Consider the following 135,506-nt stretch of genomic DNA (forward strand, 5'->3'; position numbering starts at 1 on the left):
GCCGTGGGGGGCCAGTGCTGCACACGCGTCCTTCCATGTCCCCCCACCACAGGCCCACTGTCAGCACGTTCAGAAAGGAGGTGACACCACGCTCTTTGCAAAAGGACACATGTCCCTGTCCCTGTGCTGTGCTCAGAACACTGGGGGGGTCATCCGTGGAGCCAGGCCGTTTCCCAAGGGGCAGTGCCCACTGAGCACACCCCGCCAGTGTGGCACTCCGCCCTCCCAGCCCCCGGTCACCACCACAGGATGAGAGCCCAGGCCCAGGGACGCTGTGTGGGGCTCTGTCCCCTGGGGCAGGCTGCTGGGGCCCCCAACCAAATCCGTTTAGAGAGAAGGCGGCGTAGATCCTATCAACATTGTTCCCTATGGGGGTTTTATTTCCTTCTAGGTCCAGCTACTCAAATGCCACTCAATGCAAAAAATCAAGAGGAAATACATGAAGAACTTGGTGAGGACCAATGTCACATCCAAGATCTGGTCTGGGTGTGGAACGGGTGGGTGACTGTCTGAAGGTGTTTCCCCAAAACCTGGTGCAAGTTGCACAGGGTGGTGGGAAGTGGTTTGGGTTGAGACCCAGGGGTTTAGTGCCTACACCTAAGAGTCAATCTCCCAAGAAATTAAGAAAGATGGAGGATTTTAAGCATTACGCTCAGGGACTCAGAGGCTTCTTCTCCAAGTGAGGTCGTGGAGCAACACCCACAGCTCCAGGGCTGGTGGGAGGTACCCGGCCTCCAGCCCAGAGGTCATGCAAAGAAACACAGTGCAAGCCATAGAAGTCATTTTAAATTTTCTAGTAGCCATATGTTTTAAAAAAGAAATAGATGAAACTAATTTGATAACACTCTATTTAATGTTATTATTTCAACATGTGACCGATATAAGATTATTGAGATATTTTCATCCCTTTTTATTGCACTGAGTCTTCAAAATACAGCATGTACTTGGCGTTCAGAGGACAGCCCGATGGGCTGGCCACGTTCCACCAGTGCCCACATGGCCACAGCTGCGTACCCACAAGTGGGCCAGCACTCCTTTTACATTTGGGGAGACTGAGGCCAAGAGACGTCCTCTGAGCAGAGAGCTAGGACTCGAAGCTCATGTCAGGACATCTCCACCCACTGCTGCCTGTTCATGGGGTCTGGAGTGGGGGCTGCGCACTGGGGTGGGTCTCTGCGGGAGCCCCGGGGGAGTGTGGACCTGCCGCCCTGGGGGCTGAGACACTGGGTGGAAGATTTCTAAGGGTGGTGCAGGTACCTGCACGTGGAGGGGGTGCCTTTCCAGGAGCACCTGTGCTTAGAGGTTGGGCTTTGCTTCATTTCAAGTCTGGTGTAGGAGACGCCCCAGAAAATCCTTTCTGCCTGCTGGATAGGGGGTGGGTGGGTAGGTAGAGGGTAGGTGGGCAGGGAGGCAGGTAGATGGATAGGTGGAAGAATAGGTAGGTGGGTGAGAGGGTGGGTAGATGTGCAGATAGGTGGGTATGTGGGTAGGTAGATGGATGGGTGGGGGTGTAGGCAGAGGGCGGATGGGGGGGTATGTAGGTGGATGGGTGGGGTGGGCAAGTAGATGGGTGGGTGTGTGGGTGGGTAGGTAAGTTACATGGATGAAGCCCCCGCTCCCTCTGGGGCTGCCACCACCCCCTCACCTAAGCAATTCCTGTCTCAGAATTGAAAGACGTGGTTCCAGTGCCCCAGAGGCCTTCGCCCCCTGGCCCAGCCCCTGTGGGGGCCCTGAGGGCTGAACCACTGCGCATGGTCACACGGGGAGAGGCCTGTCCCTCATACGTGGTTTGCTCGGGACAGAGACCAGACACCCAGGCTGGGCCATCCTTTGCCCCCAACACCCAGACAGTTTCTGATACTCAGTAGGTGCTCAATGTATGCTTGATCACATGAATATCCACTCTTTTCTGTGACCCAACATCTAACTAGACACCATGATTTCCAGGGACTTAAAGCTGGCTCTTCTGCACAATAGCTGCCCAGAGAAGCTCAGTCCCAGTGAGGTGGAGAGCGTGCCCAGCAGCCCCACCGGCCAGCGCCCGGCGACCAGCTGTGCGAGCAGACCTGGGGCGCCAGCAGCTCAGACACACGGGGCTGTGCTCCTCCGTCACCAGCAGCTCGAGGAATCAGGCCATGCCCCTGAGGTCACCCCTTGAGCCTGTGGCCTGCAGTCACAGAGGGTGTCCACAGCTCCGGACATCACAGACATTTCCAGGGCAGGACGAAGTGGGGTTGCAGGTCCAGACACCCATTTCTCTTGGATAAGAGAAGGAAAACTCTCCCCAGCGACAAGTGGACTGCTCACGCCCCTGGCTGCAGGGCCCACCAAGTGCCCACTTGAGCACACACGAGCCCGCCAAGCCCAGGTCCTGTGGGGGAAGGAGGGCCCAGGGCTGTGCAGTCGGAATGTCACAGAGCCGTGGGAGAGCATGTGCCCGTGTGTGTTGGTGAAATCTTTGTTTCCAGTGACAGTTCAGGTGTCACGTACCAAATCCCACACGCTGGCACAAGGGTAACTGGTCGTCTCCTTTGCCTGGGGCTGCATGGCTCCTGGACTTGGGACTTGGACACCAAACCAGGGAAGTCCAGGCAAGTCAGAGCAGCTTGGTCACCCTTCTGAGCGCTGGGTGGCACAGACCCAGCACCCGGACCTGCTGATCAGGGTGTCCACCGGGTTGCAGGGATGGGGGTGTGATTCATTCATTCAGCCTCCACCATGGCCCTGGACTGTATTGCTTTCCACATACACAGCTTTATTGGGACCACCGAAAAAGTCCGATGAGATAAACACAGACGCCATTGTACAGATGGCAGACTTGTCTGAAGTCACATTCCAGGAGAGCGGAGCCAGAATGTAGGTGCAGACCCCCCCCAGAGTCCAGAACTCTGCCCAGAGCTTCCTAGGAGGGGCAGAGGGTGTGGAGGAAGGAAACAATGCCGCTCTGCAGGACTCAGGGACCAGCCAGGGGGTCTCAGAGGGGTCGTGGGACAGCAGGAAGAAGGAACTGTGTCTCCCCAGCTCCCCTCCAGGCCAGGTTTCCAGCCCGTCTCTGCAGGGACAATGCTGGCTGACCAGGTGTCTGGATGGTCTCGGGCTCTCAAAGATTACTTAGGGAGGCAGTGGTCTCCCCGCCCGGACGAGGGGCCTCAGGAAGCTGGTCCCACACCCGCGGGGCTGCCTGAGGCCTGTCCCCGGTCACTGTGCCCACAGACGGCCTTCGGTCCGCGTAGAGCTAAGGGTCTCTATCCCTGCTGCTTCGCTGGCTCTCACCTGTGCTGTGCTCTTCCCAAGACAAAATTCTAGTTCAGGAGATTCTGGATCCGGACGAGTCAGCAGAGGCTGAGACACAAGCGACAGCAGGAGCATCGGCAACAAAGCTGCTCAGGGAAAAAAGCAAGTATACTTCTTCTGAAGCCCATGATTTCACGTACTCCTAGGGGCCTATGGGGGCGAATGCACAGTCCCGGCATGTTGCCCCTTTAAGGCCAGGAGCTGCTGGGGCAACAGCTGTTGCAGAAGCAGTTGTCCCAGACCATGTCTATGACCTTCCCGAGACTGAGGAGGTCAAACCCAGGCAGGCAGAGACGACGTCCCTTTATTTTGGGGTGGCCTCTGGGGGACACATGCAAGTGAGGTCTTGTCCTCAGGATGCATGTGGGGCAAAGCCAGCAGAGGAACTCGGGGCGCATGAAAATAGGAACTTCCGGCTCCTTACTTGGACCTCGGAGAGCAGGGCAGGAACCAAGACCCCCCTGGACAGGGGGTAAAACTAAGGTCTGGAAAAGGACCGCCCAAGGCCACACGGCCGGCAGTGAGCAAAACACACAGCCTGCTCTCGGGGTCGCTCCAGACGCACAGAGATCAATGCTTCTGCGCGCTGAGAACCGGGACCGAACATTCGGCTGGCAGCGTGAGGGGGGACCCGGGTACCAGCAATACAGCAGTGCATGAAAACGCACCCCCAGCAGAGCAGTTCAGCGTTGCCTCGGCATCTCGCCTCCGGATGTAAATTCTGATTCCTCCACTTGGCTCCCCAGCACCTCGCGGGGCCCAGACTGCTGGGTTCAGGGCGGCCACATGATGCCTGACTCTATTTACATACTAGCTTTCCAACACGTTTCCAGTAGAACTTGCAGACTTTATTAGCATTCCAGCCTGGTGTTTTAAAATCACTTAAGGTCAAAATGATCGTAAGAGTGGACATTAATGTTTTCTCCAAATTTTTCATTGTTCTTCCTCAAAGAAGCCCGAGTTAGAATGAATTATCAAACTGACACTAGTAAGAAGCATCACGGAAAGGAACTCTATCCTGAGAATAAAGGCAAACTTCCCTTTAATGGTAAATGCAACCTGGTAATCCCCCTGCCTGAGCTCAGGACGTAGCGGGACGACAGGTGGCCAGAGAGAAGCAGATGGAAGCAGCTCCTTTACGGAGGTGAGGATGCATGGCCGGAGGCGTGGCTGCGTCACCGAGTCGGACGGGTTTCCTGTCTCTCTTGGGGCAGAGGGACTGCCATCCCCCGTCCCCGCCACTGGTCTGACCCTGGAAACCCAGGCCCTGGGGGAACAACGCTACCGGGGCGGCAGGTGGACAGGAGAGGAGGGCCTGCCTCGCTGCCACGCCTCCCAAGCCTCCAGGGAAGCCGCTGCTCCCCCAGGGTGGGTGGGGAGAGCCCGGAGGGTCCCCAGGTGCCCCAGGAGTGGGGGAAAGTGCCGACAAGACCGCCAGTGGGCCGAGGCTCTGAGGTGGGGCCTGGCATCCCGTGGGGAAGCAGGTCTTGGCCTTACCCTGAAGCTTGCACCCCTGTGAGGGGTTCATGGGATGCCCACGTGACACCTCGGGGTGGGCCCCGGGGGCAGAGCCAGGTCAGAGCACGGGAGAGGAGCTGGCTCACATGCATGTTCCCGGGCCCCACCCAGCATCTCGCCAACAGGGTCCTCCAGCCCCACCGTGTCCACTTGGCACCATGAGATGGAAACGACCCCGCATCGTGCACCAGCTCCTCCTGTGCTTTGCGGCCAGCACTCCATGGAGCCCGGGAACCGGAGCTCCCCGCTAGCCCCGCACAGCCGTGCACTGGCCCCAACCTCCCCCAGCTACAGGCCACGTGTCAGCGAACAGCGTCTGCCCCCGTATCTCCTTGGTGGAGATATACCTCCAGAGTAAGTTCTTAGAAGCTGGGTGGCTGGGTCAAAACAGGGGGGCACAGATGATGCCTGACTCCAGCTACATAACCTCCCAAAACAGTTTCAAAGAAAACCTGAAACAATATCAGCATTTCAACTTAAACTTTTCAGACAAGGTATGGGCCAAAAATGTTCCTAAGTCTGTAATCAGGAAATGTCCCATTTTTCCCATGTTCTTCATCAAAGGACCCAGTATTGGTGAGAATTCCCAGGTCGGTGGTCCCGAGGGCTGTCACGAGTCCTGACTCTCTCCTGGTGACCAGGACAAAAGCTTCAGTGGTGTTAAGTGTGACTTGGTAGTTACCTCTGCCTCTGCCTGGACGTGGTGGGGAGGCCGTGGGAGCGCCTGTGCGTGGCTGTCCTCACGGCCGTGCCGACACTGCCATCGTGCAATTCAATGGCCACCAGTCTGACGGAGTGGGAGGGGGGCAGGAGGGACTTCTGTGCTGTCAGCCCGCAATGCTCTGAGTGTGAGAACATCTCCTGTTTAAGGGCCATTCTTACATCACTTCCACGGATGTTCTATTCAGGTCATTTTCTTATTTTCTACTAGATTTTTGGTCTCGTCCTCAACCACTAAGAGTTCTTTATATTTGAAGAATACTACACCTTTGTCTTGAGATACAAGTGGCAAATATTTTTTTGAGTTTGTCAGTTGTCTTTTGACTATGCTTATGATTTTTCTATACAAAAAAGTTCGATTTTCGTGTAGTCAGAATTATCCACCTTTAGTTGCCTTTAGCTTCTGAGCCATTGTGACAAAGTCTTTCCCTGCCCTGTGGCCAAAGGAGATTGTCCCACTCCCTCTAGTAATGACATCGTGTTAACCCTACATCCCTTGTCTATTTGGAGTTATATCATTGGTTGTGGTGCGAGGTGTGTCGCTAATGCTATCTTTTAACACACCACCCACTCATCCCAGCACCATGTATTAAAAAGTCCACCTCCACCCCATGCTCTGCAAGGTCACACTTTCTATATACTTAGTGCCCTATGCCCACCGTGTGTCTGCCTCTTAATGTGCCAGCCCCATGAGTCACTTAAAGTGTATGGCTTCTTGATTATTCTTGCACTTTTTTGCCAACATGTCTAATTTGTTTATAATGTGCATTTTTATTGCATTACAGCTCTAAAACAATGTATGAGGTTGAGTCGTTCTACCAAGAAGAGATGTTTTCCATGTGTTCAACTCTACCTTCCTGTCTTTCAGGAGAATTTAAGATTTTTCCTTGTTGCGTGTTTCATGATACGTTTGCGCCCAATTGTTCGGGCTGCTTTGCTGCCCAATGAGACAGATGAGACGGTTGTCCCTACTACTGTGTGCTTCATGGGTTTTTTATGTACATGAATGCTTATTGGTTTCCATAGGCTAATTTTTATTCCACTACCTTATTGCATTCCTTTATTACTTGAATTTGTTTGATCATTGATTCTATAGGGTTTTCCAGATATACTTCATTCTCACCTACAAATAGAATTTTCTTCTTTACTAAAGCATCTCACTGATTTATCTAATTGCATTGGCTAATATATCTAGATAATGTCTAACAGTAATACAGGTAATGGGCATCATTGCCTCGCTCACGATCTTAACAGAAATGCCCAGTGTTCACCCAATAATCAAGACTCAGGCTTTAGGACAAAGATATCCATACTTTAACATGTACAGAATCCATCAGTTCCTTTATATTTTGTTAACATTTCTTCATCTTTGGAGATCATCATATATTTTTTCTTTAGATCTATTAATTTGGTGAATAATGTATAAATGGATTTCCTATTATTGAACCAACCTTTCATTCAGGGAATAAATCTCACTTGGTCATGTTGGTTATTTTCTAAAATGGCACTGAAATCTGTAGTCAATATTTTAGTTAGCATTACTTTTTTCGTACTATCTTTATCAGGTCAAAGCATCAATGTTACACTTGCTTTATAATAAATAATTAGAAACTTCTTTCCTTTTTGATTCTCTTAGGAAATGTACCGAGCATTGGAACCATCTGCTTTCTCAGGTCCGTTAGACATGCCTGTGGAATCACCTCAGTTCGGAGTTTTCTCTGGGTTGGTGCCTAAGGGGCTCTGTCATTTCTTCTAGGGGGAGTGGGTCACTTGGGCAGGCTTTCTTAATCAGATACGGCCAGTTTAAGTGGTCTCTATTTCCCTAGAGAATTACCCATTTCTTATGTGTTCTCAAATGTATTTATATAGAGTTCATCTCATGATTTTAACAATATCATGTGATTTCATCACTATTTCCCCCTTGTCATTTCTTATTTTATAAATTTATGCTTTTTCTTTTTAATCAGGTAAACTAGTAGTTTGTCTAGTATATTAATTTTTTCCAAAATCCAGTGTTTTGATGTATTAACTCCACTGCATTTGCATTCCATACCCCACATCACTAATATTTCCTTATGCTTTCTTATGGCCCACATTTCTTGCCCATTTTCTAGTCTAGAACTGAGTAGTTATTTTATTTCATTTTTAAAATTTTATCAACATGTTTAGTGCTATGCTCCTTCAAAAGCACCCTATAGATTCTCATGTGCAGGGGTTCAATTCTCAAATTTTCCAGAAATTTTGTAAAGTTAGTTTATACTTCCTTTTTACCTGAAAGTTGTCTAATAAAATCCTTTCACAGGCAGAGAAAGACAAATACTGTATGATTTCACTTATTTGTGGAATATAAAAACAAAGCAAAACAGAAGGAACAAAACAGCATTAGACTCAGAGACACTGAGAAGTGACTAGTGGTTACCAAGTGGGGGGAGTGGGCGGGGGCGATGGGGAGTGGGGCTGTTGAACCACTGTGATGTACATTTGATAATAAAAAAGAATAATAGTTAGTAATAAAGAAAAAAATGCTTTCAAAGTTCCAGGTGGTAGGGCTTCCTCTCTTTGTTAATAATTTCTAGTTTTATTGTACTTGATCAGAAACTATTGTTTTTAGTAATTCTACTCTGTGAAATTGACGTATGTTTTCTTTGTGACTTAACTGTAATCAATCTTTGTGACTACTCCATGAGCACCAGAGAGGAAGGGGCGGCTGCCGCCACGGTGTGAAGGGGTGGTGCATGTTCATGGCATCTGCTGGTTGAACATGCTGTTCATCTCCCCTCCTATTTTTTATCCCCTTAATCTTTTATTGAGAATGGTGTACAAAATTCCCCCATTACAAAAGTGTCTCTGTAGATGTATCCTTGCATTCCTGGAATTGTTGCTTTATAATTGTGACTCTTGAGTTATTAGGCGCATAGATTTTTCATGAGTACTACATATTCACTGTGAATTCCAGCATTTCAGTATTATAAAATGCTCATTTCAGTATAGAAAGAGCCCTTCTCTGTCATGTTTAATCCTTTGGGGCTTGAATTTTACTTTCACTAATATAAGAATCATTCCTATCTGCTTTCTTATTGTTTCAAATCTCTTGATACATCTTCACCCGTTTCTTTACTTTTAATCATTCAGCCCCTCTCTTACCACACAGCATATACTTCGCTCTCGCTCTAAGGAGAACTGCAAAAAATATATACATAGTGGATGACTTACATTATTGATGTGACTGACATTTGCTGGAAAAACCTGAGAGTTTCACGTTAACAGAGTTTGTTAAAGAAAAAAAAATGTCAAAAAGGGTTTAACACAGGAGGAATGGAGAAGCACATGGTGAGACGCCTCGGTGAACAAATGCCTGATAACCGCGGGTGAGTCCGGACGAGGGCTCCCTGAACGAAGCAGCAATAGCACAGCCACGTCTGCACAGCACACCATGAGCTCTGGCCTTCCCCTGACTTCAAACAGGCATTTCTGCGTGCTGGCCAGGTGGTCGTCTGCAGGGTGGAACCCCCACCAACCACCCGGTTCTGATTTGTGCTCAGTGTTCCCACAACGCCAAGAGGCACTGCCTCCTCACCAGGCACGGCCCCTGCCCTCCCCTCTGCAGCCCGGCGCTGTGGGTCTTGCAGCTCAGCCAGGGTAACGGAATCAGAGCAGGAAGGCTGAACGGACCCACCAGAACAAGCCATCTTCCGAGAAGCGGTGCACACAGAGCCAGGGACGGCTAGTGACATGTGTGACAGGCTTAGCACTTTCAAACCAAAGGGAACTGCAGCATGAGGGCCAAAGCCCCCCCCAGGGGTAGGAAGCAGGGGCCCGAGCCGCACACAGGGCCTCCCCTCCCCAGCCTGAGTCAGACCTGTCCATTTTCAGGAAAAGCTAAATGCAAGTGTTACGGCAGCTCCCAATTTAACTTGGTTCCTAAAAATTAAGGGAAAGACGTAAGGCAGAGCTGGCAGGGCACTGGTTTCGGGATGGAAAGCAACGTTCATGCTTCGTCTCAGCCCTGACCACACTGGCTGGCAAGAGTCCCTTTGCGTGGCCTCCCGAGGGGCCTTGTGTCCTCCATGCCGCCCAGCACTTTGCACAAGGCAGGTGTCTGCTGCCTCTGAAGGAATGAATGAGGAGCTTCCTGAGCGAGGGGACAAGAGACTCCGAGCCCAGCAGAGCAGAGGGCTGACAAAGATGGGGGCTGCGTGCCGGGGGACGGCCGTGGGGACAGGAGGGAAGGCCCGTGCCGTTCCAGCTGCCCTCGGCCCAGCCACCGCCAGGGCGCCCAGCCTCGCCCGGTGCTCCCGCCTCTACCAGGAAGGAGGGGGCGCCGGAAAGCCCGTTGAAGAAAACGCAAGGAAATCCCCAGGTTCACGGAAGGATTTACATAAAGATCGGCCCGACAGTTACAGAGGTGGGCCGGTGCCTTGGCCGTCGTCTCGACCAAGAAACGGAGCGAGACTTATAGCCTAAGATACTGTTTGACTTGAAAAGCTGTTTCTCCAACTAGGGAACTTATTCTTCCTCCAGGAGGAACCAGAGAAGCTGTGGTCTGCAAACGTTTTCTAATCAAGCCTCTTGGACTGAGGGGGGCCATCCACTTTGCCCTCTGTATTTGCCCATGACTTCCGCGCACACAGGGGAGAGGCACGAAGCCAAACTGGATGCCCGTGACCTCCACGGGGCTGCCGGTCCCTCAGGACAGGCACCAGGAAGCCCTGGTTTATGAAGTGCCCCTCGGGCCGGGAAGTCAGCGTCTGGCGCACAGCCCCTGCTGACTGTTCGCTAAGTGCGTGATGCGTAAGAATGCCTCGCTGTCGATGGTGCATCGACATGAAGGTGAATCAATCATGAAGCTGGTGAAAACTGCTCCTATGGGACAGCAACTCAGCCGGTGAGGAAGTCACCACCCCGGGGACCTGTGCACAGAACGGCCACATCTGAGTGGCCGTTGGCCCCCACGGTAAGCCTGTGTGAGGCCCATTTCACAGATGGGGGACTGAGGCAAGAGGCTGGGGGACGGGCCCCGGGGGCTCGTCCAGGACCTCGAGACCCCGCTGCGGTTCACGCCCCCTCAGGGATGCCCAGAGAGCCCTGGGCCTCGGTCTCCCGAGGCCACTCCAGCAGGCACGACCAGCTCTGATGACTAGTTCCTGCTCCCTCCAACTCCGACGGCAGATCCCGCCCACGCTGTCAATGTGCTGGAAACGTGGCTCCGGAGAACAGTGGAGTTTTACTGTTCAAGCAAAATGACTTCTAAGAAGCCAGCAGCCAGCGCGCCTGCCTCCCTGTGGGACACCGGGGGGACTGAGTGCCCTGGGGCCCGCGGAGCTCGGCTCCCCGGACGAGCCGGCTGGCTGTGAGCAGCTCTATGGAGAACTTTGTGTCGACAGAGATTAAAGCGCCCCTCCCGTGCCCCACGAGGCCTCCACCCTGGCGCTCTCGCCCCACAGGAGGCTGCCTCAGTGTCTGGCCTGGCTCACGGCAAAGTGGGCTTCTGTTCTTCGCCATCCAAGGCCCCCAAAGTCTGCCGTGACTTGTCTAAACCAGGCTAGAAGTCAGCTCCGTGTTCTCTGTAGACAGACGGTCACCTCAGGAGCAAGCCACCCTCTTCGTGTTTGACCGGCTGTACTTTGGGGCTTTGGGCGCCTCAGAACTGGAAGGGGTGAGTGGGCTCTGCACCTGCCCGGGACCCGCGGACTCGGCTGACCCATCAGAAATCTCTGTGCACATCAGAAGTGGCCCGGGCCCCACGATTTCACTGGCCAGCCCATGGAGGCCCTGGGCCCTGCCGCCCAGGCTGGCTGTGCGCCTCCTGTGTGATTTCCACCACGTCTGAAAGTCCCCGCAGCCCGCAACACCGCTCCTGACATCCTGTGTCTGACCTTCGGCCTAACTTTGGGCTCCCTCACAATCTAAGTGTCCCAGGCACATAAACAGTTGTATGCTGCGGCCATTAACTTCCTATTCTCATTAGCTTAAAAAAAAGATTTATTCCCTCCCCACGTCCCCGGTGCACCTGCCAGGTGCTGAGTGAACCAGGGTGCGCTCTTCCCAAGAACCCACAGGCCAGTGGGAGACGCAGACCAGCCAACGACCTGTCACTCACGTGTTCAACAGATATAAACGTGTGACATCAATGCTGTCCCCAGACGGCTGCAGGTGGTCGTACTGCAGTGCAGTTTGGGGAAAACGAAGTCGGGTGGGTCCCTTGATTCACCTTGTGAGGGGCTGTGGGGGCGCCACTCTCGGGCTGGCATCGCCGCACACAGCTCCTCCTGGGCCAGGCGAGCCCACTCTTCTGCCCTCCATGGCCACGGGGACTGTGCAGAACTGCACAGAGGCCTGGGGCCCTGTCCTTACAAGGTGTGAATGTCTAAGAAAATTAGGACAATGTGCACAGGGAGCCGGCACTCACCACCAAGGGCGAGGCCCTCCCCACATACCACTGACAACAAGACCTGCCCAGCCATCTGGGGTGGAAAGGGAGTACCGAGGGCCCGTGAGATGGGTCTCCACCCGGGGCTCTGGCATGGCCGCCACGCTCGGCCCTGGGTTCCTGGAGGGAAGGGTGCTCTGCCGGCTGACCTCACATGGAGCTGCCGCCCCCTGAACTTGGACGCTTTGGAATCCTGCCTCAATTAATGACTGAAGCTTCAACATTGTGCTTGTTTCTCCCCACAGGAAAGAATTCAAAAACTGACCATCATAGAGAACTATCAATTCTGGACAAATCCTTCAAAGTACTTGGAAATCGTCGGGTAAACCGGAACTATAGACAGGTGGCTCCTCACTTAGGGATCATTTCCCTGTGTGAGAGTAAAACCCCACGCAAGCCTCACGAGCAGCCCTGTGGAAGAGCAGGAGGGTGCGAAGGGCAGGCTCCTGGGAACGGGCAGAACACCAAGAATTTCTCAAGGAAATCTTCCTCCAAACAGAAAACTTCTCAGTCAGTGGAAGAGGCGGCGCAAGGCTCAGAAGAGGAGCGGCGGGGGTCGGCGTGACTGCCAGCTCCGAGGCAGCCCCCCAGGCAGGAAATCCAGACTGCGTGAGCACGTGTGCCCACCCCCCGTGGGAATAAAGAACACATGTACACGCGCACTGTGAGCCATTCCTAGAAGGGGAGCTGCTTTACTCATGGAATCCCGAGAGATCATTCACTTAAACGCTAAGCTAGAGGGTATGTGGTTTCTTTTCTTTTGTCTTTTTTAGAGTAAACAAGAAAAAAAGTATCTGGAAAGAAGGGCAGACAGGGTCTGACAGGATGAGGTTTGAGGACACATGACCTCAGAGCCCCTGGGACTCTGTCCTTGAAGAGCCTCAGCCTGGGAAAGCCTGAAGGCCTGCCCTTCCGCCTCCCGCCTCCAGGAGCACCCTGCCAGGCACACGCACACCTGTGCAGAACACACATGCACACACAGACCTGTGCAAAACACACATACATGCACACCTGTGCGAAACACACACACCTGTGCAGAACACAACGTGCACACGCGCACACCTGTGTTCCACAGTAAAGATCTAACCTCCTGCAAGCGGACACGCGTGTGTGATTACAGCCTTAGTACACATTATGGGTTGGAAAAAGTGTTTAAAAATACTTATCTACTCTGTGATTTCAGTCCGTGGAATTTATTGAGGCCTGCTTTGTGGCCACACATGGCAAGTTTTGGTGACAGTCCTGCTGGAACTTGGGAGGAGGGCGTCTTCTGCGGTTGTTGAGCGCAGTGTCTCACGAAGTCCATGTGCGGTTTAAATGTTCCCCTCCCTGACTGCTCTTTGTCTGGCCTGTCAGTCTCCAAGGGAGCTGCAGGAGAGTAAGGGGTTTGTTCTTTGGCAGTTCTGTCAGTTTTGCCTTATAAATTTCAAAGCTAAGTTGTTAAGTTTATAAAGACTAAATTGTTACACCTTTCCGGTGGACTGAAGCCTTTATTACTGTGAAATGCTCCTCTCTACCAGTAGTATTTATTCTTGACTTAAGAATACTTGGTCTGATGTGAACGTAACACACTCTTTCTTCCAGTTAATGTTTGCATGGTATCATTTTCCATTTTGTAACTTTTGACTTTTCTGTGCATTATAATTACTGTAATATCTTTTTTATGCACTATAAAGACATATTGTTTAAATTCAGCCTATCATTTGTTAGATAACTTAATCCATTTACATTAAATGTAGTGATATAGCTGGGTTTATATTTACTGTCTTATTATTTGTTCTTTATTTGTCTCACATGCAAAAATTTTCTCCTTCATCACCTTATTTCAATTAATCAAGTATTTTTTTCATTCCTTTTCTCTAATATGTTGTCAATTATACGTTCTTTCAATATTACTTTAATGGCTTTGCACTTCCTGGGAAATACAAAGATAGAAGAATACTTAACCCCATTTACTATGTTTGTATTGTTTTAATCACAAATTTTAATTTCACATACATTTTAAATGCCACAAAACATTACAGTCATAGTTTTGTGCAGTTGACAGTCACTTAGAGTGACCTGTGTGTTTACCCTTTCCTTTGATCTTCGTTCCATTGGGCACCTTGATTCTCCAAGGGGAAGTCTATTTCTTATGACTAAAGAGCTCCCTCTAGCATTTTAGTGTGCATCTAGAAGATACATATTATCATGCTTTTATTTGTCTGAAATATTTTTATCTTCACTTTTGAGGAATATTTTTATTACCTACAGAATCCTCGGTTAGCAGTTGCTCAGTTTTATAAATGAGTTGTCATTGTCTTCTGACTTCCATTGTTTCCATTAGTAAGTCTGCTGTCAGTGTTGTTCCGTTGACACTTAAGTGCCCTTTATTTCTCTGGGACTTTTAAGGATTTTTCTTTGTCTTTTGATCTCAGCAGGTTTACAGTGTTAGACCTGGGTGTATTTTCATTGCATTTATTATGCTGGGGCTAGTAATGACCTTTGAACCTGTGGCTTTTGTAAGTTCTGGGAAGTTCTAGGCTGTATCCTCAAACATTGATTTGTATATTGATTGGTTTTCTCTCCTCCCTTCTCCAGTTGTATGTTAGATCTTTTTACTGTGTCACATGTTTCTTAGAATTCTTTTTCTTTTCCATTCTTTCTTTCCTTCTGTTTTTATCCAGATATTTTCTAGGGCCTACTTTTTAGGGCTTACTCTCCAGCTGTGGCTAATCCTGTATTTTGCACTAAATTTCACTGTGTTCTTTAATCCCAGAATTGCCATTTGTTCTATTTTAAGGATTCCACTTCTCTGTGAAGCTGTCTTGCCATCTGTTTTACTGAATTATACTAGTCATAATTATTTTTATCTGTATTCAATAACTCCAATATCTGGATTCCCTAGGAGTCTATTTCTACTGCCTGAACTCTTGAAATGACGCTGGGATGTGATGCCGCAGGAGCCCCAGAGGCTGTTAGCTCTGACGTCCAGCGAGAGTCAGAACAGGCCATCCTGAGTTGCTCGGACACCAGGTTCCAGTCTCTGTGAGATCTGGTCTGTTTCCAGGTCCTCTTATTCTTTATTTCTACAGGAGTTCCGACTTAAATCCGAGTGTACAGACAAGGTCCCTTGGATTTTATTTTTATCTTTATACTCTGAGACTGCGTGAAAGTGCCGGTCAGCTGCTCGGCTGTCGGCTGCCACCTTCTCTCGCCCTGTCTCAGCGTGCACGGCCACAGACTTAGGGGACGCTGAGGGGACAAGCAAAGGAGAGGCGACACCCATGACACCCCCATGCCTTTGTGGGCCCCTCAAGTCCTGGCTGCTTCAGAAGCCCTGGACTTACATTTTTGTTTTTCTAGCCCTGGAAAATTACAGAAGGCCTCTTAACATCTACTTTCTGCTTAGGCTTCTCAGCCAATCTTTCTGTGACTACATAAGAATCAAGAAATACTCAAGGGGATTATGGGCTTATAACACAAAGCTCACATCAGTGAGTATTCTTTCTGTCTGGAATCTTGACCCCTCATCATCAGTAGCTTTCTGATGTACACAGTTGTATTTTAACCAGATTTTCTACTTGTTTTCAGTGGGATAATTGGTCTGCTATAAACTAGTTCACCACTTCCAGAAATGGACCTCTGAGAAACATTTATCTATCCTGGTCAGTAAGAATTGATAATGAAAGAAAAAAAGATCATAGGGAAAGATTTATAAGACTTATCTACTTTTATATTTAGAAAATTGTACAAATCAGGACTCTTTCTTGTAACTTGTGCTTCCTCTGATCTGAAAACAATGCTATGAACTAACAGGAGGGAATGTGTTATACCCCAGAATTCAGGGGGGATTTCCCTGACGATCATGCATCATCCCAGTCACCACAGACCAGCCCACCCGAAGACCCACCCTACACGGCTTGGTCCCTCGGGAGTCTTAAAGTCGTGTGGCTGTTGGACTACAGTCCACATGTCAACATCTGCTCAGGACGTGCCCACGGAGGGAGGAAAGGCAGGCAGGCCGCTGTCTGCTACCCTGTGCACCAAGCTGAGTGTGAAGAAGGTGGGAAGGAGAGAGCGGAAGGAAAACATCAAGAATTAAAGACAACAACGAGTATTTTAATTTGACATGCAGGAACATTTGTCATGTTCAGGAACAAGCAACAACCCCTTGGAATTATGGGAGGCACTACAGGGAAGCCGGTAAGTTTTTCTTTCCTCCTTTCCTTGAGCAAATACAAGCGGTTCCCAAGTACATCTGATTAAAATGCAACGTCAAGTAGTTTCACTCTTATTTTAGGTCTGTTTTCTACTAGTATGGGAATGGATTCTAAGTCAGCCCTTTATAAGGGTAACAAAACAATTAAGAAACCCGAATTACAAAATGAACAATATGTAGTTTCCTGATAAGTAACTTAACCCATAAACATGGCAAAGAAAGCCCAAATAATGTAGGTGTAATTATTTGTGATTCTAGTGCTAAGCCCTAATTCCTCCTCACTGGCAGAGCCCATAGCCAGCATACTTTCAATTCTTTCATTCTTCACACCCTCATTCCCCACATATGTACCAAGCAGTCTCTTTTTGCACAGCATCATGCCAAGGCCCTGTGGCCACTGGTCCTGCCCTGGTCCCAAGCCTGGTCCCTCTGGGCTCTCATCTCCCAGGCCTTCGTGTTTCCTGTTCCTGGTGTGGGTGCCTGGCCATTGACCGAGACCAGTGCTAATAAGCGATGCACAGACAACTCAGTCCCTGTTTGCAACAAAATGGTCAATCCTTAAATGACACAGTTCAGGGTATGGCCAATCACTGCTCTCAATTTTGGTTTGAAGTTGGTGCTACCTAGTTCCACAAAGTGCTAGACTGGGGGATGCCGGGGCACAGAGCTGTAGCTCCCTGCAAGCGTGATGAAAAGCTGCACCCTCCTTGCAGCCCCCTCTGCTCTCCCTGGCGCTCCTGCAACACTCTGCCATGTGCAAACACGTTTCCTTTGGGATTGCTTTGATCTACCACCCCTGTATGCCCAAGTGCAGAGGCTCTGGTTTTGCCTGTTTGCAGCAAAACCCTGCCTTCCTTGCAGGCGTCAGAATGTAGCTGCTTAGCACTGTCTCTCGGACCAGTGGATCTCGAAACAAGGCCCCTGGATGAGCAGTACCCACATCTCCAGGGAGCCTGTCAGAAGCAGCAAAGCTTGGGCCTCACCCAGCCACACTACTCCCAGAAAGCCTGGCACCTGCACAAGTCGGGAGCCACTGCCTCGGGTCGTCCGACACCTGACACTCAAACCACGATGAAACGCTGATGGGCGGCCACACGTGGGCACGTCTGTCAAGACGAATCCATGCCTCAGCTGATTATAAAGGAGATTCCCGACTGTAAAGTCGGCACCACAGGCCAACGGCTGGGCTTAGATGAGCAGATTCCCACCCCACATCCTCCCAGATTCCCATTTCAGAGGCCAAGGGGCCCAAGTGTCCTCCTACCTGCAGAGATATCGGTGAGGAACTTAAAACTCCAGATGAGCAGGACACCTTGAGAACGCAAGTACTGAGGTACCCATTAGAGTCTAGACGGTCTGCGTGGATGTGGGTGGCTCTGGACAGCGTCTTGCTGTCTCTCGTCATAGTTTAACTGAAAGCCGTCGGCACACTTTTTATTCACAGACACACATGCTGTGCGGCGAAACCGCCCCAGGAGCTTCACCCGCCCTTCAGAAAGAGGCTGGTGCGTGGATCCCACACAAGAAGCCACGGCTGCCTTTCTGGGCATATCCACACCCCACACTGTGGCTTTTGCACAAGGAGGCAGGACTGAGTGCAACGCCACCTGGCCTCCCCCCAGCTGGTATTCACACTTCAGCTGATCCCAGCCTCCATGTGGCCAAGACACACCGCTCACCAGCCCATGCTGGTCTGTGCCCACGGGACAGCCAAGTGCCCACACGTGACTTGGGCTCCAGAAGCTCTGCATCAGCATGGGGCTGATGCCCAGTGCAAGCCTGCCCTCTGCTGGGGGTGTGTGCTGCACAGAACCGAGTCAGCCTCCTGGCATGGGTGGGAATCGAGGGCCTCTTTCCCAAAGATTCAGTGACCCAGGAGGCCTTACATCCCCTCAGTCTCTCTGGGAAATGATTTGGTGGCTTCCCTGCCCTGGTGTGCGCCTACCTCTCTCTGCCTTTGCCTTGGGGGCGGACACAGCCCAGCAGCCCCATGGCCCACCCTTCCCACAAGCTGGCCAGACGCACACCCAAGGGAACACGTTCTCATGTACACAATGCTGCACATACAGAGGCACATATGTGTGCACAGACACCACACATGTGCATGTGCATATGAACACGTGTGTGCGCATGGGGCCATCTGTCCTCACACCTCCCCCAGCACGCTCAGTGACTTGTGCTTGAGCTGCATGCACAGAAACTCAATGGTGTCCCCGCCACAGCACGTCTGGAACCTGGGCTCAGCTGCACCCCAGAGAGGCCAGCACTCAAGAGCCCACGTGACCACATAGGCAGCCATCACGCTGCCCTCCCAGGCATGTTCAGCCTGATCTCAAATCTGTGTCCTAGAGCAGTGTCAGCACGTTTTCGGTAAAGGGCCGGATAGAAAATATTTTAGGCTTTGCAGGTCATAGGTCTCTGCTGCAACTCAACTCTGAGACGGCTGTGCACAAGCGGCCGGAGACCATCCATAGCAATGGGTGTGGTCGCATCTCAGTAAAACTTTACTTGCAAAATAAAGGCAGTGTCGGCAGCACCATCCCCTAGGATTTCTCGGTGGGCGGGGTGCTCTCCTTGGGCGCCACCAGGGTGGGACACCAGCCACTTAGAGCTCATGAATGGAGCTGAAACGTGGCTGGCGTGGCTGAAGAGCTGAGTCTCGATGCACTTAATCTTGGTTCATTCAAGGCTGGTGAGCAGTGTGGTCATGGCTCCGGCGCAGCCTGCGGGAGGCGCTGAGGCCCGGGACAGGACGGGCTGGCGCTCTCCCCGCTCCTCTCCACCCCCGGCGGGGCGAGCCTCCCACGTCACCAGCTCTCCTTGATGCCTCCTTTCAGGCCCAGACAGGGCTGCTCCTGTGACAGACTAAATCGTTGCACAATTTAATGTGAAAGAAAAATGCCATCTGAGTATTTAAGAGGCTGAAAGTGGTAAGCCCGGACACACTTTTTAAAAAATACATTATTTTTTAAGCGGCCAGATAGGCTTGAAAAATATTTGTTAGAAATCGTGTTCAGGGGAAGATCTCACAGGGTGTTTTCAACTCAGCATGTACTTTGCAGCTCGGTTCTAAAGCCCTAATAACAGGGTGTGAAAGCAGCAGCCACCCGGCCCACAGATGCCCAGCAGCCGCACCCAGCGGGCCCCCCACTGGCCCCACGGCCAGGGCCACACGGCTGGAGGCCCCAATACTGCCACCCGCCCCCGGGCCCTGGCAACAACACACGCCCTGCGGACTCCAGGCTTTTTAATTCAAAATAGGACATGGTAGCTTAGTTTATGGGGGGTTTAAGGATTAATTTAGGCCACCAAGAAAAATGGAAATAACAAGTGTGAAAAAATAACTGTAATTAGTAAGAACAATTGACACACAGCCCACCCAGCATTAAGGGCCATGTGCCAGGCAGTCCTAAAGGCCTCCGTGTGCATTGGAGCATTACCCCGACAGACCACAGGACCCCCCGTCACCCATGCCACCCTGCTGTGGCCTGTGCAGAGCACACAGCACAACACTCCCACTGCCGTGTGAGTCAGGATTCCCCAGGAAAACAGAGCCGACAGGGATGCGTGTGAGGGACTCACTTAAGGAACTGCCTCCCCTGACGGGAGGCCCAGCCACTCTGAATCTGCCGGAGACCTGGTAAGGTCCCTGGGGTCCCTCATTCAGGACACCGCTCTCTGTAGGGGTCAGTGGGACGGCACTGCCTGCCCGGACCAGGAGGGCGCCCTGCCTCACTGCACCCGGACCGGCTGCGGCTGAGGTTATTCTCATGGAAACGTCCCCACCGTCTGACCCAGTGTCTGGGTCCACCTAGCAGTTGACAGTATTGCCACGTGGCCCCCGGACACACGGGGCCCGAGGCCCACAGGCATGGGCGAGGCTGGGGCACGGGCAGGGCCTCAACCCTGGTACTGCCTCTCCACGGCTGCCCTAAGAACCGCCACCTCCGTGCCCTCCGGGGTGGGGAGGCGTCCCCCCAGCTCAGACCTTGGCCAGAGAGGTCAGCGGGGGTCGCGGGCTCGCCCTCCCAGGCACCTCCCGCCCCCATCAGGAAAGACTGGGCCCGGTCGGCTCCCAGGGAGCTCCGGGCTGTGGGGCGGAGGAGGGGACCCTCTGCAGATGGCCAGCCGGCCCAGCGCAGCTCAGCCCGCAGGCCCAGGGCCGGGCTGCCCCGGAGGCTGCGAGCAGCGGGCCCGGGCGGGGCTCCGAGGAAGGGTCTCGGGGGGCGGGGCTCCGCGGTGGCTGAGCCCCTAGGGCCGGAGTCAGACCAGGGTGTGGGGCCTTGGACTTGGGTGGTGACGCTGGAGACCCCCCACCCTCACTCCCTGCCCACTGTCCCTCACCTCGAATGGCATCAGAGAGAGGGGGCTGCTTGGCAGGGTCAGCCCTCTCCCTTACCTGCTGCCAGCCACTGTGTTTTCATGGGGCCCACGTTGGGGGCCCTCTGCCAGCCTTCTGCGGGGGGCTGTACACCAGATCGGCACCCCCCACTCAGCCACACTGCCCCCTAAGGAGGCCCGAGGAGGCCCTGCTTCCCCACTGGTGCAGCCGCTTCCGTTCCCTGGGCCCATGGCCCCACGAGGGGCAGGTCAGGGGCTGCAGGTGGGAGGGGAGGCCCCCGGGGCCCCAGCACCCGGCCCGCCTGTGGGGCAGCTCTTCTCCCTTCGAGTGGATCTCTGAGGCTCAGGCACCCATCTGGGAGAAGGCCACTGCCTCACTGAGCCCCACTCACGGCTCAGCCTGGTGGTGGGCATGTGCTGGGCTGGCCTATCTCAGTGGTGGGCATTGCTGCTGGTTCCCCAGTCACCTGCCTGCTACCCTGCCATGCCGGGTAGCCACACACAGCCTGCCTGGGACAGGCCTGTGGGACCGGGCGAGATCACTGTATCTCTGGGCCACCCCAGGGCTGCACAAGGACACTGGTGCGGGGATAGGGGGTCAATCTCAGGTCCCCACAGAGGAACCGCTTGTCACAGCACCTAGGAGGGTGGGCTGGTTTTGACCAGCTCCTTGTCCCAGGCACTGAACACAGTGCGTTTCCACTTCTTGTTGGACTACATTGAACGAGATTCCAGTCCTTTGAGAGGTGTGGGGCCCAAGGAGACTGGTCACCGGGGCTGCTGCACACTGAGGAGGGGGAGGGAGGGCATGCAGCATGTGGCACAGGTGATCATGTGCAAGGAGGGACAGGCGGGCCACGCAGTCGGAGCAGAGAGACGCCTGCACCCAGGGGCGGCCCCAGGCGCTCCCCAGGCCTCATGCTGCTCTAATGATGGCCGAGGCATGTTCTGCGGCATGTTGATGCGCCTACTGAGCGCTGCAGGAAGCAGGTCAGAGCCAGAGTGGGCCTGAGCCAGCTTCCCAGGCCTCAGCTCGTGTGACACACAGGGCCACGCAGGTATTATGCTTGCAGAAGCGAGTGTCCTGGTCCACAAGAGCGGCTGGGGCCCAGGGAGCCCCTCTGCCATGCAGGGGCTGCCTAGCCTGCCTCACCCCGGGGTCTTGGGGAGCACCGGCGTGTGCAGGGAGGTGGTGCTCCTGGGCGGGCCCACAGGACACGGTGAGGGCTGTGAATGCCACAGGCTGCACAGACCCGTGGCAGCAGCGTTCCTCCTGGGCCGCAGGGGGCGGGCGGGCCGAGGTGCCTCAGGTCTGCACAGCAGCCAACCTGGTCTCGCCCTCCCATCTGTCCCAGGGGGCACCCACTGAGCAACTGGCCCGAAGCCAAGCCGAGGGTGCCCCGAAACGCCGTGACCCCTGCCTCCTGGTGCTTAGGCCACTGTGCCCTGCCCTCGGGTTTCTGCTGGTAGCATAGGGCAAGGGGAAGGGGGCCCCCGCAGCACCAGGCTGTTAAGGGCCTCCGGCTCCACTGGGGCATCTCCTGCGCACTTAGCTCGCCTGCTCTCATGGAGAAGCCAGCCGCAGGGCTGTGACCTTCCCTGGGCAGGGGCCACGGGGCAGGGACCTAGCACCAGCATGGGGGCGTAGGGGTCCCTCTCGAGCTGGCTTCCAGGTGACACCACTGTGTGGCCCCAGCCTGGACATCGTGCCCTGGCCGTCACCTTCCTGTCCCACGGTTATGCTGGGCACCTCGCAGGTGGGCTGGGGTCTTGCTCACACCTGTTCCCACAAGCCCCAGACTGAGACCAGTATTTGAGTATTTGAGTTATTCCATGTCTACAAACTTCAGGATTTTTCATATGTAAAATGAAAATTTGAAAACTTACAAATCATAACAATTCATAAAATTTAGAAAATTTCTAAGTTAAGCAATAGGTACTGTTGATTAAAGCTGCCTGGCTTCCTGCAGGACAGCATTTTCTGAGCTCCTTCAGGAAGGTAACCCCGGGGGGGCGACCCATGCCGCTTCCTCCGCCTCCACGGGGTACTCGGGCAGTCCCGCTCCACCCGCCCTGGGCGCTCCGAGGCCGGCTCCCTGGAGAAGCCCTCTACTCCCTTTCACGGCCCACGGCGGCACCTGGTGCAGCTTGGCTTTTGAATAAAGAAAAAGGCATCCCTTTTACAGCCTCATTTCCCGTGCTAAGCCATGCCTAGACAGGCACCAGGCTCTCCGTGGGCATCAGAGAGGGTGGACAGCATGCACAGAGAGACATGTGGGCCGAAACCCTCCCCTGAAGGGAGGCATGAGAAACAAGACCTACAGGGAACCCTAAAAAGACGGCTCACCAACTTAGGAAACTTGAGTTACTAACCTGCTACGTCACTTCAGTTCTAGATCTCAGCAGTCAGGAACACGGGTCTTTAATGGCGACAAACTTCATTAGCCCTGCACAGCAAAAGGTGGGTGGTCAGAGGGCACCTGCCACAATACGACCGCCCAGGCGCATCCATCAGCTGTGGACTTGGGACACCTCCTTGCCCAGGGGTCATGTGTCCTGCTCTGCAGGAAGGTGGGAGGTGGGAATGGTTGCCCAGGACTGTGATAGGAAGGTCCAGAAGGTCTGGGCTGGCAAGAGAGCTATTCCAACAGCCTGGAGAAGCCGGTGGAGGGCGGGCCCCACGTTCTCCCCAACAGCTCAAGGCCACTGTGGGCCGGACCAGACGGGTCCCCTACGGGAGCATCCTGCTGGATGGAAGCCGTGGAGGCCCTCAGACAGCACAACAGGCAGGGGTCACACTGACGTGCAGAGAAGACAAGAGAAGCACGGCGCACAGGGACGACGTTGCCATGCCCAGAGCGCAGGCTGACCCCCAGCGGGCGGCCCGGCTGCCATGGTGTCAGAGTACGTCTCCCCTAGCGGGTCAACAGCCACCCACTGAGCCCCCAGGGCCCCACTGCCCTGCAGCCCCCAGACTTCCAAACTGCCTCAAGAAGGCCATGAGGAGTTAATGGCCGGCCACACTGTGGTCTTCTGGGAACGGGCCAGCATGGCGGGTCTCGGCCCAAGCAGGGGTGAGGCAGGCAGCAGCCCTGAGTGGCGGCACTGTGCTTGATGCTCGTGTGCTGGGATGGTGGCCCAGATGGCACCTCCCGCCCCCCAGCAGGCACACTGGGGCGGATGGAAGGGCACCATGCCCCGCGCCTCTTGGAACCCCGAGTCAACACCCTGGCTGGTCTGTGCACAGAAGGGACAGACTGGAGGGCCCCGGGTGCTCCGGCCCTGGCGCCACAGCATGTCACCGCCACCACGGGAGTGGCGTAACTGCCTCCGAGGCGCCCTTCCCACCCCAAGGCGCCCAAACCCAACGAGCCCTGGGAGGCAGGCCCTGCTGCCCTGTCCTCTGAGACAGGGAGCTGTTGGGCCCTGCCAGTGACGGAGGGACAGAGGCTCTCAGAGCAGGGTGGCCTGGACCACCAGCCTCTCCTTAGAGGTCCCACTGCCCCCAGGGCTCTGAGGTTCTGGAGGGACTGTGATATGAACGAAGCGTATCTCAGAGCAAAGAATACGGCCAAGGACTGAGAGGGTCACTGCATAGTGATAAAGGGTTCAGTTTACCCAGGAGATAGGATAACCCCAAACACCATCTACTAACAGAGCTGCAAAGTACTTTAAGCAAAACTGGAGAAAAGTGCAAGGAGAAATAGACAAATTCATAATTATAGTCAAAGATTTCAACAATCCTCTCTCAATAACTGATAGGAAAAGTAGACAAAAATTAGTAAGAATGTTTAAGGCTTACACAGCAGCCAACTTAATATACTTCACAGTACAGCACAATAGAATAAACATTCCTTCAATGGGCACCCAGAACATGTACCAACTTAAACCCTATTAGAGTCACAAAACAAGCCTCAATAATTTGAATGGATTCACCTCATACAAAGTATTTTTTTCCTGATCACAGTGGGATTCAATGAGAAATCAGTAACAGAAAGATGGGAAATCTGGAAAAATTTGGAAACCAATTTAACAAACTTCTAACTAATCCATAGGTAAAAGAATAAATAAAAAGGGAAGTAAGAAAGTAATTTGAAATGAATAAAAATGAAAGACCATGTTAAAATTTGTAGAATACAGCAGAATGATCTTAAGTCGATTACCTCCTTCTACCTCAAAAACAAAAGGAGAAACTCAGATTAAGCAGAAGAGATAATAAAGACCAGAGTAATCATGTAACAGAAATCAATTAACATATAAAGCAGAAAAACTGAGCAAATGACAAAAGCTGCTCATTTGAGGAGATAAATTGATTAATCTCTAGTCAGACCAATCAAGAAAAATATACATGATTTACCACTATCAGAAATATGAGGTGATATTACTTCCTACAGATACTAAAGAAAGAAAACACTACAAACAATACTATACTCATAACTCAACAGCTTAGATCAAACAGGCCATCCTCTGAAAGACAGAGACTACCAAACTCACTCAAGGTCAAGTCAGGAGCAATTTAAGCAACAAAACCAGTAAAACAGGACTGGGTGATAACCCAAAGTATAAAATAAATGTCTATGAGTCCATATTGATATTGAATGCGTGAATAAAGAAAGATATGGGGGAGAAGAGACACATTTCCCTGGAAAATTCCAAACAGCGTACGTAGGTACGCCCTCAGCTCCCCGAGCCTCACCTCCACCCTGTGTGGTACACCCAGCACCCGCGGTGAGGAGCGTGGTGCCAGCGTGCAAACCAGATCCTGCATGATCAGGCCTTCCTCCCAAACACACAAAACTCCAGTCCGCTCATGAGAACAATGTCAGACACATCTCCATGGAGGGACGCTGCATAAAACACCTGAAGGGGGGGAGGGGGGAGCCAAGATGGCGGCGTGAGTAGAGCAGCGGAAATCTCCTCCCAAAACCACATATATCTATGAAAATATAACAAAGACAACCCTTCCTAGAATAAAGACCAGAGGACACAGGACAATATCCAGACCACATCCGCACCTGCGAGAACCCAGCGCCTCGCGAAGGGGGTGAGATACAAGCCACAGCCCCGCGGGAGCCGAGCGCCCACCCCCCAGCTCCCTGCGGGAGAAGAGCAGGCAGAGCGGGAGGGAGACGGAGCCCAGGACTGCCGAGCACCCAGCCCCCGCCATCCCGGCCAGAGCGCAGACACAGTACGTGCCCAGGGGGCCCTGGATACTAGGGAAACAGGGCAGCAAGACCTGTGAGTGGGTCCACCCAGCCGGAGCCCTGAGGACAAAGAAAATCGAGTGCTTTTTGGAAGTCTTAAAGGGACAGGGACCCCACAGCTGGACCGAAGTGTCCTGGGACACTTAGTCCAGAGGTAGGGAATCCGGGATCTCTGGGCACCCTAACCCCTGGGCTGCAGGGAGCAGGGAGGCCCCTTATGGAGATAAATAGCCTCCCAGCAGCTCCTGCTCCAACGCGACTCCACCACTTTGGAGCAGCTGCCCGAGCCAGGCCACGCCCACAGCAACAGCGGAGATTAACTCCATAGCAGCCGGGCAGGAAGCAGAAGCCCTGTCTGCGCGCAGCTGCGCAGCACAAGCCACTAGAGGCCGCTGTTCTCCCAGGAGAGGAGGGCCACAAACCAACAAGAAAGGAAGTCCTTCCAGCCGTCACTCGTCCCAGTTCTGCAGACTATTCCTATCACCATGAAAAGGCAAAGCTACAGGCAGACAAAGATCACAGAGACAACACCAGAGAAGGAGACAGACCTAACCAGTCTTCCTGAAAAAGAATTCAAAATAAGAATCATAAACATGCTGACAGAGATGCAGAGAAATACGCAAGAGAAATGAGATGAAGTGCGGAAGGAGATCACAGATGCCAGAAAGGAGATCGCAGAAATGAAACAAACTCTGGAAGGGTTTATAAGCAGAATGGATAGAATGCAAGAGGCCATTGATGGAATTGAAATCAGAGAACAGGAACGCATAGAAGCTGACATAGAGAGAGACAAAAGGATCTCCAGGAATGAAACAATATTAAGAGAACTGTGTGACCAATCCAAAAGGAACAATATCCGTATTATAGGGGTCCCAGAAGAAGAAGAGAGAGGAAAAGAGATGGAAAGTATCTTAGAAGAAATAATTGCTGAAAACTTCCCCACACTGGGGGAGGAAGTAATCAAACAGACCACGGAAATACACAGAACCCCCAACAGAAAGGATCCAAGAAGGGCAACACCAAGACACATAATAATTAAAATGGCAAAGATCAAGGACAAGGAAAGAGTTTTAAAGGCAGCTAGAGAGAAAAAGGTCACCTATAAAGGGAAGCCCATCAGGCTAACGTCAGATTTCTCAACAGAAACCCTACAGGCCAGAAGAGAATGGCATGATATATTTAATACAATGAAACAGAAGGGCCTTGAACCAAGGATACTGTATCCAGCACGACTATCATTCAAATATGACGGTGGGATTAAACAATTCCCAGACAAACAAAAGCTGAGGGAATTTGCTTTCCACAAACCACCTCTACAGAACATCTTACAGGGACTGCTCTAGACGGGAGCACTCCTAAGACTAAACAGATGCCACCAGAGAAAATAAAATCACAGCAAAGAAAGCAGACCAACCAAATACTAACTAAAGGCAAAAAATAAAATCAACTACCCACTAAAAGCAGTTAAAGGAAACACGAAAGAGCACAGAATAAAACAACCAACATATAAAGAATGGATGAGGAGAAATAAGAAGGGAGAGAAGAAAAGAATCTCCAGACAGTGTATATAACAGCTCAATAAGCGAGCTAAGTTAGGCGGTAAGATACTAAAGAAGCTAACCTTGAACCTTTGGTAACCACGAATCTAAAGCCTGAAATGGCAATAAGTACATATCTTTCAATAGTCACCCTAAATGTAAATGGACTGAATGCACCAATCAAAAGACACAGAGTAACAGAATGGATAAAAAAGCAAGACCCATCAATATGCTGCTTACAAGAAACTCACCTCAAACCCAAAGACATGCACAGACTAAAAGTCAAGGGATGGAAAAACATATTTCATGCAAACAACAGAGAGAAGAAAGCAGGGGTTGCAGTACTAATATCAGACAAAATAGACTTCAAAACAAAGAAAGTAACAAGAGATAAAGAAGGACATTACATAATGATAAAGGGCTCAGTCCAACAAGAGGATATAACCATTCTAAATATATATGCACCCAACACAGGAGCACCAGCATATGTGAAACAAATACTAACAGAACTAAAGGGGGAAATAGACTGCAATGCATTCATTCTAGGAGACTTCAACACACCACTCACCCCAAAGGATAGATCCACCGGGCAGAAAATAAGTAAGAACATGGAAGCACTGAACAACACAGTAGAATAGATGGACCTAATAGACATCTATAGAACTCTACATCCAAAAGCAACAGGATATACATTCTTCTCAAGTGCACATGGAACATTCTCCAGAATACACCACATACTGGCTCACAAAAAGAGCCTCAGTAAATTCCAAAAGACTGAAATTCTACCAACCAACTTTTCAGACCACAAAGGTATAAAACTAGAAATAAATTCTACAAAGAAAACAAAAAGGCTCACAAACACATGGAGGCTTAACAACATGCTCCTAAATAATCAATGGATCAATGAACAAATTAAAATAGAGATCAAGGAATATATGGAAGCAAATGACAACAACACAAAGTCCCAACTTCTGTGGGACGCAGCGAAAGCAATCTTGAGAGGAAAGTATATAGCGATCCAGGCACACTTGAAGAAGGAAGAACAATCCCAAATGAATAGTCTAACATCACAATGATCGAAACTGGAAAAAGAAGAACAAATGAGGCCTAAAGTCAGCAGAAGGAGGGACATAATAAAGATCAGAGAAGAAATAAACAAAACTGAGAAGAATAAAACAATAGCAAAAATCAGTGAAACCAAGAGCTGGTTCTTTGAGAAAATAAACAAAATAGATAAGCCTCTAGCCAAACTTATTAAGAGAAAAAGAGAATTAACACACATCAACAGAATCAGAAATGAGAATGGAAAAATCATGACAGACTCCACAGAAATACAAAGAATTATTAAAGACTACTATGAAAACCTATATGCTAACAAGCTGGAAAACCTAGAAGAAATGGACAACTTCCTAGAAAAATACAACCTTCCAAGACTGACCAAGGAAGAAACACAAAAGTTAAACAAACCAATTACGAGCAAAGAAATTGAAATGGTAATCAAAAAACTACCCAAGAACAAAACCCCCAGGCCAGACGGATTTACCTCGGAACTTTATCAGACATACAGAGAAGACATAATACCCATTCTCCTTAAAGTTTTCCAAAAAATAGAAGAGGAGGGAGTACTCCCAAACTCATTCTATGAAGCCAACATCACCCTAATATCAAAACCAGGCAAAGACCCCACCAAAAAAGAAAATTACAGACCAATATCCCTGATGAATGTAGATGCAAAAATACTCAATAAAATATTAGCAAACTTAATTCAAAAATATATCAAAAGGATCATACACCATGACCAAGTGGGATTCATCCCAGGGATGCAAGGATGGTACAACATTCGAAAATCCATCAACATCATCCACATCAACAAAAAGGACAAAAACCACATGATCATCTCCATAGATGCTGAAAAAGCATTTGACAAAATTCAACATCCATTCATGACAAAAACTCTCAGCAAAATGGGTATAGAGGGCAAGTACCTCAACATAATAAAGGCCATATATGATAAACCCACAGCCAACATCATACTGAACAGCGAGAAGCTGAAAGCTTTTCTCTGAGATCAGGAACAAGACAGGGATGCCCACTCTCCCCACTGTTATTTAACATACTACTGGAGGTCCTAGCCACAGCAATCAGACAAAACAAAGAAATACAAGGAATCCAGATTGGTAAAGAAGAAGTTAAACTGTCACTATTTGCAGATGACATGATATTGTACATAAAAAACCCTAAAGACTCCACTCCAAAACTACTAGAACTGATATCAGAAAACAGCAAAGTTGCAGGATACAAAATTAACACATAGAAATCTGTGGCTTTCCTATACACTAACAATGAACCAATAGAAAGAGAAATCAGGAAAACAACTCCATTCACAATTGCATCAAAAAGAATAAAATACCTAGGAATGAACCTAACCAAGGAAGTGAAAGACCTATACCCTGAAAACTACAAGACACTCTTAAGAGAAATTAAAGGGGACACTAACAAATGGAAACTCATCCCATGCTCCTGGCTAGGAAGAATTAATATCATCAAAATGGCCATCCTGCCCAAATCAATATACAGATTTGATGCAATCCCTATCAAAATATCAGCAACATTATTCAATGAACTGGAACAAATAGTTCAAAAATTCATATGGAAACACCAAAGACCCCAAATAGCCAAAGCAATCCTGAGAAAGAAGAATAAAGTGGGGGGGATCTCACTCCCCAACTTCAAGCTCTACTACAAAGCCACAGTAATCAAGACAATTTGGTACTGGCACAAGAACAGAGCCACAGACCAGTGGAACAGATTGGAGACTCCAGACATTAACCCAAACATATATGGTCAATTAATATTCGATAAAGGAGCCATGGACATACAATGGCAAAATGACAGTCTCTTCAACAGATGGTGCTGGCAAAACTGGACAGCTACACGTAAGAGAATGAAACTGGACCATTGTCTAACCCCATACACAAAAGTAAATTTGAAATGGATCAAAGACCTGAATGTAAGTCATGAAACCATAAAAGTCTTAGAAAAAAACATAGGCAAAAATCTCTTGGACATAAACATGAGTGACCTCTTCTTGAACATATCTCCCCGGGCAAGGAAAACAAAAGCAAAAATGAACAAGTGGGACTATATTAAGCTGAAAAGCTTCTGTACAGCAAAAGGCACCATCAATAGAACAAAAAGGTACCCTACAGTACGGGAGAATATATTTGTAAATGACAGATCCGATAAAGGCTTGACGTCCAAAATATATAAAATGCTCACGCACCTCAACAAACAAAAAACAAATAATCCAATTAAAAAATGGGCAGAGGAACTGAACAGACAGTTCTGCAAAAAAGAAATTCAGATGGCCAACAGACACATGAAAAGATGTTCCACATGGCTAATTATCAGAGAAATGCAAATTAAAACCACAATGAGGTATCACCTCACACCAGTAAGGAGGGCTATCATCCAAAAGACAAACAACAACAAATGTTGGCGAGGTTGTGGAGAAAGGGGAACCCTCGTACACTGCTGGTGCGAATGTAAATTAGTTCAAACATTGTGGAAAGCAGTATGGAGGTTCCTCAAAATGCTCAAAATAGACTTACCATTTGACCCAGGAATTCCACTCCTAGGAATTTACCCTAAGAATGCAGCACTCAAGTTTGAAAAAGACAGATGCACCCCTATGTTTATCGCAGCACTATTTACAATAGCCAAGAATTGGAAGCAACCTAAGTGTCCATCAGTAGATGAATGGATAAAGAAGATGTGGTAGATATACACAATCTAATATTATTCAGCCATAAGAAGAAAACAAATCCTACCATTTGCAACAACATGGACGGAGCTAGAGGGTATTATGCTCAGTGAAATAAGCCAAGCAGAGAAAGAGAAATACCAAATGATTTCACTCATCTGTGGAGTGTAAGAACAAAGGAAAAACTGAAGGAACAAAACAGCAGTCAGAATCACAGAACCCAAGAATGGACTAACAGGTACCAAAGGGAAAGGGACTGGGGAGGATGGGTGGGTAGGGAGGGATACGGGGGGGAAGAAGAAAGGGGGTATTATGATTAGCATACATAATGGGGGGGGTGGGAGAAAGGGGAGGGCTGTGCAACACAGAGAAGACAAGTAGTGATTCTACAACATTTTGCTATGCTGATGGACAGTGACTGTAATGGGGTTTGTGGGGGGGACTTGGGGTAGGGGAGAGCCTAGTAAACAGAATATTCTTCATGTAATTGTAGATTAATGATAACAAAAAAAAAAAAAGAGAGAAAGAAAAGGGGGATTACTCCCTGATAGGATAAAACTAACTGCAAATCAACAATTAATGCATGCTTTACATATCCTTAATTTTGATCTTTTAAAGGGTGTCAGATGATCAGCTATGGAAGTACATTTTTCTGATAATATTCCTTTTTCTTTAAAAAAAAAAAAAAAAGCAGTTCCTCTATGGTGATCTCCAATAGGTTCTTCACAATGGTATAAAGGTCATATCAAAGTGTGTGCAAAGGGTTTGTATGTGTTTATACAGAGGGTCAAAGCCTAATTTGGCTACACAGAAAACAAATTAAGATACGATATGAAGAAGAACTTCCAACATCAACATCCTCTGGAAGAGTCATTCCAGAAGATGATCACCAAAAAACTTCAACACAGATCCTGGCGCTGTGTCAGTTGTAGCTGCATTCATCCCGCCGGTTCCTGGACTTGCCATTGGAATGAAGAAGGAGATATCTAAGCTGGCCTGTGCATACAGTAAAACAACAAATTTGACTGGATCTATACTGTTGGAACTCAAACAAGAAGTAAGAGAAGTGCAAGTTGCAGTGCTCCAAAATCGTGCAACTATAGACTATCTACTGTTAAAAGAACATATGGGATGTGAACAGTTCCCAGGAATGTGTTAATTTAATTTTAATCTGATATTTCTCAAACTATTCAAATTCAGTTAGACAATATCCATCATATCATTGATAAGTCTTCACAAATGCCTAGGGTACCTAACTGGTTTTCTTGGTTTCAATGGAGATGGCTGGTAATTGTAGGTCTGATTTTGTTATGTAGCTGTATTCCTATTATGTTAATGTGTGTGCACAATTTAATTAGTAGTTTAAAACCTATACATGCTTATGTTACTCTACAAGAAGATATGTCAGAGAAATAATCAATCTTCCCATGTTTTCTTCTGTCTGCTACTTCTATAGCTTTTCTTCTTCCTTCCTAATTACAACCCTTTAGTAGAATTCGTGCCTCATATCGAAAATTACCAAGTATCATAATTCTTCCAAGAGGTAAAGATACCTCAAGACAAATGCTGGGCATAGAAGCCACAGGGCATAAATCTGCAAAGAAGTAAAAAGCTAACCATTTCAAACAATAAGGCTTCTCTCTCACTTACCAACTTCACATTTCCCTGTATGGCCCCGGAAGATGACTGGTTAGCCAGAGACGGGTAAGATTCCTCAAGGGAGGAACAACCTAAGACAGGCACAGTCGCAGGGGGGCCATCAAGTGAGAAACTGGGGATCAACAGAGGGGAGGCTTAGAACCTCACCCCCCGTTTTGAGAGAAATCTTCTGCATCCGTGGATGTTTTGTTGCCCTTATCTAGCTTGGATTAATACTTAGTCTATAGGCACAGACCTGATCATCTACATTTGCCCTCTTACAGCACTAAATTATGTTTTCTACCTTTATCTTACATCTACCTACCACTTCAGCATTTTATTAAAAAAAAAATAAGGGAGAAATGTGGGATTCACATATAAATCAAGTATAAAAATCAAATGAATAATCATATCTGACTTGATTGTTTATAGTTCATGATGCGTGATCAAAACCGAAAGTTTCTGTGATGACTGCCCTTGCACTGTTCACCATGTAAGAACTTGGTCATTATGCTTCAGAAGATTGGAGACTGTTGAGAATTAGGCTTGGGGTTGATTAATGATTGTGCATTGAGTCCCCTGTACAGAATTTTATTGTTGTTAACAACCATTTGATCAATAAATATGAGAGATGCCCTCTCAAAAAAAAAAAAAATACCTGACCAGGACTCCTCAAGACTGTCAATCAAGGCCATGAAAAACAAGAAAGCCTGAGAAGCCATCAAAGCCAGACGTTGATGACTAAACGGCACATGTCCTGGATGGACTCGCGAACAGGAAAAGCACCGTCCAACCACAATACACAGGAGCCACATCTGTGATTTAAAATTTTCTAGCAGCCATATTAAAAAGTAAAAAGAAACTGGTGGAATTAATTTCAATAATATATTTTACTTAAGCAAACATACAAAGTATCACCTCAACACGTAATTAGAATGAGAATATACTCAGCTATTTTACACTCCTTTATTTCATACTAAATATTTGGAGTTTGGGGTGTGTTTTATACTTTCAGCACATCTCAATTCAGACTAGGCCCATTTCAAGTGCTTGACAGCCACGTGTGATGGTTAGGAAGCTCCAGTTAAACCACCGTGACTTCCGTTGGCAAAGACTGAATCACTGCAATCACAGCGACGCCTCTGGGTGAGCTGCAGGCTGACACACAGGCGTGCTTCCTCTGCAAGACTCATTTTGTGGTTAAAACGATGACCCGACTCCAGAAGCATGGCCGCAGCTTTGCTGTGAATTCCCTGCACATATGGTTTGCCTGGAAATTTTTCCCTACAAGCTTACCTTTGAGAGACTTTGTCCACACCATGGACGTAATAAAACTCACTATGCTGCTAAGCACAGAACCCAGTAGATGGTCAATTAAAAAAAAAGAAGACAAGCCACAAACTGGGGAAAAATATTTGCACATCACAATTATGATAAAAGACTTATATGCAGATATATGAAGAATTCTCAAGTCTCCATAAGAAAACAAATAACCCAATAAAAACTGGGAAGACATTTAAACAGATGCTATTTCATGGCATGTAAGTAAATGAAAACATGCTCAACATCATTAGGCATTAAGGAAATGAAAATTCAGCCCCCAGGAAATGCCACTCCACACCTGCTGGAACGCGCCTACCAGCAGAAGGGTTGGGCACAGGGAGCGCTGACACGGAAGGATAGGCTGGACTCACACGGCTGCTGCGATAGGAAGTAGCCTGGCCGCTTCAGCACGTCCCCAAGAGCTAGACGTGCACCTATCCCTCTGCTGGCCACCCAAGAGAAAGGAAGGCATTTACCAACCAAAATTGTCCACAACTGTTTACAGCAGCTTTACTTTTGACAGTCAAATGCTGAGAACAATGCAAGCAGCCATCAACAGGTAAACACATAAACAAATTGTCATCTATCCATAGAAGAAGGAACTATTCAGAAAGAAAATGAAATGAACTCTTTATACAGGCCACACAATGGAATGAATGTCAAAATAATTGTGGTTAGTGAAGAGGCCAGACTCACACACACAACTGCATTTTTTGTAACTCTGTGTCCAACAGTTCTTGAAAACAGTGACTTACCTATGATAAAAGGATCAGTGGCCTGGAGGTCTGTGGCTTCCAGGCTGCAGGCGGATCAGGACCTGGCACGCCATCTGCACTGCGCTTACACCTCGCCAAGCAGCTACTGCACCTCTTTGCGTCTGTTGTGCTCATGGGTTCTGTGGTTCTTGAAGTACTAATTGATACACTTGGAATTATTTGTAGATTTATATTGATTTATGGGGCCTACAAAACTTATAGACTGTCAGACATGTTGCAATAGGCTCTGTCTGTTGTGTCTTAACTATTTAACATTGCATTTTACTGTGTAAATTTTCCATGCAGTCAAATCTGTCATTATTTTATCATTTTTGCCCCTGATATCATGTTAAATGTTATAAACTCTGCGATTATAAAAATGTCTCATCTTTTCTGTTACCTGTAATGCTTTTATTCATACTATTTAAACTATTTAACTTATCTAAATTTCTTTTCTTGTATGGTATGAGTTAAAGCTCTTAATTTTTTCCCAAATGATTTGTCCAAACCATTTACCCCAAAGCATTTACTGAATAATCAGGCATTTTGTGTAAGTCTGAAGTGAACCTTCACATACACTAAAGAGCCATAATACTGGCACTTTGGGACACGGTTCCATTCTGGTGATATTGCTTTCTATTCTTGTCATACTACTTTATAAACTGTAATGTTGTATTTTGATATATGGCTTGGCAAATTTCCCTGTATCTTTCTTTTATTCTTCTTTTTCAGATAGGAAACAAAGAAAGAAAAAAGCAAACTTTCTGGAAATTTTGGAATTGTAACTATATCCAGTGTCAGAAAAAATTAACAGAATCACTAGTTAGAATCTGTGACATGGTAAACACATTCTATGAAAACCTGAGACATAACAATTTTTGACAAATAAACAGGACGATTCACTCAGAAATGCACTGAGAAAAGAAATTCTATAAGTATTCAATTTAGGAAACCAACAACAACAACAAAAAAAAGGAAGGTATTAAAAATAGAATAGTAATTTATAAATATTAAAAAACACATCTATAGAAAAATCATAAAACACTAAGGTAATTCTGAACTGTAATCACATTGGTAAATGTGACCAGGAAGAAAAAGAAACATACACATAACAGTAGGAAGGAAAAGAATGTATCTGAAATAGGAGTGTTTAATGATGATAATATCATCCATGTAGACACATTACTGCCAAAAAATTTGAAAACCTAAATGAAAACGCATAATTTCTGAGGGAAGAAAAACGGCCTCACAATGAGGCCGTCTGGTTCGGAGAGACTGAGGGGGAGGGGCGGGTTGTGCACGACGCGCCCGCTAGAGGCGCTCACGGGCGCCCGGGGCACACTGCGGGGTCGCAGGACAGCTACTCCGGAGGCGCCGCAGCCGGTGGTGAGCCGACAAGAGCTGCCTCTGCGCACCCCCGGCCCCCAGGGGGCGCTCCTCGCAGGTGGTGCCGCCTCCCGGTGCAGGGGGGAGTCAGGTGCCCTGGAGCCGGGCAGGCGTTTCCCCACTCACATGGCCCCAGCATCCCCCACCACGGGTGCCCACGCGCCTGGACCACAAGCAGGACCCACTGCTCAGCCATGGATGGACACAACTGAGCTGCTTCTGGAAACAGCCCTTGCGTGGACTTGGTGCTCGTGACTCAGCACGAGTGTGTCCGTGGCTGGGAAGCCACTCTTTTGCGGGAAGTGGGATTTTCCAGTTGGCCGTACAACGGGCCCAGGGGCGGCCTGCGACACAGCCTGGCTGGCCTTTTGGGCCACGAGAGCAGAAGGCTTCCCTCCACTGGACAGAGTGCCAGGCCCTCTGCACCAAGCGGTTACAAGACCTGTTCTCTGGACGACGTGCCCCCGACCCTGGCCACGCCGGGTGTCTGCCTCCAGAGGCCATCCGCCCCCTCTTCTGTCCCCCTGCCCAGTGGGGGGGGCCCACTCCTCCAAGCCTTACTGACCCTGCTGGATGGGTGCCTGCTCAGCAGTGACCTGCCTGTCCCTAGACATCTCCAGTGGGTCTGAAGCAAGTGCTGCCCAGGCCCCACCTGGGCTGCCCTGACCTTGGACAGCCTACAGCCCCACCCCCAGACCCACCTCTGAGGGAGATGCCTACATGCCTGCCCAGCCAGGGTGATTCCGGCTCCACGGTGCCTCAGGGTCAACTCCGTAACCCACGGGCCAGCTCTTCACCCCACGGCTCCTAAGCACAGATGGGGCTTTAGTCCCCAAATCCAGGGTAGCATTTCACTGAGTGGATTCTACTGAGGACTGATCTCTGCAGAAATGCTTCAAATAAAATAAAAGCAGGCTCCAAGGTCTTTCTGGGAAATCTCTCTTGGAGATACACGTGATACACCTTCATTTCTGGGGAGCTTTGCAGTAAAGGAACCAACTTCAAATTTCTGATTTTATGAATTTTCAAACTAAAGCTAAACTTACAGGTAAGAAGTTCTGACCTTCACCATGGACTCACTTGTGCATAGCCAGGACTCCAGATGCCCCTGGATCTGCAAGGCCTCAGGAGTCCAACGTGGACAGCGGTGACGAATGCAGACGCCGCGCCGGCAAGAGTGGGGTGCCCTTCGGGTCTGTGCTGAAAGTCGCACCCGGCCCGACTTCCTGGTTCCACAGCTGCAGTGGCTCACGGGCTGGGGCTCCTGGAGCCTGGCGCCACCGACCTGGCCAGTGAGGTGAGCTCCACACAGACTCATCCAGACAGAACCAATACGTGTGAAAGATAATCGCTTTTAATTTCCTAAGATTTCACTTATACATCATAAAGGCAGATTTATGTGACTTGATATGACATTTTTACAAAAAACAGTTCCCCCAGCCTCTGGTCAGTAGTATATAAATATTTACAATGAAAAAATAGGCAAGGAAAAGAGAGCTCTGCATTATTCAAGTCAATTTCTTCCCAACGCTTATCAGAATTTTGAAAATAAAATACTCGGTAACTCTCCGGGCCACCGTGTTCACACACTGCTTCACCGGCTCCAGAATCTAGGCTTACGCATGTTTCTGGCACACCCACTCCTACTTTGTCCTACATTACTCTAGAAGCTGCCTGAAAGAGTAAATTAAATATAAAAATGTAAACTCTGAAGGGAGAGAAAAGAATTAGCATGTGTAAATGTACTAGATAGAAAGGTTCTTACAGAGGTTATTTTACACTAAAAAACAAAATAAAATGCTCTCTATAGTTTCTTGGTAGGGACATTTGGTTTCAATTTAATTTGATTATATTAACAAAAACTGCCTCTAAAGAGGATGTTAAAAAAATAGCAATGACATTACCATCTTAACTGATGAATATCCACTGCCCTAATTTTCTCTAAAAGAAAGTGAGTTTTTAAAAAGTGACAAATATAAATATCATGGAGAGCTTCAGAAGCCTCAACAAAGCATAGCATCTTTTAAATATGACTTTAAAAAATAAATCTGAACAGTGCAAACCAGCCTATTTAACTGAATGGTATTACAGACACATCCGACCCCAGTATGCGAAGCGTGGCCTCCGTGACGCCGTCAGGACACTGAAGCACTTGCAGGCAGGCCCCTGGGTGCCACAGCAGGCCGGGCGTCTGGGGAGCCACCTCGGGACCGCCGTCGTCACCTTGCAGCTGCAGGACGGGCCGTTCACGTGTGGGAGCCGCGCCGCCCTCTGCTGCCCAGGGACACTCGGAGCCGCGGCTCGCGGGCCTTATAGTGCTCGTTGAAGTCCAGCCTGAAGCTGAGAAACCGGAGGCTCTCGTCCGAGCTGGTCGTCAGCAACACCAGAAACTGCTGCACGACCCCCTGCGGAGGGACGAAGGGGTGAGACCCGCATGGCGGGGCCACCCCACAGCGGCACCCGTCCCCTCACCTTCAGGCTTGATATCCATCCACACCAACGGCTGGACCAGCCCTGCAGGCAGGTGGCCAGGGGCCAGGCGCAGCCCATGTGTGCCCGCTGAGGAGGCCAGGCGGGCAGAGACGCCCATCTCTACAAGCACGAATTAGCAGGCAACAAACTGTATGTAAAACAACTAACCAACATCTCTTCCCTTTTTGCCCTAAGTCCCACAAGAATAAGAAAAACAGCAAAGCAACTGACATTAGAACACCCTGTTCTCCTGTTCTCTTTAATTTCAACGTAACTCCGTGTCAAGCACACCTTCCATCCTCTGCGTGAGCTGATACGTCCTTAACCACAAAGCCCTGAAGGCGGAGCCTAACGACCCCCACATGCTCTGACCAGGACCTGCCTGGGGCCCCCAGGCCTCTGTGGGGTCAGGCTGCAGCACAGCATATCACCTCCTCCTCAAGGGAACGTGGTAAGGATGACCGCACAAGTATCCTCAAACCTCAGCACAGTCGATGGTGGCTGCCTCGCCCAGGCCTGCAGCCCGGTGGGCACGGCCCGTCCCTGCAGGCCCCTATTCGCAGCCGCTCCAGGGAAGGGCTCGTCCCACCTCTCGTGCTGGGAGTTCTTATCTGCAGGAAAGGCACTTAAACACCACACCCCCACCATGCCTCTCCCACCTCTCTGCTTCTGGGCAGTTCCTGAAGAGTCGGGCGTGCAGACCAATCCATCACACGATGGATTACAGCAAGTGGGCCCTGCGTGTGCCCAGCTATCGTTCTGTCCTTCTAGATGACAGAAGACCTAGGACAGAGTCCCTAAGGATTCTACAGCCCAAAACACAGACAGTGACCCCTGACACATGACGTGTGACTCGTGCCCACACGCTGTGGCTCCGGGTTTGCTCACAGGCAGCAAACGATGCTGGGTGTCGATACCCTACCACATCAAGCACCAATACAAGGGGGACAGAAAAGGCCTTCTCTGTTAAGGAAAGAAACCTGAATGATGATGATTTAGAAAGATGAAGAGTGCAATTTAGGTAAAACTGGAATTATACTGGTTAAGATTACTTTTTTAAAATGTATTGATTCTATCAGGCAAATGCATGCCCACCACTGTCCCCTCAGAAATAAGCAGGTGGACACACTCTGAGGTGCACGTCACTCGCCTGCAGCCACACAACTACCTTAATGAACAGCACGGAACTACCCACTGGGTATCCGTTTTAGGAAATATGAATACATACTACGTATATGACAGGGGATCAAGAAGACATTATCAAAGCACGTATCCAAGATAGGCATTTTGCATAATGACATAAACCAGTCATTATGAAACGCTTTTTGAAACATTTATGAAACACTTTTCAACAAAAACAGTCCAATGTCAGAGTAAGAGCAAAGGGACAAATTTCCCCTTAGTTATGCTGAAGAAATATATGAGGAAGCACTGAGGACCCTGAGAAGCAAGCGAGATTCCTATTGAAGATGGTGGCAACGTCTCATGTCAACTTTGAACTGCATGGATACACAGCACACAAAAACATGATTTTTAAAGAGTTGAGGGCCAGTGCTTCATTTGTCTAATTAGTTGCCAGCAACTGAATGGAAAAATCCTTCATCAAACCTTTTTGTCTGTATTTCCATCATAAAAATCACTGAGAAACAGAGAAAAAGAGCAAAGCACATGGACTGTGCCCATGAGCCACATAGATCTGCTCACCGAGCTTGGCCCCCGGCGGCCTGCACACCGCTCCCCGGGGGGGTGCGGCACACTGTGGGCCCGGCTCTGGCTCACACAGATGCCTGAAGGTGCAGAGATGTACTCCGGCCATCCTAGAGCCCCCACGCACCACCAACACGAGAGCCACCCCAGGCTGCCTCCCTGGTCTGGCCGCAAGCAGGCAGCCCCGCATCCCTGGAAGGCCCTGGGCAGTGCCGCGAGCTCCTCACACACATAGACGTGCTGCCCTGACTGCAGTGCCCGAGTCCCCTGGCAGTACCTCCAGCACAGCTCACAGAGTGACAGTGGCAGCACTATGTCACTCTAATATGCACCTGGTAGAAGTGTGTCAATATTCGCAACTGTGAACACATTTTGGGTATGGATTCTTGAAATTCTTGAATTCTCTGCTTCTCCTCCTCTTCCTCGGCAGCTGTCACTCCCCACTGGCCCTGAAGAATTAGAAGGACCAAGTTAAACTGGAATCCGATGGAAGGAGCTGGGGCAGGACTGGGGTGAAACGGGGGTGCGCCCCTCATGCCCTTCTGCTCTAAGATCTGCCATGGTGATTTACTGACACCAAAAGGTGCCCAGTTCACTTTTTTCAATTCCTAATGGGCCTGAGAAATATTTTACTTCAATCCACGGGCACGGAGACTCTCTCACTGCTTTTAGTAACTAGCATTACATGTGATGTGTGGCACGTACCAAGTGAGATAATTTGCCACAAGCTAACCAGTCTTCCACTATTACAAACAGTGGCGGTGTAAACAGACTTGTACAGGTGTCACTTATCTGCTTTTTAAATACAGGCTGTGCCTCGAGGTGGGACCAGATGGTTCAAGGTACCGGCGCCCCCCCCCACAAGCCTCACGTCAGATCCTGACTTCATGGGGATGCTTGCTCTCCCCCGGAGTGTGGCGTGTTTCTGTGGTGGAGACGCCGATCTCTTACGTCCAGCACCTCTTACTGCCCCCAGCAGCGGCGAACCTGGCTGAAGGCCGCCTCAGTCCGCACTCCCAGGGGCCGTACTGGATGAGCATCTGAATCATATTGACAGGTTCCCTAAACCCCTGCATTCCTGAAATAAACCCCCGTCGTGGTATGAAATTCCTTTTCTGATTAATTTCCGGCCAATATTTTATGTAAGATTTTTTTCTATCGATATTTACAACCCAGATTTGGTCTTTCTCTCTATGCTCCGGCATCAGCCTGGGAATGCTCCATGCACAGAACCTGGAGGCTTCCTTTCCCGTGACCTGGAATGGGACAGAGCACGGAGATGGCTGCAGGTCGGGAGGCCCTCAGCCCTGCCCCGCCTGGTGCGTTCAGCCGCAGGGCAGCTCAAAAGCTTGATTTCTGGTTTGGCAGCTGCTCTGTTAGGAACGTGCTCTGTCTTCAGGGATCAGTTCCAGAGACCCAAACAACCCTTAGTTCCCTTCAGGTGCGTAGGCCTACTTCCACTGAGTCGGTGGCATGACCCTGGGGAGCAGCTGTCGGGGTGGCCATGCTCCTCCGTACCCGTCCTGCTGCCACACAGCCGGAGGCGGCCCCAGGCCTCAGCTCTGAGACAGTGGGAGACAAGGGGGGGCTCCTGTCGGCTGGCCGATAACTACATTTGCTAACATTAGCGACCAAGACTTCTAACATGTGACATATAAAAAGAAAGAAAAGCCATTTAATCCCAAATATGAAGTGGGAATACCATTATAAATGGAGGGGTTTTGAGGAGAAAAGTGGAGAGAAAGCAGAGAACTACGCACAGAGCAGGAGGGGAAGGCCCTCGGTGGCGGGTGAGCACGGCCGAGCAGCCCCGCGCCCGGCAGCCAGAGCCCGCCTCCCGCCCAGCAGGCCCGCAGGAGGGGTGGGACCCCTGCATGTTCCTGCATCCTCTCTCTGTAAAACTCAGTGGACCTTGGCTCCACTTGCTGCTTCTTTTCCTACTAAATTTAAATAATTTCTCATGTGTAGTTTCAGCTTTCAGATCTCCTACTGTCTCCCTAAACATATCTGAATAAAACACACTGAGTAAACCTTACAACACAGAATCTGCTCCACTTGGTGCTGAGAACCACTCAGCTTTGCCCAACCGGCCGCCCTGTCATCAGCAGAGTGTGAAAACCCTACGTACTGATTTCTGTATGTTTTATACAGTTTGAGCAGCTTCTCTGGGCTGTGCAGGAAATTTAATAAAATCAGAGCGGCGGTAGCACTTCCTGAACACTCACTAAATGCTAAATAACTGACAGACACCACCACTTACAAATAAGCGACTCCACGGGGTCCTACTTCTTACAAATGAGGAAACTATGTCTTAGAGAAGTTGAGTCCTGCAAAGGCACAAAGCCAGTGGGTACGTCAGTCAGCGTGGCACCTTGGCAGGGGCCCTGGGGCTCTGCGTCACCGACCATGACGCTGCAGAATGACGGACAGCCGCCCTCGGCAACATGAACAATATGGGTACCCCCCACCCCCGTCTCCACAGCGTCGTGAAGGAACCACCTGTGCTCTCGGCAGCTGCGAGTCTTCCAAGCTACATGTGAGCCTCTAACACAAACTCTAAAGGAACACTCAAAGGTAAAACTAATCAGATTATATTAACTGAAAAATATGTCACCACCTCAAGAACAAGCATCTTAAGAAAGTAAATGATGATACAGATTGTATCAAACACAAGGACCCCCCCAAATAGCCAAACTTGCTCGATAGAGCTTCGTCATTCAAGGGCGTGGAGGACAGAAAATGTTCTGGTAAGGAAACAAAACCTTTCACCAGCGCAGAGATCTGGTCCCCACACGTGGGACGCGCCCACCAGCCCCAGCTGGTAACACGATGCGGAGGCTGGGCACCTCCGGGTACCGGCACCTCCACGTCCTCACCCCTGGGACTCTCGGAAATTCCGCCCTGGTCAAGGCTCGATGACGGTGACGGCGACACGCCCTTCACCACGGCACTTCCTCAGGGTGCCGAACACGGGAGTGACGTGGTCTCCGTGCGGGGCCCACTCCCGCAGGAAGCCCACCCGCACCGAGAGCACCGTGGCCCTAGGCCCATCAGTGAGGCCTGCCCACCCGCCGGCATGAAAGCCGTACCTCGACTTCGCGCTGCTGCTGCTTCTCCTCGAACCGCAGCCTCCTCTGCAGCTCCTCCAGGGCGGCTCTGCACACGGCGTCCTGGGCGCTCTGCAGCTCGATGACCTGATCGAACACGGCTCTCAGCTGGTTTAGGAGCACCTGAGGAGAGAAGGCCCGTTTCTCTTTACCAGCGACGCTAAGACGCTTGGCACTGACTTGTGTAAATAAAATGCAGATCGCCGGGAGAGACACTGGGAGAGGAGGCGTCAAGTCCCATTCTCACGATCCTCTCCAGTCGGTTCGCTGAGCACGCGCGGCAGTGCTGTCTCGGGCACCAGCCCCCCATGCAGGCCAGCCCGACTGTCAGGACCGCCCGACACGCTCCAAGTGCAGCCCAGATCTCAGAGCGAGCGGTAACGAGCCGGGGCCGGAGTCGGGCCGCCAAGGGTGAGAAGGGGGTGGGGGAGCGCTTGGACACATTCAGTGACACTCCCCAAAGCCAGAGGTGGGCAATGTGGGAGAGCAATGTCTTCATGAAATACAAAAAAACAAACTCAGCAAGATTTTTAGAAAGTAGGTACCGTATTTTTTTTTTTTGGTATTATTAATCTACAATTACATGAAGAGCAGTATGTTTACTAGACTCCCCCCATCACCAAGTCCCCCCCACAAACCCCATTACAGTCACTGTCCATCAGCGTAGTAAGATGCTGTAGAATCACCACTTGTCTTCTCTGTGTTGCACAGCCCTCCCCGTGCCCCCACTACATTATACACACTAATCGTAATGCCCCCTTTCTTTTTCGTCGCCCTTATCCCTCCCTTCCCAGCCATCCTCCCCAGTCCCTTTCCCTTTGGTAACTTTTAGTCCATTCTTGGGTTCTGTGTTCTTATACTCCATATATGAGTGAAATCATTTGGTACTTGTCTCTCTCCGCCTGGCTTATTTCACTGAGCATAATACCCTCCAGCTCCATCCATGTTGCTGCAAACGGTAGGATTTGTTTTCTTCTTATGACTGAATAATATTCCATCATGTATATGTACCACATCTTTATCCATTCATCTACTGATGGACACTTAGGTTGCTTCCATTTCTTGGCTATTGTAAATAGTGCTGCAATAAACATAGGGGTGCATCTGTCTTTTTCAAACTGGGCTGCTGCATTCTTAGGGTAAATTCCTAGAAGTGGAATTCCTGGGTCAAATGCAGATACCGTATTTTATACAAGGAATGAAAGTATGGTTTAACACTGGGAGCAAAACTCCCAGTGTTTGGAAACACAGTGCATCTCCAGCTCACAGAGTGGGCACCACAGGGCTCTCCTCAGCGTGTGCCCACCCCATTGCAGCTATGCTGCTTCTCCTCGTGTGGATGGGAAGCAGAAAGAAACAGGGCAAGATCACGAATGCCGACTGGTATAAATACATCCATGCAAAATGCCACACAGACACTCACGGTCGGAGAACAAGTGCAAGGAGCTGGGCCAGCGCATCCAGTAGTGCCACAGCAGGGAGGGCCACAGATCCTGTCCCCTGCCAATGGGACTCAAACATATTAACAATGTGACCGGAGAAGAGATGTTATCAACAGTACCAAAAAATGTATTAAGCTGAATACCTGCTCATGATTTATATAAAACATCTAAGCAAACAGGGAGCACAGGAACTTTCTCAACTTACAAAGGTCCTACTGGCAAATGCCACAGTCAGTGGTGAACCAGTAACATCTCCTAGAGAATGGCTGAAAGACGAGGGGTCCCACCTCCACTCCCAGTCACTCTAGTGAACACCCAAAAGGCAAGAAGACAGCGAAATGCACACCTTATCGAAAAAAACAAAACTGCTTTTCCTTGTGTAAAAACAGCATCTAAGGGGATCTAGAAAATAACAAAATAAAAAATGGATAAAAGATCAAAGAAATTAACAGCACTCCTATAGACAAGCCATATGTAGTAAGAACAAAAGATCTGCAAGATGTTTATGGGAGAAAACAGTCTGGCTTTACTGAGAGGCCTTACAGAATCCTAGGCAACAGAGGGGCCCCAGGGCCATAGTTACGGCTGGGGTCGGGATCTGGGGGGCCCGCCGTGGCTGCTGAGACACATCAGCGCCAGCAAAGACACTGGCAAGGACCCCCACGGCCTCTGACGGGCACGCTCATCCTGCTGGGACATGCCCCTGTGAAGGGACGGTCATGCTGCGTTCCAGTGTCACTCCCGAGGTCTCAGAGGCACCACCAACAGCTGACCCACGTCGGGCTCTTGAGTGAAGCCAGCTGACTGGCTCTAAACAGCCTGACCCAGGAGAACTCGGACACCACAGCAGGACAGCCACGTTCCTTTCCAGGCGTGTGGGAGATGCCATCGGCATGACGTGAATGGCCACAAGCCCGCCCTGTGCTGGAGACCTCAGGGGGCGCCGTGCTCACCTTCACGCCATCTGCCCTTTCACAGGGGCCCTCTCTGGATGGCCTGATTTTCTGCTTTCAATAAAGATTTATTTTCTTTGTTTCTTTGTTGTACTTAAATAAAAGTTTATTATTCCTGGCACAATTAATCTGAAGTGATTTGCGGTTTACTTCAAGTTCACGGTACATGGCAGGCTTCTGTCAGCAATGGGTCCAACTTGCAGAGCACCTTCCGTGGGGACCTCAGTTCTCAACTATTCACTGCGTGATTTGCCATTTTTCTCAACAATGCACAAAAATCACAGAAATATACACACATCTGCCATGGCCATGCCACAACCCCAGCCTCAACACTATGTCTTCAATAGGCTTGTTTTCCTTACTAAGTGATGTGATAAAAATATTGTTTTAATCTGTTTTATATACTGGGTTACTGAAAAAGCCCTCCAGTGATAATCTTAAATGAACCGACTCTTTAAAAGTGAAGCCATCAGCAAGGGTACCATTTCACAATGAGCCCAGCACTTAGCACAGTGACTCAGTCGGTGTCACGTCCATTATCAGAGGGAAGATGCGCTACAGGAAGCCGTCTTCTCCCTGGACTCAGCTCCTATCAGTCAGGAGGGGCCCGTACAGAGCCCTCACTGACATCCGTGGCCAAGACGCCTCTACTACCAGGTGCACAGGGGCTCCTTCACTGCCACGGTCAGCCCACTCTCCGAGAGGGTACAGTCCTCAGCAGGGCATGTCTTCTGAAATGCGTAACCTTGGTAAAACATACACAGGATGGCTTCATCATTTCAGAACAGCAGCAACTAGCCCTCCTGTGTCGGGCACTGACACATGGTTCACATCAATCCTGTAATTAGTTCCCAGAATGCACACAGGGTGACAAGGGTCACGCCACGTTAAAACGTGAGATCACTGGGCTCAACACTGTGAAGTGGGCCAAGCCTCGGTCTACAGGTTGCAGACCCTGTGCTGCCTGTCTGGGACACTCAGGACACATGGCAGCGAGGGCCCTGAGGCCAGGTACAGGGTCCTGTGGGTCCCCGTCAGCTCACCTGGGTGACTAAGCTCATCTACACCTAATGCACAATGAATGTGGGGATGCTGAGCAGACCCCTGTGGCCTCAGCTTGACGAGGACGAAGCTCAGCACATGGGTAGAGGTGAAAAGACTTGAGCTGTGCACGCCTCACATCAATTATGTCCAAAGCGCTTTCATTACTCGTGTGCCATTGCTCAATATATTTATAAAAATTCTCTAAGGAAGAACTTTGAGTTTTCTGACACATACAACTGATAATTCTTTAATAATGAAATACGGCATATCAAAATATCTGTTTTCTAGCCACAGCTGGCTAATCCAGGTACGCTCAGCATCACGACAAAGTGAAAGCCCGTTACAGCGGGGGACCCGGCAGGGGCTCTGGGTGGAGCGCAGTTTGGTCAGAAACGCCTTCCGCCCTGCAAGCCTGAAATTTCTCGGAGGTCACATTTAATGTAAAGGTGTACTTGGAATTCTGCCTCCTGCATCACACTGCGTTTGCTTCTAGTGAAAGCAACATTTCTTGTTTCCCCAAATTTTGAATAGAAGCAAAAGCCCAAGACCTGCCACATGGAACATGGAGGGATGAAAGGACAGGGATGAAAGGAACATCGGCCAAAGAGCGTGGGGCCCTGGGAGGCTGAGGGTCCGTCTGAACTGACTGCCAATTCTCTCACTCACGCAGCAGATGCTGACCGAATGCAGGCAAGACCTAGAAAAGGCCGTTATCCCTAGTTACAGAAATGAGCGAGAGGCCTGGAGGGCCACTTCCCTCACGCGGTCCCCAACCCAGACAGGTACTGTTTGTTTTCCTCTTACCCGGCCTGGCTTGGTTTATTCTGTTCAGCTCATATCTCTCCACAACACAAGACCACTGCTCACGATTAAGTTTTCTCTTTCAGACACAAGAGGGTGCTGCCATCACACCCACGAAATGAGGGGCATTATCCATTTTAGAGCATTATCCATGTGCCTGACTCACCACTATTGTTCCAATCCTGTTCAGAAACAGCACACCTGCAACTTCAAACTATTGCAAAACAGGCTCCATCGTGACACCTGGGGGCATCAGGCAATGTCTAAGAGCCTCCGTCTGACTAGAACCCAAGACAAGGAAGACTAGTGATCATCACTTGTTTCTTGTTTCTGAGCCTTACTCGGGAGTCAGCATCCAGCAGGCACCGGGAGATGATGGTATCCAGGAACACCTCATGCGCGGCAATGATGTGGTCCAAGTCTCGGGCCTGCTGCACTTTGTTCCAAAGCTCATCCCAAGAACATTCAAGCACCTGGGAAACAACAAGGGGAAACTTAGGGACACAGTCAAGCTCTTCCCAGGCCTGTGACTTTCACAAAACACACGACATGAAAGCATTAGACGTGACTTATCTAACCTAAAATCAGCGGGCGTTTGGAACACACCTCAAACGTGATGTAATACTGCATCTGATGAATGAAGTGGACCATCTCGGATGCCAGGATGTGGCAGTGGTGCAGCACCCCGGAGAACTCTGCAAGAGCCAAACAGCTGCCATCAGACACGCTGGGGGACACACTCAGGACCACCATGCCCCCCGTTTACCTGTACCCCAGCCTTCAAAAAAAAACAAGCCTCACCAGCTTTACCTCTTGACCCCATAAAGCAGGAAACAACCTTTCCATAATCAATCTGTGTCGTTCAAGCTAAACAAGGGTTTAGCTATGTAATCAAGTAGCAGAAGGACCTAACTAGGATGGCATAGAACAAAATAATTGTATTGAACATCAAGTGGAAAAATTTTATAATGCACTGTCTTGAATAAACATAAGCTCGGTTCCATGGCTTCTTTACACTTAGTCGGACTACTGTGCATGAAACACATACTGTGCCCTAGCTAACTAGTCACAAAAGTGACACGTCCTTAAGAACCTGAGCATGAGCTTGTCACCTGGAGAAACAGGGACTCAGAGGGAGAAGGGCCTGAGCCCAGACTCTGCTTCTGTTCTCACGAGATTACAAACCATCTAAGTAAGGCCTGAAGGTCACCAGGGAGGAGCCATTCTCTGCTCACTTTTAATTTTTTGTTCAAAGACTCCACCAGGGCATAATGGGACACCTTTTACATGAGGGCTCAAACAGAAACGGGACCATCAGGGCAATGATTACAGGATTTTAGTAAGGGTCAGACCTGACATGTTTGATACAGCTTCAAATGCCTTTACTTGGCTACCTGGATACCCGAGAAATCACTCTTGTCCCTTCTTAACAGAATGAGGACATGAAATATATAAATAGGTGTGAAAAAAGAAATGGTGGCAATACATACTTGAAAAAATACTACTTTCTACTAGTTAAGGATTAACTGACACTGTGAGGACTGTGCTGGCCTGTTTAGCGTGTATACTATTCAACCAGCAAAGAGCGAGCAGGGCCCACTCGCAGAATCAGCACCCACTCCAGACTACCCCGTCTACAGCGTCAGGAATCCACATGCACGAGTGTGGCAAGTGCCGGTCTGAGTGACAAGCAGGTCACAAGCTTCACATCTCACTTGTGGGCCCAGAATGAAGGACGCACTTTTCCCCACTAAAGGTATCAAAGGAAGTTAAGATTTCTAATCTAAGACTCAACGGCTATTTAACTAAAATTATTTTCAATGTAAGAAAGCATAGTAAAACGCTGTTTTAGTGATCCCCACCCATATCATGGTTTAACTAAGCCTCTAGGGGAAGTACCGCCATTTATGACCAATTTCGGGATCTGACCCGTAGCTGGAAGGACAGGACTGCCTCCCGCCCCCTGGAGCCGGGCAGTCTTACCTGTACAGCTGTCTGTGAATATTTAAAGCATTTGACCCACATGCAGGTATGCATGGCACATCCAGTTCTCAAGGTCTCTCCTGACTGTGATCTACTTCTGGGCAGTGTGGCAATCACAGTCACATGAAACAGTCTCGACACCACTGGCAGCTTTGTTTTTTAGCGTTCTTAATTCCACCACAGATCTGGCAGACTTTTTCCTCAGGAAACAAGCTGTTATGCCTTAGAAATCCCACAGGATGGGAATCAGCCTTGCCGTGACAGAGCGCGTCGCATCTACCCCCAGCACACTATTTCCTGTAATGCTCGCCCGTGCGTGTATTCCCCCCGACGCCCCAGCATCCTTCCCGGCCTGGGGTAACCTCACAGCTTATGCTCACCTACCCTGACATTTCTCTGCCAGACAAAGTTTAATCACTGCCTACACTGTAGACACCATCCCATACTCCCGATGGAGACCAAGGACAAGCTACACAGACGGCCCTGCGCTCCAGGTTTGGGGCCCCCGTTTACCACAGAAGCACCCCAAGGCTGTGGCTCCTCCCCCATGGGTAGCTGCAAGTCCGTTCTCTACACCTAAGGGAAGAGCTCGATTCCTTGACAACTTAGGCTTCCATTGCTCCTCTCATTCTGCACTTCGCAGGGTCTCCTGCAGTCTTCCCGTTGGAGTCATGCCCACACCGACCCAGTAGTGCCCGCAGAAAGGGCTGGGTTTTAGTGGCACGTCATACATCTTTGTTAACATTTTTACATTCCACTTTTGAGCTCCTTCATAAACCAATAATTTTTCTCTGACATTAAGACAGTCTGAGAACTACATAGTGATTAAATCATTAATTCTCTTATGATCTCTGATACTCCTCAGTGCACAATTTCTCCACTTCTGATTCATCTTCTGTCTTCCTTAATGTCACCCAATTTGCAAATAAAAGTGTAAGTGAATGACCACAAAACAGAAACACCTACAGAAAGTCATCCTGTGATGTTGGTGCCAACCTAGAATTCATGGCGTGTGGGCTCAGCTGGTCCTCCACACTGCCTGGAAATCCTCTCTTCTCCCCCTTCCTCTAAACTGCTGTTTTCAGCGGTCACCATCCTCAAACCCTTGATCCACCACCTTTCGCCTTCTGTCCCCTCGTCCTGAAGAGGAGCAGCTGTCAGGCCCACTGGCCCAGCACAGCTGTGAGGCCGCCGTGGCCACCGCCCCTTCCACCAGCTATCAGGACGCAGAAGGGCTGCCCCGCCTCCCTCTGCCCGAGCCAGGCACCCTCGCAGGCAGGGACAGGCTCAGCCTCCACCTGGGCCCCCACCTCCAGTGGTGCTGCCCCGGCGGCCTCGTCTCTCCCCCGAGGTCCTGCCCACTTCCCTCCAACACCATCTGCCCCTCTCCTCACTGTGTTTCCAGGCAGCCTTGTTCAGTCCATGGCTTCAAGGACCATCTAAAGCTACTAACACCGCAAGTCTTCACTTCAGATCAGTCTGACCAGATGCTCGCGCAGACCCTAACAAACATCTCGAGTCACCGCGCCTGGGGTGGAAGCACTGCCCCATGAGTGCCCCTCTGCCAGTGTGGCCTGGCCAGCGGGGATGGGGGGACAACACACACCCACCAGCTCAAGGCAGACACCCAGGATTCGCCCCCTACCCACTCCCGATCTCCTACACCCAGCCACCGAATGCTGCCGGCCCACCTCTCTCCCCACACTGCCCACTTGGCTGCCGTGTGCCCCCAGGCCAGGCCAGCCCTCCCACATCACCACACCAACTGCTCTGCCGCCTTCTCTCGGTGATGCAGAGGGGTTCTCAGAACCCTCAGAAACCCAAGCGTGTCACACCTAGTGTAAACCCTGCAGTGGCTCTCATGCCATCAAAGTCAAAATGCCTGACACAGGCCGTGAAGTCCTCATGACCTGGTCCCCACCTAGCCTGTGTCCCCTCTCCTTCACTCTCCCCTGGGGTCACAGCTTGTCTCTACATGCCTGCCGGGACAGCACCACCCCTGAAAGGCCTCTCTACCCTGCCACACCTGCCAGGTGGCCCTTTCTGCACTCCTGGGGCACCTGGCTGTCCTGCACACAGCTCAGCACCGTGCAGTCCGGGTTCCTGGTTGCGCGCCCATCCTCCGAGCAGGCAGTGTACACCCTGCCCAAAGAACCTCGCTGCCGTCCGCCACTGGACACCAGAAACCAGCAGCAGGGTAGGCCCTCAACTGCTATTAACTAAATAAGCCATTTCGGTCCTCAGAATTAACGGAGAGTCTGCATTCATCTATAGCTGAACTATTTAATTCACACCTTTTAAAAGGTCTCCACACCCAAGGCAAATTTAGCAACAATATTAAAATGTGTTCTTTCTTTTACAGTCGTAAAATGCTACTAAATACTGTATATTCTTTCTAGAAAATTCACCCATTCTTGTGTCTGACATGAGTAGAGGAGGGCACCTTTAATGGCATCTTCCACGAGAGCCTCTGACGGTAGCGTGAGCCACGGCTCGTGCCATGAGGACACTGCCTGTGGAAAGGACCCGGATGGCATCACCCACATAACCAAAGTCTGAAACACCTCCAAGGCCCCAGTGCCTCTCTCCCCTGCGGGGGAAAGCAGCCCAGCACTGCATATGGAAACGTGCCTGGTTAAGGCTCTAACTACTATCAACCCAATTCATAAGCAGACTGAATTCACAGGTATATTTCGACCTTTTAGTTCCTAAACAATACAGTTCACACCTGAAACGCCCTGAACCTCTCCCCAGCACCTTAAAAATGCACGTGGAACGTGTCCTTGTGTCTTCATGACTGGCCCTAAGTGACTCTGTGACTCTTAAGAACCCCAAGCTCAGCACTGTCTACTGGGGGCCGCTGAGCATCCCGGCTGACTTAACAGTTCAGTTTCATATGCAAAATCAGGAAGACCATTCTTCCCGGCGGGTTATTTAGGAGACGTCAGGTTCATCTGTGACCCTTTACTGCCCTCCAGGGATTGCTGGCAGAACTGCAAGTCTGACTTACAGACTGGAATGGCCGCGCTGCAGAGGCACCTTCAGCCAGAGCGCCTACTCGTCCGGACATGGCCATAAGCAGCGTTGAGTGCTGTCAAAAATTAAAACACTTCTTTTTTTAAAAAATACCCTAAAACTGTTTCTCAATGTCAAAATCACCTCACTGGCCTGCGTTTGTAACTGATGTAACTGTATTTAAAAGTGCCTTTATCTTATTGCCATTCTATTTCTCAAGGCTGGAGAGTCAAAGGTCACTGGAAAGAAGCAGGACACCTACCGCCTGTGCTGGGAACCCCGGATCCTGTGACTCATGCACAGCGGAGCCCCCCAAGGCGGTGCCAGCAGAGAACTCCGCACAGATCCCTCCCTGAGCACCGCAAGAGTGAGCGCGGCTGCCACCCCACCCCAGGGGAGGGCACCGAGGCAGAAGGTCAGGGAGTCATCCTGAGCCCAGAAGGCACACACCAGCACCTGCGCTGACAGCTGACCACTCAGTTACAGGTCCCACAGAGAGCTCTCACGAATGCACAGTTAATGAGGATGACTTACCCAGACACGCAAAATGATATACCAAAAAAAGGGGGTTAAAGAGAAAAATGTCTACTCGTCTTAAGTCACCATTTCACTAAGTCCAGGACACTGACAATCGGTAAATGATGAATCATTAACCACGAAGAAAAACAGCTGCCAATTAAACTGGCAAAGAGGGCCCAACCACCCCTCCCACCCCCACCAGGTTCCCTTTATTTCTAACAAAGACCAACAAGGTCACCTTGAACAACTCCCTGGGGAGGGACGATCCCCATTCACTCCCTGGCCCCATAGGCAAAACCTGGAAAAGAACACAAGCTCCTTCTTGTATTTGTCTTGCATTTGTCTGTTTCATTTTGTTAAACTATTTGCTCCAAACAATTTACTTTGATGGATATTATTGAAATATCTTGGGTGGTAATTACTGGTACCGTACGTACGACTAAACCACATATGCACACCAAGCGTACATGAAGAGCTCCGAAGGTCGTCTACATGAGCATTTCAGGGAACAGTCCACATTCCTGCCTCAGGTTTACAGCTGGCAGGACATTCCTGAATTTTCCATGTTAACGAAACTAAGTACTAGTAAATATAAACTAAAACTAAAACTTACACCTCCTAACCCAGCAACTCCATTTTCAATTCATCGATTCTAAAGAAATAACGAGAGGCATATAAGTATGTATTTACAAAAAGCTAATGGTATTATTTATATTAGTGTAAAAATAGTAAAAACAAAAAAACCCTGTATGTCTGACCAAAGAAAAAAGATAAAATACATATGGATATTATGCTATTAAAAATATTTCAGAAGCTTTAATGGCAAGGGAAAAGAATCAGTGAGAGCTGAAACTAAGCTCCACATAACAGGATCAAGTTATGTTAAAGTTATTAGTTTTATAAAAGATGAAATATGTATTTTTCCCACACACAGAAAATTGATCAAATGTATTATCTTCAAGTAGAAACCAGACTCACTGCTGATTGTTCAATACAAGGGAAAAGCATACTCATATACACATTTTAAGCTGATACTCCTATCAGAAAAATGTATCACAACCAGCTAATGCTTAGCATTGTCACAGAGCTCAGACTTACCAGGGCTAAAACAACAGTCACTGACTTCGGAAGGAAAGAGGGATACAAGGCCCGAGAACCTGCATTACACTGAGTTGGTCTAAACCAGACAACAAGGAGGATGCTGGCCCAGGAAGTGATGGCAAAGAACCACCCCACTCCAGGGCAGCAAAAGGTCACGGGGGCAGGAGCAAGTGCCCACCAGCCCACAGAGAGGGGCCCTGTGACACACCCGTGACATGGCACAGAACAACAGAAGACGGTTCTCCCCTCAGCGCCGTCCCCACACTGCCCAGGAGGTGACACTGAAGGCAGGGAGGGTTTCCTGTCCATACCTCCACAGGACTCGGAGGGAAGAGCTCCACCTGGCATCCTTCTAGGCTACTTGGGACGACCCCTACTATCAGTTCTCTGTAAAGTGAGCCCAGAGCATCAGAGCATCCTGACCCACTGGACACGCCTACTGGGCACACAGAAAGCATGAGCACCCAGGAGAAACTGCCAATCCCATCAGCAGACGGCAGGTGCCCCCGAGCCCCGCCTCCCCAATGCCATTACACTGCAGCCTCAGGAGCTGCTCAGGGCCCAGCCTGGACCTAGTGAACAAGCAGAAATAAGCAGACACCATGCACCTTTCTCCAAACAACCGCTTCTTTAATAATTACTTTCACCAATCAAAGTACGGACAGTGTTAACAGCTTAGTACTTCCTTCAAGGCATAGCGAAACACTTTCTCAAAGGTTTTGACCTAATCAACTTCAAAATTTCAAAATTATTCATAATTGAAGTCATTCAATATTTATAACAATAAAATTAACTTGACTATCTGGCATGAGCTTTTAATCGTAATAACATCGTAAAATAAATCCATGTCCTGGTTTATGAACCAAACATTAAAGCAGTTTTCAGACTAATTAAAACACTAAGTGAATTTTAAATAAGTCAGTGATTTATTAAATGGCTTTCTTTCCCTAAAAATTAACTTTTTAAACTTTAAAAAAAAAATTAAAGTACATATATGAATACTAGAACGAAAATCAAATGTGATTCTAAAAGAAACTTTGTGATCTAAAAAACCTAACAATTCAATTTTTTTACTGATTTGCACTGAAGTCAAGATATGCAATATTACAAATGAGCCTTTAAACAAAAGCCAAATCCAAGAGCACAATAATGAATCACCTTTCAGCTCAATTACTTCAAGTCCACTTTCATTTTCGCTAGGCTGCTGGGACGCTGCTCCCCGGGCAGCCCCCCAACGGGGATTACCTGGCATATTCCTCAGGAGCTTCGCATTGCACATGTGTCCCTTCCGAATGTCGGTAAGGATGTACTCCATCCGCTTAGCCCGCCACAGGAAGTTAAATACTCGTAGGTAGTGGCTCATGCACTCCCGGGTGAACACCTGGAAAGAGCAGGGAACAGGCTGAGAGCACTCCGCACCACCCTTGCCGTTGGTGACAAAGCCAGAGACATGTCTCAGGAGCGTGTAGAGCAACGATGACGGCACATCCAAGGACAGGACCGTTGTATGGCCACCACGCTGGCTGCTCACGTGCTACGCGGCTCACCGTGCACACGCATGGCACAGGGAGGTACATTTATACTGATTTTACAGATGGGGAAACAGGCTGAAGGCTACACAGCTATCAAGTGGTATGTTGGAATTTCTGATCTTTGCCTGGGCCTCATCTACAACTCCAAACAGAACGGCTGGCTCCTCCCCAGCCACCCGAGGGAAAGGGCAGGGTGCAAAGCCCTTTGGAAGGCAGGCCTGGAAGACTCTCCGGTGGGAAGAGGCCTCCCGGCTACTAGCACACATACCTACGCCCCTGACAACCATTTCACTGCAAACAGGCACCAGCTTCCCAATCGGGAAGGCGGAGCCCTGGGGGCAGAGAGGGGGCCAGGCCTTCCTCCCCCACCGCATCCCTCCCACAGTGGCCAGGTGCATCAAGTAAAGATGCCACGCCTCAGTGAGAGCTGACTGCCAGATACACCATACACACCCTTCTAGCTTAAGGACGTCTCGGGAACACGGGAACGGGTCTCCTGCACGGCAGCCAGGCCCACTTCTGACACAAACACGTGCGCGGCACCGACGTGGGCACGTTCCTTTCTTCCACAGTTCCGGTGTCCGGTGTGCACCTCACAGTACAGAGGGCTGGCCACAGACCCCAGAAAACCCCAATGCCCTCAGCTGCAGATCTAGGCTGGGCACCCAGGAGCACGGGCTCTGACCCGACAGCCAGCGTCTGGCCCTGCAACCCTGCCTCATCCGCACCCCTGGGCCTGTGCTCCTGTTACCCACACCGGTCCTGGGCCCTCATCCTTGCTTTTCTCCCACCCAGACCCACCTGCCCCTCAAGAACAAAGCCTACACACCCTTCCCTGGTCTCACCGGTTGGCCTCTTCAGACACAGGACACTGACTGAATGACCCCCACCATTTTCACAGCCCCACCTTATCTTATTTTGCGTGTTCTCAGCACTGCTCACATGTCACAAGACCACCTGCGCCATGTGCCTTTCTGCGCCAGGGGCTCAGTCCTGACTGATGAGCCCCTGTCTGACGGGAGCTTAGGGATCTCTGAGGTGACGCTAAACTAACTAAGAATGGTCTGGACATGACCCATTTTGCTGTGCTATCCACACTAGCACTCTTATGGTCACAGAAATAAGGGTAACCAGATTAGACAATTTTACAGATAAATTAAAGGAGTCTTTGCTATACTAATAATATCATAGAGGTGTCCTTTAAGTACCAAGCTCCCAGGGCACACTTACTGTAGCCTGACCTATAAAAATGCAGTTTAATCACAATTCTTTTAGAAACAGTAACTGTTTAGAAGGAACACATTCACATCCCACTGCATTTATGGGGGGAACACCCTCCACATTCTTGGTTTGCTATGTATATGGTCTTTCAGTTCACTGCTTACTGTAGAATAAGGTTCAGAAAAATATTCAATGAGTTTCTGATACCTCATCTAACACCCTGGAGATCAGTGACAGAAATAAATGAATTTTATTCTGTCCAGTGTCAAAATGAGAAAATTAAAGATAACTTTCCATATCCTTCTTCACAGAATTAGTAATAAGCCAAAATTATATTATGTTATATAAGATAAAATTATACAACTAAGATATGTACTCATTAAAATTAAATTCTATACAAAAATGGCAATCTCAATGAGAACAGAAGAGGAATAGAGATAATATAATAAATTAAACTTAACAGGGAAAAAAGCAGAAAATCCATTTCCTTCCCAAAATTTGGCTCTAAAGGTGTATTTTTAAATAAAATAGTCCTCTTTTTATCTTTCTAGTAACTTCTATATACAACTGAATAAAATTTAATATATGATAGTTAAAAATTATTTCAATTCCTAGTATTAGTCTGGCTACCTACAGCTGTACAATATGGCTATGGATACACCACATTTAGCTGAAAATTCACCAACCCAGGACACAGGCTGACCTCAGGACCGGAACGGCCAGGAGCAGACGAGCACGAGGCCGTCTCCCACATGATGGCCCGGCAGACCCCGGCGTCAGTGAGGAGACCCTTTCCTCCGTCCCAATCCTGCCTCCCAGGCCGCTCCAGCAGCTCAAGGAGGTGGTATACAAACTGACACCTATTAGCCACAGACATCTAGCCTCCATTTACTTTTAAAACAAATATATGATATAAAATTCTTTTGACTCTTTCTACTAGAGCTTTTAAAAATGTAAACCTTTAAGAATATATTGCATGATTAGTCATTTAGGTACAAGGTATGCCATGTCTAACATGACACCCTTAGTAAGGTCTGCAGCAGCATGGAAGTCATTAAGCAGTTGTATGCACAGACCATGTCAGTCTACCCACTCCCCAGGGCGCTTACTCTCCAGGAGGCAGACCCAATTGCCCTTACACAGTGCCTTGGACACAGGAAAGAAGTCCTATGTGATGTACAGGGTGTGTGCATGAGCAGTGGGTAACACAGAAGATTTTAACTTCAATGACCTGTTTAAATATCCTGTTTCGTACATGGTAACTATTTAAAACTGTTCAGGATATAAATCAAAGGAGAAAAAACTAATTGGAATATGACAAAAAATTAGAGAGTAGTTATGCATTTAAAATACAGTAGGTTTGCTATGGCCAAGCTTAAATCTCACACGGGGAACAATCACACCATCATGCTGTAGCTAGCACTTCACGGCAGACACGCCAGAACCAAATGTCCACGCAGAGCCACCACCCCGCATGGCTGGGCCGGGGGCCGGACCGCGGCCTTCACGAGACATTCTGGCAGGGATGCGGCCTTACGGGCAGAGGCAGAGGCAGGAGCAGCAGGGAGTCAAACTGCAAGAACCGCCACGGTGGAATTTCAGAGTCACACTACATTCTTAACAAAATACTTTTTCCCAGTAATTAAGAGGGATGCATGTCCTTCAATATTTCAGACACAGAAATGACTGAAGTAAGTTCAAAGCAGCATCTTGGTCCAGGAGCATTTACTGAAATCTGCCTAAGGAAACAGGAGTGCCCAGGGAGGGGCAGTCTGACTGCAGAAATATAAAGGACAACTCCACTGGCCAATCTTTACGGCCTGGTAACAGCTACAAGACACAGTTCTTCCCTTTCAACATGGTAAAAGCCCTGGGAACAATAGTACTGTTATTTTCTCATCAGCTTAAATGAATACTAAACACTGAATTTCACTTAAGTAGTAGAAACACAACTCCCCTAAAATACACTTCATAGTTCTTTCAAATTATCCTAAATTAGTTGCTACATTCTAAGAATAAAGGAACAAAATGAATAATCCATCTATTAAGTACTTGCTGGAACCTATGATAGAACAAATGGTATTTTTAAGAATTCTTAAAATAATAGGGGATTTCAGCACTCATTAATGTGATTAAGACACACACAATTCTGGCTTAAGTATTCACTCAATGGGAATATCCTAGATGTCAAGTGCTCACTTGAATCAGAAGTTCTTAGGAAAAAAAGCTAACTCTAAAACAATGAAATGTTCAGTGATCTGAAAGGCCATGAGAGTGGGATCTTACAGTTGCGATCGGTCCGTCAACATGGTAGTCCAGGCTGAAGACGTCCCAGCCGGTGTCGCCGGGAGAGACCTAGGAGCAAACATGAGCGCTGCGGGGCTGCACCGGCACAAGCTGACCGCCAGGCTGCCCGAGCCACAGCCCGCAGAGAGGCGGAAAAATAAACTCACTCAAGAGTCTGAGTGTTGTCTACATGAGAGCAAAAAACTGCATCTTTCCGTCCATATCCTCATCATTTAGAAAATGGCGGGCACGTAGTGAGCACCCTACAAATATTCTGGAATGAATGGCATTTGTTTTCATGAATATCATAAAACCTCTTTAAAATTCATCACTTTTTAAATGACAAAAACCCACTGCATTATATGTTCCCAAACCATAAAAGTCAGTATTTTAGAAAAACCCAGCAGATCCTGCTAATGGTCCCTGGCCATGACCAAGCCAGCAGTGCGCTGCCCATGGCGCTCACCCCCTGCGGACAGTTGTCTTCCATTGATGGCACCTAAGCGCCTGCAACACGTGGGCAGCCAATGCACCAAGTGCTGCGTGCCCTCCGCCCGGCATCCCTGGGAGGCCCCGCTCCCTGGACCACCGCCCAGCAGGCGGCCCCCGCCCCAGAGCAGCACGCCGCGGCACCAGGCCGGCCACAGTACCTCCAGCAGCCGCACATCCAGCCTCTTGAGGATCTCAGGACTGTCGAACTGGGCGTTGGTGGCCCTGACAGCCGTTTCGAGAATTCCAGTCAAGTTGTGTTGATACAAAGTGGTAGCCGGACGGACAAGTTCTGGTCTAAATGGATTGTTTCAAAACGAAAGTGTTACTTGATTTCTTTTTTTAAATTTTTTATTAAGATATCATTGACATACACTCTTATGAAGGTTTCACATGAAAAAAAAATGTGGTTCCTACATTCACCCATATTATTGTGTCCTCCCCATGCCCCATTGCAGTCACTGTCCATCAGTGTAGTGAGATGCCACAGAGTCCCTACTTGTCTTCTCTGAGCTACACTGTCTCCCCGTGACCCCCCCACACCATGTGCACCAATCATGATGCCCCTCAATCCCCTTCTCCCTCCCTCCCCACCCGTCCTCCCCCACCCCTCCCCTTTGGTAACCGCTAGTCCCTTCTTGGAGTCTATGAGTCTGCTGTTTTGTTCCTTCAGTTTTGCCTCGTTGTTATACTCCACAAATGAGGGAAATCATTTGATACTTGTCTTTCTCCACCTGGCTTATTTCACTGAGCATAATTCCCTCTAGCTCCATCCATGTTGCTGCAAATGGTAGGATTTGTTTCTTTCTTATGGCTGAATAATATTCCATTGTGTAGAATCACAGAACCCAAGAATGGACCAATAGTTACCAAAGGGAAAGGGACTGGGGAGGGTGGGTGGGAAGGGAGGGATAAGGGCAGGGAAAAAGAAAGGGGGCATTACAATTAGCATGTATAGTGTGGGGGGGGCATGGGGAGGGCTGTGCAACACAGAAGACAAGTAGTGATTCTACAGCATCTTACTACGCTGATGGGCAGTGACTGTGAAGGGGTATGTGGGGGGACTTGGTGAAGGGGGGAGCCTAGTATACATAATGTTCTTCATGTAATTGTAGATTAATGATACCAAAATAAAAAAAATAAAAAATAAAATATTCCATTGTGTATATGTACCACCTCTTCTTTATCCATTCATCTACTGATAGACACTTAGGTTGCTTCCATGTCTTGGCTATTGTAAACAGTGCTGCGATAAACAAGGGGTGCATATGTCTTTTTGAATCTGAGAAGTTGTTTTCTTAGGGTAAATTCCTAGGAGTGGAGTTCCCAGGTCAAATGGTGTTTCTATTTTTAGTTTTCTGAGGAACCTCCATACTGCTTTCCACAATGGTTGAACTAGCTTACATCCCACCAGCAGTGTAGGAGGGTTCCCCTTTCTCCGCATCCTCACCAGCATTTGTTGTTCCTAGTCTTTTCTATGTTGGCCATCCTAACTGGTGTGGGGTGGTATCTCATTGTGTTGTTGATTTACATTTCCCTAATAATCAGTGATGTGGAACATCTTCTCATGTGCCTGTAGACCATCTGAACTTCTTCTTTGGAGAAGTGTCTGTTCAGATCCTCCGCCCATTTTTTAATAGGATTATTTGTTTTTTGGGTGTTGAGGTGTGTGAGTTCTTTATATATTTTGGATGTTAACCCCTAGTGTTACTTGATTTCTTAACAAGCTTTGAAAAACCTTAGAACTATAAAGAGAGTTCAAATCACAAATACTAAAACAGAACCAGGGCAACATGGTAACAAACATTTCACACAATTAACTGTAAACAGGATTTCACCAAGTATTTTAGGGACCAAAACATTTCTTTAAAATCTCAAAAAATTCTGATTCAGTTTAAGTTGAATACTGAAATGTGCCATCCATGTTAATAAAAAAAGTCTTAACCTTAAGTCCGGTCTAGAGCTGCACGAGCTTCTGTGACCCCCACATAGTCCGGCAGGAGGAGGGTCGCCATCAACTTCAAATAACTGGACACGCAGACGTCATGACTCTAAAGGCTAAAATCTACTGCGATACCATGAATGTTTCAGGACTACTAACATCTACATTTCTTGACAGTAAGCTCACAATTCTGCGGCCAGGGGCTCACCAAGCCAAGGACACAGCACGGGGTCAGTGGGAAGGGTGGGCCGCAAGCACAGACGGGCACTGGCATCCAGTCACAGGGCAAGTCCCTCCTAGGGTGCGGTGTGCGGCGTGCTGAGCAGAGCACCTGGGCAATGTACGCGGAGCCCTCAGGACAGTAAATCCTACGAGTTCTCATCCCAAGGAAAACATTTTTCCTATTTTTCCTCCATTTTCTTTTTATCCTATCTCTATGAGAAGAGGGCTGTTAGCTGGACCTACTGTGGGAATCATCCCATAACACGTGTGGACCAAATCACCATGCTGCCCGCCTCAAACTGACAGTGATGTGTATCGATTATTACTCCATAAAACTGGAAAAAAATACAGCCCAAACAGCCAGGTGTGCACATTCCCCCTGCCAGCCACAGGCCTCGGCGGCAGTAAACATGTCAGGCAGACAGTGAAAAGGCACCACACGGCCAGCCCCACTCCTGTAAATACAAGGCAGGCCGGGGGTCAGCGGCGCCCCTTTAAAAACTAGAAATGTAAGACATGCCTTAGGAAAGGGATACACTTTTCACTTCACATCAAGAATGAGACTCTCAGTAGTACAGCCAGCATAAGGCACATGCGTGAGGCCAGCTAGGTGGCGTGACTGGCAGCACCGAACAGCCCCACTCTGCTTTGCCTTCAAGCTGCCAGCGCCGCGCTGTCTCCACCTGTGCCTGCCCTGCACGCCTGCTCAGCCTGGCCTGATGTACCTACATTCAGCCCTATGGCACTTCAAGAGCACCCCTGCAGGCCCTGACCTCACAGCCATTACGTACCCACAGCTACCCCTTCTTTACTTGAGAGGTAGAATGGCTACTGAAGTATAACCATGAGGCACTTACCCTTAGCGGATAATCGGCTCTTCCACAGCTAACTGACAACAGTGTCACCCACAGGCACACAGAAATGCAGCTACTGCTATGTGCGCCCCCCAAAAATGAGACTGTTTTTCTTACTGAAGACTGACCTGTGTTTGCCAAGGGACCACAGCGCCTGTGTCCCCAGTCTGCGGCGCCCCCGCCAGCCAGGCCGGGGAGAGATGCCTGTCCTGCCCTGCCCCAGGCCTACTGACCACACTGCGGGTGGGCCCAGAGCGACCTCAGAGCCCTCCGGGGAATCCCATGCACACCGGAGCCTGGGCACAGACAACGGCTCGTATGGCAGAAAGGTGTGAACGAGCTCTAGGGCCCAACTGGGAACGCCAGAAACAATCTCCTCTCACGTGCCTGAGTGCAGGCCGTCAAGTCCATGTCCTGGTCCCCTCGGTGCCCTCGCTGGCCAGGGTTGTCTGGGACCCGGCCAGGATCGTCTAGAGCCCAGGGCATGGCTGACTCTGGCACAGAGCTCTCATGCCCATGGACGGAGGGAGGACACACATGAAGCTAATAGGGAAGACGCCATGAGAAATGCCAAAGAGCAAAACAAAAGCCCAAGAGCCCGATCCATGAGTTTGTTTGCGCATTTACAAGAGACGACGCAAACTAAACTAGCAGGCAGAAGTGCAGTCTTAAAGTACACGTTCCACTTTTCAGACTACGTCCCAACTGAAGCCAAGTGTCCCCGCTCTGCAGACTGTGGGTGCTCGCAAGGCGCACAAGCTTCTGTGAATAAGGCAGGAACAAGCCAGCGGAAAGGGACGGTGCCTGACAACGGGACAGTTTCTTTTCAGATTTTATCCTACAGTATGTTCTGTAAGAATTCCACCAATGCCATTTACTCTTTTCAACAAAAATTGTTAAGGCTCTTCCTCATGTTGAAATCTACTATAATTGATAAAAACCTAAGACTTTCTTACTTGAGCAAATCCATTAAGTGCCTTATAAAGTCTCCTTGACCGAGAAGCAAGTACCGCCGCATAGCCTGCATGTGGTCCAGCAAGCTGTACTTCTTATTGAGGACATCCAACAGGTATTTGCTGGTCTCAAAATAAGCCGCGTCGATCTTCCCCTGGAAGGCGTTTTCCAGATCTGTGAATAAATCTGCAGCTGTAAAGAACAAAAGGGAGAGACACACACACACATGACCTGTACTTTAAGATGACAGAAACTCCAGGCTCAGCACACACAGCCACACTGCAGGCTGGACTCAGGGTGGCGAGCAGAGCTCCTGCGCCCTAAAACCACGACACTCACGCCAGGGGGGCCTGCAGCAGACCCCCACGCAGCGCACAAGAAGCCCGCGCGGAACCGGCCACCATCCCACGGATTAAAGGTCAGACTGTCTTCTACAACCTAACTTGTACTTGAAATCTAAGAAACTTTGGGAAAAAGTGCAGACAGCACAGGGCAGCTCAGTGCTGAACTACCTGCACGTGCCTACAAACATTCTAGAAACTAGTCTCAAGAATAAACCAGAGGCACAGCCCTGAGCGTTGTAAACCGTTAAGGTTGGTGTAAAGGTCAGGCTCTGGTACCAGGCAGCCGCACCAGCGCATCAGACAGTAAACTCTAGGGAAAGACTGGGAGATCCCCAGGGGACGTGTAACAAGGGCAGACTGTCACCGACAGAGAAACCTAACAAGGCAGGGACATTTTTAAAGAAAGGCACATCCATAGCTTTCTGTTTAAAAGCAACAGCATGTGCAGGGTTTATACATAACAGAACTTCTTAGTGCTAATTTACACCTGTACAACCCAGATGTTTAAAAACTGTATCTAAATACTTGACTTTATTTAAAGCCCGTAACAACACCTGAGCTAGAAAAGAATCCAAAGTGGAGGAAGAAGCTCAGCCTGACGGAGGGCAGGGTGCTTGTTCAGGTGGGGCAGGAGCAAGAGGCGAGGTCAAGTCCAGGGTCGCCTTTCCCACCGGCTCGGCCCACCTGGCGAAAACACCAGGACGACTGTGCGGGGGTGCGGTCTGCCCTGGGGAGTAACAGTCCCGTTAAGCCTATTCTAGCACCTCTGCTACTCCACGTCCTCAGGGATATGGGGACAAGGTGCCCACGGCGGGGAAGCACACAGCGCTTTCCGTAGGTGGAGACGCCGATGCCCCCTGAACCCAAGGACGCTCCCCAGGGGGCTGCGCCATTGCCACACTGCGGGGCGAGCAGGGTGTGGGGGCAGGTGTTCATTTCTGCTGATGTGTATGGTTTGAAAAATGTAAGTATTTTCCCCAGAAACATTTTTACTAGGGAATTTTCATTCCCAAGAGGAGGCTTAACAGTAGCCAACCTGGCCTATGGGGCCCATCAGAAGACTCACGCTCCACACCCTCCTCGGACGCTGTTCCTCAGGCGTCTAGGTGAACCTTATGCTCCCAGTTTAAAAACGCACTCTTTAGTCATGCTTTTAAATCTCAAACCTTTTTCACATGTAAGAAATACAAGTCTGACTGTCTCCGCTGCTTCTAGAGTCACCAGCAGTCTTTCTGGGCTTATGTCTTCTCTCCTCCCAGCTCTACACTGTCCATTCAAGAGTGAAACCCCTGTTCTGCCCCGCAGACAGCAGCAGTGGGGAGGACGGCCAGCGGCCGGCACTGCAGCCAAGCAGCAGCCGTGGTGACTGGCGGTCGCAGCATCTTGAGAAGGCCTCCGTCCCCCGGGCCCAACTGCACCTGGGTCTCCGCCTCAGTGATGGCATCCCACTGCTCAGCCTCTCGAGTTGGCTTCTGCTCAAGGCACTAGGAAAAGGCCAAAATCTATTGGCACAACTCTTCCCTGGCTCCTCTTCCTTCTTCTACCTTGTAAACATAGGTTATTTCCCCAAAATCTATGCTTGGGTCACATCTCTCTTAATTCTAGCAGCTAACCCTTGAGGGTCTACGGATCCCTAAAAACGTATGCAAAACTGTGTGTGCTAAATGCACTTGGGGCACAGAGAAGGGGAGGCATGGGACCCCAACGGCTGCGCTACTGTTCTGCACAGAGCCTGTCCTTAGCCAGTGTGGTGACACAGGCGCTTCTCAAACCCCTACAGCTGGTCCTGACCTTGACCTGGACTTCAGTACAGCATTCCCAATACATTCTGGAAACCTCCGCTAGAGTCCTCTCAGATACTGAAATCAACCCGGGCAAAGAGTACTGGGACAGATGCTCACTTCACTAATCCTCAGGAAATGCAAATCAAATCACAGTGAGACACCACCTCACATCTGTTGAGAATGGCCAGTAACAACAACAAGAAATTGTAAGTGTTGTTGATGAAGTAGAGAAAGGGAGCCCTCCTACACCACTGGTGGGCATGTGAACTGTACGACCACTATGGAAAGCATATGGAGGTTCCACAAAAAATTAAAAATATAAATACCATTTGATCCAGCTATTCCACTTCTAGGTATTTATACGAAGAACACAGAAACACTATTTCAAAAAGATACCTGCACCCCCATGTCCACTGCAGCGTAGTTTACAATAGCCAAGATATGGAGCAACTGAAGTGCCCAGCACACTAGTGGGTGAGCGCCTGGCGTGTGCACAGCGGGGTACTATTGAGCCTCGGCAAGAGGGGGACTCTGCCATCTACAACATGGGTCATCTGAAGGACATGGGGTCGAGTGAGTAAGCCAGCCAGAGAAACACAGGTAGCACGCAGTCTCAGTAGGCAAGGAGTCCGAATGAGTCAAACTCACAGAAACAGACGGTAGGACAGCGGCCGCAGGGCTGTGGGGGGAGGACGGGGAGGGGAAGGCGCTCAGGGAGAGGGCTGCTCGGGCAGGCGGCTGAGCCCCGGGGGTCTGCCACACGGCATCCGGCCTACAGCTCGCCACACTGCACAGCCAACCTACAGCCCTTACACATCCGTTTCATTTATCACTTTCCACCTTTCATTATTCACTATTTCACTGCATTGTACATTTGATCTCCGTCCCTACATTATAAGCTCAGGGAAGGCACAGTCACAGTGAATTCACATTATCTCCCCTACTGCTAACACGAAGTCCTACGCAAAGTAAACTTGACTGACTCAAGATGACAATATAAACAGCAAATACAGCCAAGACTGGAAAGCTATACACACATATGTCAGCCACACACAAAACACCAGGTAACACTGGGACAGGGGGCCCCAGTGGGAAGGGGGGCAGTGAAGGAGGGAACCTGAGCGCCTCCTGCAGGCAGCAGCTGGACAGAGCAGCAGGAGCAGGGACTCCCCACTGGTCTCTGCACAAGCCTGTGAGCTCTAGCAGGGCTGCCATCAACAACGTTTTATTTCCTATTTTTTCTTATTTTGGCCACTGTATTATAAAAAAAAGCAATACACATTGCTAAAAAGCATAAAGTAGCCACACCTATTCTGATACTTTATTGCTTAAATCTGTATAAAAAGGGGACTCAAAATTTACATAGTGATATTTTATATATATTATATTGTATTAAGGTATTGTGGATGATAATCCAGAAAATCTGCCAGTCTTGAACAAAAATACACTTCAAGCAATCTGCATCAATACCCCCACCATCACTGTCACCACCCCATCACTGTCACCACCCCATCACTGCCTCCACGCCCACCATCCCCGCCACCATGCCCACTATCACTGTCACCAGCCCCGCCACCGCCCTCACCATGCCCATCACCACGCCCACCATGCCCATAGTACCATCTTGGGGAGATTCTGCAGACTTGGTCACAGCGATCATTTTTGTAGTGGGTGTCTGATCATGACAAACCTGATGCAAGAAATTTATTGATTTTCCTATCAAAAGGACCTACAAAAGGAAAATATCCTAGAGTTACCTTTATATAAAATTTAAATGATCAATCGTCCAACTACTACATATATTCATAAGCAACAAACTAGTATTTAAAAACTAAATAAAAAGAACATCTGGGATAATATCAAATGAATTCTAGGAACTGTAAAGATATTAAGAAGCACATATTAATATGGTGATGTATTTAATTAATATATACTTCACCTCAAGAATATAAGTCCTAAAATGCAACAAAATTTTGTTTAACATGGGATCCAGGTTGACACAGTGTTAAAACAACAAAATCACAAAGATCTCTTGAGCCCACCTTCCTAGACTGATCCATCGTGATGAACGAAGGAATCATTGATTTCCGTAAAGTGTATTTGTCATGCCACAGTCGATCTGTTTTAACTGTTGGATCTGACGCTACAAAAAACTGAAAGCAAAGAGGCAGTCAAACATTAAAAAGTGGTATTTGTAGCAAAGTATCAGCTAACATCACCTTCAAAAAGTTAATCTAGAAAGCAAAGTTCTCCAGATATAGGGAGACTTAACCACTTATACAATAAAACTACTTTTAAAAATCATTTTAGATACATGGCTCTCTGAATGGAATCACGTATTTTCCAGACTTTTAAAACCAAAGTATAATGAAAACAAGTTAAGCTTTTTTGCAAACATTTACGACCTCCATTATGAGTATCAATCACAGCTTCTGCTGCGTGATGCCGAGGCCCTACATGTGAGGACTGCCTGATCCATACCAAGGTCTCCCCACCGTAGTGAACACAGACTCCTAAAGCTGCTCACAGTCAATCCATGCTCGCTGTGCAGTCCTTCTGTCCTCCTGCCACACGCTTGGCTGTCTCCTGCTAGGGTGCAGCCTTGGTAGGCTCTCCTGCAGAGCCCCGTTGGGAAAACAGAGGTGCCTAGAGTAATGTACTCAGCTCACACCGCTGGTTACAGGCAGACCTCGATGTACGAATGGCCAGCTAGCCTGCCAAGTGGCAGTGAAAAGACCTGAGGACCCCCTGTGCAGATGCTTCTGCTGTGTCCACTGTGCTTCTCACTCCCGACCCCACCAACCAGCCTGATCACTGACTGGCATCAGCAGAAACCTGAACTGCTATTGTTTCTGGTTCATCTGCTACTGCAATAAGGCCATTCTCATTTTTCACTCATGTGTCCCAAGAGACTTGTGTTTATTTCTACAAACTTACTTTCTAACAGCAGAACTGCTGAGTCAAAGCAATTTTCAATTCTTATAAACAAAGACAGATTTCCTTGCTGAGTAGCGGTGTGACCGACACTCCGCCAGCAGGACGCTGCATATTCCGCATCCCTGCTCACTTCAGATCATGCCAACAGGGAGAGATCAAAGTTGCCTGTACTGTTATCTTACTGGAGACACAGGAAGTTGGGCCTATTTTCAGGATGCTGCCATTTGCTTTTCTTCCGTGAATTCTTTCCATATCCTCAGCCCATCTTTCTACTGATTTTGTCATTTTTCTTATCAATAAATTCTTTGTTACACTAGGGATGGTGACCATTTGTGAATCATTAAGTACACAAATTTAATTTTTCCAAGTTAATCACTTGCACTGCTTACAGTATATTCCATGTTTGTTTCTGTTTTTGTAATGTAGGTAAAATGTCTTCCTTCATAGATTCTGAGTTTTCTGTCTTCCCAAGATCTTCCCATTCTGACATTACAGAAATACTCTCCATAATTTTCTTTTAGTATTTCTGTTGTGTTATTTTTATTAGCTCTTCCAACCCACCAGAATTTATCCTGGGTACAGTATGATGTAAGGGCATCTATGTTTCCTTCTGAACAACACTTTCTCTTCATCGGCCAGTCCAGCACCTCTGATATAACACACCATCCTCTCCTCTGAACTATGATGCCGCATCAGAAACTATCATTACAATCATTCACATCAATAGATTAAAAGGGGAAAAACTGGACTCTATTAGGAGACACTGAGGAGGTACTCACTGACAATGTGTCTACCACCCTCCAAGGTGACCAGTCAGTGTCTCCTTGTTCCATCACAAACACGGATATAAACATACTCGGCAGGTCCATCCACTGGCTACTGTCCTGGGGGTCCCACGTTTCCCAGCCTGGGATGACGGAAGCCTCATCCCCACTGATTCCTGAGCCGTCAGATTTCACCTGAGTTGTCGTCTTTGCTTCTGGTACAGAAGCAGGTCTGGGGTCAACCCGCTCACGTGTCCCACAGACCTTGACCTGCCACCTCTCCAAGCACCCTAATTCCTTTTCGGGATAAACGGCATTTAGTCCACAACCTCACTGCCTGGCAGTGTTTTATGTTCGAAGCTGGATGGTCTGAGCCTCAGCACTGACTGTGTAGCACGTGGCAGCTTGGTTCCCCCGCTGAACTGTAAAATCCACTTAAGCCATAATATACCTAAAGTGCCTTTTTAGGTGACTGACAGATGAACAACACACAACCCTAGAAAAGTATGCCCACAAATACAAAATGGATTTAAAGAATTTGTTGAATATTTTTAGCAATATAAAATTAATGGTTTCCTAGCAAAATGTGAAATTAACCAAGGAGAGAGAAAGAGACAAAGTGAGGGGCCAGGGACAGAAGGATGGAGAGAAAAAGAGGAGACTCTAAAAAAAAAAAAGCAGTATCTTTAGAAAAAACTGGAAATGTAAAATTCTATCACTAAGGCAGAAGACCCATTTAAGTTTTAAAAAAGACTATCATTATTATGTTACTGAGTATTCTAGACTACAGAAAAATGTATAAACTGCCTCAGTTCATTTTATCACTCTAGCGTAACCCTAGCAAAACTTGGTAAAAATAATACCCAAATGGAAACTATAGGCCAGTTTCTTTTGTGAATATAGATGATGAAATTCTGCAGAAAAATTAAGAATAAATATTATCTTTGCATTACTGGAATAAAATATTTTTGGTCAAGATATACTAACAAAACTGCTGAATCTAAAAACAAAGGGAATCTATAATGACTCATAAAATATTATGTAGTCATTACAAAGTTCACTCATAACTATCACGAACCCTTCTGAAAATCTGATGAAAAGCAGAGATTTTCTTCCCAGGCAAAAAATGCATATATCCACAAAATGCAGTTTTGGGTACTATTCAGGAGTTTGAGCTCATATTTTGTTAAGAAGACCTGTATAGAATATTATTTAATGACATGAAATTATTTTCATTAAGTAAAAAAAGGTAAAAATAAAGGTTACAAAATACTATGCATGATATGATACATGCAGAAATATACAATATACTACAAAAAGATATACAAAAATATTAACAGGTTATCTGTTCAGGATGAGATAGATTACTAGTATTTTAATTTTCACATCTGCGCTTTTTATTTTTTTTATTGCAGAAATATTTTTGAATCAGAATACTGTTCAAAAGAATCAAGTAATTCAAGCTGATGTGTGAACATATAGTACCAGTAAGAATTTTTTTTAGTAACATCATTTTCACAAGGCAATCAACTAAGAACTATTTTTTTCTTCTATTCACAGAAATGTACTCCCAAGGGTAAATATTTAAAGAAACAAATTTTTTAATGTCAAGATCCTATTATTTGGTCCTTGTAGGCCAGGATTCTACCATTTATGGTATCAATTACATACAGCCGATCTCCCATATAAGCAGACATATGAAAAGCCAACATATTTATGACCATGAGGATGAGGCTGTTAGTTGTTTTCAACTCAAGTTTCTTACCTTTAGGTACCAATTTAATTACTAAAGCATTTATTGATCTTCAGTTTTTAGATTTGTTTTTCCTTATATTCTATCCCCAAGTTTAAACTTCTAACAACGGTGCTTTAAGGAATCAACGGCACTACAGTGATGAGACTCTATCATCACTTCACATTACACTTAAATTACCCAACAGAAATTAATGCTGTGAGCATTAACGAGTGTTCTGAAAGGTTACTCACCACCATGCTACGACTATGCCTTTAGCTTGCCATTTAATACATTAGCTTAAATGCATATAAATTGTATTCACCTGTTATTCAGAAGAGCTAGTTTCTACAGACAACGTATGAATTTATCCTGACAGTGGTGTGCAGCCAGATTTTTATCAGCATGAATCAGAGTTTAATTTAAAACACAGAAGCCCTCAGACAATTCAGTCTTCTTCGGACGCTACAAAAGCATCAGTTCCTCTGAGGGCAGAGAGGCGTGCAACCCCTCTCCTAGCAAACGTTGGGCTGCAAACACTGAGAGGAACGGTACGTCTTAGAGCCTAGTTAATCCTGTGAAAAATACAGTTACAGAGGGAAAAAATCAAGGTCAGGATATAATGGCAATGCAGCTTTATTTCACTGATGCATCTTCCGCTCAAGTTTCTTTAGTTTTCACCATTATGTCAAACACAGAAAGAATTGAGGGGAAAAAAATAAAACATAATAGTCCCCCGATTTCTCATTAACTGCTGGACAAATGCCAAGGCCTCCCCACTAAAAATAGAAACGAAGAAGGAAATTTTCTTAGTTTCTAAGAACCCAATCCACTAACACAGACCACAAAACACCCCAATTTCAACCTGCCAACAGGAAGGCAACTACCAGAAGACCCCGCCTCCCAACATACCTGGAGAAAGGTGCCTCTTGGGGTGGTGGGGGTCTAGTTAACAGTATTTTGGGAGTGGGCATAAAAGTGCCAAGGCGGTAAGATACATCACATGGCAAACTTCTAAACTCAACAATCCTTCACCAAAGTGTAAAAGGAACAAACAACAAGAGGGTGGACTGGACCCACAGAGATATTCCAAAATGCCATCCCTGCATTATACAGCCAGTTCCCAAGCCTCCCGACCAGAAGGTAGATTTTTAGGGTGTTGTTAGAGCGTTTCAGCAAATGTGAAGCAAAAGGAAGTGTTACCGGCAGGCTCTAGAACAGCGTCCTCGGGCCTTGTCCTCACATATATAAAGAATTTAGCACCCGGACTTAGGAGGCGGTCGGCAGGCTGTGCGCTTTATTCGAGAGGTGAAGAAACAGACACCTTGACAGGCCAGGGTGGGCCGCTCAGGCGAGAGTCAGTTCTGAGAAGAATCCGGGTGGCTCCCCTTACAGGGAGCGAAATGCTTATTAGTTATCAGGTCGCCTCACTTGAGGGAGGTTTTCAACGAGCACATGTGCGGCTGATCACATACATGCACGTGCAGGGCAGCGTCATCTTGGGCAGCTTTAGTGTGTGAAATCTCCACCCGGGGGAATGTTAGTGTAATGAGGAAAAGGCACCTATCAGACACCAACACCAAACTTTCCTTATGCACAGGTCATAAGTTGTTTGTGTCCTGGTCCACTGACTATCTGACCAAATGGTCTCTAAGCCTGGGACATGGTGGCTATACAACTTGTTGAAACAATAGGTAGACATGGACAACAGGACATACTGGGGCCTTACAGAGTCAGGTGGATGCCAGGCAGTTGGGAGCCTCACACATGCAGTGAGCCTGAGGGGCTGTCTGCAGAGACAGAGCTGCCCGCAGTCAGTGGGCTCGAGGCGCAGGGGAGGTGCACAGGGCCGGCCTGGGGAAAGGCCACAGCCCCGACACAGACAGGCGGGGCAAGAGAGGGTGGGCCCCACGCCTGACCAGCATTCCACCAATTGCCAGCAAGGCGGCTGGAGCTGGACGTTCACATCCGTGCCTGTGTTAACTACAGAAAACGAGTCCCCATCCCGCCACATCAGGACCAGTTCACGACTCTTCCTGGGGCGACAGAAGCCCAATCAAAGAAAAGCTATAAGCTTTGTTCTAACTGGGGGTTTACCCTGGAGTCTGCAGGCACAGAATTCAGAGGAACCTTGGGAGGGAAACTAATTAAATATTTACACTGTCCTCTGTGTGAAATTAGTGTTTCCTTCTATGATAAGTGCAAATCACAAACCACAATACTTGTGACTCTGTCACCAGTACAATCATATATTCATACCACATGTTACATTGGTGCGCTTACCTTGAAATAGCCACAAGTCCTTATTTATTGCATTAATAAAAATGCACACCAACTACTACAGCACCAATTTGATGCCGAGTTTGGGTAGTCCTGGACAGAGCGAGGCTGAGCAGAGGTCTGTACTGCCGAGGGTCTCGGTGTCTGTGGTCTTCACAGGAGCGGGGCTGCTGTGCAATGAGGAGACTCTCTGAATCCATCCCCCGACCTGTAAGGCACACCCTGCAGATGTCCCACTCAAGTCTGGGTGGTGCAGGGGAGCAGGGGGTGGGCACAGCAGTGGCCCTCGGGCTCCATTGCACAGCAGACACCATGGTGCTCTGGAAATCCTTGTCCATGTTAACATTCCCTACAAGGTTCCCAAGTGCACTAAAGGGACTTGCCTATCAAGAACCACTGGGCTCTACACAGGCCTAGTAAGCCCGTGATGAATAGCAAGGACCTCCTTAAACTAGCATCAGGGCAAAAGCAGGATTCTGCAAAGGAACCAGAAGTAGCTGGCACCCCTTCACTTAACAGGAAAGTCACCATGATAACCACTTTAAACTGTAAAATTCTGTGGTTTTTGTATTATTCATAACATGGCTGTGCAACCCTCACCAACTACTATGTAATTCGAGAACACGATATATCACCCAAAGAGAAACTCCCTGCCATTGAGCAGTGACCTCCCCTAATGCCCTCTACCCCCCAACTGGACAATACTAACCTACCTTCTGTCTCTTTGCACTTTCCTGTTCTACACATTTCACGTAGACAAAATCATAAAACATGTGACTTTGTGTCTAGCTTATTAAACCTGTCTTATGTTTTCAAGATTCATCCATGTTTTCGCCTGTGTCGGAATCCCACTCCTTTTTATGGCTGAATACTATCCCACCGTGTGGATATCTGACCCTTGGCTCATCCACCCGTCAGCTGATGGACAGTGGCACTGTTTCCACTTTTCCACTATTATGATTATGAATGTTACTGTGAATGTTCAAATACAAGTTTTTATAGGAACATTTTTTTTCATTTCTCTTCGGTATATACCTATAACTGCTGGACCTTTGTTTAGCTTTTTGAGGAACCGCCAAACTATTTCTTCAATGGCTACACTGTTCTACATTCCCACCAGCAATGTATGAGGGTTCCGATTTTCTCCAAATCCTTGCCAACCCTTGTTATGTTCCGGTTTGTTTTCATAGTACCATCCCAGTGAGTGTGATGTGGTATCTAACTGTGGTCTTGATTTGCATTTCCCTGATGACTAAAAATAAGAACCTTTTCCTGTGCTTACTAGCCATTTGATATTTTCTTTGGAAAAATGTATACTCAAGTACTTTGCCTATTTTTTAGTTATATTTCTGTTGTTTAGTTGTTTATATAATCTGGACACTAGATCCTTCCCACATCTATGATTTGCAAATACTTTCTGCCATTCTGTGGGTTGTCTATTTACTTTCTCAATGGTGTACCCTGATGTACCTAAGTTTTTAATTTTGACAAAATCCAATTTATTTACTTGTGTTGCTCTTGCTCGTGGTATGGTTATGTGTCACAAAAGCACTGCCTAATCCAGTCACAAAGATTTACACCTATGTTTACTTCAAAGAGTTCCACAGCTCAGGTATGTGATCTGTATTTTGTGTTGAGGGCCAAATTCATTCTTTTGCATGTAGATATCCAGTTGTCCCAGTTCCACCTGTTGAAAACACCATTCTTTCTCCACTAAGTGGTCTTGAGACCCTTGCTGAAAATCAACTGAACAAAAATGAAAGGGTTTACTGTTGGGCTCTCGATTCTGCACTGTTGATCCACAGGTCTTTACCTTACCAGCACCACAGTTTTAAGATGGCAGTGTTCCCCCAAATGTTGCCAGTGGTAGGATTTATTTTGATTTTCTATGTCTTCATGAGTCACTTATAATATTTGTTTCTAGGAACTCTCAGGTTTTACTGAGAAATGTCTTCTTTTCTCCACATTTTTGAAGTAGAGTTTTTGAAAGAATGCAGATTTCCCGAATGATAGCTTTTTCTTTCAGCATTTTGAATACTTCACCCTACTGCCTTTGGTCTCCATGGTTTCTGATGAGAAATCAGCTTGAGGAGCCCTACTAGTCACGGATCTTCTCTCTCTCCAGTTCCATTATAACGTGACCCACAGTGGGTCTCTGGGTCTGCAGAGCTCCCAATGCACAGGTGGGGGCTTCTCACCAGATCCGAGTGACACAGGCCTCAGGGGCTCTTTTCACGTTTCCTTCCTGTTCCTCAGGGCGGATGATCTCACGTGTTCTATCTTCAAGTCACTTGTTATCTTCTTCCTACTAAAATCTGCTATTGAATCCCACTACTGATTTCTTTTCATTTTAGTTACTGTACTTTTCAACTCCAAAATTTCTATTTGGTTCTTTTTTATAGTTTCTGTTTATTCATATTTTGTGCTTTGATTATATTAAATAGCATTTCCTTATGCAAATACCTAATAAGCTATTATTAAATGAATGAATATAAAGCTCATGAATAGCTATTTCCAGTTAACTATACACTTGAAGAAATACAATTTTACAAGTTAAAACTTATTACAAAGATTGAAGAAACTGAACAGATAAAAAAATCCCAGATTTTAATTATACAGGACCAAATATACAATGCACCTGCCTAAACTACCAAGTCCTTATGGTAAATATATTATTTAGAATAGATTAAAGAGAAACTTCCCAGAATTAATCAAAGATTTAAATGAATATTTATAAATTTAGGGTTCAACAGAAAAGTCAAAGAACAGCACAAAGAACAGCAAAGTAAGAGAGAGGCCACAAACACTGTAGGGACAGACACCTTAGGGCCACTGGATATTCAAACTGTATCCAATGTTCTTATACTAACCCAATTATACCAATTATAGGTAATGTACTTACTACGTGCCTAGCCCAATCCTCACTACACCAAATCCCACACGACAAGCACTACCATCACGCAGAAATGAACAATGTGGAAGGTAAGGCTAAGAGAGGCTAAATCGTTCATACAGGAAGTAGAGCTGTCAGAAAGTGAGAGCCAGAGTCAGACTCAAGTCACGTGAGTCCAGAGCCCGAACCCACCAGCTCTGCCCAGAGCAGAGGAGCCGGAGCAAGGCACACCCCCCGGCGCAGCAGCCCCGCACACGGAAGCCCGCAGCAGAGAACAGGACACACCTACGTCGGGAAGGATGGATTCAGCTCTACCAACCAAGATGCGTTCCTGAGGAACCCCACAAGCAATCAGTGAAGCAAACAAAAAGATCTAGGACATAAAGGACTACTTGAGCAAAATAAAAAATTTACATATCTTGAACTTCCTAAAGCCCTATCTAAACTCAGACCCTAAGTGTGAGTATCAGAAAACACAGTACCTTAAAAAAACAATAAATTTATTTTAATAAAATGTCAGCATTCAGGTAATCTACAGAAAGGGTACCTAGAAAAGTTCTTCCAATTTTTTAGACATCTGGTATTATATAAGAAGAAAAACACTTAAGATAAATAACTTTACCAATGAGGCAAGATTCCAGGTTAGTTTGTTAAGTGATCATCTGAGCCACTAGTCCCACTATTACAGTCAACAGACATGGACACTCATTTCCTATTTTGTCTTCAAATAAATAAAACCTGAAAGCTTGCCTTATACATGTTCTATGCAACAAGAATTCTTCAAAAAGAGTATCCCAAATTTAAGCTGCAGTTGCCTTAGAGTTTGCTTTTGTCACACCTCAATGTTCAAAAAATAGTGAAGATAAAAGTCTAGGAGAAAATCAATTTTGAAATTTATAACCTAATTCTCCCTATATTTTCCATCAACCTTGCAGTCCATAATTACTATTCAACAAAATGAATATATAAGACTGAATACTACACAAGGCAGATAACCATAGAACTGGTGGCACTTGTAAGGCCTGTTTTAAAAACACAGGTGTGGTATGTATAATGTATTAATGGTATAATTAAGGAGTACTTTTAAAACCTGATTACTAGAAAATGCAAACTAAATTATTCTCAAGAAAAAAGATAAAAGTATACTAAACTTAAAAAAGATAATTAGCTAGTTTGCAGCTTTAATTTGTGTTTTAATTGTTACTATGTACCCCAGAAGAGCCCAGACAACAATTCCTTCCACAACCTCTCAGGAAAGTCAGGTTCAAGTCAACTAATCAGCATATATTAAAAAAGCTAATAACCCAAATTCATACTATAATTGACATACTAATTACTGTGTGGAGGAGACGGTGAAATACAGATTTTTTTTTTTACTAAATAGAAAGTTACAATGTTCCATCTTTTTATAATCCTAATTTTTAAAGGTTGCCTTAAAAGATTTTAATTCTGTAATGTACAGTTTTAATGGGCAATCAGGTGGCCTCAACTGAAAATAATATTATGCAGAGCTCTTTATTTCTGCTTTACAAGTTGGTCAAGCCATTACTCATAAATATCCACAGCTAAGAATGGCTCATCATGTGCAGATTATAAAAAGAATTCATACCGTGAAAATAACATTTATTTTTTCATTTTCTTAACCACATGATCACTTACATTGTCTCAAGCTCATAAATGACAAATTACTAAAACTCAGGTAACTTTTCTTACTGTGGTAACAGAAGATTTAATAAACATTGTAAATAATCAATTACACATGTTTTTACACAGCTTCCAAAATCCACCCCATCCTGTAATTCCAGAATAGACTTACAACACATTAACAAGTCTCTTTCTATCAAAGGAGAAGCATTACCTGAAGTTTATCACAAAAGTGATGACACAAAAACTAAGTGGTACTCGAATTAAAGTCTCCATTTAATTTTCAACAATCAAGTCTGACTTAAGTTCTACTTAAATAAACAACTTTATGGCCTGTTCTAGAAATACTTTACTACCTAAAACTAAAGAGTCATGTTCAACTAGGATAAATGCAGGTATGCCTCCCAATAGGTGGAATGTAAATGTATATTATACAAAATCTGTGGCTCCAATTAGGTAAAATTTAAAGACAAAACTGTAGTGTTAGAAGTGGAGACAGTATTAACCTTCAGGAATAAGGAAGGGGACAGCGACTAGCTGGGGAAGCCCAGGTGCACAATGGGGGTGCCTGATAAGGTGCCATCCTGACTCGGATGGCAACTCATTTTTTAAGGCGGCATCAAGTGTCACACAACAATCCACATAATTTTCCCCACGCAGCTCCTAATAGGGGCTCATACCTGAGCCTGGTAAGGACCAGTGCCAGTTAAACACAGTCTAGATAACTGATGCAAACCTGGGGCAAAGCGAAACAAAAAAACCTCGGTAGTGAAGGCCATTTTTACAAGCTGTATTTAAAAAATTAAAGATAATAAAATCACACAGATCTAAACAAAAGCTATAGAGATTAAATATATGGTGGGGCAGAACCTAGGGGAGGTGCAAAATTCCTCATCTTAACAGCACGAGCGGATTAAAGAAACTTGTTTATTCTTGAATTCAACATTTAGTAAAACAGAGGTTCAAGAAAGTTTGGAAAACTTAAAGGTAACCATTTATTAAATGAAAACAGCCTTCAGTTTGTATATTTTAAAAAACTCATGAAGCAAAAGGAACACAGGAAGCATAAAAACACTTCATCTGTAAATTCAATGTGCAAGCCCTATAAATTCAAAAAAAGAACTTTGGGCAGAACTAGCAAGCTGATTCTAAATTCACATCCAGGCAGAAATGTACAAAAACAACAAAGAAAATTGTGAAAAGAACAAACTGCTCCTACAGATATCAAACCATAAAGCCATGGTTATTTAGATCAGCTTGACACACAGGAAGCAAAAAATTAAAACCAGAAAAAAAAACAAGAGTTCAGAAACAGACTCAGGCATATGGGAATTTAGTACATGATGGAGTATGACAAAACCAGTATTTGGGGAGTACCAGCCAAGGCCATGACTCTGTGTACTACTCTTACAAATAATACAAAAATAAACAGTGAAGAGAAAAATAATTGAAAGAAAAAAGTGGAACTACAGATAGAAGATACCAAATATATAAAACCACCCCATGACTCAATTCTGAAGACAGACAGATCCACAGGAAAAATGGACAAAATATGAACAGCAAGTAGAAGAAAGGAAAATAAGCAATGAGCACGAAAAGCTGGCCGATCTCACTGGTAACCAGCGGAGGTGACAGGCCGGGCCACATCTCCGCGTGAGACGAGACGTCTGCCCTGAAGCCGGGTAGGGCACAGGGCTGACCAGGCGGAGGCAGAACCGTCTGAGCAAGCTGGCTGTGGGTACAAGGGCAGAATTCAAATGGAAGTGCGCGACCCCACAACCAGCAATCCCACCCCTAGACTTAACAGAGTCGTAAATATGCACAGGGAGGCACATAAAAGGATGTTCATTTTAATAACGTTCGTAAGATTTAAAACTACAAAAAACAGTCTCTGTCAACAGGAGAGTTGCTAAACACAAGTGGCATGTCACACGGGGAAGCAACACGAGGCGAGAAAGCCCAGCCACACATGGTCACGAGGGCTCCAAGACACACAGGTCTGTGCAACACGTATGCACATGGAGACACCACTTACGTGTTTCACAAGTGCCCACAGCACTACCTCATGGACGGCCAGTTCTGCTGTCCTGTGTGTTTTAAAAACCACGGCCACGTACAGCTGAGCTATTGGGAACAACCTGAGTCAACACAGACTTCACAACTGCTTATCCGTGCGATGCCACCCATGAGAAAAGAGGCTGACCGCAGGAACCCAGCCACAGGGGACCCAACTCTTGGCACACGCATACATCCCGCACTCCCAGCCCCTGCACCCCATGTGAGCCCGCAGCTGCACCTCCTCTGCCACGCCCACAAGCCTACCTCGGGGCTTTTTCAAGGAAAGTGCCCTATCAGTGCTGGGACTTCATACTTCCTAACCACCTCGTGGGTGGTGAAAACTTACAACAGCCTCTTTTATTACTGTCACCAGCACTGTTTCTGGAGTGTGAGGTCCTCAGTCTACTCCTGGTCAGAAGTCCTATGGCTTCTACCGTGTGACTTTGCACAGCACAGTGCTTTTAAGAACACATATTGCATCACAGCAAAACTAAATGTATTTCAATAGGTACATACCACATACGCAAATAGCTTATTTCATTAAAATCACTAGCACCATCATTAATCAAAGTGAGTCTCATTTATAACCATAACCACTCACAGCAACACAACACGCTGTACTGTACTGTGAGGAAAACTGCACAAGACAGGAAACGAGTTCTAGCTTTGCCATCAGCTTGCCAGGGAACCTGGACCTGACTTTGCTGAGCCGTCCTCCATAGAAACTGATCCAGCAATTCCCAACTGACCATGCCCACTGCTGCCCCACAAGACACCTGTTCAAAGCTGTGCAGACGAGGCACCACGTTCAGATGAAACACAGGGGCCTGACTGTGAGGAGAAAACAGTTACCCTGGCAAACAGAGGAGGAGTGGCAGCCCACGCCTCCCAAAGCCGAGCCTGGGGGCTGAGCGGCCTTCCTTACCTCGTGGTAGGTGTCCTCGAGCTCCCCATCATATATCCAGCGGTAAAGGAAGCTCAGGACAGGGTGTGACACGAGGCTGAGAATGTGCTTCACCAGGGACCTCACGTACGGGTCTCCAGTTTTCGTGTAGGCGTGGACGGCAGAGGCCAGCTCACCTCCTTTCCTTCCTGCAGGGAACACACGAAAACACCCAAATTCATACTCACAGAACCAGGAACTGAACACTACCCCAAAGGGTCTGGTCTTTGAGACAAAGTGTCCCTCTCCCTAGTGCTATCCTGGACCTAGAAGCAGCCGTCACCATGTCACAGCACAGGACCAAGAGACCAAGAGCCCGGCCAGGCTTCCTGTGAGCCCCAGCGTGCCCCTTGTCCCCTCACGCCCACTACAGCGTTTTCAGAAGCAAAGAACTTGACCTACCATATGATCCAGAACATGACTTCCCACCTTTTTTTGAATGATACACATTAAGATTCACACTTTATACTTCAAACAAGTATACATATACAAAAAATAAGGTTTATGAAACAATTAACTTCTAACATTTTTTATTTCCTTCCCTTTTTTTATTTTAGGTAATATGCTAGTCTCGACTCACTAAAACTGATTTCATACATAGCTCAGCACTGGGAGCGGCAAAAATCGAGTCCAAACTGCAGGCACAGCAAGAGTTTCTTATGTTAGAATTCAGGGCTGTATTACATTTGCTGTAGGACTTTAAGGGAAGGCTGACATGATCTGGTTTCAGTTAGAATTTTCTCATGTGTAGGCACAAAAATAGAGTGGGTGAGACAGAAGTCAGCCGGTGGGCAAGCTATCCCCACCCCGCATAAGTACAGAACAGAGATTAAAACATCCAGGGAGGGGCAGAGATCTGAGACCCAGTGAGAGCGGGAGGCGCCAGGACCTCAGCGGCCACCTGGACCCTGAAAGAACTGGGTGGCTGGAGGCTGAGAGGAAGAGTCCAGCAGGACCCCGACTGTGGGGGAGGGCTGGTACCTGGAGAAAAAGGGGGGGTTTACTCATTGTGCTCGGCTTCCTTCCCTTTTTGAGGGGAAGTGCCAGGGAGTGAGGGAGGCAGGCCACAGACGGATGGTGCACTTGGATCTAGATGTGAAGTTCTGGTCCTCACAACCATCCCCTAGCAGGATGGCCACAAACACTGGGCCATGAACTATGGGGTGGACTTGGCTTCCCACACCTCCTTTAGACCTAGCCATCCTGCCACATGTAGACTACTGTGTCCCATTGGCACAGATGAGAAAGAGGTTCTTGGCCAAAGTAGCCCAAAGTGAGAAAAAATGTTCACAAGAAAACTAGAAATAGACTGAGAGCCCAGGAGAGGCTTAAGCCAGACATGCAAACAGGGAACTCTAATGAACAGATAGTCGACCCAGACACCGACCACAACCTTGCGGGGAGCAAAACTCTAGGAAGGCCGCTAGGTATATACAATACCGCTAAGGGGTTGCAGCGCGAGGACCTCCAAAGGAGCAGAGATCTTAAAAAAACTGGATGCCTTCCTCCTTTCCTCCTCCGTTGCAATGAAATCCTGAGCTTCCACAAGTACAAATACGGGACCACATTGGCAAGTGGTTATTTTCCCCTCTAAGTTCTTAACTATTAATTTGAATTTAATCAGCATACATACGGCTATCAAGGATACAAATAAGCAGGCCTGAAAATAAACCTTAAAGACGTTCCTAAAACCTGCTTTGAGATGAAGCAGATCCATGGGAGGCAAAAGCACCTTGGCAGTGGTCCACCAGGGCCGCCAGGGTCTTCAGTCTTATCTTGGGGTCATACGTCCAAACCAGGAGGCGCCGGAGTGTTAAGCTGCTCTCCAGGCCCAAATTCACACCCTGATCGTCCTCCAACTGGAGCTGTAAGACAGTAAAGGTAAGATGTGTCAGCACAGGTCACTGCGGGTGTCAGTCACTTCTCAGTCCACGTAGTGACTGTGGGGAAGGGACTGCTCTCATGAAAATGACAGAGTTCCTCTGGAGAACAATCATCCCACCATGCTACAAGTTACCTGTTTAAATGGTAGACAGGGACCTGAAAATTACCAATTGGCTCTAGAACACGCTGATACATTACAGATATCCCAACCTTACAAACACTATCATCAAACAGATTTCCATCTCTTAGAAGGAATGTATGAAGTACCGTATGAACTCAATTCTATGTATCTGCAATTTTCTAATACTTCAAATCATGAAGAAATTAAAGTAAAAACAAGGTATTTACCTGGGAATGTAAAACAGAGAGTAGCCGGTAGTATTCTTTGAGTTCCTGGTGCAAGGCGGCACAAAAGCTCTGTGTAGACAGGAGCAGGGGTGGTTAGGGTCCAACAGTGCCAGGCGACTCACCGAGCTGCCCACGGGCTGTAGGACAGCAGGGTGCCCTCATGATTTCACTTCTGCTTCTGTCAGTGGTCTTCTGGCTAAACCACCACAATGTGTGTGTTTACAAACTGTTAGGGATGTACTGTCCTTTAGCATGAACTTCACAGAAGAGAGATGAAGAAAACAGTACGGTTTCCATACAGTTAAACGTGTATTCCCTTTGGACAACAATTCTTTAAGACTACATCCTTTCTAAATGTTTATAGTTAAATTATTACAATTTTACTGTTTTTAACTGGAAAAACTTAAAAATTGGCAACTCTACACCAATTCCCCACTTTTTGTGGTTTGTACTGCTCATTTTTCCCACCCATGTTATTACAAACATCTTTGTACCACTCCAATGCCCAATACTGACAAATCAGGGGCTTTAAGAAAGACCTTCCCATAGTCCTGTGACAAGAACCTTCTGGAATGAACTCTGGTATAAAACCAGGGAAACTCAGTGGAAGCTGTGGTTTCCAAGAGAGCCTACGATAGGTGGACCCAGCAAAGGGTGAGACTTGTCTTCTGTCACCACACCAGGCTCCACATCTGCCCACGTAGATCAAAGCACGACAGCTGCTCCTCCTCCATGGGTTTGGGGTCACTGTGCTCACACGCCCTTTGCTCTTACAGTAGCGTGTAAACTGGACTCTGTCATCTCTGTCAACACCCATGGTGCTTCCGTTTCCAGTGGACTGGGACTGACACAGTGTCTGTTCTCAGAGCCTCCTTACTTATCAGCCCTCTTAAGAATCACCTTTATAATAGGATTTTAAACAGATTGTGCATTTCCCAAAGCAAACAGCACCCCAAACATTCCCAGGAATAACAAACATACCTGACCTACAAGTCCAAATGAACGGTCTAGACTCCTCTGGTCAGTGTATTTTCTGATTTTATTATGTAACCATCCCAACTCAGCAAGTCTGACTGTCGTATCCCTCAAAGATTTATTTAAGTTTGCCTAAAAAGTAAATATATCAAGAGTTTAAAATTAAAGACACTACAATTTTAATTATTATTTTTTCTCAACCATTTGCACTTCTAATATTGTCATTCTTAGACCTCAACACATGGAACTTAGAAGTAACAAACACACCACCCTTGGAGGGGAACGATGAGGTGCTGGGAAACAAAGGCACCAGGTGCCGGGAAAGGAGAACACCTCCACGGAGGCGGGGCTTGATGGCCTCTCCCGAGGCGTGAGTGGCCAGGTCCCCAGTGTGGCAGGGGGAGCCTGTGACAGTAGTCCCCTCCTGGGGCAGCCACAGGACAGGACGTCAACAAGGGGCTGCGGGGAGGCAGCCGTGGAGGCTGGAGGCAAAGCAAGCAGAGGCACCATGTCTGGAGTCTCGAGTCAGGGACAAAGATGCCCAGCCGCACCTGTCGCTCAGCCCCGGGGCATCACCTCCACAGGATGTGGAGACCGGCTGACAGGGAGGCCGCATCAGTGAAAACAAGAGGGCGGAGACCCAGCAGGGAGAGAGCGCGCCTAACGGTGGCAACGGCCCCACCACAAGCCTGCATGCACCACAAGCTACGCGGGGAGCCCCAGCCAGGCACTCACAGTGCACCTGGTCACCCCAACACCTCAGAGATCAGCAGCTCCTGTGTGGCCTCAGAGGCCCTCCCCTCTGTGAACACCCGAGGCAGGTTCAGCTGCTGTACCTTCCCCTCCACTTTGTAACAGTTCTCCGTGGGGCTCATCTTGATGTTCCTGCCGTCTATGCCCTGGAAGACGTACAGAACATCTCTGACGAGGGCTGCCTCGGTGACTTCCACAGCACCTGTACAATAGTTTTTGTAGGAGAGTAATTACTCAACAGCACATTTTAAGATGCAAGAAATTTTATGATGCAATTAGTTTTAGATTATATGTCTGCAATCAGATTAAAATTTAAAAACTAAATAAATGAGCTTAGGATGAAAAATAGTATGAAGTTCTAAGAAGCAAGAATTTTCTGAAAAAGATATGGCAATCATGTAATCTCCTACCCAAAAAAGTCTTTTAAAGACAAAGCACCATGCGGGACCAACAGGTAACTGAAGCACAACCCAAATCAACCTCAAAGGGACAGATGACCATCTCACAGGCAGGGTTGGGACAAATCAGCTGCACAGCAGGTGTCCAAACCCGGGTCTGTCCTCAACACCACCTGAACACGAGCTGATACAGCAGCAAAGTTCTTTAAAATCTCTAATAAACCTTGGGAACAACTAGGTCAGAATTTAGGGGTTACCCAAAATATGAGGAGGAGGCAATGCCCAGAAATCCAAGGTATCAGTGGGGGGAGAAACAGTCCGAGTACACATCAGGGTCCGTACCCCAGAGCCAGGCAGCAGAGTGTACAGTCCAGGGTCTGCACAGCCAGGCCAGCACAATCAGCAGGTGAGCAGGGTTATATTTCAGTTGAAGTGTAATACTCCAAAATACCAATTCCATCAATTTGCTGATAGTATTGTCCAAACTTAACCTTTTATCAATATTGACATTTTGTCTACGTTTCCACCAGTTACCAAGAAGAGATGTTGAAATATCCAAGTATAATTGTGGGTTTGTCTGTTTTCTTTCCAGTTCTGTCCGTTTTTCTTTGTGCATGTGAAGTGTCAATTTACAGGTCAGTTTACACTGAGGAGCAGTGAATTTTTCTGAAGAACAGGCCCTTTCTGGGCTACAACATGTCCCTCTGTCCTTGGCTACACTCCTGCCACCACATCCTCTGGTATTATTACAGCCACCCATCTTTCTTAGGGTTACTGTTTCCAAGATGTATTTCTTCCATCCATTTACTTTCAACCAATTTCCTCCCTACACCTAAAATGTGTCTCTTTTGAGCAGTACATTATTGTCTAACTTAGCATTTTTTAAGTCTGTCTTGCAAAGTGCCTAATCTAGTTAAATTTAATGTAATTACCAGGAAGTTTAGGTTGGAAGGCACCTTACTGCAGTCTGTTTTCTATTTATCTCACTGTTTTTCTTCTTTATACTTCTGCTCTTCTGGATCAATCAAGTCAATTTTTAAATCCTTTTATCATTTTCCCCACCTCACACCCTAAATTTTTTAATTTTTTTAATGTTTAATTGCAGTGAAGTTGGCCTATATTAGTTTCAGGTGTACGACGTAATGAAGACAATCACATTACCAATGCTCACCAGGACATAAGCAGCCACCATCTGTCACCACAGTCAGTCCAGTATCACTGACATTTCAGCTCTGTAGGGAATCTGGGTTTGACCTTCTACATGGGCAGGTCAGGGACCAGGAGCCACGGCACAAAAGGAGAGCAGCTGGGAACAGCCGACTCCACCGGAGGCAGCTCCGGTGCCCGAGGGCAGGGCCGCCCCTGTGGACAGAGCGGGGACCGCAGCTGCCGGGGTGGGAGGAGCCCCGCTCTCCCAGACGCCCTCACCCCCTCTGGGGCGCACCTGGTCCTCGCCTTCTACACAAGGACGAATAAGCTCCCTTCACCGCTTCAGAACCAGCAGACTATGAACCAGCAATGAAGCCCATTCTCCTACTTTCAGGATGCTCACGTTACAAACACTGCTGGGCGTGGTGTTCTCATAAAAGAGACGTGAGCTGACCACCAATCAAGCGCTCCGGGCCCTGCGCTAGTCACTGGCACAGCCAGCGAGAGGACATCAGAAGCGCCACCGCCCTCACGGACCTCAGACCTGCAGGGGAAGAAGAACCTGTACAGGGGCCTGAGCTGCCCGGATGCGCCTCCCCAACAAGGCGGAGGAACACAGAGAAGGGGAGCACCACAGGGCTTGAAGAGGAGAGAGATCCGGCACAGGAGAGCACCCGGACAAGCACCTGGAAAGCGGGCAGCGCTGGGGGCACAAGGTCAGGCCGACAAGGGTGACAAAGCCAGGAGGCCAGCGCACACATCCCAGGCCACAGAGGGCTCTGCGCCTCATCCTGAAAAAGGAAGGTGCTCACAGGTCGTCGGTGAGGAGTCCTGATCAGTATTCTAAAAGTAAGGGCAACAATTTCTAAAGGTTCCTAGAGAAGCTGCTTTAAAACATATCCTTACTCACCACCTGCATCCCCTTCTCTCCTTGGCCTTGTCACACTGCGAGCCACAGGGTTGGGGACGCCTTTTGAGGTAGTGCTTTGTAAAGAAGGCTGGTTTGCAGTTAAAGTCCATGCAAGGCGTGACCCCAGCTGCTGCCGAAGAGCATCTCCAACTCCTGGAGCTTGGTGAGACTGTCTGAAAGAAGGAAGGGGACTTCACACCTCCACATGGGGCACAGCCACTCACTCGAGACAAAACAAGGGCATTTTTCTTATGTACTACATGGAATTTTAATGCTATACATCTGCACCCTACCCAAATCTTTCAGCAGTAAGGTAGTTGCATGTTATTCTACTTATTTTTAATAATTCCACGAAAAGAAGAGCACACATCCATGAAGAGGACAATGTTCACCGACAGACAAACATCAGAGCACAATGGAGAGGAACCGGGCACCTCAGAGGGACGGCTCCCCGGTCACACTTAGGACAGGGTCCTGTGCTAACAGGCATTTGCAGTAATAGGTTAGGAATTGGCCAGAAACCTTTCCCATTATCTCCAATTAGAAGTGGAAAGATTTCCTGTCTGAAATGGAGTTTTAGGAAGAGTAAAATCCTAAGATAAAGCATATCAGACACAGTGCCTGGCATATTCCTGGTAAACACGAGACCCTAAAGATAGCTTCACTGAACACAGAATGCCTGATGAAAAGCCCGAGGCATTTTCCCTGTCCCTCCGAAAGCAATCCATCCACAGAAGCTGACTTGCCCCGGAAGGAGAGACTGAGGCGTCGGGGTTGGGCCGTTCAGCGTGCACATGCCTATACTGCTCACGCCGCTGCTCCCCAGAGCAGAGCTCTGTGCCGACTGCGCGCTGCGCTCCTGGTAGTTCAGCGGCAGGGTCTGAGGCCGGGCGTAGTAGTAGGGGGTTGAGTGAGCATCTCTTGGTAAAGCTTGAGCAAATAACGTGGCATAACTGGAAACCTGAAAACGAATAAAAATGCACCGGGAATACAAAGATATAAGACCATGAGACACTTTTCTCAAATTAACAAAAATAATTTACATTTGGATTTTACCTCATTTCTGCAACTGGGTTTTACATTTATTAAACAATAAACCAGTTGTTATATCTTTGAAAAATGTCAGACCTAACAGGTTCCGGAAGTTTCCTGAATCCCAAACCTCCTACAGTCTGCTAACTAAACACTGTGTTCCCAAGCAGACTGAAACTCAAATAATTACTCAAAAACTGTTCGAAATCTGACATTATTCTACAGTGAAAGAATGTTTGTTAGCGAGCCTTCTGTGACAAACAGCTCTTTCTACCCACACTCCTCCACTTTCTAATTCCTGTGGGACCTTTCACTACCCCAGACTCAAGGGGTCTCTTTCCGACACTGGGCAGTTAAAACTTAAGACTGAATAACAAGGTTTCACTGGTGTAACAGCAACTGAAGGTCAGAACGATGTCTGAAAACACAAGGAAGCTGAAAGGCCTTGCAGCTTGAAGACTCACAGCTGTGCTGATAACAGCACTTTTACACAGTAAAATTGAGAACTGAGAGCTTATGTTTTATTTAATCAGTTATGTTTGAATAAGGTGATTCTGAAAATATCTTAAGGAAATGCACACTGACTAAAAAACACCCTTAAAATAAGAAAATCTCTTGACCTTCCATGACTGCCCAGAAAATTAAACAAACTGTTTTTGCTCTTCTCGTATTATTTTCTTAAGCCAGAAGCCAAATCCTATCAGAATCTGGTATAACTGTCCCAATGAAAGATGCTTCGAGTTCTTTAAAAGCACTGAGCTGCTAAGATCAAGCCTCTCACCTTGTGTGGCTGCTTGCGTGGATCTTCGCTAAGGCTTAGCAAGAGGTAGAGAATTGACCATTTATTTTTCAAAACTCCCTGTTTAAAAGAAAACATTAGAAGGACAGTTTTGTACTACTCCCCAGTTTTATCTTCCTCTCTCATAAATTATCCTGATTTCCAAAATAAAAATTCATTTTAAAATTCCCATTACAGCAAATCTAAATATGTCCATTGTTCAGGCATGCAAACAGTGCTATCCATCTGAAGGCTGATTTGTTCTCAAGAGGTCAATACACTTGGAACCTTTAATCTCCTGAAACCTAACTCCTAAGTCCCTAACTGGAACATGTTTTTTATATTACCCTATTTCTGAGTAATAGTATTTGTCCCTTGAAATAACTCTTAGAATAATCAACTTCCCTAACATAATGACTGTAAGAAAAATGACATCATAAAATGTGTGAATGTTTTTCCCCCTTTATCACAGCCCCATTTAGCCATTAGAGTATCATTTAAAAAGAAAATTTCTGAAGTGTAAGACTCAGCATCATGCATACCTAAACTCAAGGTTCTTAAAGCACCTCACTGTCAAGATAACTAAGCCCAAGGTTATCATGCTTTATCAATTTCCAATTGTCTATTGCTCCACCCTTGTTCACAACCATTACCAGCAGCCCACACTCAATACATTTTATCCCAAATTTACACCACTCTCCTCTATTTATATAGCCTTAACTTTTGCATGAACAGGTTAGGATATATAAATACTTTTATTTATGAATTATGGAATGGTGACATTATATAATATACTCCTTGAAAGTTTCTTTAAAGAACAAGCTCATCCCAGGTATTTAAATCATGGTCTAACTTAAAACACTGGTTCAAGGAGATTTTCTCAGAAACAACAAACATGCCAGCCCCAGCCCTGACGGAGTCTTCAGCCCAGTGGGAGACAGATGGGCAGGCACACCTGGTCAAGATCGACGTTACTGCAGACACAGGAGGCTCACTGCAGTCACCCGGGCTCACGAAAGGGCCCCGGAGGAGCGATCTCTCAGAAGGACCGCCGATGCAAAGGCAGGGCTGGGAGCGGGCACTGCCTTTGCGGGGAATGGAGACAGAGAAGGTGACCGGTGCTGGGCGTGAGAATGTAAACTGAAAATGGGATGAGGGACTGGCTCAGAAGAGGCTTTGTATGTTCTGCCAAGCAAACTGGATCCTAAGCTAAAGGGTCCCACATAGGGGAGTAATCAGATCCGCTCACTAATGATCCCACAGAGGATGGACGGGGGCAGACAAATAAGACACACAGGGCCTTGTTAGAAAAATGCTGTCTCTGGAGGAGAAATGACCAGGGGTCAAGCTGGGCTCAGTGACCGGGCATCTCCTCAGGCAGCCTTCGGGTCCAGTTCTCTAGAAGCAGGCAACCGGGCTTCTGGGGCCAAGCTGCTCCCCCAGGCCCAGGACCAAGGAGCCAAGCCTCATTGCCTGCCCCTAAACATCAGTTCTGTTTACCAGACCCCCTTTCCTCTAAGTGTTAGAGGAACAGTAAACAGCACCCACCAGGTAGAGGAGGCCTGTGGGCCGAGTACCCTACACAACCACACCAGGACACAGGTTTCAGTCTCTCTGCTCTGTAAGCGAAAGGCACAAAGGCAAAACCTCAGTCACTTAAGTCACAGGGCCACAGTGTGGGGTTCAAACTGCAGTCCACCTGCCGCCAGAAAGGACAGACAGGCGGTCCACCAACAGGAGGGCACCCCGACAAGAGCGCTCAGTGAGACTCAGGGACAGACTGGATCTGGGCAGAGAGGCAGCAGGGAGACAGCTGGGGGCCCCGTTTTTTGTAGAAGGTGAGGGTATTAACCACACATCAAAGGTGAAAAAGAAAAGCAGGCTGCTGGGAGCAAATGGACGCTGGGGCATGAAAAAGGCCACTAACTGCGCCCCCCAGGTGAGGAAGCTGCAAGTCCCTGTGGGAGCCTCGCGAGTAGCATCTAGGGACAGGCAGCCAGCAGGCACCCAGAGACAGCAGTCCAACCTGAGCAGAGAGAGTCCAGGGTCAGACCCTCAGCCTTGTTTTAGAAAAATAAAGATGCACGTGGGAGAAAAGAGTTGAAAGTTCCAAAGACAAACAACATTGTGGACACAAAAACAATCAGCAAATGGTGTACTTAAAAGGAGGGGCAGCAATTTTTTCCTAAGAAGAGGCATTCAACACCCAGGGTCAGTCTGCTGAAGCACCTGAGGGCGGGCGGGCGAACTGCCTGTGAACAGGAGCACGCGGGGCTGCAGCCCTCCGCCCGACCGCATGGGGCGGGAATGGGACACCAGAGCAGGGCGAGCAGCAGGGAGAGAGAGACTGGCGGCACAGCCTGGGCGCACGGCTCAGCCAACGCCACACTGCTGCCTGGCAGCGGCAGGGAGTAACAGCTTGGCCTCGTTCTCCCCCCACACGCCAGGCAGTGAGGAACCCAGAGCCAGACAGCAAGGGAGCGGGGTCTGCAGCCCACACCTGTCAGCCCCCGGGTGCAGGGCAGGCAGGACAGGGTGGCACTAACTCTGAGGGGCAGACACCAGAGCCGGCTCTCTCGACACCAGACATCTCACAGGATTCTGGGCCGCTTCACACTCTGTCACCTTAGGTTCTGAAAACAGAAGGACCTTAATTCAGACAAAAGCTTTAAACAGTGCGCACAAACTGGATTTCCAGCATCAAAGCAAGTGTTAGGGCACCGCACGATCCAGAGGGGCATCGGGGCAGGGGCTCTGTAAAGAGCTTGTGACCAGGGAGGCTCCCTCCAGAGCCACACGCCACCCACCAGGTCACCTTCTGGATGGAGCTGTCACAGCCAGCACCCCAGGACCCCCTCACACCACTCGCCCCACCTCCACGGCCCATCCTCCTCTCCAGCGGCCACATGCCCGACTCCAGCCCAGGAAGGCCACAGCACCTGCCAGACGTCTCCACACCACACTCAGACCTCCCCCTCCGCCTTCGGCCTGCCTAGACGTGTTACGGCAGATGGTCAACCCCACCTGCAGCCTTCACTGGCCAGGACACGCGGAGTGCACAAGGCAGCCAGGGGTCCCCACGAGAAGACAGACAGAAACGTCAGCTACCTCTGCAGTTCTGAGGAACTAGGATTTCCACAAAGAAGACGGAGGGGCTGCTGATTTGCATACATTTTTCTGCCTCGTTTCACCACTAGTGTCATGCTATTGTTTCCTAATATTTTTCATCCTGTTTCAGCCACACAACAAGCCCAGTGGTTTCTGGAACTAGCCTTAGAAAAGTGGCTACTATTTGAAACAATGATGTTTAGAAATAAGTATTCAGTGTTCCAAACAAAATTTTGGAAAATAACCATTTTAAATTAGAAACCTCCTAGATATATTTCAGCTCATGACCAGTATTAACAGACACAACAGTTTTTATTGCTAAAATCTCCCTTTTAGGGTCTCAATAAGGCAAAGCATCTTGGGAATGTGAGATCCAATAAGCAGATCTTGGTGATTTTCAATGTAGAGATGACATTTTTAAAAACAGAGAAAGACTTGAGAAAAGCAAATAATACCATTTGAAACTATCTGCCTGGAAATAATTGCACAAAAGAAGATCCTTGTATCTTAACTTTGTAAATATTATCAAAGATGGAAAAGCATATTTAAACAGTGAATCCAAGTAAATCAAATTGAATTACGAATCAAAATGGCCAGCAACTATGATTAAGCTTATTTCTAAAGGTACAACAAAGAAGATTCAAAAACATTATGGGTCTACGAGGAATTCCACTTATGGGAATTTACCCTAAGGATGCAGCACTCCAGTTTGAAAAAGACAGATGCACCCCTATGTTTATTGCAGCACTATTTACAATAGCCAAGAAATGGAAGCAACCTAAGTGTCCATCAGTAGATGAATGGATAAAGAAGATGTCGTACATATACACAATGGAATATTATTCAGCCATAAGAAAACAAATCCTACCATTTGCAACAACATGGATGGAGCTAGAGGGTATTACGCTCAGTGAAATAAGCCAAGCGGAGAAAGACAAATACCAAATGATTTCACTCATCTGTGGAGTATAAGAACAAAGGAAAAACTGAAGGAACAAAACAGCAGCAGAATCACAGAACCCAAGAATGGACTAACAGTTACCAAAGGGAAAGGGACTGGGGAGGATGGGTGGGTAGGGAGGGATAAGGGGGGGGAGGGAGAAGAAAGGGGGTATTATGATTAGCATGCATAATGTAGGGGGTGGGAGAAAGGGGAGGGCTGTGCAACACAGAGAAGACAAGTAGTGATTCTACAACATTTTGCTATGCTGATGGACAGTGACTGTAATGGGGTTTGTCGGGGGGACTTGGTATAGGGGAGAGCCTAGTAAACAGAATATTCTTCATGTAATTGTAGATTAATGATAACACAAAAAAAAAAGAGAGAAAGAAAAGGGGGATTACGCCCTGATAGGATAAAACTAACTGCAAATCAACGAGTAATGAATGCTTTACGTATCCTTAATTTTGTCTTTTAAAGGGTGTCAGATGATCAGCTATTTAAGTACATTTTTCTGATAATATTCCTTTCTCTTAAAAAAAAAAAAAAAAGCAGTTTCTGTGTGGTGATCTCCAATAGGTTCTTCACAGTGGTATAAAGGTCATATCAAAGTGTGGGCAAAGGGTTTGTATGTTACACAGAGGATCAAAGCCTAATTTGGCTACCCAGAAAACGAATTAAGATACGATATGAAGAAGAACTTCCAACATCAACATCCTCTGGAAGAGTCATTCCAGAAGATGATCATCAAAAAACCTCAACAAAGATCCTGGCGCTGTTGCAGTTGTAGCTGCATTCATCCCGCCAGTTCCTGGACTTGCCATGGGAATGAAGAAGGAGATATCTAAGCTGGCCTGTGCATACAGTAAAACAACAAATTTGACTGGATCTATACTGTGGGAACTCAACCAAGAATTAGGAAAAGTGCAAGTTGCAGTGCTCCAAAATCTTGAGACTACAGACTATCTACTGTTAAAAGAACATATGGGATGTGAACAGTCCCCAGGAATGTGTTGTTTTAAATTGTCTGATTTTTCTCAAACTATTCAAATTCAGTTAGACAATATCCATCATATCATTGATAAGTCTTCACAAATGCCTAGGGTACCTAAGTGGTTTTCTTGGTTTCACTGGTTATGGCTGGTAATTGTAGGTCTGCTTTTGTTATGTAGCTGTATTCCTATTATGTTAATGTGTGTGCGCAATTTAATTAGTAGTTTAAAACCTATACATGCTTATGTTACTCTACAAGAAGATATGTCAAAGAAATAACCAATCTTCCCATGTTTTCTTCCTTCTGCTACTTCTATAGCTTTTCTTCTTCCTTCCTAATTACAACCCTTAAATAGAATTCGTGCCTCATATCGAATTTACTGAGTATCATAATTCTTCCAAGTGGTAAAGATACCTCAAGACAAATACTGGGCATAAAACTCACAGGGCATAAATCTGCAAAGAAGTAAAAAGCTAACCTTTTCAAACAATATTGCTTCTCTCTCACTTACCAACTTTACACTTCCCTGTATGGCCCTGGAAGATGACTGGTTAGCCAGAGACGGGTAAGATTCCTCAAGGGAGGAACAACCTAAGACAGGCACAGTCGCAGGGGGGCCATCAAGTGAGAAATTGGGGATCAACAGAGGGGAGGCTTAGAACCTCACACCCCCTGTTTTGAGAGAAATCTTCTGCATCCGTGGATGTTTTGTTGCCCTTGTCTAGCTTGGATTAATACTTAGCCTATAGGCACACACCTGATCATCTACATTTGCTCTCTTACAGCACTAAACTATGTTTTATCTTGCATCTACCTACCACTTCAGCATTTTATTAAAAATAATAATAATAATAATAATAATAATAATAATGGAGAAATGTGGGATTCACATATAAATCAAGTATAAAAATCAAACGAATAATCATATTTGACCTGATTGTTTATAGTTCATGATGTGTGATCAAAACTGAAAGTTTCTGTGATGACTGCCCTTGCACTGTTCACCATGTAAGAACTTATTCACTATGTAAGAACTTGTTCACCATGTAAGAACTTGTTCGTTATGCTTCAGAAGATTGGAGACTGTTGAGAATTAGGCTTGGGGTTGATTGATTGTGCATTGAGTCCCCTATACAGAATTTTATTGTTGTTAACAACCATTTGATCAATAAATATGAGAGATGCCCTCTCAAAAACAAAAAACAAAAAAGAAGAAAACAAATCCTACAATTTGCAACAACATGGATGGAGCTAGAGGGTATTATGCTCAGTGAAATAAGCCAAGCGGAGAAAGACAAGTACCAAATGATTTCACTCATCTGTGGAGTGTAAGAACAAAAGGAAAACTAAAGGAACAAAACAGCAGCAGAATCACAGAACCCAAGAATGTACTAACAGGTACCAAAGGGAAAGAGACTGGGGAGGATGGGAGGGTAGGGAGGGATAAGGGTGGGGGAGAAGAAAGGGGGTATTATGATTAGCAGGTATAATGTGGGGGGTGGGGGAAAGGGGAGGGCTGTGCAACACAGAGAAGACAAGTAGTGATTCTACAACATTTTGCTATGCTGATGGACAGTGACTGTAATGGGGTTTGTGGGGGGGACTTGGGGTAGGGGAGAGCCTAGTAAACAGAATGTTCTTCATGTAATTGTATATTAATGATAACAAAATAAAACTAATAAAAATAAAAAATAAGTATGTAAGTATGTAAATAAATAAATGAATGAATGAATGAATGAATGAATGAATGAATAAATAGCATTACGGGTCTAATTACTAGCAACATCAGGCACAACTCGGGGACTTTTACATTGTCCCACTAAAAGCACCAAACTTCTCCGAAGTCCACTTTCTTTTGTGTAAGAGGGAGAGTCCCTCTGCAGCCAGACTCGAGCACTCACCCCACGATTCAGTGAAGGGAGCACAGGCCAGCTTTGAAGCTGCCACCGTAAGACAGAGACTATAAAGTGCTCAACGAGGTAAGCCTTCCCTGCTGTACACGGACACACCAAGGCGTCCTCACCCAGCTTCCTCAGGGACGGGACTAGGCTTCGGGAATACAAACTTACTGTAAACATGAGGTCTGGGTACTTCCCCAACGTGGCTTCAATGATCTTTATAAGCAATTTTGCACTAAAACCAGCTACAACCTACTTCTGATACTGAAAATCTTTAAAAAAGTAAACACTACCTGCAATTAAGAGCCATTACCCAACATAGAAAAGTCTTATGTGAGATAAAAAACTGCTCCTATGAGCATATCTCCCTGGCAGCCTCACCAATAATGGAAATGTTACCTGTGAATGAAGTTTTCTGTGAAGTTCTGAAAACAACGCAGCATCTGCTTCTCTTCTTTGTCGCGTAACTGTAAAGCCAGAGAAGGAAAAAGCCTGTGAAGCACCCTGTGTGACACCAGTTCCCCCACAGCACCACCACCAAGGCCTGAGCTCAAGAGCCAGAGAAACTGCACCCGCGGCATCTCAGCTCCACACGTCTGTCACTTCACCTGACGTTGGTTAAAACAGCGACAGTAAGAGGCCGGAACCAGAGAGTTTATGTGAACATTAGCTACAGTAATAGATATGATAGGTCTTCTAGATTCTATCTACAAATATGAATGCACAAAAGTATCTGCTTAACAGCAAAAAAAAAATACGAATGCACAGTCTAGTGAGACGAACAAGCACCAGTGTGGATAATAATGCTGACCTGGAGGGAGGGATGAGAGGTGGGGATTTCTCTGGAATCCTAAATTCAAAGGGCAACTACAAAAGGCATGCCATCCATGTTACTTTGACTTAAAACCTAAAAATTTTAAGCATTTCTACTAACATACGCCGCAATGTTTCCTCTTGTTGTAGCATAAAATGTAATCGTTATTTACTGTTTCAAAATAAAACTCAAATTAGCGTATTAGCCCACATCCACCCACGAACTCCTTCTATGACGAGACGTTTTTAGGTGTCTGCAGCTACACTCTTAAGTTCCCAGAAGGCACAGTGACAGCCCAGAGCTGATGCTCTTTGCCCCGCAAAGGAACACACTACCCAGGAGATCTGGGCCCCGACAGAGGAGGCCCTGCTCAGCCACACTGCACACTGCACATGCCACCCAAGCACAGGCGCCTCTCCAAGGACTCCTGTTACGCCCAGGAGAACAGGCACCAGCTTACAGCTTTACTATCGCCAAGGAATCTCTGTGCTTATTTATCCCAGTTCAGAACTGCTCTCTTAAAATCCCATCAGTCAAGCTCGCTTAGCTTTACATGTTCAAATTTGTTTGTAGAAAGACAATGACTGACTTGCTGGCCTACCCTTTACACACTCCCCAGCTGGGAAAGGGAGGGCCCTTTCCTAGTACCAGGTCCTGATGGTATGAGTCACAAACCAGAGGCTGCATCATCCTATCACATCTGTACCCTGAAGTCTTCCAAAGAAAGGTAAACCTAGCTTTAAAGTGCATTATGCATTCAACAAAACTAATGCAATTAAAATTTAATATAACTTACTATATTTTAAAACTTACATAAAAATATTCCAAAAATCAGAGGGGCGGAAGATGGCGGCGTGAGTAGAGCAGCGGAAATCTCCTCCCAAAACAACATATATCTATGAAAATATAACAAAGACAACCCTTCCTAGAATAAAGACCAGAGGACACAGGACAATATCCAGACCACATCCGCACCTGAGAGAACCCAGCGCCTCGCGAAGGGGGTAAGATACAAGCCCCGGCCCCGCGGGAGCCGAGCGCCCCTCCCCCCAGCTCCCGGCGGGAAAAGAGCAGGCAGAGCGGGAGGGAGACGGAGCCCAGGGCTGCCGAGCACCCAGCCCCCGCCATCCGGGCCAGAGTGCAGGGCCCTCGATACTGGGAAAACAGGGCAGCAAGAACAGTGAGCGGGCACTGGAGGCTGGGCGACAGAGGGCATAAGAAAAGCGTGCAACCATTTTTTTTTTTTTGCTTTTTTGCTGCTTTGTTTTGGCGAGCGCTTTTTGGAAGTCTTAAAGGGACAGGGACCCCAATACTAGGGAAACAGGGCAGAAAGACCAGTGAGCAGAGGCCTGAGGCTGGCACCGGAGAATAAAGAAAAACGAACGACCACCTTTTTTTTTTTAATTAAAAAAATTTTTTTTTTTTTTAATTAAAAAAATTTTTTTTCTTGTTTTTTTTTGTGGTCGTTGTTTTGTTTTGGCGGGTGCTTTTTGGAAGTCTTAAAGGGGCAGGGCGGGCCACTTAATCCAGAGGTAGGGAATCCGGGATCTCTGGGCACCCTAACCCCTGGGCTGCAGGGAGCAGGGAGGCCCCTTACGGAGATAAATAGCCTCCCAGCAGCTCCTGCTCCAACGCGACTCCACCATTTTGGAGCAGCTGCCCGAGCCAGGCCACGCCCACAGCAACAGCGGAGATTAACTCCATAGCAGCCGGGCAGGAAGCAGAAGCCCTGTCTGGGCGCAGCTGCGCAGCACAAGCCACTAGAGGCCGCTGTTCTCCCAGGAGAGGAGGGCCACAAACCAACAAGAAGGGAAGTCCTTCCAGCCGTCACTCGTCCCAGTTCTGCAGACTATTCCTATCACCATGAAAAGGCAAAGCTACAGGCAGACAAAGATCACAGAGACAACACCAGAGAAGGAGACAGACCTAACCAGTCTTCCTGACAAAGAATTCAAGATAAGAATCATAAACATGCTGACAGAGATGCAGAGAAATACGCAAGAGAAATGGGATGAAGGCCGGAAGGAGATCACAGATGCCAGAAAGGAGATCACAGAAATGAAACAAACTCTGGAAGGGTTTATAAGCAGAATGGACAGGATGCAAGAGGCCATTGATGGAATTGAAACCAGAGAACAGGAACGCATAGAAGCTGACATAGAGAGAGACAAAAGGATCTCCAGGAATGAAACAATATTAAGAGAACTGTGTGACCAATCCAAAAGGAACAATATCCGTATTATAGGGGTCCCAGAAGAAGAAGAGAGAGGAAAAGAGATGGAAAGTATCTTAGAAGAAATAATTGCTGAAAACTTCCCCAAACTGGGGGAGGAAATAATCAAACAGACCATGGAAATACACAGAACCCCCAACAGAAAGGATCCAAGAAGGGCAACACCAAGACACATAATAATTAAAATGGCAAAGATCAAGGACAAGGAAAGAGTGTTAAAGGCAGCTAGAGAGAAAAAGGTCACCTATAAAGGGAAACCCATCAGGCTAACGTCAGATTTCTCAACAGAAACCCTACAGGCCAGAAGAGAATGGCATGATATATTTAATACAATGAAACAGAAGGGCCTTGAACCAAGGATACTGTATCCAGCACGACTATCATTCAAATATGACGGTGGGATTAAACAATTCCCAGACAAACAAAAGCTGAGGGAATTTGCTTTCCACAAACCACCTCTACAGAACATCTTACAGGGACTGCTCTAGATGGGAGCACTCCTAGAAGGAGCACAGCACAAAACACCCAACATATGAAGAATCGAGGAGGAGGAACAAGAAGGGAGAGAAGAAAAGAATCTCCAGACAGTGTATATAACAGCTCAATAAGCGAGCTAAGTTAGGCAGTAAGATACTAAAGAGGCTAACCTTGAACCTTTGGTAACCACGAATTTAAAGCCTGCAATGGCAATAAGTACATATCTTTCAATAGTCACCCTAAATGTTAATGGGTTGAATGCACCAATCAAAAGACACAGAGTAACAGAATGGATAAAAAAGCAAGACCCATCTATATGCTGCTTACAAGAAACTCACCTCAAACCCAAAGACATGTACAGACTAAAAGTCAAGGGATGGAAAAACATATTTCAAGCAAACAACAGTGAGAAGAAAGCAGGGGTTGCAGTACTAATATCAGACAAAATAGACTTCAAAACAAAGAAAGTAACAAGAGATAAAGAAGGACACTACATAATGATAAAGGGCTCAGTCAAACAAGAGGATATAACCATTCTAAATATATATGCACCCAACACAGGAGCACCAGCATATGTGAAACAAATACTAACAGAACTAAAGGGGGATATAGACTGCAATGCATTCATTCTAGGAGACTTCAACACACCACTCACCCCAAAGGATAGATCCACTGGGCAGAAAATAAGTAAGGACACGGAAGCACTGAACAACACAGTAGAGCAGATGGACCTAATAGACATCTATAGAACTCTACATCCAAAAGCAGCGGGATATACATTCTTCTCAAGTGCACATGGAACATTCTCCAGAATAGACCACATACTAGGCCACAAAAAGAGCCTCAGAAAATTCCAAAAGATTGAAATCCTACCAACCAACTTTTCAGACCAAAAAGGCATAAAACTAGAAATAAACTGTACAAAGAAAGCAAAGAGGCTCACAAACACATGGAGGCTTAACAACACGCTCCTAAATAATCAATGGATCAATGACCAAATCAAAATGGAGATCCAGCAATATATGGAAACAAATGACAACAACAACACTAAGCCCCAACTTCTGTGGGACACAGCAAAAGCAGTCTTAAGAGGAAAGTATATAGCAATCCAAGCATATTTAAAAAAGGAAGAGCAATCCCAAATGAATGGTCTAATGTCACAATTATCGAAATTGGAAAAAGAAGAACAGATGAGGCCTAAGGTCAGCAGAAGGAGGGACATAATAAAGATCAGAGAAGAAATAAATAAAATTGAGAAGAATAAAACAATAGCAAAAATCAATGAAACCAAGAGCTGGTTCTTCGAGAAAATAAACAAAATAGATAAGCCTCTAGCCAGACTTATTAAGAAGAAAAGAGAGTCAACACAAATCAACAGTATCAGAAACGAGAAAGGAAAAATCACGACGGACCCCACGGAAATGCAAAGAATTATTGGAGAATACTATGAAAACCTATATGCTAACAAGCTGGGAAACCTAGGAGAAATGGACAACTTCCTAGAAAAATATAACCTTCCAAGATTGACCCAGGAAGAAACAGAAAATCTAAACAGGCCAATTACCAGCAACGAAATTGAAGAGGTAATCAAAAAACTACCAAAGAACAAAACCCCCGGGCCAGATGGATTTACCTCGGAATTTTATCAGACATACAGGGAAGATATAATACCCATTCTCCTTAAAGTTTTCCAAAAAATAGAGGAGGGGATACTCCCAAACTCATTCTATGAAGCTAACATCACCCTAATACCAAAACCAGGCAAAGACCCCACCAAAAAAGAAAACTACAGACCAATATCCCTGATGAACGTAGATGCAAAAATACTCAACAAAATATTAGCAAACCGAATTCAAAAATACATCAAAAGGATCATACACCATGACCAAGTGGGATTCATTCCAGGGATGCAAGGATGGTACAACATTCGAAAGTCCATCAACATCATCCACCACATCAACAAAAAGAAAGACAAAAACCACATGATCATCTCCATAGATGCTGAAAAAGCATTTGACAAAGTTCAACATCCATTCATGTTAAAAACTCTCAGCAAAATGGGAATAGAGGGCAAGTACCTCAACATAATAAAGGCCATCTATGATAAACCCACAGCCAACATTATATTGAACAGCGAGAAGCTGAAAGCATTTCCTCTGAGATCGGGAACTAGACAGGGATGCCCACTCTCTCCACTGTTATTTAACATAGTACTGGAGGTCCTAGCCACGGCAATCAGACAAAATAAAGAAATACAAGGAATCCAGATTGGTAAAGAAGAAGTTAAACTGTCACTATTTGCAGATGACATGATACTGTACATAAAAAACCCTAAAGACTCCACCCCAAAACTACTAGAACTGATATCGGAATACAGCAAAGTTGCAGGATACAAAATCAACACAGAAATCTGTGGCTTTCCTATATACTAACAATGAACCAACAGAAAGAGAAATCAGGAAAACAACTCCATTCACAATTGCATCAAAAAAAATAAAATACCTAGGAATAAACCTAACCAAAGAAGTGAAAGACTTATACTCTGAAAACTACAAGTCACTCTTAAGAGAAATTAAAGGGGACACTAACAGATGGAAACTCATTCCATGCTCGTGGCTAGGAAGAATTAATATCGTCAAAATGGCCATCCTGCCCAAAGCAATATACAGATTTGATGCAATCCCTATGAAACTACCAGCAACATTCTTCAATGAACTGGAACAAATAATTCAAAAATTCATATGGAAACACCAAAGACCCCGAATAGCCAAAGCAATCCTGAGAAAGAAGAATAAAGTAGGGGGGATCTCACTCCCCAACTTCAAGCTCTACTATAAAGCCATAGTAATCAAGACAATTTGGTACTGGCACAAGAGCAGAGCCACAGACCAATGGAACAGACTAGACAATCCAGACATTAACCCAGACATATATGGTCAATTAATATTTGATAAAGGAGCCATGGACATACAATGGCGAAATGACAGTCTCTTCAACAGGTGGTGCTGGCAAAACTGGACAGCTACATGTAGGAGAATGAAACTGGACCATTGTCTAACCCCATATACAAAAGTAAACTCAAAATGGATCAAAGACCTGAATGTAAGCCATGAAACCATTAAACTCTTGGAAGAAAACATAGGCAAAAACCTCTTAGACATAAACATGAGTGACCTCTTCTTGAACATATCTCCCCGGGCAAGGAAAACAACAGCAAAAATGAGTAAGTGGGACTATATGAAGCTGAAAAGCTTCTGTACAGCAAAAGACACCATCAATAGAACAAGAAGGATCCCTACAGTATGGGAGAATATATTTGAAAATGACACATCCGATAAAGGCTTGACGTCCAGAATATATAAGGAGCTCTCACGCCTCAACAAACAAAAAACAAATAACCCAATTAAAAAATGGGCAGAGAAACTGAACAGACAGTTCTCCAAAAAAGAAATACAGATGGCCAACAGACACATGAAAAGATGCTCCACATCGCTAATTATCAGAGAAATGCAAATTAAAACTACAATGAGGTATCACCTCACACCAGTAAGGATGGCTGCCATCCAAAAGACAAACAACAACAAATGTTGGCGAGGCTGTGGAGAAAGGGGAACCCTCCTACACTGCTGGTGGGAATGTAAGTTAGTTCAACCATTGTGGAAAGCAGTATGGAGGTACATCAAAATGCTCAAAACAGACTTACCATTTGACCCAGGAATTCCACTCCTAGGAATTTACCCTAAGAACGCAGCAATCAAGTTTGAGAAAGACAGATGCACCCCTATGTTTATTGCAGCACTATTTACAATAGCCAAGAATTGGAAGCAACCTAAATGTCCATCAATAGATGAATGGATAAAGAAGATGTGGTACATATACACAATGGAATACTACTCAGCCATAAGAAAAGGGCAAATCCAATCATTTGCAGCAACATGGATGGAGCTGGAGGGTATTATGCTCAGTGAAACAAGCCAAGCGGAGAAAGAGAAATACCAAATGATTTCACTTATCTGTGGAATATAAGAACAAAGGAAAAACTGAAGGAACAAAACAGCAGCAGAATCACAGAACTCAAGAATGGACTAACAGGTACCAAAGGGAAAGGGACTGGGGAGGATGGGTGGGTAGGGAGGGATAAGGGGGGGAGAAGTAGGGGGGTATTAAGATTAACATACATGGGGGGGTAGGAGAAAAGGGAGGGCTGTACAACACAGAGAAGGCAAGTAGTGATTCTACAACATTTTGCTATGCTGATGGACAGTGACTGTAAAGGGGTTTATAGGGGAGACCTGGTATAGGGGAGAGCCTAGTAAACATAATATTCGTCATGTAAGTGTAGATTAGTGATACCAAAAACAAAGCAAAAAAAAAAAAAAAAGGGCAGTTCCTGTGTGGTAACCTCCAACGAGTTCTACACAAGGTATAAAGGGCATATAAAAGTGTAGGCAAAGGGTCTGTTTGTGTTTATACAGAGGATCAAAGCCTAATTGGGCTACCCCGAAAATGAACTAAGATACGATATGAAAAAGAACTTCCAACATCTGCACTCTCTGGAAGACTCATGCCAGAAGATGATCATCAAAAAACCCCAACAAAGATCCACGCACTGCTACAGCTGTAGATGCACTCATCCCACCAGTTCCTGGACTTGCCATGGGAATGAGGAAGGAGATATCTAAGCTGGCCTGTGCATACAGTAAAACAACAAAATTGGACTGGATCTATACTATTGGAACTCAACCAAGAATTTGGAGAAGTGCAAATTGTAGCGCTCCAAAGTCTTACAACTACAAACTATTTACTGTTAAAAGAACATACGGCATGTGAACAGTCCCCAGGAATGGGTTGTTTTAATTTGTCTGATTTCTCTCAGACTGTTCAAGTTCAGTTGGACAATATCCACCATATCATAGATAAGTTTTCACAAATGCCTAAGGTGCCTAACTGGTTTTCTCGGTTTCACTGGAGATGGCTGGTAATTACAGATATGCTTTGGTTATGTAACTATACTCCTATTATGTTAATGTGTGTGTGCAATTTAAGTAGTAGCTTCAAACCTATACATGCTGAAGTTACTCTACAAGAAGATATGTCAAAGAAATAATCAATCTTCCCATGTTTTCTTCCGCCTGCTACTTCTATAGCTTTTCCTCTTCCTTCCTAATTATAACCCTTAAATAGAATTCGTGCCTCATATCAAATTTACCGAGTATCATAATTCTTCCAAGTGGTAAAGATACCTCAAGACAAATGCTGGGCATAGAAGCCACAGGGCATAAATATGCAAAGAAGTAAAAAGCTAACTTTTTCAAACAATAAGGCTTCTCTCTCACTTACCAACTTCACATTTCCCTGTATGGCCCCGGAAGATGACTGGTTAGCCAGAGACGGGTAAGATTCCTCAAGGGAGGAACAACCTAAGACAGGCACAGTCGCAGGGGGGCCATCAGGTGAGAAATTGGGGATCAACAGAGGTGAGGCTTAGAACCTCACCCCCCCTGTTCTGAGAGAAATCTTCTGCATACGTGGATGTTTTATTGCCCTGGTCTAGCTTGGATTAACACATAGTCTACAGGCACACACCTGATCATCTACATTTGCTCTCTTACAACACTAAACTATGTTTTCTACCTTTATCTTGTATCTACCTACCACTTCAGCATTTTATTAAAAATAATAATAATAAAGAGAGAAATGTGGTATCCACATATAAATCAAGTATAAAAACCAAATGAGTATTCATATTTGAACTGACTGTTTAGAGTTCATAATGCATGAGCAAAACCGAAAGTTTCTGTGATGACTGCCCTTGTACTGTTCACTATGTAACTTATTCATTATGTAAGAATTTGTTCTACATGTAAAAACTTGTTTGTTATGCCTCAGAAGATTGGAGACTGACAAAAATTAGGCTTGGGGTGGATTAATGATTGTGCATTGAGCATTGACTCCCCTATACAGAATTTTATTGTCGTTAACAACCATTTGATCAATAAATATGAGAGATGCCCTCACAAAAAAAAAAAAAAAAAAAAAAGGACAGACTTCCAATGGTAAAATAAATAAGTAACCGGGATATAATGTATAGCATAAGGAATATAGTCAAGATATTGTAACAGCTTGGTAGGGTGATAGCTGGAACCTAGAATTATGTATATAAATGTTCTACCACTGTGTTGTACACTTGAAACTCATGTAATGTAATACTGTGTGTCAACTACCCTTCAATAAAAAATAATTATTTAAAAAAAAAAAAAAATATTCCAAAAACCACCATTAAATTAAGGAATTGATGTTCTTTCTGTAGAACAGACTGACACTAACTCATAAAACAGAATAATACAAATTAAAATAAACAGAATATCAAAAAAATGACATTTTACCTAATTGCTAAACAAAGCAAACAGATCTTGAGTTACAATGTACCCCACTCACCCACGTGAAAAATTCAGAAATAGGTGTTAAATTTTGTTTTATGAGTTTTGCAATTTGTCTCAATATAAACATGCTGGCATTTTATGTTTAAAACCAGTCATGAAAAGGGAAAAGTAACTTTGCAGTGTTACTGGGGACAGCACACCTACCATGACTCAACTAACGTATCAAAACCTGTAATCAAATGTCAAAAATGAGAAGATGTAAAAACTCTAAGAATTAATGAAAATGATAGATCAATGGTGACCATACATGAGCATCAGTGATGCTCTACCAACTGCACCTGGGCCACTCTGGAGCTGGGTACCCTGGGAGGGTGCTCACGGGTACCCCAGAGAAGCTACGGACACCTGGTGGTCACTGGCCAAGGACACAGCCTCAGTACACAGCCCGTCTTCTTTCAAAAACACAGAAAATACACACAAAAAATGTACACACTTAGTTTCCTTCCTAAAAAAAGGGAATTCCAAGACTTCTTTGCAATATCACTTTAACAATGTAGCTGCCAGTTCTTTAGCTCTGAGTTCAGACCAGCTTTATTTTTAGCTATGACATACACGTGTACTATGTCACCAGGAGGCCTTGTAAATGGAATGGTTTACCAATATAGTACCTAACGGTTGGGATTCTCATTAATAATCTAAAATGTAAAATAATCCAAACTCTACATGTATAAATAATCTAAAATGTCATAGTTATCAGGATTCCGGAAGAAATTATGGTCTTTCACGTTCAATTTTACAGACAAGAAAGGAAAGTAAGTTTTTAGAGGTTAAAAACAGGATAAATACCCTGTTTTTACCCCTTTATTTGAAATACTTACATGTAAATAATGTCAAAACCAGAGTCATCTCAGCAGACGGCCCACTGCAGACTCGGGGTGTGCATGAAGCCCTAGGCATACGGAGCTAATGCAAACTAGGGCTGGGCACAGCTGCTCATATGCAACAACCTCCACTGCCACTGGCCGCCCCCCAACCCAGCTCAGCTCAGCTCCCCAGGGATGAAACGACGTCCACACAGCCCACTCACTGGCTAAATGCAGCTAATAATGCAACAGCCAGGGTGGCAAACTGCACCATACAGATCTTGGGAAAGGTGTCACCGTGGTTTGCCTACACACTCAGAAATAGGGCCAAAGCCCCCTTCACGTGGGCATGTTAGCAGCTAGGCCCCAGGGATGGAGGCACTGCCCTCCACGGCAAGGCTGCTTTGCCAGTAGCCAGGCTGAACATGCACGGCCCAGAAAGCTGTAAGCAGCAGGGGCCCGGCCACAGGAGAAAACCACTGCCAACCGGGACAAGAGGGAGTCTCACCTACTCCTGGGGTGCAGAGGGTCAGCAGAGCCCCACCTTATACAGAGAACACATTAGTGACCAGGCGCTAATACGTGGGAAGCCTTTTCTCCAAGGTAACAATGTTAAGAAAGCTTTCAGTGACATCTCAGAACGGAAAGGTTCGAGTAATAAGTCCTAAAGTACTACAAGTTTGTATGCTGACAACAAATAGAAGCAGACCTTGATTCCCCAAGAGCTGTTTGCTGCCAAGACAGAGCTGTTACCTGCTCAAAAGGTGCCTATACTCAGTGCTCCAAGTCACAAGGCAAACAGCAAGCTATATTAAGCCCTTCTTAATTTCCTCACACACTTAAACCAAATTGTGTTGCTATAAGAGTATTTAAAACAATCCTTTTTAGTATGTTCTAATGAAAGGCAAGTGAGTTGTCCTTTTAATACTGTATTTATATATAGGTAACAGTACCTGTAATTAAAAAGTGTGTGGGAACTACATATATATTGCTCCATACACATATATTGGGGAATTCTTAAGCTTTGAAACATTTAAGAATCCAACACATGATAACATTTCAGAAAAATACATACGCTCTTTCTTGATCTTTTCGGCTACCAGAAATTCATCTCTCTCAACAGTCGGGGCAAAGTTGCTGCCGATGACCCGCACAGCATACTGGAACTGCTGGGCAGCGTCAGCTGAAAGGCAAGGGAAGACATGCGGTCACTGCCCGGCAGGCGAAGTTCCCATCACCCGAAGCTCCCAGGGGGAGACAGGTGGACTAGGTCCCAACACCTGTCCCCCACCTTCCCCAGGTTCTACCCGAGAGGACGGAAAGCCATGTAGAAATCAAAACACACGAGTGGGTGTGTGCAGCAGCAGTCCTAGGAAAGAAGGGGAGACAGCAACAGGCCAGGATGTCGGAAAAATCCTAGCAGTCAGAAAACCAATGGGACTGACAGTCCTCAACGGAGAGCCAGGAGCAGCCTCAGCCCAGAACCTGGCGTGGGGGGAGGAAGCCAGCTCAGGCGAGCCTCTGAGCATCTCACCACGCACGGATCGCGACCTCGTGGAGCTTTAGTATTTCTACAGCTCCGTTCTAAAGCTTTAGTCTTAAAGGTAAGAATAAAGCAACATACTGTAAAAAAAATAGTTTTTCTGGTAAAGTAAAAAAATCTTAGCTTATATACCACATAATACATAATACATAAAAATTAACTCAAACAATATAAAATACAAGCATACAATACTCTCAGGGGCAAAAAAAAAAACAATCCTTGTGACTTTGGGTTAGGATTGTCCTTATATAAATTATACCAAAATTATCACTGATTAAAAAATATCTGATAAAACAGACTTTATCCAAGAATAACAACTTTTGCCCAGGAAAGAGCACTGTTAAGAGAATGAAAATAATGAGAAAATATTTGCAAAACACATAACCAACAAAGGATTGGAACCCAGATATATATAAAGAACTCTCAAAACTCAAAAGAGCAGGGGCAGGGGGCAGAACAGTCCAATAAAAATGTAAGCAGAGGTTTTGAACAGTTGATTCAGGAAAAGAGAATGGCAAACAAATGAAAACATGCTCAACTTCATCAGTGAAATGCAGTACATGATTCACCTGTTGAACAGCTGAAACAGTTTACCAGCACCAAGTGGTGGTGAAGACGCAGAACCCTTAGGCTGTCCCACGCTGGCCGGGAAGAGGGAAGCCGGCATACAGCCACGGCTCCCACCAGCTGCCCCCGCCGCTCCCCACCCACAGCCGGGCCCACTGCACACCGGCCCCGCTGTGGCCTGGCCATCCCTTAAGCACATTACACTCACTTCCAGTCAGAGCCTTGACACACTCTTTCACGCCTCCCCAGAGCTATTCACTCGGTTCTCTACAAAATGTCACCTCCTCAGAGCGGCTTCCTAGCTCAGGAAGACACAAACACAGGTACACACACATGCACACACACACGGTGTTTCTTAAACACCACCGGGTCAACAGAGAAATGTGTCCAATACTTGGTGAGGCACAACCAAAGTGTTTTGCGGAGTCACAGGATTACAAGTAGTTTTAATTTTCTTCCCTACATTTTTCCATACTTTTACAAATTTTATACACCAAATATATATTAATTTTATAAATATGAAAAGTATCATTGAAAATCACTCATTTTAAAGGGTTGCTTGTATAATCATTCTAGGCAAAAACTGTTTTAGATTACCACTTCAATTTCTATGCTTGTTAACCAAATTTCCAATCTTTCTTTCTGATCGTAAAATATTTGAAAAACCCATCTGCTATTTTTAAACCAAATCTACATAACCTATGTTTCAAAGGCAGATGCATAGAATCCAGACTATTAAATTAACAGTAGTAATTACTTTGTTTAGTAAAAACTAAATCATCAAAAAAAATCATTAAAAACTAAAATGCAAAATATCAATGTCAAATACACATTTTCAGTCTACTCCCAACATATTGTAGATTTTAAAGTATATCTAAACTCAATCAGTAACTTAATAAGTATTGTCTTGCCAACGGGTTTCAGTCCCAGGCAAGTTCACTATGGATTCAGTGTGACCAAAGAAATGACAATAGAATGTTCATGGGGTGAAAGGGTTACACCCAACTTTATTTCCACGGTGGTAGGTTAATCGCTAGAATCCCGTCCACTCAGAGCGAGTCTGCAGCAGCAAGTGGGTCTCCGCCTCTGGGCCCCTCTGCCCACACAGCCGCCCTCTAGGCCTCTTGTCCTCGGCGCTGCCACCACTCCAGCCTCTGCTTGGCTCTCCTGCAGCCTTGCAGCCCTGCCACCATGTCGCCCAGAGCACTGTGCAGGGCTCTCTATATAGAGACAGTAATGACGTAGTGCCCACACGTGTGTGGTGGGCTAGCCAGCCAGGGCCGGGGAAGAATCCTGGCCACAGGAACCTTTACTTTATCCACACTCCACTCCTCCAGGATTCTCTCCTCTCAATCTATGTGTCCTCAATCCTCTGCAATGGTCCCTGTGTGAGAAAGCTGGAGCATTGTAACCAAATTCCGTAATAACAGAGGCTACAACAAAACACAAATAACAAAAATTACAACAAATTATAATAATCCTCAGGCCTGAGGAGATCCATTGCCACCAAGTGGTCATCCTGGCTGCATTCCAACCAGTTCTACTCAAAGGAGTTAACCAAGAGGACCATGGGTGGGCCTTACTGTACCCACCTTCTCCAGCCTCTCCAGCAGGAAGTCCTGCAGACACACAGGCCCATCTTGTGGCTTTGTCTCTGCCTCTGCTTCGTCCTCGGCGGCCGGAACCGCTGCTCCAGTCCCAGTCACTGCCACAGCTCCAGTCCAGTTTCTGTCTGCTCCTGCCTTTTCAAACCAACCCACACCTGGGTCCATGCGACCTTCACGGGGCCCTTTAAATTCTTCCTTCGAGAAGCAGACCGTATTTCCTTCTGTGCTTGAGCCTGAGGATAGGAGCGTGGAGCGCTCCACAACCTGGGGAAGGGGCTGCACCTCTCCTGAAAGGACCCGCGGCTGCCGAGTGCTTCGGGCTCTCCACCAGTTTTCAGCCAGGTGGGGTCTCCACCAAGGAGGGGCCGATGCCTCCGGCACTGGCAGGGCCTCCACCCCCACCTGTTCGTCAAACCCCTGCTCCTCCATTTCCAGGGCTGACGGCTCCACTACATCCTTCTCTCGCCCCATGGCACCTGGCAGCCTGCGTGCTGCTGCTTCTCGGGCCGCTCCGTCTTGGACCTCTTCCTTCACCTGCCCCACGGCACCTGGCAGCCTGCACGCCCATACTGCTGCTTCTCGTGCCGCCCCTTCACAGGCTGCTGCTCCTTCTCTCGCTGCTTCCTCTCGGGCCGCAGCACTTCGTAGTGACGTCCTTTCAGTCAGCTTCCTCTTGGGGTGGACCCCAGCCCTCCATCCCTTCCCAGTACCACATGTCCACAGGGGATGCCTCCCCGTCCACAGGTGCAGCTGCTGAAACACCCCTCCCAGGAGGGCAGCCTGTTCTTTTCCCTTGGTCACCAGTGAACCCTGGTGACTTCACCAATTGTCTTGCCAATGAGTTTCAGCCCCCGGCAAGTTCATTATGGATTCAGTGTGACCAAAGAAATGACACTAGAACGTTCTTGGGGTGAAAGGGTTATACCCATCTTTATTTCCACGGTAACAGGTCAATCACTAAAATCCTGTTCTCTCAGAGCAGGTGACTGGACTGTGGTAGACTCCAAAGATACTACCCCAGACACCAAGCAGGACATGTGACAGGTGAAGGACGGCCGCTCTGAGAAGTCACCCCCCACCTCAGGGAGTAGCCTGCCGCGTGCCGAGCAGAGAAACAGGCGGGAAGGACACACACATGGGTTCACAGGGCTACTCTGCACACTGTCCCTCCAAGGAGGACAGTGCCACTGGATTCTAAACTCCAAACCATAAGCGCCAAAGCCATTCCAGCAGGAGTCCCAGGTGAGGAAGTCCAGGCTGCAGCTCTCTGATGATCTGGCTCAATCCAGGACTAAAAAGTCATTTTCAGTCTCTGACCACAAAGTACCAAAATGTCTCCTGGGTGTCAGGAGCCTGGACGGGATAGCACTCCTCGGCCAGCCTCTGAACGTACGCTCCGAGACCGTGTGACGGGTCCTGAAGTGCAGGCATCGCGCTGCTGACACGAACCTCCACGCCGGCAGGTGAGGCCGAGGCGAAGCCCCTCCCACAGGCAGGGCTCTGCCTTCCCCGCCTGGACTCGGCACACAGAGAATGAAGCTGGCAGATGCTGCCTGGGAGAGCAGGGATGAATCCATTCAGGATGACAGGCTCCGGCCTCGGAGACCTGGGTTTCAGTCCTGACCCTGCAATTTACCAGCAGGGTGACCATGAGCAAGCTACTTAATCTCTCCAAGTCTGTTTCCTCACCTACAAAATGAAGTTAATAATAATCATTCCAACCTCCCACCATCATTTGAGACTTAAATACACAATCTCAGCAGCCTAAGCCCAGTAGCTGGCACAGAGAAAGCTCTCCCTAAATGTGAGCTGCTTTCATTAATATGAACCTGAAAGCATCGTTCAAACACGTGCAATGTCTACTACGGCCATTAAAGCACCAGTTAAGTACCCACAGTTTCATACTTTCAACAAGATAATCTGGTCTGCACCCTGTACACTACAGATAGGGAACAAACTGTCTTTTCAACAGACCAGATCAGACTTGTTTTCCAGGAAGGACACTGGCTGCAGAGAAGAGGACCTGAGTGTGGTGGAGCTGCAGGCGGTCTCCGGGGAGCACTTGGATGTGGGCCCAAGGGTTCTGAATGAGACACTGCCTTGTTTCCCAGAAGGGCTACACGCACACTCAAGTAAATGATAACTGAACTCAAAGCTGCACAAAAAAACAAGCACAGCTTAAGTGAAAACAAAACCCTACAATTTCATGCTTTCTAGGGATTCAGTGACAGGAGACACTGAACAGTTTGGTAAGACATAGATCCCTGCCTTCCTGCACTTCCTCTAGGTTGGCTTATAAGCACCATGATGCTGCTTTTCTAAAGGACAGGACAGCAGGTCAGCGAGATCCTGGGGAGGAATGGCTGTACCACAAGTGCTCTGTGGCTCATGGAAACCAGCCAGCTCCCCACTCCAATAACTTTGTGCTTCATGTTTCAGACACTAAGCTCTAGCACAGACCTACAGGGTCAAGAGATGTGGAGATGGGGCCCCCAATATTAACTTTGAGTATTACATTTAGAGGTTTCAAAATGAGAAAGGCCAACATTAGATTCAGTAAGTCCTCCTCTCTCAGCTACTGCTAGCAACCCCTCCCCACAAGAACCAGTGCTTATAAGTTTCTTGTAATCACAGGCCATTCTGGTGCACAGCTCTAGTTGAAAAGCAATGCTCACAATAAAAACAAAATAAAAAACATTACTCCAGATTTCTGTTTCTCAAACTTTGTGGTCTCAGGGTCCCTTTACACTCTTAAGACTGAGGATCCCTAAAAAGTTCTGTTTCTTTATGTGGCTTATATCTATCAATATTTATTGTATTAGAAATTTAAACCAAAATCATTTAAAAATATTAATTCATTTAAAAATAACAATAAACCCATTAAATGCAACTTTCTAATGAAGCCTAAAACTTTGAAATTTCAATATACTTCTTAAAAGACTTTTAGTGACCATGTACATTTAACCTAAGTTTTAAAATTTATTTAATATACACTGATTTTCCCAAGCATGTAATCAAGGGAAGAAGACAATACTTCGTTTGGAACTTCACCCAGAGGTCTCCACCACTTTGGAAAATCCTGCACTAAGGGCAACGCCACCTGTGGTCCATGACTCACCAGGACAAGCCCCCTTGCCTGCCACGGTGGCTCAGGTGTGCTCACCATGGCGTCACATACCAGGACCATCATCGTCACTACGTAGTGTACTGCAGCCATACCTAGGCATTTATGTTGAAATATTTATCTAATAAAACTCCTTTATTTCTTCTCTGTCAGTCAGAAAAAGGATTACAAAGTGTGAGAGGGAATGCTGCCTCTGACGGAGCTGAAACAATGTGACATCAAGCACACTGTTTGCAAAGACAGAAATAATAAGTATTATATCCAAAGATACGGTAAGTAAAAATGTGCTTCAGGAGAGGGCAAGGGTATGGAGAATCTCCGTCACTGTCTGGCAGTATGTGTTCCAAGCATTCACAGGTTTTATGAATACCTAGTAATGACAAGAATTTCCCGTGGCAAATGCTGTAGAGGCAGCATCAATACTGCTCCTTTGCTCATGAAGGTGAACAGCCTGAACAAGGCCTTACACGCCTACACATCCTGCAGTTGGTAGCAGCGACTTTGGCAAGATGCACAAAGTCATTCGGCATTCCTACCTGTCCAGAGCAGAGCAAAGACAGCATCATCTGTAATGGGGTTTATCAGAAATTTTATTCAGAGAGGATCCTCTCAGGACCTCACAGAGAGCCTATATACTCTTATTTTAGACACCAGTCTAAATAGAGAGAGAGAAGCATGCAGAACTTTGCTGAAGAGAAGTGTCTCAACCTTCTGGAAGGGGTGAAACTAAGTCAACCAGAAGGAGCCTCCAACTTTGTAAACAACTTTAATTGAGAAACATCATGCTCCCTCACAATGAACGGCCTTCAAAGTCCACCTGTGATAATGGGAAGGGATGGATGTGTGTTTTATCCCTGAAGAAAAAGGAACGACAACCGGTATACTGAAATACTGGCGCTCAGTGAGTCTTAGCTCTCTGGTTTCCTCTATGATTAGGAAGATCAAGTCGGACAGGGAACTCAGTGCTGGAGACACACGGACAGGAGAGCCGGAGACAGAACCAGGGGACGCAGGCCAAGCTGGAAGCTCCTCAAGACCTCCGCACTTGCTCCCCCGAGGACCGTCCCAGATTGGGACAGGTCCTCCCTCCACTCAGGGCTCCGTTTGAGCAGATACTCGGAGGCTTCCCCTCACCTCTTCCCTACTCTGTTTTTCATCATAGCATGTCACAAATTAACTTAACACGTTTACCTGGTTTATTATATGTCCTGCAGTAGCATGGAAGATCTAAAGAGGAATGGTTTCTGTGTCGAGAGCACCTAGCCTAGTGCCTACGGCTGGGAGACCTCACAGGTATCTCCGAAGAATAAATGACAGAGTGAAACTTTACAAAATGTACCAAGAACTATGTGAAGTACGTGTCACTTGACTGATAAAAACAACTCATCTTTGCCCGTAAGGTATCATAGAACAAATAAATTATATTCACTAGTTACCATGAATCATAAAAAATCAAAACTCTGTCCAATACTTAAAATGTAATTTTGTTTAAAGTCTTCCCGCAAAATCTGCATGATTTCTTTTACACATTACGAAGTGATGTGACCCGGTCGATTCGATTACCTAGGAAACTCCTACACGGTGCATCTCCAATTCCGCGCCCCTCACGCCAAAACAATCCCCAGGGGACACCTGCTGCGACGCTGCTCCCGTACGCGGCCGCGGAACGACCCGCACACCGCCGAGGGCTGCTTTCGGCTGCGGTGCTCGCTCTGCCAACTCCCCAGGGGCCCTTCCGCATCGGCCGGCCTCGGGCCTTTACAGCAGAAAACCACGGCGGGTGACGGTGGGCAGCACCCCGCCGCGCCCCACGCGCGCCTCCTCCCCGAGGGAACCGGGAGACGCGCTCGCCCCCGCCGGGCGGACTGCAGCGGGGCCGATGGCCCGCCCCGCGCCCGAGGCCGCAGCTCCCCGCAGGCCGCCGCCCTCACCGGCCTCCGGGCCGCGCCTCGGCCCCCAAGCCCGCCCGGCGCCGCTACCTTCGCTCCTGCCCAGGATCCGGCAGCACAGGCTCTGCAACAGGACGTTCGGCGACTTGTGGTCCGGGGTCGCCATCCTCGCCCGGACGCCCCACGCGGGCCCCGCGGGCTCCCGGCGCAAGGACGGGCTACGGCCCCGAAGGCACCGCCAGCGCCGCCAGCGCCGAGGCCGCCATTTTAACGGAAGCCGCCGAAAGCGCGGGCCCCTCCCACAATGCCCCTCTTCTTCCGGCGCCCGGGGCCGCGGGTGCTCCGGCCTGAGGGTTCCCCAGTTCCTTCGCGTGTTCCCCCCAACCCCCGATGCCGGGCCAGGAAAGTTCCGGCGCAAGAGCCCCGGCCGCTCGCTGCAACTGGGGCTCCCCGGGCTCAGTGCCCGGCACAGCTCAGCGTGCTCGTCTCTCGTCTCAGTCCTCACCAACTGCCTCGGCCACCCATGTAATGAGTGCCCTGTATTCACTCCCCAGTGTTGGAGCTACTAGTCCCTAGAGACTAGTCCCTACTCCACAGTCCCTGCTAATAGGACTGACCCCAGGGAAGAGATCCTCAGATGGCCTTCCAGGATTGGGTTGCTGGCATGTTTGAGCTCAAATATGTTGGGTCTTTTTGAACGTGGAACCCACGGCATGTTGGGGCACCAAGGGGTCTCTCGGGTGTGGTTGCTTGGGACAAAGCGCTGGCTGACTAGTCAAGCGTCTGGGCAAAAGGACTACAAAGACTATAGGGTGGAATGGGCTACTGGAGTGTATTTGGAAAGCTTGGGTCTTTACATTTCTAGCTTAAGGTATAGTCATGCAACCAGCGAGCTCCTATAGCAGCCTTAAAAGAAATGTCTTATTCTTGGAACTTCAAAGCAGTCACAACTAAGGACCAGACCCCAAACCTAACTGTTCAAGTTGTAAATTATGATGCAGGTTGCACACAGTCCTGTGAGGTCTCTTACAGTAAGGGTGGGTCATTAATTGAGAAATGGGACCCTGAGACTTCGTATGGAAACATTTGGATAAAACGTGAAATCCCAAGTCACCTAAACCTTAAACAGAGCACAAACTCTTCCCTTCCCTGTATGCCGGGGCTGGCCTTGCCCTGACTTCCTGAAGCAGTCAGAATGGCTATTTTCATTAGCAAATTAGAATTCCAACGGATATACATAATCCAAATGAAGGAGTGAGAGGGTGACAGAGAAACAAAAACAAAAGGACAACAGGAAACAAGTTGCTAAGTGGTTAAATCCAACCACGCCTATAACTGCAGCCAATGTTAAAGGATGAAATGCTCCAATTAGAAGGCAAACATTGGCAGGAGTAAAAAAAAAAAGTGGGCCCTAAGTACAGGTTATATATATGACGTATTAATATGAAGACACAAATAGATTGAAAGTAAATGCATGAATAAAGAAACACCATGAAAACAATGAGTGTTCTAAGGCCAGAGTCACTATATTAATATTAGATAAAACAGGCTTCAAGGCAAGAAGAATTACCAGAGATAAAGGACATTTCATCTAATAAAAAAGTTCAATTCACTAGGAAGGCATAATTATAAATGTGTGCCTAATAATATGAAGCCACGGGGACTTCCAGAGGTGGTAGGTAAGAATGTAAGCAAATAATTTCCACAAAAAAAGTATAAAACTGGATGTGTACACACACACACACATGTGCACAGAATCCAAAGATGTTATGACATGCTATCTTAAATCTCTAGTTTCTTACAAAAAAAGCATACAACCTCCCCAGAAACAGGAAAGTGTGACCCAAGAGGAATAGGCCCAGAAATCAGATCTAGAAAAAAAAGACTTGGAAGTAGCTATTGGAAATATGTTCAAAGGGTGAAAAAAAAAGCAAATATTGCAAAGATCACAGCAGGAAAAACAAGGGAAATAAAAAGCAATCTACATATAAAAATGAAAACACATGATATCGAAATCTGTGGGCGGCAACCAGAGCGGTGCACAGAGGGAAATTCATGGTATTAAAGTAAATGTGTATATTAGAAAAGAAGAAAGGTCTCGAGACAATGGCCTCTGTCGCTAATGTAAGCTTAGGAAATGAAGAGCAAACAAAGCCCAGGGTAAGCAGAAAAAATAAATAAGATCAAAACAGGAATCAGTGAACTAGGGGAAATTTCTGAGAAAATAAGTTAAATCAAAGATGGTTGGTTGAGAATATATATAATGTATACCACTTGCCAGACTGATCAGAAGAAAAAAGAAAGGGTGAAATTACCAAAAACCTTGATGAGAAAGGTAGTATCACCACAGGGTCTCAAATACTGGAAGGAAAAAAATGAATATTATGGTCAAAATTATGCCAATAAATTTGGCAACTTAGATTAAATGTAACAATTCCTTGAAAAACATAAAGTACTGAAGTTAGCTTAAGAAATAACTTGGTGATAGATAGTAACTACACTAGTGGGGGTGAGGATTTAATAACATGAGTAACTGTTGAACCGCTGTGTTGTACCCTTAAAGTCAATATAAGAAGTATTGACTGGAACTCATGACTCAGTTGTATACAGATTCCACATGCAAAAGAATATTCAGAAAAAAGTATGTCCTATCAATAATTGGAGCCAGAGGACTGAAGTGAAAATGAGAAATATCATTAGAAGGGCTAGTGGGTGAGTCATATGTCAAGTTCCTGGTCAACAGGGGCTTTGTTGGGGGGCTGGGAGGAGTCACGTATATGAGTGATTATTTGCATGTCACACTGCTTCATAAAGAATAGTGAAACGCATAGTAACTATCAGGGCTGGGCATCTCTCTTTCTCCTCAAGAAGATATTTTTGATTGTGGATGAGTTAGTAAACGCAAAGGTGTTTGAATTTACACAAATACTTGAACTATAGAATTGTTTTTCCTCTAAGTCTGTCAGTGAGGTCTGTACTCTTTGTTAACAAGTAATCACCTTTCACAATTCCAGTGAAAATGGTGCCCACTGCTCTGGAACCATTGTTTCTCTCTGAGGCTGGTGCTGGAGGCTGCTGGGCTTCTTTAGGAACACAAGCCCGTACAGAACGGACCCCCCACACCATTCGCGATTCATCTTACCTGTCATACCAGTGACTTTGCATGTTTCTGTGTGGCCAGGGCACATTATTTTAGCATCAGATAAGGAGACAGAGGCAGAAGTACCCAGCTGATGGCAAAGAAAGATACCACACACAAGGAAGCCTTTGAGTTCAGCAGCTGTAGGCAGCTCTGCCTTGTAACCTCAGAGTCTGTGAAGGGAGAGAAAAAAGTTAAGGGGTTATACAGGAAAAGCTGACGTCTTCTTCACATGGCTGGTTAGCAAAGGAAAATACCTGAAAAACAGATGTGTTCCAAATACGACTTGTATGACTATTTGGGGGCAGTTTTGTACCTCATTCCCACCTTTTTTGTAAATGCTTAAAAGCAGAGCTTTACCTTTTTTCAAAGAAAGTCCCATACTGTGGTCCACTCCAGTGAACACTCACCCAAGTGAAAAACTAGAGCAATAAGGAGGACTGATACTACTCACCAAATAAAGAATAGGCTAAACCAACAGTCATGGACAGTCCTTGGCTCCGGACACATTTTTCTTCTCTAGGCCATGACCTTTACGGGTTCCGTGTTGTTTGTTTTCATCCCACCACTACAAAGTGACCAGGAAGTATCATTCTCAGTTTGAAGTAGAGAAAGGTGGAAGTGAGGAAATGAAATTATTCTCCCTTAACTCTATTTTCTCTCTAGACATTCCAACCTCATTTAGTTCATTTCGGCTTTGACACGCACTGTCTGTGTGACTTAGGCAAGTTACTTGGTCTATATGTGCTTCAGTTTCTTCATCTATAAAATAGGGCTGAAATAACATTAATCTACTTCATAAGGTTCTAATGAGGATTAATTAATTAATACATGTAAACTCTTAGAAAAAGACCTGGCACATAGTAAGCACTCAGTAAGAATCACCTACTAAGCACGATTTCCACTAAGCTGATATACCCAGTAGTCTGAACTCTGTCCTGAGTTCCAAATCTGAATTTCACAGTTGCTGCTATGCATGTCAGTTAAAAACATACTTTCTCAGTAAATATACTTGAGCACCTGTTGTTGGGGTTCAAAGGAGCCCAATGAATAACACCTTCCCCAGCTGAGCTCCGAATCAATTAAAGAGTAAGATCAGAAGAGTTGACTGGAAGACCAAAGCATCACCTTTATTACCGGTAAATATGATCATGAAAGGTGTAGCTTTGTCCGCATGCAAGTGGGCTGCAGCCCAGTCTTCCCCAGTGGCAGGCAGCACCAGACTGGGGCCGGCTGCCTCCTGCACGGGCAGATTCTACCCCTGAATGACGGATGGCTTGGAGGAGCAGAGTAGAATGTGTACTTCCTGAGCATTACCTAGAAAGAAAAGGGAAAAAGAGGCCAGCTACTTAGTGTCCAGCTCTCTTACTAAATTCACCAATCAGATAAATTAATTCCTCCTCCTCTGGGAAGGAGAGAAAGAAGGGAGAAAAGAAAGTCTAAAAGGTTTACATTGGTGGGGATCCTTTCTCATAGAGGGAAATATGTGGAGGGGGAATGAAGCATTCTGCCCCAAGCCTACCGCATGCTGGGGAACATGCCACGCATTGGACACTCTACCTACATACATAAAGAGCACTTTCAACTCAACATCTCTATAACCCTCATCTTAGTGTGGCTTCTCCTATGTTTTAATTTTTTGTTGGTAGGATTAGTAACCTCCTAAGCAACTTGGGTAGAAATATCAGACCCACTTTGACTTGTTCTTCTTGTCCTTCATATTTGTGACACTGAGCCCTGTAGATTATTTTTTTCATTAACTTTTAATTCTTTCCCTTTCCTTCCCATTGCCACTGCCCCAGTTAAGGCCCTCATAATTTCTCCCTGGACCGTTGACATAGCCACCTTCATACTTTCCTGTTTCCTCAAAACCATTCTTCTCCTTCAAAACCTAGCTTGAACTCTGCCTTATCTACTGTGCCTCTACAGTCGTAATTAATAACCCTTTCCCCTAGGCATATTATGATTAACTTCTCTTATGACAGTTATGCTGTTCATCTCAGTATTTTCATGGGACTTAAAAATAGCTTTCTACATTGTTGGCATACTATAAATATTTGTTAAGTGACCTTCTGTTACCAGTATAGTCAGAGAACACAGGATGTAAATGCCATGGCCTCATCCAATTGTTAAAAAACATGTATGGAGTACCTACTTAGCAACTGACAAGAAGGAATTATGTTATTTTCTTGATTTTGAACTATATCATACTATATTGTTTACTTCTAGTTGCTAATACATGGCACACTTGCTCTGATGTACTTAATAAGTACATATGGAAAAAGAATCTGTTCACTGAATAAAAGATGTGCTCAAAAAATCAATATAAGATTGCATAGTGATGATGTTTCAATAAAAAAAGAAATAGATAACGTGAAAAATCCTATATCTATTAAGGAAACTGAAATTTAAACAAACATTCCCAACAAAGAGACTACAGCTTGGGAGGCCCTTCACTGCAGAGCTCTAACATTAAAGGAAGAAATAACATCAGTTCTTTACAAATTTCCAGAAAATTGAAGATGAGAGATACTTCCCACATCATCCCTGAGGACAGAATTACCCCAGTGCTAAAATCTGAAAAAGACATTGTAAAAAAGGAAATTATGCACCACATCCCTCTTGACACAGAAGCTAAACTCTTTTCATGCCTCCCACCCGCCTCTCCGGGAACACGGGGGGAGGCCACGTGAGGACACAGTGAGAAGGCAGCTGAGACATCTCACCAGCAACCAGCCTTGCTGGCACTTTTATCTTGAATTTCCAACTTGCAGAACGGTGAGAAAATACATTTCTGTTATTAAGCCTCCCAGTGTGTTTTATTATTGCACCCTGAGCAGACCAAGACAGGCAGGAACGTAGACCGGTTCAACATTTGAAAATCAGTCAGTGTAAGTAAAGAGATCAATAGACTGAAAGAGGAAAGTTGGAAGCATCTGGATAGACACAGGCCCTCTGACAAAACCTGACACCGTTTCTGATAAAAACCTGTAGCAGGAGTAGGAATGGAAGACGGTGTTAACCCGGCAGAGGGTCCACAGGAGGAACAGAAGCCAGCACCACCCTCAGCCGTGGAGGACCGCTGCCGCCCTCGCGGTGTCCCATCCCTGCAGAATGTGACCCGTTGGAGCGACAGCCCGGGGCGGCGGAAAGCCGAGGGACACGGCAGCAAATAGACACATGTTTACAGGGTTGCAGATGATGCACTCTGAATAAGTGCTCGGGGAAATCAAAGACAAGATGAGAATTTTTGCCAAAGAATTTAGAGAACAAAAAGAAACCAGTGGCAACTCAGAATTGAGGACCATCACTGAGATTCAACCACAGTTCAGATGCCGCTCCAAAGATAATGAAGCGAAGGCAGGAGAAAACACAAAGCATGCTGAGAGAAAAGGGGTTAAAATATGAGTGAGGGCATAGAACTCACAGGGACAGAGGGAAAAAGTCTGTCTTTGGAACCCAGAGGAGAGGAGAGAGACAACGTGGCTGAGACAGCTGAAGAGCTGAGGACCAGGGAGGGCCCCAAACCGAGAACGGGCTGCGGGCCAGTGATGGAGAAGGGCTGCTCGCAGCCCCGACACTGCCGGGAAAGGGGGCCGAGGCCAAGCCTAGCAAGGCCCCTGGAGCCCCGAGGCAGGGGGGAAACCCTGCTCGCAGAGAAGAGGAGACAGATTACCTTCAAAGGAGAAAAAATCAGCCTGCCCCCGTTTCAGCAAGAATTGGACACCTGCCGTAGATGGAGCTGAATCACCAAAGTGCAGAGAGAAAAACAGCAGATCTCAAGTCCCGTGCGCAGCCAGTATGCGTTTTCTAAAAGAAGGGGAAATAAGTACACTTTTAGGAAAATAAAGGTGAAATGATTTGCCATCAGCAGAGCCACAGTAAATGAAATACTAAAGTATTTCCTTCAGGCAAAAGGAAAATGATGCCAGAGGAAAGGTTGGAATTACAGGAAGGAAAACACATCAATGTAAATTCCAGGGAAACATGAGTATCAACCATAACAAATAATAATATTTTTAGTGTCAAATATATGACAAAAACACCTCCCACATAAAGAAGCCCATAAGTGTAAAGTACTCTTAAGTCTTTAAAATGACCTGGAAAAGGGAGGGTGGAGCCAAGATGGCGGCGTGAGTAGAGCAGCGGAAATCTCCTCCCAAAACCACATATATCTATGAAAATATAACAAAGACAACCCTTCCTAGAATAGAGACCAGAGGACACAGGACAATATCCAGACCACATCCGCACCTGAGAGAACCCAGCGCCTCGCGAAGGGGGTAAGATACAAGCCCCGGCCCCGCGGGAGCCGAGCGCCCCTCCCCCCAGCTCCCGGCGGGAGAAGAGCAGGCAGAGCGGGAGGGAGACGGAGCCCAGGGCTGCCGAGCACCCAGCCCCCGCCATCCGGGCCAGAGCACAGACACAGTGCATGCCCAGGGGGCCCTGGATGCTAGGGAAACAGGGCAGCAAGAACAGTGCGTGGGTACCGGAGGCCTGGCGCCGGAGGACATAAGAAAAGCATGTGACCATTTTTTTTTTTTTTTTTTGCTGTTTTGTTTTGGCGAGCGCTTTTTTGAAGTCTTAAAGGGATAGGGACCCCAATACTAGGGAAACAGGGCAGCAAGACAGTGAGCGTGTGCTGGAGGCCGGTGCCCTAGGACAAAGAAAATCGAGAGGTTTTTTTTTTGTTGTTTTTTTGTATTTTGGTTTTTTTGGTTTTTTTTTGTTGTTGTTGTTGTTGTTTTGGTTTGGCGAGTGCTTTTTGGAAGTCTTAAATGGGCAGGGCGGGACACTTAATCCAGAGGTAGGGAATCCGGGATCTCTGGGCACCCTAACCCCTGGGCTGCAGGGAGCAGGGAGGCCCTTACAGAGATAAATAGCCTCCCAGCAGCTCCTGCTCCAACGCGACTCCACCATTTTGGAGTAGCTGCCCGAGCCAGGCCACGCCCACGGCAACAGCGGAGATTAACTCCATAGCAACCGGGCAGGAAGCAGAAGCCCTGTCTGCGCGCAGCTGCGCAGCACAAGCCACTAGAGGCCGCTGTTCTCCCAGGAGAGGAGGGCCACAAACCAACCAGAAGGGAAGTCCTTCCAGCCGTCACTCGTCCCAGCTCTGCAGACTATTCCTATCACCATGAAAAGGCAAAGCTACAGGCAGACAAAGATCACAGAGACAACACCAGAGAAGGAGACAGACCTAACCAGTCTTCCTGACAAAGAATTCAAAATAAGAATCATAAACATGCTGACAGAGATGCAGAGAAATACGCAAGAGAAATGGGATGAAGTGCGGAAGGAGATCACAGATGCCAGAAAGGAGATCGCAGAAATGAAACAAACTCTGGAAGGGTTTATAAGCAGAATGGATAGAATGCAAGAGGCCATTGATGGAATTGAAACAAGAGAACAGGAACGCATAGAAGCTGACATAGAGAGAGATAAAAGGATCTCCAGGAATGAAACAATGTTAAGAGAACTGTGTGACCAATCCAAAAGGAACAATATCCGTATTATAGGGGTCCCAGAAGAAGAAGAGAGAGGAAAAGAGATGGAAAGTATCTTAGAAGAAATAATTGCTGAAAACTTCCCCAAACTGGGGGAGGAAATAATCGAACAGACCACGGAAATACACAGAACCCCCAACAGAAAGGATCCAAGGAGGACAACACCAAGACACATAATAATTAAAATGGCAAAGATCAAGGACAAGGAAAGAGTTTTAAAGGCAGCTAGAGAGAAAAAGGTCACCTATAAAGGAAAACCCATCAGGCTAACGTCAGACTTCTCAACAGAAAACCTACAGGCCAGAAGAGAATGGCATGATATATTTAATGCAATGCAACAGAAGGGCCTTGAACCAAGGATACTGTATCCAGCACGACTATCATTCAAATATGATGGTGGGATTAAACAATTCCCAGACAAGCAAAAGCTGAGGGAATTTGCTTCCCACAAACCACCTCTACAGGGCATCTTACAGGGACTGCTCTAGATGGGAGCACTCCTAGAAAGAGCACAGCACAAAACACCCAACATACGAAGAATCGAGGAGGAGGAATAAGAAGGGAAGAAGAAAAGAATCTCCAGACAGTGTATATAACAGCTCAATAAGCGAGCTAAGTTAGGCAGTAAGATACTAAAGAGGCTAACCTTGAACCTTTGGTAACCACGAATTTAAAGCCTGCAATGGCAATAAGTACATATCTCTCAATAGTCACCCTAAATGTAAATGGACTTAATGCACCAATCAAAAGACACAGAGTAACAGAATGGATAAAAAAGCAAGACCCATCTATATGCTGCTTACAAGACACTCACCTCAAACCCAAAGACATGTACAGACTAAAAGTCAAGGGATGGAAAAACATATTTCAGCAAACAACAGCGAGAAGAAAGCAGGGGTTGCAGTACTAATATCAGACAAAATATACTTCAAAAACAAAGTAACAAGATAAAGAAGGACACTACATAATGATAAAGGGCTCAGTCCAACAAGAGGATATAACCATGCTAAATATATATGCACCCAACACAGGAGCACCAGCATATGTGAAACAAACACTAACAGAACTAAAGGGGGAAATAGACTGCAATGCATTCATTTTAGGAGACTTCAACACACCACTCACCCCAAAGGATAGATCCACCAGGCAGAAAATAAGTAAGGACAGGACACAGAGGCACTGAACAACACAGCAGAACAGATGGACCTAATAGACATCTACAGAACTCTACATCCAAAAGCAACAGGATATACATTCTTCTCAAGTGCACATGGAACATTCTCCAGAATAGACCACATACTAGTCCACAAAAAGAGCCTCAGTAAACTCCAACATATTGAAATTCTACCAACCAACTTTTCAGACCACAAAGGTATAAAACTAGAAATAAATTCAACAAAGAAAAGAAAAGGCTCACAAACACATGGAGGCTTAACAACATGCTTCTAAATAATCAATGGATCAACAAACACATTAAAATAGAGATCAAGGAATTTATGGAAACAAATGACAACAGCAACACAAAGCCCCAACTTCTGTGGGACGCAGAGAAAGCAGTCTTAAGAGGAAAGTATATAGCGATCCAGGCACACTTGAAGACGTAAGACAATCCCAAATGAATAGTCTAACATCACAATTATCGAAACTGGAAAAAGAAGAACAAATGAGGCCTAAAGTCAGCAGAAGGAGGGACATAATAAAGATCAGAGAAGAAATAAACAAAATTGAGAAGAATAAAACAATAGCAAAAATCAATGAAACCAAGAGCTGGTTCTTTGAGAAAATAAAATAGATAAGCCTCTAGCCAAACTTATTAAGAGAAAAAGAGAATCAACACACATCAACAGAATCAGAAATGAGAACTGAAAAATCACGACAGACTCCACAGAAATACAAAGAATTATTAAAGACTACTATGAAAACCTATATGCCAACAAGCTGGAAAACCTAGAAGAAATGGACAACTTCCTAGAAAAATACAACCTTCCAAGACTGACCAAGAAAGAAACACAAAAGTCAAACAAACCAATTACGAGCAAAGAAATTGAAACGGTAATCAAAAAACTACCCAAGAACAAAACCCCCGGGCCGGACAGATTTACCTCGGAATTTTATCAGACACACAGAGAAGACATAATACCCATTCTCCTTAAAGTTTTCCAAAAAATAGAAGAGGAGGGAATATTCCCAAACTCATTCTATGAAGCCAACATCACCCTAATACCAAAACCAGGCAAAGACCCCACCAAAAAAGAAAACTACAGACCAATATCCCTGATGAATGTAGATGCAAAAATACTCAATAAAATATTAGCAAACTGAATTCAACAGTATATCAAAAGGATCATACAACATGACCAAGTGGGATTCATCCCAGGGATGCAAGGATGGTACAACATTCGAAAATCCATCAACATCATCCACCACATCAACAAAAAGAAAGACAAAAACCACATGATCATCTCCATAGATGCTGAAAAAGCATTTGACAAAATTCAACATCCATTCATGATAAAAACTCTCAGCAAAATGGGAATTGAGGGCAAGTACCTCAACATAATAAAGGCCATATATCTTAAACCCACAGCCAACATTATACTGAACAACGAGAAGCTGAAAGCTTTTCCTCTGAGATCGGGAACTAGACAGGGATGACCACTCTCTCCACTGTTATTTAACATAGTACTGGAGGTCCTAGCCACGGCAATCAGACAAAACAAAGAAATACAAGGAATCCAGATTGGTAAAGAAGAAGTTAAACTGTCACTATTTGCAGATGACATGATATTGTACATAAAAAACCCTAAGGATTCCACTCCAAAACTACTAGAACTGATATTGGAATACAGCAAAGTTGCAGGATACAAAATTAACACATACAAATCTGTAGCTTTCCTATACACTAACAATGAACCAATAGAAAGAGAAATCAGGAAAACAACTCCATTCACAATTGCATCAAAAAGAATAAAATACCTAGGAATAAACCTAACCAAAGAAGTGAAAGACCTATACCCTGAAAACTACAAGTCACTCTTAAGAGAAATTAAAGGGGACACTAACAAATGGAAACTCATCCCATGCTCGTGGCTAGGAAGAATTAATATCGTCAAAATGGCCATCCTGCCCAAAGCAATATACAGATTTGATGCAATCCCTATCAAATTACCAGCAACATTTTTCAATGAACTGGAGCAAATAATTTAAAAATTCATATGGAAACACCAAAGACCCTGAATAGCCAAAGCAATCCTGAGAAAGAAGAATAAAGTAGGGGGGATCTCACTCCCCAACTTCAAGCTCTACTACAAAGCCATAGTAAGACAATTTGGTACTGGCACAAGAACAGAGCCACAGACCAGTGGAACAGACTAGCGACTCCAGACATTAACCCAAACATATATGGTCAATTAATATTTGATAAAGGAGCCATGGACATACAATGGCGAAATGACAGTCTCTTCAACAGATGCTGCTGGCAAAACTGGACAGCTACATGTAGGAGAATGAAACTGGACCATTGTCTAACCCCATATACAAAAGTAAACTCAAAATGGATCAAAGACCTGAATGTAAGTCATGAAACCATTAAACTTGTGGAAAAAAACATAGGCAAAAACCTTTTAGACATAAACATGAGTGACCTCTTCTTGAACATATCTCCCCGGGCAAGGAAAACAGCAGCAAAAATGAACAAGTGGGACTATATTAAGCTGAAAAGCTTCTGCACAGCAAAAGACACCATCAATAGAACAAAAAGGAACCCTACAGTATGGGAGAATATATTTGAAAATGACAGATCCGATAAAGGCTTGACGTCCAAAATATATAAAATGCTCACACACCTCAACAAACAAAAAACAAATAATCCAATTAAAAAATGGGCAGAGGAACTGAACAGACAGTTCTCCAAAAAAGAAATTCAGATGGCCAACAGACACATGAAAAGATGTTCCACATCGCTAATTATCAGAGAAATGCAAATTAAGACTACAATGAGGTATCACCTCACACCAGTAAGGATGGCTGCCATCCAAAAGACAAACAACAACAAATGTTGGCAAGGCTGTGGAGAAAGGGGAACCCTCCTACAGTGCTGGTGGGAATGTAACTTAGTTCAACCATTGTGGAAAGCAGTATGGAGGTTCCTCAAAATGCTCAAAATAGACTTACCATTTGACCCAGGAATTTCACTCCTAGGAATTTACCCTAAGAACGCAGCAATCAAGTTTGAAAAAGACAGATGCACCCCTATGTTTATCGCAGCACTATTTACAATAGCCAAGAATTGGAAGCAACTTAAGTGTCCATCAGTAGATGATTGGATAAAGAAAATGTGGTACATATACACAATGGAATACTACTCAGCCATAAGAAGAAAACAAATCCTACCATTTGCAGCAACATGGATGGAGCTGGAGGGTATTATGCTCAGTGAAATAAGCCAAGCGGAGAAAGAGAAATACCAAATGATTTCACTCATCTGTGGAATATAAGTACAAAGGAAAAACTGAAGGAACAAAACAGCAGCAGAATCACAGAACCCAATAATGGACTAACAGGTACCAAAGGGAAAGGGACTGGGGAGGATGGGTGGGTAGGGAGGGATAAGGGGGGGAGAAGAAGGGAGGTATTAAGATTAACATGCATGGGGGGGTAGGAGAAAAGGGAGGGCTGTACAACACAGAGAACGCAAGTAGTGATTCTACAACATTTTGCTATGCTGATGGACAGTGACCATAAAGGTGTTTATAGGGGAGACCTGGTATAGGGGAGAGCCTAGTAAACATAATATTCTTCATGTAATTGTAGATTAATGATAACAAAAAAAAAGAAAGGGTGATTACTCCCTGATAGGATAAAATTAACTGTAGATCAACGATTAATGCATGCTTTAAATATCCTTAATTTTGATCATTTAAAAGGTGTCAGATGATCAGCTACAGAAGTACATTTTTCTGATAATATTCCTTTCTCTTAAAAAAAAAAAAAGCAGTTCCTGTGTGGTGATCTCCAGTGAGTTCTACACAAGGGTATAAAAGGTATATCAAAGTGTGGGCAAAGGGTCTGTTTGTGTTTATACAGAGTATCAAAGCCCAATTTGGCTACCCAGAAAATGAAATAAGATATGATATGAAGAAGTTCCAACATCAACATATCTACTCTGGAAGTGTCATTCCAGAAGATGATCATCAAAAATCCTCAACAAAGATCCAGGCGATGCTGCAGTTGTAGCTGCATTCATCCCACCGGTTCCTGGACTTGCCATGGGAATGAGGAAGGAGATATCTAAGCTGGCCTGTGCATACAGTAAAACAATAAATTTGACTGGATCTATACTGTTGGAACTCAACCAAGAATTAGGAGAAGTGTAAGTTGCAGTGCTCCAAAATCTTATGACTACAGATTATCTACTGTTAAAAGAACATATGGGATGTGAACAGTTCCCAGGAATGTGTTGTTTTAAATTGTCTGATTTTTCTCAAACTTTTCAAATTCAGTTAGACAATATCCATCATATCATTGATAAGTTTTCACAAATGCCTAGGATGCCTAACTGGTTTTCTTGGCTTCACTGGAGATGGCTGGTAATTGTAGGTCTGCTTTGGTTATGTAACTGTATTCCTATTATGTTAATGTGTGTGCGCAATTTAATTAGTAGTTTAAAACCTATACATGCTTAAGTTACTCTACAAGAAGATATGTCAAAGAAATAACCAATCTTCCCATGTTTTCTTCCGTCTGCTACTTCTATAGCTTTTCTTCTTCCTTCCTAATTACAACCCTTAAATAGAATTCGTGCCTCATATCAAATTTACCGAGTATCATAATTCTTCCAAGTGGTAAAGATACCTCAAGACAAATGCTGGGCATAAAAGCCACAGGGCATAAATCTGCAAAGAAGTAAAAAGCTAACCTTTTCAAACAATAAGGCTTCTCTCTCACTTACCAACTTTACATTTCCCTGTATGGCCCCGGAAGATGACTGGTTAGCCAGAGACGGGTAAGATTCCTCAAGGGAGGAACAACCTAAGACAGGCACAGTCGCAGGGGGGCCATCGGGTGAGAAATTGGGGATCAACAGAGGTGAGGCTTAGAACCTCACCCCCCTTGTTCTGAGAGAAATCTTCTGCATACGTGGATGTTTTATTGCCCTTGTCTAGCTTGGATTAACACATAGTCTACAGGCACACACCTGATCATCTACATTTGCTCTCTTACAACACTAAACTATGTTTTCTACCTTTATCTTACATCTACCTACCACTTCAGCATTTTATTAAAAATAATAATAATAATGGAGAAATATGGGATTCACATATAAATCAAGTATAAAAATCAAACGAATTTTCATATCTGACCCGATTGTTTATAGTTCATGATGCGTGATCAAAACCAAAAGTTTCTGTGATATGACTGCCCTTGCACTGTTCACCATGTAAGAACTTGTTCGTTATGCTTCAGAAGATTGGAGACTGACAAGAATTAGGCTTGGGGTCGATTAATGATTGTGCATTGAGTCCCCTATACAGAATTTTATTGTTGTTAACAACCATTTGATCAATAAATATGAGAGACGCCCTCTCAAAAAAAAAAAAAGTCCTGGAAAGGGGCAGAAATACCCATTGATATCAGACGTCATAAATCAAGTACATTTGTTATAATTCTAGGGAAAACACTAAATGAGAAGTAAAAATAACGATGATTAGCAAACTAAGAGTAGAATATAGAACAATAAAAAATCCCATCCATCAAAAAAAAGAATGAACATAATACAGGAGGGACAACAGAAAACATGCAAGCTTGTATATTTAACCCAAAATATCTCACACATTTAAACGGTACGCTTCTGGTTGCGTGGTACACAAGCTGCTGCTGTCAGCGTGACCTCTCGCTGGTGGTGTCGCCACCGTCACGGGGCCTGAGGTGGCACCTGTCACCTTCTCCACCCGTCCCACACTGTGCCCTCCGGGGACTGTCACCTCGCAGCCCGCACGCCCTGCGGTGCGGAGTAGCTGCATGAGTTACTTGGAATTCTGGTGCTTGGGAGTCTTGTTCATTCAGCGATTCACGCAGAGCACGTGCACCCACGGACGTGGATTTCACGCTGCAGGTTTCGGCCCGATGCTACGTTACTTTCTTGCTCATGTGGTTTCAGCCCCGACCCTTCGAAGCAGGCTCAGGCAGCCCTGGAGCTCTCTGACATTTCCTCACCGTTTTGAGTTTCTGAAAGTGATGAATAGACCTTGATTTTTTAGTGCCATTTCAGGTTCATGGAGAAATTGAGTAGATGGCACAGATCACCCCGTTTACTCACGAACCGCCGGCCTGCAGTTTCCCCTACAATGAGCATCTTGCATTAGCTGTGCGTTGATACAATTAATGAACCGATTTGGACACGTTATTATTAACTAAGTCCTAGTTCATTGTCGGTGCTTCTTGATGTTCTGGTCAGACAGGCCTTCTGCCAACCTACCACAGTCTCTGCCCCCTGTAAGGTGGCAGGTGAGGTGGGGACCTCCGTCCGAGCAGGAGGACCGGCCGGCAGCCCGCAGCTTGGGACCACTGCCCCCGGAGCTGGCTCGCTGCTCCTCACCGCGGGAGGCAGGCCTGTCCTCCCTCCCCGCATGATGGGCTGTGAAGGGCCCCCACCCATAAGATGGCGAACCTCCTGCTTCTCTTCCGGGTCCTTGGTTCCCGCCGGTGCCACCTGAAGCCCAATCACCCCTCGCCCCCCTAATCCCAGCACGTAGCCAATAGCCACCAGCCCCATAGAAGTGACACCACAATCACCCCATGCCCCTTCCTATATAACCCAGCACCTTTCCCTAATAAAGCGGAATTCTCCGGTGAATTGCTGCTGTGTGTCGCTCCTTTCCTTTCAGGCTGGATCTAAAATCCTTTAACATTCGATCTTTCATGTCACATTTGATATTATAGGAAGAAAAGCATTCACTCTGCCTAAATTGGAAGCTTTATGATTAATGAAGTTATCGGTACCCAACTCAGCTATTATAAAGACCCGCTATTGATTGACTAAAACTAGTGAACAATTTTTTAAATTACAATTAGTTTATAAATTGATTTCACTTTTCTTTTTTGAGATCATAATGATTTACTGCTCTGACAGCAGATCAACAGAAAGAAACTCCAATTAGGCTTTGAAAACTCATATATTTGAGGAAAATGTCATTTAACCATTGTAAGTAGGTGGATAAATTACTGTAGAAGTCAAGTCTTTTGAGCACTGCTCTCTCTGTTACCTTGTTTTGTGAGTACATAGTGTTTCTTTTATACTTTTGAGGGTGGGAGTTTATTTTCAAAGGTGACATTGACAATGCACTAGGTAAGCATTGCCGGGGTGGAGCCCTGCTCGGCCTGTAAGCACAGTAGCAGGAAGAGGCCGCTGCTCCCCTTTCCTAGGATTGTTTTCGCCTCTGTTCTTTTATTACTCAGGTCTGCATTTACAGGTTTTGAAGCGTATTGGTTTCTACTATTTTGTTCAACTGGATTGTTGCTTCTTCCCTCTGAAAAGTATTTTAAATTAATTTTAAAACATTAAAAACAAATAATACACATGGCTTTTCATGGCAGTGATGGAATATCCTTGTTTGGGTATTTGCCGATGGGTGGGGATGGATGGGTTACCTTGGGAGAGGATGGACAACTTTTGGAGTTTCCTCACCCCCAGTAGGAGCCCAGGGGGAGCCCAGCCTGGGAGCAGGGGCCAGCCGCAGGGCTGGGAGCCAGCAGGTCGCTGGGTGTGACCCATACAGACACTGAGCCACTGAGGAGATGAAGGGCAGGATGACACCTTTCAATGCAGGTGGAAGGTGACAACTGGGCAGGCCCCCTGGCTAGCGCCCCAAGGCCCACAGTCCCACAAAGGCCGTGGGTATGGGGTTCTGTCCTCTCGAGGTTACAGGCCTTTGTCGCAGGCTCGCTGCAGCAGGCTGGCCTGGGGACAGCGACTTCATGGCAGGATAAACCACATGCCTGCATGGGGAACTGGTGCCCAGATGTCTGGGTCCAAATTCTTGACCCCAAAACCAAGAAAACTCCCCTGGCTTGTGTTTCACACACTAACTCTTAATTTACACACACTATCTTCTTACACAGTTCCTCGCTGACCGTAAGGATAAATGACCTTGTAGATACTCCCAAGGCAGGACCTGTACCCTGCAGGATCCCCGTGTGCAAGCTCAGGTGGCGGTTCAAAAGCAGCAGAGCCAGCTGCACTGGGCCAGTCAAGACGCTCACCCGGCCGCCTGGGCCACCACTCACCTCCTGCGGCCGCTGTCTGATCTGGAGCGCGCACACCCTCGTGCTGTGTTGATCTCAGACCCTTGCTGAAAGAACCCAACGGATCGTGTTTCCCGAACTCTGACCTCGCCTTGCTGTGACCCCCAGGCCCTGCCTCAGCGGTTCGGGCACCAGGAAGAGCTCCGTGACCGCCGCAGTTTCCAAGGCTGTCTGTGTGTGACCGGTGGGTTGCTTCACAAGCTACCCCACCTAAAGCTGGGAAGTCTTTGTTCCTTCCTGATAATTTTACTTACTTACAAATTCTCTAACTTTGGTAGACTTGCTTCTAAACTCAAACTGTTAAGAATTCAATATAACAATCCTAAATACTAATAGCATCCTTGAATGTATTCTAGGGAAACCACTAAATGAGAAGTAAAAAAGCTGTGCATTTCCAAGTGCATTGGAAAAGCTGTGAATTTGAAGCAGTCACTCTATGTCTTTATCAGAAATGTTCCCTGGAAGGTGGCGTTCTCATTAGCCCATCTCACGAGAAGTTGGTGTGATGGGAAGGGCTCCAGTCTTTGTGCCTCCACATTACCCTTCACAGGTTTGACTAGGCTGCACGGTGAAGTAGAAAGGGAAGAGGATTTGGGGCCAGAAGATGGAGCCTGAGAGCCGGGCTCTGCCGTCGCCCACCCACGGGACCGCTGCAAAGGCACGGAATGCTCTGGAGTGTGGCTCCCTGGTCGGCTCGATGGCATGGGCTCTGTGTGAATAACCAGGACTCTGATCTAAACAGTAAACTAAACTTAGTCACTGAGCTCCCACCTTTGATTCTACTTTCACTCTTTATGAAGAGTTAGCAATGACAGTTTTCCTCCCTAAACTTCCCTGATGCAGGTGTTAAAATGCCTGCTTTAGACATAAGAAGACCAAGGCCCAGAGAGGTTGGGGGCTTTGCCGAGGCTCACACAGCAGTAAATGGCCAACTGAGGCTAGGGGTCACTTCTGTCCGGCCAATGCCCCTTCTCATATAGCTCACTAGCTACAGTAACTTTGGGATACATATGTAAGTTACCAACTGGAATTTAATTTTAAAATCTCTATTTGAATAATGATGGTCCATAAAATGCAGAAATTCTTAATTTAACACTACTAAAAATTATGAGATAATTTGATTTTAAATTGCATATGTATAAAAACATCCTTACCACTTGACCTCTACCATGTCACAAACCTGCTATTTCTATGTTTTTTAAAAAATAGCATCTTTTTTCCCTCCCAGTGAGCACGCCTTCCTTCCAAGGTCCCTGGTGGGCTGCATGGAAAGTTGGGTTTCTTGGTAAGTCTTGATCCAGCTCCCAGGAAGCCATTTGGAATCCTTGCTGCAGAGCATACAGTCAGAAATATGTTTGAAAGTAGCATTCAACGCATTTGATGCAGAAAAACACACCCCCAGTTACCGACAGGATCCCTGGATGGACTAAGTCCTCAAGAAACTGGGGGTTTGGCTTACAATTTTCTCAACCCTGTGAACAGGCAGAGGACCAGAGAGAGAAGACGGGGCGCCCCTCCCCTCGCGAGCCGGGGCCCTTTGCGCCCTAAGATCTCAGGCCCCCTCCCTGCCGTCGGTGAGCCGGCCTGGCGCTGCCCTCTGGCGGCGGTGGGGCTGAACTGCTCCGCTGAGAGCGGAAACCGCCGCTTAATCACACCGGCGGGTTCAGAGCGCGACCCTCGAGGCGTCCCCGGTTCGCGGGGGGGTCCCCTGGCCCGTCCACGGTCCCCGCTGAGAACAGCCACAGCTGGCACAGCT

At 46.5% G+C, this 135,506-nt stretch overlaps 1 protein-coding gene and 1 long non-coding RNA gene across 7 annotated transcripts; both read right to left on the minus strand.

Moving 5' to 3' along the window:
* Positions 1-37,447: 37,447 nt before the first annotated feature.
* On the minus strand, positions 37,448-116,100 carry TUBGCP3 (tubulin gamma complex component 3). 6 transcript variants are annotated; one of them, XM_036893647.2, is made up of 22 exons: positions 115,892-116,100; positions 108,147-108,254; positions 96,701-96,768; positions 89,365-89,442; positions 88,298-88,512; positions 87,552-87,724; positions 85,154-85,296; positions 84,348-84,473; positions 83,367-83,435; positions 82,867-82,999; positions 81,117-81,283; positions 67,926-68,036; positions 67,504-67,612; positions 63,758-63,947; positions 59,945-60,080; positions 59,295-59,363; positions 55,501-55,636; positions 48,244-48,332; positions 47,979-48,110; positions 43,380-43,520; positions 40,623-40,739; positions 37,448-38,516 (listed from the first exon to the last, which is right to left on the minus strand). In XM_036893647.2, exons 1-22 carry the CDS (start codon positions 115,965-115,967, stop codon positions 38,358-38,360), a joined length of 2,745 nt encoding a protein of 914 aa, XP_036749542.2. In that variant the 5' UTR covers positions 115,968-116,100; the 3' UTR covers positions 37,448-38,357. The 6 variants fall into 6 exon arrangements, with proteins under 6 accessions (XP_036749542.2, XP_057350632.1, XP_057350631.1 ...); XM_057494649.1 differs by having other exon boundaries at positions 63,758-63,929; positions 87,552-87,720; positions 88,294-88,512; XM_057494648.1 differs by having other exon boundaries at positions 87,552-87,720; positions 88,294-88,512.
* On the minus strand, positions 110,269-114,312 carry LOC118916585 (uncharacterized). The gene is made up of 4 exons (XR_005026445.2): positions 114,283-114,312; positions 113,907-114,114; positions 111,337-112,477; positions 110,269-111,264 (listed from the first exon to the last, which is right to left on the minus strand). It is a non-coding gene; the product is annotated as an uncharacterized LOC118916585 (long non-coding RNA).
* Positions 116,101-135,506: the final 19,406 nt, after the last annotated feature.

The sequence above is a fragment of the Manis pentadactyla genome, chromosome 17 (assembly GCF_030020395.1).
Source record: "Manis pentadactyla isolate mManPen7 chromosome 17, mManPen7.hap1, whole genome shotgun sequence".
NCBI lineage: Eukaryota > Metazoa > Chordata > Mammalia > Pholidota > Manidae > Manis > Manis pentadactyla.

Coding starts and splice junctions, on each gene's coding strand:
- TUBGCP3 (XM_036893647.2), bottom strand. CDS start 115,967: ATGGCGACCCCGGACCACAAGTCGCCGAACGTCCTGTTGCAGAGCCTG. Junction 87,725..88,297: donor CCTCAGTCTCTCCTTCCGGG/GCAAGTCAGCTT, acceptor TCCTTCTTTCAG/ACAGTCTCACCAAGCTCCAG. Junction 85,297..87,551: donor GAGAGAAGGGGATGCAGGTG/GTGAGTAAGGAT, acceptor ACTATTGTACAG/GTGCTGTGGAAGTCACCGAG.